Source organism: Cavia porcellus, unplaced genomic scaffold (assembly GCF_034190915.1).
Source record: "Cavia porcellus strain 051 isolate PalLab524CR breed Dunkin Hartley unplaced genomic scaffold, mCavPor4.1 scaffold_133, whole genome shotgun sequence".
NCBI classification, from domain to species: domain Eukaryota; kingdom Metazoa; phylum Chordata; class Mammalia; order Rodentia; family Caviidae; genus Cavia; species Cavia porcellus.
In genome coordinates, this window is record NW_026947616.1 from 606,548 (window position 1) to 734,405 (window position 127,858).

The 127,858-nt window shown below is 35.8% G+C and overlaps 1 protein-coding gene across 1 annotated transcript; it reads right to left on the reverse strand.

The window, feature by feature from the left end:
- Window positions 1-54,798: 54,798 nt before the first annotated feature.
- On the reverse strand, window positions 54,799-105,804 carry LOC134475137 (vomeronasal type-2 receptor 116-like). Its single transcript, XM_063244523.1, has 7 exons — window positions 105,496-105,804; window positions 105,211-105,410; window positions 74,122-74,410; window positions 72,939-73,745; window positions 64,745-64,972; window positions 64,294-64,417; window positions 54,799-55,727 (listed from the first exon to the last, which is right to left on the reverse strand). The coding sequence occupies exons 1-7, from the start codon at window positions 105,802-105,804 to the stop codon at window positions 54,799-54,801; spliced, it is 2,886 nt and encodes a 961-aa protein (XP_063100593.1).
- Between the last annotated feature and the right edge of the window lie 22,054 nt (window positions 105,805-127,858).

The window sequence follows — 127,858 nt, forward strand, 5'->3', positions numbered from 1 at the left end:
GCCTGGTCTCCTAGCCCTTCTTCTGAAATTTGAGTGGAAGCCTCCTTGACCCTGCAAATGCTGCAATCTGCACTCCTGAAAAACTAACACCCTGTGGATGACACCAAATATAGCACTGACTGAGCAGTTTCCATACCTCCTTAGACCATGGATGCAGCAGCCTCTGAGCCCTTGGATGGCTTAACTTAGGAAGTATTTCTGTAGGTGACTCTGAGTGAGCTTTCAGCTACTATACTCTTTTGGGCTCCAACTAAAACATCTGAGTCTGGCCTTCCTGGCCAAATTCGTATCAGCATTCCAGTCCTCTGATCTTTAACCAGAATGAACCATCAGGCTGTGTTTCAGCTTCTATAGCTTCAGCAGCTAGCATCTCCAAACCTTCCCAAGCTCCTGCCACAAACTAGGTCCAAAGTCTTGTGAACCACCAGGTCAGGCTCCAGCACAGAATGGGCCAATTTCTGGCACCAATTCCTCACAATAGCTTCCTTGCCACTGGGATGTAATAGCTGATACCGAGCCAAGGGAAGATGCCAGGTATTATTGGCTCACAGTTTTAGAGGGCTCAGTCCATGGTGTAATAGCCTACTCAACCCACAGCAGCAAGGAAGCAGAGATGCAGGAAGAGCCAGGAACAAGATTACCCTCTTCCACGTCACTATCCAGTAGCTGGACTGGAGCCAGGCCCCACATTCAATGATGATGCATCAGCAGCATGGATAGGGAGGACCTTGTCCATATGAGACTTCTGGGACATTTGAAACCCAGTTACAGAGGCTAGGCCCAAGGCCATAGCTGCACTTACTATGGGTACAGGGCCTCTACAGGGTCTGAATCTCACCAGAGCAGGGGCCATCCAAACCTAGAGCTGGCACGGATGTTGCCGGCCACACTACTGGGTTCTCATCCACCCCATAGAAGCTGGAAGTGCCTGCCCTGCACTGATTTCCCAGCACAATCCAGCCCTTGTGAATTAGGGATCCAACTGATAAGTGACAGAATTTCCTGCCCCATAGAGACCACACCTTGTGTAAGATGAGAATTTCTGCTTCCCTGGGACCAGGTCTTCAGAAGCTGGGAGAAAGTTGGGCATGGTGGTGCACACCAATGATCCAAGCTACTTGGGAGGCTGAGGCAAGAGGATCTTAAATATGAGGCCAGTCCTAGCCAGCCTAATAATACCACAGGCTGGAGATGAACCTTCCATAGTTGGGCCTTTTGGAAGGGTGTATTTAAGATCCAAGCTGTAAGATACAGCATACAGGAGGCTCCCAAGCTTTGAGCTAACAGTTGGTACTGTCCAGTGGTCAGGAATTTCTCAGAGGCAGAGCATAATGTGACAGGTTTTTACTTCAAGGGAAAGGCGTCATTGAGGGGGATCCAGCACCCTGGGTCCCTCTTGTCTTCCTTTTCTGCTCTCTGACCATGAGGTAAGCAGCTTCACACCACAACTGACCCTTGCCTTTCTGGCTATCTTGGGCCCAGAGCAATGCCCATTGGTCATGGACAGAAAGTGTGAGCCATGGGAAAATCTTCCTCCTGGAGAGCTGATTCTTCAAGGTTTTTATTACCATCTCAGGGCACTGACCTGCATGGGGTGAGGTAGCTTCTTGGTTGATCCCACAATGGAACTCACAACCCAGGCCACCTGTGCAGTTCAGAGGTCTGACTCTCAGCATTTCAGAGACCAGAAGTCTGAGCCTGGGACTCTCCTGTGGACTGATCACACCTTATAAAGTTTATTTCTTTTTTGCAACTCTGAGCGTTAAATGTAGGGCTGCATTCCTAGCCCATTTTTAATTTTTTTTTTTTTTGTTTTGAGACAGACACTTGCTAAGTCACCTGTCCATCAAATGCTAATGGGGTTCTAGAGGGAAGACAGTTGTACAAAGGCACTGGGGTGGGAAGGAGTTTGTTGCATTGCAGGAGCCTTGAGAAGCCTTGTGGCTGAAGGAGAAGAACCAAAGCCCATTAAGGAAGCAGGGGAGTGAGGGAGGGGACAGGTAAGCTGTGCGGCGGGGGGGGGGGGGGGGGGGGTGTGTGCTGAGGGCTGCAAAAAGGACTTGGACCTTGACCTGGCTCAGTGCTCACAGCACCCCCTGGTGGCTGCTTGAAAGCACAGACTGTGAGGTGTGGGAACCAGGATTTAGTACAGCATATGCTAACCACTAGTGGGCATGTGTGCATGTGTGGGCCTAAGGACAGAACTGATGGCCTAATTTGTACCCAAACCCAGGCCTGCCTATCTCTCCAGGAGAGCTCACTCAGTTTTGTGATCTAGGTCTGCAAGGTGTGTTCAGAAAATACGGTGCACGTTTACAATTTTGAAAATTGTTGTGTAAGCCTGGGTGCTCGCTTGTGATCCCAGCCCTTGGGAGGCTGAAGCAGGAGGATCACCGTGAGTTTGAGGCCACATTGTACTGCATGGCAAATCTGTCAAAAAATTGCTACAGTAGAAGATATAGCCATGAAACCCCTCAAAGTCCATCCTCTCTGGGGATAGGGATTTAGCATCGTGCATCACCTGCTAGGCAAATAGTAGGTTGTGAGTTACACTCTTGGCATCTACTCCCTCAGTTCCCCCACATGAGTCCCATCATTCTGTGCATTTCCTGCCACAACTCTGGAGCCCTATTTCATGAGGGTCTTTAGCTAAGCTGTTCCTGCTGTTTGATGTCTGGATGGATCCAAAACATCTCCCATCCATAGTCGTCTTGACTTTGGGGAACAGCTGAAAGTCACAAGGTGCTATATCCAGTAGCATCGTGCTTTTGTATGCTGCTTTTTAATTGCCTGGCTCTGGGCAACTGCAGTCAGTGTTTCACTCACTTCCTGACTCTTAGCAAAGAGGATTCTAGAGCTCTGCATAAAGAAGCAAGATGATGAGATTGCAAGTTCAAAGCAAGAGGAAGGCTTGGACAGAGATTCATGGCAGTGTGTCTTTTACTGTAATATATTTTCAAATTTCTTTTTTCAGTCAAGGTCTTGCCATGCAATTCAAGCTGTCCTTGAACTCACTCTGTTGCTCAAGCTGGACTCAAACTTACGAGGATACTCCTGCCTCGGCCTCTCAGGTGCTGGGATCACAGGTGGGCACCAACACACCTGGCAGTGTTCACCGTATTTTTGATTGCTCTCATATCTTCTACATGATGAGTGACATTTGAGCTCTCATGGCCTCCTTCCACATGATCAGAGACCATTTCTGTCCAAATTTTCAGGAAATAGTGCTTTTTAAATTCCCCAGTGACAGTTTGTCATTGCCATTGCTGGGAGTGTCTTGCTCTGTCTGGTATTTTGCCACCTCCGTCCCACTCTGCCTGAGTCCTTTGGCCCGGTGCTATGGTCACCATGGGCTGCCACCACTGAGTTAGAAAAATGGAATGCATAGTGACCACAGCCTTATGGGGTGCGAGATGGTAATGGCTGATATCATTGCCCAAGCTCTTCGCACATTGGAGTAGCATAAAATTTCTGCCCACAGAGGCAGCCAGATCCTGCCCTAATTTAAGTTGTGTTTTCTCTAAAGAACCCCAGGATTTGTTTGTTGTTGTTCTGGGGATGGAATCCAGGGCCTTTACTGCGACCTACATCCCTGGTGTTTTTTAGATTCTATTTTAAAACAAGTTCTCACTAAGAATTGCTAAGTTGCTCAGACTGAAGTAGAACTTGTAATCCTCCTGCCTCAGCCTCCCAGAGTGTTCCAGATGACTGATGTGTGTCATGCCTTGGGCTCCATGTCTTATTCTTCATTTTTGTTTTGATTTGAGGTTTTCTTTTTTTTTTTTTTGAGACAGGATCTCACTGTGCAATTCAGGCTTGTTTTGAACTGTGTAGCCCAGGCTGACCTGGAACTCACAGCAATTCTCTGCCTGAGCCTCCAGAGTGCTGGGATGACAGATGTTCTCTGCTACACCCAACTGTCAGTCTCTTAGCTCTTAGCTTTCCAGGGAAGAGAAAAGGCCAGGCCTGCCCTCGCTGCCTACATAAAGGCTTTATTGCCCAAGGCCAGTTACTAAACCCATCCTACCCCAGTCCTCTGTCTACCTTTAGATGTGGGTCCCAGTACCTCCATGTCCCTGCTGAGACTCCTTGGGCACAGTCTGTACTTGGGACTAAGTGAATAATAATTGGTAACTGATCCCTTGTTTCTGTCCCTAGCAGCACGCACACAGACAGACAGACAGACAGACAGACACACACACACACACACACACACACACACACACACACACACAATTACTATATGCCCAGCCATGGTGGTATATGCCTGTAATCCTAGCACTCAAGAGACTGAAGCATGAGGATCCCTGAAAGTTTAAGGCCAGATTGGGCTACAAAATGAGACTCTTACTGCAAAGAAAACATCACACAAAGAGATGAGCGTGTAACTCCATATGAGCAGGGAACCCATGATGCCACACACAAACCCAGAAGTTGAGATAATAAATACAGATTTACACTCCTACATCTTGGGCTAATTTGTTACCTGGCATGAAATAACCCACACAATGCATGAATATTTCCCTTACAAAATGAGAACATTTTGGTGATAACTGTTTTTGTGAGCTGCCTGTGTCACTTGAAATGAGACTGTGGTTATTTTTCATATCATGAAATAGTGATGCTCCTAATTTGAGTGCTGTGGACTGTTTTCAGTTCTTAATTGGGGCTAGTTTTCATGATGTGGCATCAACATTTCTTTGTGTGCAGTTCTCTAAATTTGACAGATGAAGAGCCTTGAAGAGCTGAAACAAGACATTGAGTGAAACCCTACCTCCAGGATAGGTCCTCACCAACCCTCCTTACTCACAGGAGGTGACAATATGTTTTCTGTCCCTATGCCTTAGCATGGTCCATCCTATTTCTCTGTATAAATCAAACCATACAAAAAGTAGTACTCACTATCTGGCTTTTTTTTTCCTTTGGTACAAAGTCCTTGAGAGTTGATTATATCCTCTGTGTGTCTTTGCAGCATAATCACTTTGTTTCTGTATAGGATTCCATTCACCCACTGATGCAGCTTACTGATGCATTCATTGACGGGCATCTATGGTCTTGCACTCACAGGTAAGTAAGGCTTTTGGAAGGGGATCAGCTAATAGAGAAACTACAGCTAACCTATTAGGAGGTTGGGCTTGTGGAGGGAAGTGGACAGGGGGTGTGTCCTGGAAGTATCCATCTTCCAGGTGCCCCTATTTCCTGACCACCATGATGTGAGCAGCTTTCTCCCAGCCAGGCCTTTACACCGAGTGACTCCTGTCTTTCAACTTGCTGGACATGGATTGAAACTCTTGAATGTGAACTCAGATTTCTTTTCCTCTAAAAATAGGAGTTGAGTATTCTGTGCCATGATGAAAAAATGACCAAGTCTGATTATGGTAACAGGAGTGGGGTTACTGCTGTGATGCTACCTGGCTACCTGGTTATTAACTGACTGGGTTCTGTCCTCAGTCTGCATACATCCTATAAATGACATTAATACAACAGTAATGTAAACCACACATTTTGTAGTTAAATTGTGAAGGCAAAAAAAGGGCTGGGGATTTAGCTCAGTGGCATAAACACCTGACTGGTAAGTGTGAGGTCCTGAGTTCGATCCCCGGTACCACAAAAAAAAAATTGTGAAGGCAAATGCCACAGCTGAATACTCCTTGTGACTCCTTCTACCAGATATGCTACATGTCCCTGCTAATACAAAACACTCAGAAAAATAAATATCAGCAATCAAGTATGGGAAAGAAGAGTATATCTGAAATAATTTTAAGAAGTGCTGGATTATAAATACGAAACAAATAGAAATTTATGATTGATCATAGTGGTAATGGAACATAAAATGAACAATAATCTATTTATATAGAGTAGTAATTACCCATTGAAAGATGATATTCTACCTATTTAACAGATCTTAATAAATTGGTGATATAAAACTAATAAGCACTCTGAAAGATATCACATATAAGTGCAGAAAAAATTCTGAAATAATTGGTTAAAGAAAGCATGTTCATGGTTGAAAATGGTGAACAATGGGAGGAAATTATCACTGAAGAAATCTGTAAAACATGAATTTACAGAGGTTAACTATAGATACATATAAACCTTATTGTCCTGTGAAAATACAGAACTCAAAATTAAATGCCTGGATTGATTGGGAAACAGTAAATATAATGGTACTTTGTTTTATGTTTAGAAAATCAAAAGAAAAACTGGGCATGTTGATGCAGACCTGAAATACAGGAACTCTAAGAGGCTGAGATACGAGATCACAAACTTGAGTGCAGCCTGCATAATGTTGCGACTTTAGGCTATTTCCAAATGCAAAATGTTTGAAACGAGTGGTCATGTAACTCAGAATAAAGGTCTTGAATTCTAGATTCATGTCCAGAAATTGAAATAAAAATTTTTAAATGGAAAACAAACAAGAAACAGAAACAAAAGAACACTTTTTTTCCATAGCACTACCTATGAAATTCTGTCAATGGATGAGGGAGTAGGGGAGAATTACTGAACTTGACAGAATGACAATTTGTATTTCTTAATAGATCTGGGGCAGTGAGTAAAGTGTCCTGATGACCAGTATGCCACAATACTACAAGACCACTGACTCCAAAATTCGGTGACTTTCCTGGCTCAGGAGGACACAGTGGAGATGATTTTGGCTTCCACAGCACAGAGTCTCACTGTCCTCTCAGTTGTTGTTCTTGGGTTCTTTGTGAAGAATCAAGACACTCCCATCGTCAAGCCAACCACTAGGCTCTTACCTACACCCTGCTCAGCTCCCTCACCTTCTGTTTACTCTTCTCTTTACCATTCATTGGCCATCCCAACATAGCCACCTGCTTCCTCCAGCAGACCACATATGCAGTTATCTTCACTGTGGTTGTTTCCACTGTCTTGGCCAAAACCATTACACTTGTAAGTTCAATGCTAGAGGAAGAAGGATGAGGCAGTTGCTAGTATCAGGGGCACCAAACTACACCAACTCCATCTGCTCACTGATACAACAGAGTTACCTGCATCCTCCAACAAATCACAATTGCACTCTTTGTGTTCACCATGACTCTAATTGCTGTCTTGGCCAAAATCATTACTGTGGTGCTGATCTTTAAGTTCATTGCTCCAGGCAGAAGGATGTGGCAGTTGCTGGTGTCAGGAATGCCAAACTACATCATTACCATCAGCCCCCTGGTCCATCTCACTCTCTGTGGTGTCTGGATGGGGACAGACATGTCAGCATGTCTTTCTCTTGGTTTATATTTGATACACACAAATTATTATACACAAAATATTTCTACTCATTTATTCCTGAGTTTTTTAGGACTTATCATTAATGTAAAAACAAATAATTTTATCTACCATATTTGAATGTACTCAATGTTTTATAAGGGAGTAATTTTTGTTGAAACAATTGAGCAAATTTTTGGCTCCATGCTTCTGTTTTTGAATCTCTTGTTTTTAAATGCATATGATCTTGTGATTCTTTACTTTTCCTCCTACTTTACTTTTTTAGTTTATTTGAGATTTTCCTTGCACTGCTAACATGGCGTTTTGTTCAAAGATAAGCTGACACTTGTGAATTCTGCAGAATTTTATTGCCTAGTAATACATTTTTCAGAACTTGTAAATTTAGAAAATTTATAAATAGTATTTAATACTGATTACTCAAACTTAATACCTTAATTATTTACAGTGTGCTGTGTTCACAGTGTTCTTTTCTAAAACAACTTTGGAGACATTTGAGTTTAATGTTTGCAAATATTGTTAGTGAATGGATGAATAGTATTTGTTTATAGTTCCTTTCTTGTTGGAGTTTTAATTTTCATATACAGTCAAAATAAATTTTGAACTGGAACGATTAACTAGATGGACAAGATAGTTGAAGGCATAATGGATTTGTAGTTGTAAGGAATGGTAAGTATTAGAGATAAAACAATGGGAGGGGCCTACAGTTAAGTGAATAGAAGTAGGTGGGAAACAGTACACAGAAAGTAAAGTAGAGAAACAGAATTTTCTTTTTTTAGCTCAGCAGCATAAGTGCCTCCTTGGCAAAACACTGGTCATAAGTTCAATCCCTGGTACAAAAAAATGAGAGCATTTTCTTGTTTTATTGTAAATTTTTAATGCTCATTATTAATCTCTCAACTTTTTAATTCATTTACCATTTGAAAAATAATCACTTTCTTTTTGCTGTATTTGACAGAGTAAAACTGTCCTTGTTTTCTGCTAAATCCTACTAAGCTCTCAGCATATGTTCTGGCCTGACAGGTTCATCTGTGGGAAATAAATTTTGTATTACTTAAAAATTTATCATCTACTCTTTTACCTATTGCTATTTTCTTCTTGTCAGAATATAAGCATGCTGTTTGCATTAACTCAAAATTTTAATTATATTTTTCACAGCACACTTGTCTTAGGAGGAAAAAGCAAAGAGAAATCACATCAGTCCAGCATATTTTTAATTTGGCTTAGCTCCAATCAATACAAATTTCAAGAAGCTGTCTACGTCAATCACCAATACTCATCAGAGCACGCTGGGGAATCTTGGTAGGAGCACAGATTTATAAATACATTTTGGGGACATTGGATGATTTAGGTCAAGTGAAGAAAATTGTCCATGTCTTGGCAGTAGAGGTCATTTAAAGACTAGGTCCCTTCTTTCTGGGGAGTTCATCGTGAAGAACACATCTACATCCAACTTCATCTGCCTGACTCAAAGTAGGCAGAGCTGACAAAGGAGGAATAACTAATGTCCAGTCTTGAATAATTCCAAACATGTGTTATAATTTCCCAAAAGTCTTCAGAGACTGATCCCTCCAATTCCGTGCACATGTTCTTCAGATTGTTCAGAAAATCAGAGGAATCCTTCTTCTCTTCCACCTTCAAAATTCACACATTTTTCCCATTGCTCATAAACAACATACTCATCCATGCGTTGTGTTTCAGGTTTCAGTCACAGTCCCTAGTGATGCTGAGAGAGGAGAATCTGGTGCTGGAGACCAAGATAGGCAACATATTGACAGTTGGTCTCAATTCTTTTTAAAAAAAAATAACCAAAACAACCAGAGAAACAACAAAAATATATAGTTCAGTGGTAAAGTGCCCTTCAGTCTTAACATTCCTACCTCCAAAAATATGTATCAGTATGCTACTTTTTCATTTAAAGAAATGAAAATATCTGTGTTTTTCTTTCTCTTACTGTTCAATCATTCTTCCTGTCACCTGGGATAACCTGTTATATGTGGCACATAGACTTTTCTCTCCTAATTTAAGAAGTCACTTTCCATTTTTAAATGTTCATTTACAATTGGATGGATATTAAATCAACTTACTCATTCTAGAGGCTCAGAGCCTCACATGCTGCAGTGTTTTTTTTAATACAATTAACTTTAGTCATTTCATCTCTTTGAGGTAAGACATTTACACAATGTCAATACATACATATTGACATCTACAGTCTGTCTGAAGATTTACACCCAGGCCATAGAGAGTATGTGTAAGGTTAGGTGGAGTGTGTTGGAGAAATTAGCACTCTTATGGGGCTACTATCACTTCAAAAGATGTCGTCTGGCAAAGTCACAGGTGTAGCCAGGTCACAAAGCCAGTGGTGTCCTGTGTGTGGCATGATGCTGAGTAGCAAAAGCATTACAGAGCACAGAGAAAAGAAGTCCAGAGGCAGTTCCATGTATCCATGTGATTTACTAGTAAAGTAGCATTGTAATCTGCCCTTTAATAAATCCAGGGAAGAAGCAATGTCCGTTACAGCACACTAGTGTGTCTTAGACATTTGTAAGCTATGGTTTCAACAGGGTTAATAATTAAATATGCTGCATGGATAAATATTTAATGCTTAAGTTCAAGAAATAAAAACATAGATTATTATAGTAATTAATAATATATTCATATTTTACACAGAGGGAATATTTAAAATACAACACAAAGGCTGTCTTAAGCATTAGTCACCTAATTAAAATGAGGATTCCTACAATATTCTAATTTTAGCACAGACTGATATTCATCAATAAGTTATGACTGAATATGATCACTGCCATGCTGAGGCAAGGCGGGCATGTGCTGGTGACTAGCATGGGCAACTGAGTCCCAGTCTCAAATTCAAAGAAAATTAGAGCTGATGTAGATCTATTGTAGAGTGCTCCTGAGTATTATATTTAGCACCTAGAAACATTATATATTTGTATCACCATTTTACACAAAAGAAACATAAAATATACATTTAGGCAGTAATTATTTTGTTTTCAACCATTCCTCTTTACACTAAGTCTTAGGATACACTGACGTGTGGCATTTAGACCGTTCTCCAAACGAAAGAAGGAACTTTCAATTTTTGCTCTTCTAGTTGGCTGCACAAAAAAGAAGTTTTCCCTTCACTCATTCAAGAAATTTAGATGTTGGCACACTCTCCACACTTGAGTGTTTTTGAGAATAACTTGTTTCAGTCATTTTAATTTTCAGGTAAAACATGCAGGCAATGTTGAGAGCTCATATTTGGTGTGGTTCCCACAATTACTGCACATGACTCATTTTGGTCACTCATTTTGAGCACAAGGAAACTGCCATCTTCAGTCTCATCTTCCCCTCATTTCTACTCTCCTGCTTACACTGGTTACTCATTATGATTGTGAGATATGACTGAAATACACAGGGAATATTTATGTTAAAACAATTTATTAGCATGCAAGAAACATTGCCACTGTTACACCTAAAATACTTGCTTCTCCTTTAAATGGTCTTCTGTGATCATAATTGCCACCTTCTGCATAACTCCAAAAGTCCTTTATTCTGAGTGCCTTTATAAGGTGTGATAAAATAAAGTGAATGTTACTGCTTAGTGCCAGGAAATGGAAATGCAATCTCAAAAAATTTACTGTTCCCAGCACAAATGAGCTGCTATGGACCAGTGCCCTGGGCCTGCCCCGTGACCCAGAACAACTGGGAAACCCCCATACACAACTGAGCTGCCTCAGACTACCACTGTGGGCCTGCCCCTTGGCTAGCATGTCCACGATGGCCCTGAATGCCACTGCAGCCCACCCCTTGGGTAGTCCACATGCCTCCTGGTAGATCCAGGTTCATTGGGAGATCTTTGAATTCAACCCCTTCTCTCAGTGCCTTGGTCTACAGCAGATTACCTTGATGGCTGGATGGGAAACTCAGGTAGCCCTCACCCAAACAGAAGCCCTCAGAAGGATCCAGTAAGCGTGGTGAGTATACTCCTAAAACAGAGGTATACAGTGGGTAAATAGGAGCAGAAGTGAAGCTCCCTCCAACTGTAAGACCTTGGCAAACCTGGCAAGAGTGTGGGTAATTCCCTTCTCCACACAGAGGATAGGTTGAAGAATGCACCAATAAACTCCCCTCAACTTGGATAAAATTAAAAGAGCTTATGAGATCCCAGTGACACAGCAGGGTCTTAGCTGACACAAGCACTAGAGACAGGGAAATCTGGTGACCTGAAACAACCTTAAGATACAGTTATAGAAGGAACTAAGAGTTAATACTTCTAATCTAGTTAACCAAAAAACAACAGATGACTTACCCAACAGGCCCTGTAGGTGGAATTCAGGTGACTGGCTCTCCTCTTCATTCTGGTATCCAGCAACTGGACAAACATCAACCACAGAATAGGTTCCTAATGTTCACCCTACTGACAGTTCAGACTGTTGGGATTTAAAGACCAAATATTTACCCAAAAGGTGAAAATGATAGAACAAAAAGGCAAAATTCAATCTCAAACATCTAGTCCACCAGAAGCAAGTACAGGCAACATTTAAATAGAGGACTTTAAAAGTCATGCCCCAAGAATCTCTGAAAAGATAGCAAGTGAAGTAAAGAGACAAATCCATGAGGCTACAGAGGAAATCAAATTAGAAATAATGTCTTACATAAAGACAGATATAACAGCCTTAGTAAATAAGTTGCTTAATATAGCTAGAGAAGAAATAAATAAAAAATACAGGAGCAAGGGAAATTGATTGAAACTTTGAATGAACAATGTAGAAAACAAGAAGAATCCATGAAACAAATTAAAAGAGATGTCAGAGCAACAAAAATTCTGTTGAAAGCTGGCAAAAACATTTACATAAATCTGAGGATAGAATTTCATACCTAGAAGACCAGATTGCACATAGTAATCATGAAAGTCCAACACATATTCATGAAAAAAAGCCCTTCAGAAACTTGGAATACATGGTGTCTATCACAATCTCATAAAGGCCGTTTATGACAAACCAACAGCCAACATTATACTAAATCAACAAACCTGAAAGCTTTCACTCTAAAATCAGGAGCTTGGAGCAAAGTAGTCCAAGCACTGGGAGAAAATAACATCCAGCCCAGATTGATGTACCCTGAAAAACTGTCTCTAGAAATTAATGGAGAAAGAAGATGCTTTCAATACAATGAGGAACTGGGTGGAATTCACGACCATCAATCCAACTCTACAGAGAATAGTGAAGGACATTCTAGAGAGAGAGAGAAAACTAACCAGGATTCCAAGAACAGTGGCAGAGTGGCCTCATGTATGGAGCAGAAAGTGGAATGAAGAAGAAAAGAAGACAACTAATGGCAGACAAGAAGTACAACCCAAATGAGGCAGAGAAGGTTGGCTATGATCTCTAATATAGATGGCCTTGATACACTAAATAAAAGAAAAAGAAAAGCAAGAACAAAGATAAACACAGGCAGGGTAGATCAGGAAGTAGGGTACACTAAGATGCTGTTTATAGGAAATATAATTAACCTCAAAAACAATTCATGGACCAAGTTCAAATATGAGAAAACAATGCTCTGTGTGACAGGGAACCAGAGAATAAGAGGGGCAACTTGACAAGTATTTGTAGATAGGTTGAAAAGACAGGCTTTAATAGGTAAAAGGATTACAACCAGAGATCAAGTCCAGGAGGGAGAAGGTTCAGAACCACTTAGGTAAATAGCAGATTGCTCCCCCAATCTAAAAAGTGAGGCTATTGGTGAGACCTAAAAATGCACAGTGCACCCTGGGAGGAGTGAAAGGGGAGGAATATAGTCTTTAATGATGGCAGAGGATATTGTTAATAGTGTATCAGGATATAAAACTCACGTTACTCACACCACTCTACTTAGATAGATTTTCTTCTGACCCAGTTTGTCTATTTACACTAGATCTGAGGGCACAGACAGCTATCCTCCCACAAAAAAGATCAAGATGTAGTACAGTAATCAGCTTTAGTTTCCCATTAAATTAATCTGGAGCACTGTATAACTTATACTGTTTTATAATGACTGATTTAGTTAAATGTGGTTTGTTTGATTTATGTTTGGTATCAACAAATTTTATTCAAAACTGTTATGATTGACAGTATCAAGTTTAAGAGTATAGGCAACTACACTGAAGATGACAAGATTCACTATGACACCCATTCTGGTTTGATTACTACCTGTTTTTGAAGTTTTAAACTTTCTTCAATGTTTTATTTTTTATTAATATTTTATATACTGCTCTATTCAATTATACTATGTCTAATGATATAGAAAATTCTATTGAAGATAACAGGAGACAACACAGTAACCATTGTAGGCCTCCTTGTACAGTGGTTTTATGTCTTTTTCATTTCGTGTGTTTATAGGAATATGTTTTATTTTGTCTTGCTTTGTTTTATTTCTCCATCTAATATAGAAAGGATCAGTTTACTAGAACTGATCTTACAATGCATAATGAAATGAACAAATATTTGAAGAAAAAAGAGACATTATAGTACTCACTGCTGATCCCATAGAGTCATGATGTGAAATCCAGAAGTACTATTATTCTTTGTTTAGAGTTATTTTATCCTGGTATGGTTTGTTTAATCTCAACATAAATGAAGATATGGAAAATTGCATGTATGTTTAAGTTCATAGGATTGATAAACATATTACTAAGTTTTTGTTGGAGAACTGAACAGAACGATTTGCAGTCTTGCTGTTTGAATCCCCACTTTGAATGTTTCACTTCTGTGTCTTGAACAACTATTTGTAAGAGGACAATATGTAATCATCAACTAGTGATTTCCTACTGTTTATTTTTTTCTTTGAAAGTATGTATTATTTCTACCCATTTTCTGTTTTGTCTAGTATTTCTTTAAACAAAAATAAAAAAAAATAAACATCATCGTCTGGTGAATGAAGACTCATGATTAAGGCATAAATAAATTTAAAATGCTCATAATTATTTTAATTAATATTTCATAATTCAAGTTTGACACCAGAATTTAATACATAGGATAAATAAAATCTTGTGTAGAACAAAATATGATGTTTTTTCCTAAAAAATTCAATCACTTTCAGAAGAAGAATGTTCATCTAAACTTATTTAAATAAAGTTTTTATGGGGGGTTAGAAAAAATTTTTATCAGGTATTTTATTAATTTTGTCTCTCAGTGTTCCCACGGCATGTACTTGACAGATTAATTTGTCACTAGTAATACAGATAGAAGCATAAACTAATAAAGTTAGGATGATTTATTTGGTAAACATTATAATACAATTTAAATTCAAGATTGGCAAGATATTCTACTGCCCTTTAAGATGACCATGGGTAATATTCAAATTTTATTTTTTTTAATTTTAATTAAAAGGAAAAAGAAAAAACAAAGCAAAACAAAATAGCGTAATGGTACAAGTAATACAGAGCTATAGAAAAAAAAAAACAGTAAGATATCACCAGTTAATAGATTACACATTATAATTGTAGAGATAGTTGTTCAAGTCACAGGATCAAAGCATACAAAGTGGACATTCAAACAGTGAAACTGCAAACAGTTGTGTTCAATGGTCTAATCAAAAACATTAATATGGTCATCTATTTAACACACCTAAACACACTTGCATTTGTATCCCGTAGAGCACTTTTTTTCCTCTCTTTATTACAACAAAATTTACACATTTTGGGTTTTATTACTCCCATAGTTCTTATTACTTTTTTTTCCTTTGGAAGAGAATAAAATCAAATATGACAAAACAAAGCAATCAGTTGAAACCAAGGATAGACATAGCACATGATGTAAAAACAGAGTACAAGGTTATCAACAATGACTACCATAATGCCTCTTTCTTCCTTAAGAAGAATTGTCCATCTCATTAGATATTATAAAGTTGAACAAAACAGTAGAGAACAAGACCAATAAAATCTAAACTTTGTAAACATTACAGGATTTCAAAAGAAGATAATAGTCAAACCAGAATGGGCATCATAGTGAATCTTGTTGCCTTCAAAGTAGTTGCCTATACCCTCAAAGTTGATGCTATCATACAGAACGGAACAGAGTCTAATCAGTCAAAACAAGATAGAGGGAGTATTACAGGACTTCAAATCAAGTTAAGGAGAAATAAAAAAGTTACTATAATATATCCTGCTAATTTTTTTGATTTTTCCTCTTAACTAAAAAGTAATAAAAAATAATTAAATAAATTTTAATGAATAAGGGAGAGACTGAGATAAAAGAGAACATAACAACATAACAATACAGGTCAAAGCATAACAGTTTCAGCAACCTAGTGCTTTACCATCAAATAACCCGACTTAATGGTAGTTACCATAGTGTCTTTTTCCTTGAAATATTTGAATATAACTTTGTATACTATAGCATCAAACATATCAAGACAGTGTAAAACCATTCAAGGGGATAAAAGCATTGTAGGGTATTTAGAACCAGCTAACAGAAAATGAACAATGGTTTCTATACTATCTCTTTGCCTATAACAATTTTTGTTTATATTACCATGTGTAATAAAATCCAGCAAGATACAACATGATAAAAGCAATGGAGATAGAAGAGCCGTAGTTTGGTGGGGCTTCAAAACAGGATGGTATTAAATCAGCACTAGCTATTATGATGTCTTGTTTTCTTCAAAATAGCTGTTCATTTCATCACAGGCAATAATATCAAGCAGCCCAGAATAAAGCCATTCCAATTAATAATGAAAACTTTATAAAGCTTCAAGGCCACAAAATGGGGAATAATGATTACCACATACTTTTATTTATTTGAATCACTTACTACATTAGGGAAACTATTCGATATTCACACATGTGTGTTTGATTTATTTCACTTATGAGTATGGTTTCAAGCTGCGCCCATTTATTGATAAATATCTCAGTGTAATCTTTCTTTACAGCTGAGTAGTCCATTGTACAAAAATACCACCACTTTTTTATCCATTCCTCAGTTGATGGACACTTGGGTTGTTTCCAAGATCTGATGATTACAAATTGTGCTGCTATAAACATAGGTGCACATATATCACTGTGGTATGATGCTTTCAGTTCTTCTGGGAATATGCCTAGAAGTGGAACAGCTGGAACAAATGGGACCTCCAATCCCAGCTTTTTGAGAAATCTCCAGAGTGACTTCCACAAAGGTTGTACCAGTCTACACTCCCAACAACAGTGTAGGAGAGTTCCTTTTTCCCCACAGCCTCTCCAGCATTTGTTGTTGTTGGTTTTCTTGATCCTGGCCATTCTTTCAGGAGTGAGATGGTATCTCAGTGCAGTTTTATTTTGCATTTCTCTAATGACTAATGATGATGAACATTTTTGCATGTATTTATTTGCCATTTGTATTTCTTCATCTGAGAAGTGCGTATTCATCACAGATGCCCATTTTTGGATTGGATCTTTGAATTTTGGGGGTCTGAGTTTTTTAATTCTTTATATGTTTTAGACAAGAGTCCCTTGTCTGAGAGAGAATTCACTAAAATCTTTTCCCAGTTTGTGGGTTTTCTTTTCACTATGCTGGAGATTTCTTTTGACATGCAGAAACTTTTTAATAAGAAGTGGTCCCAGTTATTGATTCTCGGAAGTATTTCCTGTGCGGTTTGAGTCCTGTTCATGAATTCTCTACCTACCTGTTCATGAATTCTCTACCTACTTCTATGTCTTCAAGGTTTCCACCCAATTTGTCTTCCAATAGATTTAGTGTTTCTGTTTTAATATTCAGATCTTTGCCCCATTTAGATTTTAATTTAGTACATGGTAATAGACATGGGTCTAGCTTTAGTTTTCGGAAAATGGAGTGCATTCTGCTAGTCTGTTTCTTTTAATTGATGCATTGATACCATTTACATTAATGGTTATAACTTATATATTGGTTAATTTTTGACATGTTATCTTTCTGCTGCTGCATCTTTATCTTTCTTTTCTGTTTAATTGTCTGCTTTGTTTAGTGGGTTTTTTTTCAATGTATCTAGGCTGTATTTCAGTATTCTTTGCAGGGTTGGCTTGGTGATCATGTAGTTTTTCAGCTGCTCTTTGTCATGGAAGTATCTTATTTGTCCATCCATTTTGAATGACAGTTTTTCAGGGTACATCAGTCTAGGTTGGAAATCATTTTCTGTTAGGATATGAAATACTTCACTCCATGCTCTTCTTGACTTTATTCTTTGTGCCAAGAAGTCTGCTGTTATTTTGATAGGTTTCCCATTATAGGTGATCTGTCTTTTCTCTGACAGCTTTTAATATTCTATTCTTTTGTTAGGTTTCTGGGATGGTCATTATTATGTGTCTGGGATGGCCATTATTATGTGTCTGGGTTTTGTTTTGGTTATGGATATTTGGAGTTCTATATGCTTCATTGATCCTGATATCAGCTTCCAATTTCATGTTTGGGAAATTTTCAGCTATTACTTCTTTAAATATCCTCTTGATATCCTTTATGTTGTCTCCTTATTTTTCATTTATCCCTATCAACCTTATCTTTTTCCCTCTTTGTGTCATCTTGCAGGTGTTGAATTGTTATTTCCTGATTTCTTGTTATTTTTAAAAGATCTTTCCTTTCCTGTTCACCAGCTGCAATCTTGTCTTCGAGGTCTGAAATTCTATCTTCACATTCATTGAGGCAGTTTTTACAACATTCGATGGAGTTTTTGATTTCCTGTATATCTCTTTGCATCTGCTTTATGTATTCTGTTCATTTCTTATATTGTTCATCCAGGGATTCTATCTTTTTGTTTAGTTCCTCCAATTTTTTAATTGTATCTTCTTTAGATATGTTCAGCATCTCCTTCATTTCTTTTATCATTTCTTCTTTCACCTGGGAAATTATTTCTAGTTTGAATTCCTTTAAGGCTTCCCAGAGTTGCTTCTTTATTTCAGTTACTATTATTTCAGGTATTTCAGGTATGTGGCATATATTTTCTTCTATGCACTTGGCTCCTGGGCTTTCTTGGGATGGGCTGAATGTTTGAGATTGCATTTTGGTCTTTCATTTTGTCATTTTCCTATATTTCCGAGCTTCAAGTGTTGTTCCAAGTGAGGGAGAGAGGTGAGCCAGGCCAGGATGGGTTCTGTGGCTTGGCCAGACTCACTGTTTCCAGCAGAAAGCCATGGTCTGTCCCCCAGGCAAAGCAGAGAGTTCCGCCAGGCTGGGATGGGATTCCTTGCCCCCTGATGACTCACCAATCCCTATAGGAACCTGGGGCCTGGCCTGCAGGAAAGGAAGAGAGATCCGACTGGCTGGGGTGGTGTTCCACGCCTCTGCTGGACTTACTTGTCCCAACAAGAAGCCTGAAATCTTGTTTCTTGATCCATTCTGCTACCATGTTTCTTTTGATTGGTGAATTCAGGTCATTTACATTGATAGCTATAGCTGATATTCATAGATTTATCTTTGTCATGCTATTTTCCAATGTTGTTTAACTCTTTTCCCCCTCTATTTATCAGTTTGCCCTAATTGGTGATATATTTGTGTTGTTGATTTTGGAGTTGTGGTCATTTTTATCTTAGTCTGCGACATCTGTCAGTATTATTTGTAGAGCTGATATGGAGGTCGTAAATTTATTTTTCTTTATCATGGCAGTGTCCTCCATTAATTTTGAAAGATCTTTTTGCAAGGTACAACAATGTGGTTTGGAAGTTTATTTCATGACTAGAAATACCTCACTTAAAGTTCTTTTTGATTGTAAACTTTTTTTTAAGAAGTTGGCTAAGACTCTGATGGTCTTTTCTTTATAGGTGAATGCTTTGTTTTCCCTGATTTTAATACTCTATTCTTTTGCTTAATTCTGGAATCTTTATCATATATCTTTGTGTAGTTTTATTATGGTTACAGCTTTTTGGAGTTCTGTGTGCATCTTTATTTTTTATATCAAATTTTTATACATTTTGGGATATTCTCTACCATCATTTATGAAGTATATATTTTAATGGCATTTATGTTGTCACCACCTTACTTGTTGCCCACGATCAAACTTATTCTTTCCTTCATCTTGTAACTATTGGATCAATTTTCATGATTTCTTGTGATTATTGAGATATCTTTCTTTTCATGATCACTATCTGAAATTCTGTCTTCAAGATCGGAAATTCCATCCTCTCCTTCATTCAATCTTTTGCATATACTTTGGCAATTTTAATTTTTTGGATTTTTGTTTGGCTGTCCTTCATGATTTTCATTTCTTTTCTATGTTGGGCATTTTCATTCCATTATTTTTCTAAGCTTATCTATTCTTTATATGTGCCTTCTCTACTTTCTTTGATTTTAAGAGTGACTTTTTTGTATCTCAGATATTATGTCTCTATAGCCTTCAATTGTTTTTCACTTCCATTTTTATCATTCAGAATGTTCCTGTGTTTGGTTTACAATGTCATCTATCTCACTGAGTTTCACACTTGTCCTGGGCAGGTGGAATCTGTGGTTGCTTTTTGTCTCTGTGTCTTGTCATTTTCTACTTTCTGTTTTTCATTTTATTTTGCTTTATATGTTTATTCATGCCAATTTCTTATGATACACAGCTTTATCACTTCCAATATAGATATCTGTCCTTCAGGGATATTTTCTAGATGTGTATGATTCACTAGAATTATCCCAAGAACTTACTTTCCCAATGTGCAGAGGATATAAAATTACTATCTGGGTTGGCTCCAAATCCTTTGGTTCTAGGTTGTGGTGATGATTATGATCCCAAACAATCACACTGTTGCAGAGGAGAAACACTATAACAGATATTAAATCCTGATTAGGCTGGAGGTTTATCTGAGTAGCATAAGCACTTGCCTAGCAAGTGCAAGGTCATGAGTTCGGTCCCTGGTGCCAAAAAAAAAAGAAAAAGAAAAGAAAAGAAATCCTGGCTAAAATAGTACAGTTCATTAGAAAAGTTTCAAGTAGAATTTAACTATAGAAAAGAAATGGTAACCATTAACCTGCTACCTCCATCCACGGGAAAAAATTCTAAGGTTATACAACATAATGAAACTTGTCATACACATATATGTGGTGACTTTACTCTTAGTGGAGTGAATTTACCCTCTATGGGAGGCAAGGGAGTTAGGACAGGTAGCAGTCAGGCTACAGTGATGAATGAAGTCAGATATAGTACAGTGAAGCCTGAAGGTCAAAGAACAATCAGCGGGGTTTCAAAAATGGCGGCTTGCTAGGGGATTGCTAGGGGATTCTCTCTCTGGAGAAATCATATTAGATGCTAGAATATGACAGCATAGAGAGGGCCAGAGAAATGCATAACGATTCTTATTAACCAAGACAGCACGGCTGGAGGATTTAAAGTTGTGCTGAGACTGCGAAGGCTGATAATGGGAGGCTGCAAATCCCGCACCTTTAATGCGGCAAACTGACCAGTGGACCCAATAGGAAAAGCAGTATTGGCTTTTGGTGACTGCTGGAAATTGAGACCCGGGACCCTGCAAAGCAGCCAGGACTACCACGCTGCACAAGAGGAGATTGTGAAAAGCTCTGGAGCTCCAAAACCAAATGCCGTGCAGTTTTCTGACCATTCCATGCTGTGCCAGGAATGCAGTGAAGGCAAGCAGCGTAATGTACAGTAGACTCAAAAGGAAGATCTGCACTGAGCCCTTGTTAGTACTAGGGACTGGGTCCCACGGCTGCTGTGGTTGGCCAGAGGACATCTTGGAATTGGGCAGAGCCCACCACCATGGTGACATCAATAACACAGAGAGTATGGTGGAAGATATCTTAGAGTTGGGCAGAACCTGTATCTCAGTGACATCAGACAGTTGGCTCTGGCATAGACAGGTCTGGTGGAGGACATCTTGAAATTGGGCAGAGCCCAGTGCCATGTCGGCTTCAGCATCATAGAGAGAACGAGTGGAAGACATCTTGGAATTGGGTAGACCCACTGTCCCTGTGCTCCTGGCACAGAGAGGTCTGGAAGAAGACAGCTGGGATTTGGGCAGAACCCTGTGACAAGGTGACATTAGTCAGCTGCTTCTGGCACAGAGAACTGGCAGTATCTGCTGGGGCTGAACCAAACCTCTGCTTGAGGCCCAATAAACAGATGCAAAATAGTCGCAACTCTGTGATAACCAGGAAGTACAGCCTAATTTACAGATTGACTGGCATAGAGGCTGGAGACTAGCCTGCACCATCCCTGCATCCCTGCCTACCCCAGATAACAGCAAATTGGGGAAGACAGCAAAAACTCAAGTCAGCACACTTCTGAAAGGCCCTTAAGCAATACGGAGAGGGCCAGAGAGCCCCAGGACACTCCAGTCTGAAAGAAACCAGAAACATGACAAGCGATAAAAAATAAAAAATAAAAAAATCTCCAGCTGCCCAACATGAGAAAATAAGCCCAGAAGAAGTAAACACTGAAGAGAGCAAGCACAGTAACCATCCAATACTGGACACAGCATCAGATGAAATTAAAAAATTACCTCATGACCTCATAGATGAATTTAAAGCTATACTTCTGATCCAAATGAGGCAAGATATAAAGAGATTAATTAAATAATTGACAAGCCCCGCCCAAGAGAACACAAATGGAAGAACTGAGGAAATCAGAAAAGAAGGAGTAACTTCTGAAGAAGAATTTAAACATAACTTAGAATACATGAAACAGATCCAAAGAGATTACCAGGAAACTAAAAACTCCATTGAACACTGGCAAAATGCCTTGACAGAAACTTGAAGAGAGATTTATGACATGATTGTGAAAGAAAAAAGCTCTTAAAAATAACAAGGAACCAGAAAGAAACAATTCAAAAACTGGAGGATGACAAAAAGATACATAACTTAAGAATAAAGAATGTGAGTGGGGAAGCAGGAGCAACCAAAAATGAAATACAAAGAATATTCACAGATATATTAAAGCAAAATCTCCCATGTATAGTAAAAAGAAATGATATCCAGATAACAGAGGCATACAGAACACCAGCTACCTACAACCAAAACAGATCTACACCAGACATATAATAATCAAGATTCCAGAAATCCACAAAAATAACAGAATATTAAAAGCAGCCAGAGAAAAGAAGCAGATTACCTACAATGGGAAAATTATCAAAATAACAACAGACTTATCAACACAAACTCTTAAATCAAGAAGGGAATGGGGATAAATATTCCAAGTCCTCAAAGAAAATAATATGCAATCAAGACTCATATACCCATCAAAACTCTTTCTCAAAATTAATGGAGAAATAAGATGCTTCCAAGATAAGGAGGAACTGTGGGAGTTTGTGGCCACCAATCCAACCCTACAGAGAGTGCTGAAGGACATTCCAGAGAGAGGAAGGGATACCAGGATTCCAGTGACAGTGGCAGAGAGGCCTCAAAGAATGGGGCAGACAGTGGAATGAGGGGATAAGGTGGACAAATTATAGCAGAAAAGTGGAGTAGCAGACATGAGGTAGAGACGGTAAGCTAGAGTCTTTAGTATAGATAGCTCTGAAACACTATAAAAAAAGGCAGAGGTCATTGTTAATAGTGTATCAGGATTTAAAAGACACAGTAGTCTTATCGCCATGTTTAGTTTGAGTTTAATTTGTTCTGGTCCGTCCACTCATGTCAGATTTGAGGGCACAGACATCTGACCCAAAAATAGTATTATACCATGGTAACTATCCTTAATTTCCAATTAACTTAAACTGAAATCCTGTATTACTTACATTGTCTTAACTATGGCTGATCTTAATTGAATTCGATTCATAAAACCACGGTTTTGCCTTGGCTGATTTTATTTGAATTTGGTATGCTTGTTAGTATCAACCCTAAAAGCAGAGCAATTACTCTGAAGATGACAAGATGTAAAAGATATCCATACTGGTATTAATTATTAACAGCTCTCAATTTCTACAATGCTTTCAAAGTTGTGTTTTTATAAAAATAGGTAAAACTATGTTTAATTATATTAAGCTGATGATGTCGACAAATCTATTGGAAATAACAAGGGGAAACATAGTAACTACAGAAGATCACCTGTATTGTGGTCTTATATGTCTTAACCATTGCATGTTTTTCTAGGAATTTGTTTTTCCATCTTGTTATGATTTGTTTTTCCCTATAGGATAGATATATATGTAGAAATACACATGAGATTTTTTTTAATTATTTACGGGAACAAATTATATAATGCAAGATGTAATGAACAGATACTCTGAAGAAGAGACACTAAGAAACCCAATGCTAATTTTATAGCATTATGATATAAATTCTAGCAATACTATTATTCACTGATCAGAATGATATTAGTCTATTCTCTTAAGTTCAATTTCAGCATATGTAAAGATAAGGACAGCTACTATGAAAAGAATCAGAGATGCAATGGTAGTTATTATTGTCTTCACAAATGTTAGATCTTGAAGACCTAAAAAGCCTTCAGCATCCTGTAATGATTTGATTACTTCTATAATATGCAATATGTATTTAATGTGCATGATGATGGAGACAACTACTTGTAAGAAACTAGAAACAATTAGATAAACAGTGAAGATCTCCAGTGGACTTGCTTTGAAATCTGTATTTCTTTAAATTGTTTTTTTAACTGTTTTGTTCTGTTTTGATATGTTTAATCTTACCCTCCTTGAGATATAAAATAAGTATGTAGGACTGATAACCATATTACTGAGTTTTTGTTCGATCATTGAGCAGAACTGTTTGCAGTGTCACTTTTTGAATGTCATTTTACATACTTTAATTCTGTAACCTGAACAGCTATTTCTAAGATGACAATATGTAACTTATCAACTAGTGATATCTTACCGTTTATTTTTCTGTAATTTTGTATTATTTCTACCCTTTTTTTAATCTCCTTGTATTTTTTGTTTCCTTTTCTTTAAATAAAAAAAAAACAAAGAACAATCACCAAGATTTTGGGAAACCTGGCTGTAGTCTTGGGGCTTGATGTTCTGTTCCATCCACCCACCAATGAAAAGTTTCCTTATGCTCTTCTTTCTGACTCCACCATCCTGGGATCAATGGAGACAATGCAAAGCCCAGACTCACACTGTCATAGCAGACCTTACTGTCCCAGGGCTGTTGGATTGATTATATTTCATGTATTCGAATAAGAATATTTTATCTGATGGATTGTGTTTTATCATTTACATATAGTGTAATAAAACTTTCCACTTCAAAACTTCAAAAATACTTTGCACATTTAGTAAAGTATGAATTGGTGTATCCAAGTACTATATTCTTGGAGAGATTTACTGGTATTGCTGTGAATATTTTGCATATATAATTTTTAATCTGAAAAGAGTTTTACATCTCAAAAATTCACTTATATTTTTCGACCTTTTTCACTTTTCATGCATTGCAGTGTATAACTGTAGAGATAATTCTATATGAATTAAGAGATTCTTTAGTGTATCCAGTTTATTTTGCAATAAATATTTCCACAATTACCTTTAATATAAAAATAATTTCATATCCACCAGTGATTTCTAATATGAACTCTTTAATAAAAGCAATATATATAGACACATGTAATCAATAAAAATCACACCTATCCCATTTCTATAATTTTCCATTTGTTTGTGGAAATACTTTTCCATGTCATACTCAGTATGTTTAAAAGGTTAAACACATTGTTTATTTTGAGCAATTATTATTTTGTGATTATTCTGCATTAATTCTAAAGGTCATACTTTTAAAGTCATTGCTTTTTCTTTGGATAAACGCTCTTCATTTTATGTTTAATTATAGTCATTGCAACTTTGACAAAAATTTGGATGAGTGTTAACATGTGTGAACTATTATGTCTGAAGATTTTAGGTATTTTCTAGACTATAATACTTTTGTTAAAAGTTCTACTATGAAAAATTTTTATAACTGTTGTTGGTACACCTGAGATAAACATAATGATCACATTGTCGTTGGAAATATATATCTGTGCATTCGTATTTGAATTCCACTTTTCTCCTATTCCTTTCTGCTCCCATCGATTCCTCTTCCCCTCCTTATTTACAAAAGCTGTTTCAATTTTATCTTTACTTTCTCATTCATTTTGTTTCCCATCCTTCCATTCCAAATCCCCTTTACTAGTTCCCTTCTCATTTGAAAATTTTATTCCTAATTCATAATGGTATAAATCTGTTGTTAAGGTTGCTATGAAATATCTATTTTCAAAAAATGTTTAATTTTAAATTTTTATACTAGAAAATTTGACAATTCCCATGCACTTATATTTTGGTTGGCTCATACAATTTTTTGGTAAGGGTCTTCCTTTATTGGATATTTTTTATGGATTTGTAATTTGAACAATTTTCTCCATTATGAAATAGTAATGCATGCTTGTTCAATCAATTCTTTCTTTTTCTATTTGATTATTTATTTTACCATTTTGAAAGTCCAAAATGATACTAAATAATTTTGATGACACACAAACACTCTTTGACTCTCAGCTTCTTAAGAATATTTATCCAAAAAATACACTAACATGGAAAAAGAAAAAAATATCTGAAGTTTGAGAGCTAAAGTTTTTCATACTAGTTCAAGAGAGATTCATGTCAGTCATATGTTTAGTTCAAAGTTCTATATTATCCGGACTTTCAAAGCAGCCAAAACCACTGCCATCTCAAAAACAAAAACCTCTGGATGTGTAGCTCAGGGAAGCTTTACTGTTGGGCAGTGTTCCAAATAAAAATAAAACACCTTAGTGTGGGAGGAGTTAGCATTCTTTGTGCCTCCACTGAAGAACACAAGTGAGAGCTTGTGCTTTGAGTTCTCTTACAGTTGTCCATATAGATTTTACTCAGTCTAATTTTTCTGAAGCTAGAAAAATCAAATATAATATTATATGCATAAAGACAATGCAAAATATATTTAACTACACAATATGCAAAAGAGATCACACCCCATTGGAAACCTTGTACTACTTTTCTTAGCACAAGTAGTGTAGGATTGGTTTGCAGTAATTTCTGTGAAATTCTTGCCTGGAAAGAGAGTGAGCTTGTATGCCTGCCCTCCATCCACTCTCATTATGATTCAATGATATTTTCTTTATGTGAGAACTAAATTTTGCATTAGAAGGATTTCTATATTGTTTGAACTTACGTTTCTTCTTTAGTTATCAAACTCTAGTTGTACAGATTTCTGTGATGTAGTGCTATAGATGGATATATCCTTGCATAATCTAATGACCAAATTAAGGAAAATATAATATCAAACACTAATTGTCCTACTAAACACGCATGAATGTGGAGAGACAGTAGTTACATTAAAACAGTAATATTAATATTAAATATTTCTCATGTTTGCTAATACTGGCTTACCTCTTGAATAAGCATATTTTTCTCCTCATACAAATACAAGAATATTTGAAAAACATTGTTTTTTAATTTATTAAAATTTATTAAAATGTATAATGACTCATTTAGGGTAATTCTTTGTTCAATTTGTTTGAATGTCTGCAGCAAGCCCATGTGAATTTTATAGAAAATGTAGTTAAATGCTATTGCATATATTCACTTTCTATCAAGAAACTAACAGAAGTCTACAATGTATTTCTCATTAGCTAGAATGAAAACAGAGGCCTTTTTTTGAAGGAGATTGTTAGCCTTTTATGAATTTTTTTGAGAAAGATACTTTGTGAGTGTTAAACTGTGCCAGGTGGACAAGCATTTGTATTCTACATTCTTCAGACCCTCACCTGTGATCTAGGATTATATATATGCAAAACTGTACTTAATTTTGTATTTGGATATTTTAGAAATAATGGATCTGTAAATCCATTCAGACTCAGTATGTATTAAGACATTCTGTTTCAAATCTGTCGAGCACCATAGCAATGATTCTCCATTTTTTACCATAATTCACTTGAGGAATTTATTTTTATCTTATAACATTTTTATTTTAAAGAATGAAACAAAATAGAATAAAACAAATCATAACAGAACAATACAAATGATAGAGGACTTCAAATGACAACAGGAAATAACAATGTCTACAATAATTCTTTTCTTGAAAATATCTGTCTATACTATCACACACAATAAAATCAGGCAAAATAAAACAACAAAACCAATCAAAAGAAGGAAAGGACTATAGAATTTCAAAAATATAGCAAATCAACAATAGCTACCATAATGTCTCTTGTTTTCTTTAAAATATCTGTCCAAACCACCAAATACAATAAAAACAAACAAAATAAAGCAGAATAAAACCAATCACAAGAAAACAAAGCCTTATAGGATTTAAAAACAAGATGATAGGAAATCAACAATAGTTACCAAAACATCTCTTTTTTTTCTTCTAAATCACTGTCCATATCATCACATGTAATAAAATCAAACAAAACATAACAAATAAAACTAATGAAAACAAAAGCATGAAAGAATATTAGGACTTTGAAATAAAATCATAGGCAATCTACAGTGGTTACCATAATGCATCCTGATATCATCAAAATAGCTGTCCATATCATCAGACACAGTAAAGTATAATAAAACAAGACAGAATAAAACCTAACCTAACAAAATTATGAAAACAATAAAAGAATTCAAAACAAAATAATTGGAAATTAACAGTGGTTACCAATTTCCATTTTTAGGTGTTTTCTCCCCTATCTTATTCATATTTATTGTGCTTTTCGGATACCACTAACTGCTTCAGTATTTTATAATAGGGAGATAATTTTGTGTTTGCCTTTATGAGTCCAAACCATTGTATCAATGAGCATAATCTCTAGTTGCATCCATTAACTCAAGATCTTCCTACTTTGTAGCTGAGTAGCTTTCCACTGTATGGAAATACCACATTTTGTTATTCATTGCAGTTGATGGGCAAGTTAACCTTGCTTTTTTCTGGGCTCCTTTCATGTGAAACAATTGTTTTCTCCCCTTTGATGTTCACACTATGAATTTTCTTTTGACTTAAATATATTTCTTGTAAACAGTATATTGATGAATCTTGTTTCTTGGTCCACTCTACTTGTGTTTCTTTTAATTGCTGAATTGAGGTCATTTAGATTAATGGTTATAACTGGCATGCATTAGTTCAATTTGGTATGATATTCTCCTACTGTTGGCCCTCCACTTTTCACCTTCATTCAGTTTCCTGTCCTGTTTGGCAATCCCCTTTTGTGGCTGTTTCTGGGCCCATGATCATCTTTATTTCTATCTAGCATATTTTTCAGCATTCTCTGTAGTTTGGGTTTGGTCATCATGGATACCTTCTGTTGTTCTTTGTCATGGAAGTATCTTAATTTTCTATCAATTTTTAAAGATAGTTTTTGAGGTTACATCAACCTGGGTTGGAAGTTGTTTTCCTTCAGGGTTTGAAAGACTTCACTCAACTCTTTTGACTCGATGTTTTGTGTTGACGGGTCTGCAGTGATTCAGATAGGTCTTCTTTATAGGTGATCTGGGTTTTTTCCCTTCCTACACTGTTAATTCAAGGTTTCCATCATTTTCTTATGCTCCTTTTTTAAATATGTCTTCTTTAGATATGCTCAGCAATTCTTTCATTATTTTTGTGATTTTTCTTTGCCTGAGACATTATTTCAGATATGATTACTTTTCCAGTCTCATGAAATTTTTTCTTTACTTCAGTTGCTATTATCTCAAAGATTTCAGGTGTTTCCCTTCCATTGTCTTCCATGAAGATATTCCCCAGACTTTGTTCTATGTGGACTGTAGGTCTGAGATAGCCTTTTGCTTTCTTGTCTTGATGTTCTTCTGGGTTCCTCCCAACAAGCTAGTTATGGGATCCAAAGTATTTCTCATGTTGACTACACCTCTGTGGTTTAGGGAAATTGTCCAGGCACCTTGGTTTCTCTGAAACCCGGTTCCCAGGGAGGTAGCAGGGCATGGGATGTGCTTCTCTTCACCCATGCAGCTACAGTGAGGCTTCCCCAGTGACTGAGTTGTGTTCCGGCAGGGATGCTCTCACTGTCACCTTGCATATCTACACCAGGGCTACCCTGATGGCAGCAGGCACACAGGGGTACTCTTGTCTGTTTCTCTTGGTGGGCACTAGCTGCTGACAAGAATCAAGTCTTCTGGTGGGCATAGGTGGGCATGCAAGGGCTTATCTGACAGCATCTCCCTGCCCATGTTGGCTGCTCACAGGAAGCAGGCCTTCTGATGGCCCTTTGTGCAGGTTTCAAATTGAAATTAAATACATATATATATATATATATATATATATATTTATTTATTTATATTTTATATAAATATATATTTATATATATTTTATATATATTAAATACATTTATATATATATATATATATATATATATATATATATATATATTCTGTACTGGATTGCAATCATTTACCTCTGGCTTCTCATTATGTCTTTTATTTTACACTTTTTATATATTGAGGTTTTTGTATAAGAGAAAGCACATGATTTTTAGGCTTATGTGTCTGATTTACTTCACTTATTATCTTAGTTTCAAGATACATCCATTTTCCTACATTTTTTTCAAGTTTATCACCATTGGGAGCACAGTAGTACTACACTGCATGTAAATATATTTTACTCTTCCATTCATCTGCTGATATAGAGAAGGAAACTGTCCATTGTGTGTCCATAATTTTTCCATTTCTGCACATTTTCTTTTCACTCTGTGGTGGTTTACTTTGAAATGCAGGGCTTTCTGTTTTGATATAATCTCATTTGTTGCTTCTTGGTAACATTTTTTGAACTTGGAATTTCCTCATAAAGGCTTTGTACACACCTATGTTTTCAAGTGTTTTAGCTGTTTCCAAGAGATTGTCTTCTAATGTTGAGATACTAGTTTCATTTTTATAGTTTAGTACATTGTGAGTGATATGGGTGTAGATTCAACTGTTTTCATGTACAAAGTTAGTTTCCTCAGAATGCTTTATTTAAAAAAAAACTATATTTCATCCAGGGAAGAGGCTTAGTCCCAGTCAATGATAGCACAGCTGAGTGTTCCTAGAGTTGCTTCTGCATCTTCTATTCAGTTCCTTCAATCTATTTGCCTGGTTTTGTCAGTACCATGCTATTTTTCACTGGTGTTTTGTAGTAAAACTTACTTCTGGGATTATTATTCTTTCTGTCTTGTCTTTGTTGCTATGAATTGCAGGTGATAAACTTTGATGTGGCAGGAGTTTAGGTAACTCAAATATTTCCTGTACTATAATCATCCAATAGACATGGTTCTTGAAGTGTCACAAGTGTTTCATTTAACATTGTTTTCCCTCCTTGTTGATATTTCCACTTTCACGTGTGTCAGTGTTATAATATTTACTGCTTTATTATGTTTAACAGAAATCTTAGATTGCATAGGGGCTAGTTCACCTAAAGATAGAATTAATTCCCTGGCGTTGTTTAACCTTAGCTAGGAAATTGCCTGAATTCTGCCTGTTATATATTATAGCAGGAATTGAATCTGTAAAATAGTGATTATTGATATTTAACAGGTGCAGCTCATAAAATGAAAAAAAATCTACATTCTAACTTATCTTTGACCATCAGGCCAGTGTATACATATATAGCACAAAAAACTCTTGTCCTGAAACATTTTAAGGAAGATGTTTTAATCTTTATAAATCCCTCCTGCAGTTCCCATCTAACCCTAATTATGTCACCCAGATAAAAGTACTGATAATACCACATTTATATATCAGTTCACAAAATATGAATATGGGAGAGTAACATGAGCAATCAGTTGATAAATATTTTTGTACTTGATTGCATTATAATCTTACATTAACTACAAATACCTCTGTGCTCTTTATGTAGGGATATGCCCAAAACTTACCAGAATGTTCTAGACTTTGTATCTGCCATATGAGAGGTCAACAAGTATCTTTGTATTTTACCCAACACATCTCTGGTGTATGAGTTCCATAATCTCCTTTTCAGTCATTGGAGGATTCTGGAGAATTCCTTTATTCTGCTCACAGCACAAAAGGAGATTTCTAATTACATCTGCAGGAGAGAAAGTCTGTCACAATATTACAGCACTGTCACAATTGACAGGAATATTGTGGGTAATTAACAGGAATATTATGGGCAACTTCTGTTCAAATTAGTACTCTGCTTGAGTTCTACAAGTTTTCACAAGTGAGGATGAATCAGATGGGGAATATAAACCATGTCTTAGTTGATGATTTTCTTTGGTGACTGTTGTGGAAGAATGCTGCTTAAAATGCACTTTTACAAGTGGGTGATTTCAACACATAAATATAAAGAAACTACAGAGTGCTTACACTTTCCTTGCCTATAGCACAAAAAAGGGGAAGAGAAGAAATCAAGTGAGTGTTTCATTTTTGACTGATCAATTTTTTTCCTGAAAAGCTTTTGTACTGTGTGATAATTAGAAAGAGTGGATGAGTACTACCCCCTTCTACCCCTTTCCTGCTATTACGTAGAATTCCTCAGACATGAGATTGTGCTTCACTTCAACACACTTCCTTACATTCCTTCCAATTTTTTTTTCCTTTAAGGTTACATTCGGGTCTTTTGATCCTATACTAAGACACAATGGACAGTTTCCTTCTCTATATCAGGCAGCCCCTAAGGACACACCTTTGGCCCTTGCTATGGTTTTCTTGATGCTTCATTTCAGATGGAAGTGGCTGGGATTGGCCATCACAGATGGTCACAAAGGACTTCAGTTTCTATCAGATGTGACAGGAGAGATGGACAGGAAGAAAGTCTGTGTAGCATTTATGAAAATGATGATAACACCTCTTATATCATATATTGCACTTGCAAGGTAATGCACTACCATAAACAAGGAAATATCAGTGTAAATGTGATAATCTTTTACTATGACACTGACTTTCTAAATGATGTAAGCTATAACACTTTGCAATACTTACTAACAGGGAAAGTTTGGATGACAAAAATCACAACAGCAAGTAGACATGATGTGCAAATATTTCATCCTTAATTCACTCCCTGGAGTTCTCAGTTTTCAAACCACCATGAAGCAATTTCTAGTTTAAAAACTTTTGTACTAGAAGCTTACTCCTCTAAATACCCAGAAGACATTGATCTCACTATATTTTAGTTGAATAGTTTTCACCGCTCATTGTCTGATGCTGACTGTTTGCTAAAGGACTGCACACACAATGGCCCTCTGGTGTTGCTGCCTGTGAATCATTTTGACACACCCATGACTGACTGGAATCACAGTGTATACAATGCCATGTATGCTGTGGCCCATTACCTCCATCAAATGTTTCTTCAACCAGCACAGTGGCTCCCACTGAGAAACATCTTCCCCCTGGCAGATAAATCACCTTCTTATTTTAAATTGTACACAAAGTGATCAAGTTGCCTCTTTAGTTATTATGTCTGTGCTGTGTTAGAGTTGAAATTCTGCATCTAAATATACACATGGCTACACACCAGTTCCTTATTAAGCCTGCACATCTTGAGCTGGGTAGAAACGGTGACCCAGTAAAAGAACCTTGATATTGAAAATCATCAATAGGGAACAACATCTTTACTTTTGCCTAAAGCATGTTAGAGCAAATCTAGATAGTTTATTTAATAAAAATATATATTTTGAACAAACTGCTTGAGGGGCAACCTAAGTGATTGTACTTCTTGAAAAAAATATTCATATGTATATATATGAGTTTTTACTGGATATTCCTTTTTGCTAGCAGTAACTTTATTTAGCAAATTCATGCTGTGGAAATATTAAGATAGAAAATTGATAAAATTTCCCATGCTAACTTTTCCAAAAACCAACACATCTTAACTTAAATAAGCTTAGAAATTTATTTTCCTGAAATTGAGTGATGTTTTAGGCCAAGATAGGAATTTTGTTTTCTGTAAGACTTTATTGTACTTTATTAAATGCCAGTGTAAGTACTGCTTTATAAAATGAAGAACAAAGATAATTAAGAGCATAACGTAGTTCATTTTTGTCTTGAATATGAAACCTTGTCAACATAGGGTGATGTATTTCTTTTAGCATTACCCCTTTCTGAAGAAAACCCAATTTAACAGTCCTACTGGAGACCAAGTGAATTTGAATGACAGAAGCAATGTGGATGTAAAGTATGACATTGTCAACTTTTTGAATTTTTCAGAAAGCCAGAGATTTAAGGTCAGATTGGGAACATTTACCTTATATACTATATGAGGCAACCAACTCTCTTTATCTGAGAGGGTATAGTATGGCCACAGGAATTACAGAGGTAAATTTGACATATCATAATTCATTTACAGAAAATGATCAAAATACTGTAGATTTTGTACACCAAAATTTGCTTAATGAACTGGAAAACTATGGCAATTATAAATCATAATTTTCCATTTTATAAATTTTCTTACATTAGCTTTCCTACAATTGAAAGGAATATATTTAATTATATGTTGTAATTATTAATAACTTTTATATTGCTAATATGACACACATATATATAAGTATATGTAATATTTATGAAGGTATAGAAATTGTTTCTCTTAAGCTCCAAAGCACTGGTACATTTCTAAGAACTCAACGTCATGTAGCTTTTCCCCAGAAATCCTGCTCTGAATGCAGTGAGAGCTGTTACCCTGGATGAAGAAAAACTGCTCATGTGGGAAAACCTGACTGTTGTCTTGATTGCATCCCTTGCCCAGAGAATGTGAACAGCAATGGCTCTGGTAAGAACCTGTGTTACTAAGAAATGCTCTATAATCATTTTGTATTCCCTCCATGCATCCAGGAAATAGAAAAAAAGTGATAATAATGATAACAAAATTATTCTTACCTTAGGTGGAAATTTATTTATTCAGCTAAGTACTATAGCTCTTTTAAAAACACATTCTCTTCCCTTGCAATATACACTCATGGGTTCACTGTCTCTTTCCTATTTGTGTTCCCTTTTCCTTTTGATATTAGTGAGGATAGAAATAAGAGGTGCTTTCACTCTGAGCTGTACCTCCATGTCTTTTCATTTCGCTATAGTGAGAAAAAATATTGTGAATTTTTCCCAGGCTGTCTCAGGTTACTAAGAACTTCATATTACAGGTACACAAAACTCCTCTAGCCACTTTGATTTACTCTTTATATGCACTGAGAGCATTGTTCACTCATGAGAACCCATTTCTCCCTCTTCATAGTATCACAGTTCCATCTTTACTATAAAGGTTACCACATAGCTTTATTAACCATACAGCATTATTAATAAGATACACAAATTATCTGAAACCACTATTCTAGCTGGTGGCAAGAAGATATCATCAGAAACAATCTGTGAAACTGAGCAGAGAGCAAACATGATTCATTTAAATATGTGTTAGCATTATTCAGAATGTACTTGGCAGACCAGTGGCAACAGTAGAAGGCTAGAAGTATAAGCTTAAGTTAAAGTATTTTCAGGGAGATATCCATTTGACAGAAGGACAATTCCTTGTTGGTGGCAACTGCAGAGTTTGCTTGTATGATCCAGTTGCCTAGTCTACTAGTAGGTGAGGGAGAGTTTGTTTTTCTCCTTGGTGCAGAGGAGTGGCATCCTGTTCATCCTCTTACTCTGGTTTCCAATCTTCACGCTGTCCCAGAGAACCAGTCTCTCTCCTCGGATGGTGCTGTGCAGACCCAGGCACTGAAAAGTCTGTCTACTTATGGATAGAGCAGAGGGGTGATTCTGGGGACCTTTTATATCCAGAATGATTTACAAACTAGAAATAGGATTTTAGGGTCTCTAGATATTGTTTTACACTCTTCTAAAATTAGAAGGAAAAAGCTTTAGGAAACAACCATCATTGCCTCCTTTAATTATCCAGGCAGTTCCCCAATATTAGCATTATAATTACATTATGTAAAATGATATTGACACCAAATATAAATTTTTTGAGAGGTGCAAGCATTAGTAAACTGTTATGCTGGATCTCAAGATAATTAGAATCTGAAGCTTTCTCCAAGGACCTCAGTGCTCTTTATGCTGGTTAAATACCAATGACTTTGTTCTGTCCTTGATTAGAACATAATTTATATGTTCTGCCTTTGGTTTTTGTCATTGAAGAGATTAACAGGAATCCCTATGTTCTTCCCAATGTTCTCTGGGATGTGAGTTCCATAATATTCTTCAAGTTAATGGAGAACTCTAGATGACTCTCTCATTTTGCTCACAGGGCAGGATAGGATCCCTAATTATAACTGCGAGAGAGAAAACAAATTTATAGTAATGCTTATTGGAGAATCATGGGTAACTTCTCTCCAGGTATAATTCTTTCTAGAACTATAAAAATTCAACAGTTGAAGGTGTTGGAAATATTAGGATATGAAATAATGTCAACTTTGATGATGTTTACAACTGACTAAAGTATGATAATAGAGCTGGGTTTGTGGTTTCCTCAAAGTGTATTATCTCAAAAATGAAAACACAGAGACTTGTGGGTCACCCACATTTTCATTATTTCAGCAGAGTACGAAAATAAGTAGCTCTATTAGATCTCTCATTTCTAACACTAATCAGTTATATTCTTATTGGAATAAGGGGTTTAGCAAATATTTCTACTATGTCTAGCTGTTATTTAACACCATTACCATTTGAGAATTTGATTTCTGCCAATTGTCTTCTCCATACTATTTCTATTTGTTAGGTTACCTTTGGTTCTTTGGAACCTGTGCAGTGTGTCAGTGGCCAGTTCCCATAACTCTATCATATGCCAATGAAGACACATTTGTGGATATTGGTATAGTTTCCTTTATGCTTTACTTTAGCTGGAATTGAATCAGACTTATTATTTCAAAAGGTCAGAGAAGTTTTCAATATCTCTCAGTCCAGTGATTGACAGGAAGAGAGTCTGTGTCACATTTATTAAAGTGTTCTCAAATAATATCACAAAATATTGTCAGTAACAGCATCTTAATTTATATGGAGCACAGACAGATGTGTATCAAATGTTATCACTTATTCTAATATAGATAGTAAACTAGATATCAATAATTTTACCTGGAGAAGTTTAGTAACCTGAAAAGTTTGAGTCACAAACTCGTAAGGGGAGGCTACAATCAGTGGGAACAATCTCATACTTGAGTTAGTCCAAAAGACTCTTGTTTGTACAAACTATCATGAGGAGATTTCTGGTTTTAAATAGTTCTCTGGTGTGAGAATTCAAAAGTGTCAATAAGGGCCAAGATGTAAAATAAGTTTTTTGAAATAGGAACAAACTTTTCAAATTGATGGTAAACAGGAAGGGGAGGAAAGAAGGCAAAAGTAAAAATAAATGAAAATATTGGGAAAAATTGGAAACAACATTTTTGCATATGAGATGAGGTTGAGTATTGAAAGGAGGGTAGGTGAAATGGAACAAAGAAACAAAATCATGTATAGGCACCAATTCTCTGGGATGAATGTGATCATATATATATATATATATATATATATATATATATATATATAATAAATCAAGAGAATCTGATTGGGGAAGAAAACCATTTCATTCAGATAGCTAAGCATTCCAAACACTCAGAAGATACCTTTTTACGGGAGTTGGAGAACATGGCGGACAGACAACAGCAACTTCTGAACGCTCTCTAAAGGCTCGGCTCAGAGGCCAGGAATGATGCGGACTAAGGAGATACGAACCAGTAGAGATATGCTCTGCTGACTCAGGAACAAACTGGGCTGAGAGAATCCAACTTGGAATACAGTCCTGGCGCTAAAATAGGAACAGAAAAATCTCGGTGTGGAGGCTCGACTCTGCGCCATTAGAAACCGCGGTTTGGATTTCCCGCCGCCGCCCGGCGGCCGGCTACCTCCACAGCAGCTCAGCAAGGAGAGACGCGACCGCCGAGCTCTGGGAACGGGAGTCTCCGAACGGAGTCCCCACGCCATCGGAAACCGCGGTTTAGATTTCCCGCCGCCAGGCGCCCGGCTACCTCCATAGGGGCTCGGCAAGGAGAGACACGCAGAGGCTTGGGAACGGGAATCTGCGAACGGAGTCGGAAACGCGACGGCCAGGGAGGAAGGCTGACTGGTGGCGAGGTGAGTGAGGAACTGATTCCCTACCGCAGTTTGACTCCAGCGGAGGTTTTTCTGGGCGCGGGCAGTCCTGTAAGAGCAGGGCGCGGTGGCAACTGCAGCCGCACATTTCCCTCTCGGACGGGATTGGTGAAAGGTGCCTGGCCGGAGGGAAGCTGCTCGCGGACTCCCTAGGCTGGCCTAACCCAGATCCCAGAGCCTGACGGTGGCCCGGAGGAGCGACCGACTCCTGCGTAGGCTGCCTCCTCCGCAACTCCCTGGGGCGCAGCGGTGAGTGGGAACAACTAGCCAGCGCAATTTGATCAAGCTGTGGCTGGCAGGCAGGGAAGCCGGGCCTCCTGTGTAAGATTACATTTTATAAGGAACAGAAAATATGGGGAAGGGAAGCAACAAAAAAGGCTCCTCGACCCCCAATCCTGAGAATCAGGCAATTGTGGACACTGCACCATTATACATTAAGCGCCATTTAGAGAGCCTCATAGACCAATTCAGGAATGAAGTTATCAATGACCTGAAGCTAGAAGTATGCAGAATAGTTAGAGAAATGCTAAGCACCACCCAGGAAAAAGCGGATGGTGGAATGGAAGAACAGAAAAAGAGGGGAGAATTGCTTGATGGAGAAAACAGAGAAAGCATTGAGTATGTGAAGCAGGTGCAAAGGGACTATCAAGAAATTAAGAAGTCTACCCAAGACTGGCATAACAGCTTGAAAGAAACTAAGGACAGACTATCTGAATTGGAGGGCAGACTTGAAACATGGGAGAATGAAATGAAAAACTTCTTAAAAATAACAAAGAAACACACAGCAATAATACAAAGACAAGAAGATGATAAGAGGAGCCATAACTTAAGGATTAAGAACATAAAAGAAGAAGTAGGGACACAAACAAGTGAACTACAAAAGCTACTCACAGAAATAATCCAGGAGAATTTTCCTAATTTAGCAAAAGGTAAAGATACTCAAATGTATGAGGCATACAGGACCCCAGCTACCTACAACCCTAACAGAGAAACACCCAGGCATATAATAATAAAAATTCCAGAAATTCAATACAAGAACAGAATATTAAAAGCTGTAAGAGACAAGAAACAGATCACTTACAAGGGAAGATCCATCAGAATTACAGCAGATTTCTCTTCACAAACCATCAAATCACGAAGAGCGTGGGGAGAAATAATTCAAGCTTTGAAAGATAATAATCTACAGCCAAGATTGAGATATCCTGCACAACTGTCCCTGGAAATTGATGGAAACACGAGGTGCTTCCAGGATAAAGAGGAACTGGGGGAATTTGCAACCACCAATTCAACCCTACAGAAAGTATTGCAGGATATTCTAAAAAAAGAAAAATACAAAGAACCCAGAAATAGGGGCGGGGAGGCCACAACGAATGGAGCAGAGAACAAAATGAAGAAGACAAACTGACAGCTACTGACAGAAAAAGAGCTCAACAGAAATGAGACAGAAGATTGGATGATAGGAACAGCTTTTTTTTGGAGAAAATGACATCTTAATAGGTAATGCTGATTTAGTACCATCTTGTTTCGAAGTCTCATCTAGCTTTTGTTCTTCTGTCTCCAATGGTCTAAACAGGTTGTATCTTATTGGATTTTGTTATGTACGATAGTATAAGAAAAAACCTTTTAAAGACAAGGAGATTATACAGAGACCATTGTTCATTTTCTGTTAGTCGATTCTAAATACTCTATAATGCTGTCATTCTCTTAAATGGATTTACATTGTTTTGATATACTTAATGCTACAGTATATGAAGTTGTACTCAAGGACTTCAGGGAGGGAGTCAATATGGTAACTATTTTTGGGTCAGGATTAGCTGGTGGTGAAACACTATTCTGCTTAAATGGTTATGTTTTGATCTGCCCTGTTTCGCTGTTATGCCCTCCTTTTTCTCAATCTCCACTCCATTATTTACTTTTTTATTTTTATCCATTTAATTAAAGGGAAAAATATAACAGGATATAATATAGTAACCCACTTTGACTTTCTATTATCTCGATTTGAAGCCCTGTATTACTCTCACCATCTTGTTTTTGACTGAGGTTCCTATATTCTGTTTTGCTGGATAGTATCAGGTTCGAAAGTTTAGGCATCAGCTGAGAAGATAATGAGATTCATTATAACACCCATTCTCGTTGACTTTTATCTACTTTTGAAGACCTACAATATCTCCAATGTTTTGGTTTTGTCGGTTTTATTCTTTACGGTTTTGTTCAATTGTATTACAACTAATGATATAGGCAATTCTATTAGAAATAGCGGGAGGCATTATGGTAACCATTGTTGATCACCTTGTATTATGTTCTTATATTATCTATTATGTCCACCCTTTTGACTTGACCGATTCTGTTCTGTTATGTCACATTTGGTTTTACTCTCTTCCAAAAAAGCAACAAGAACCGTGGGAGCAATGAAACCCAAAATGTGTAATAGTCACTGTACAAAAGAGAGGAAAAGAAAGTGCTCTAAACTATATAACTGCATGTATATTTAAATGTATAAGATAGAAAATGATATCACAGAGTTTTATTGGATCATTGAACAGAACTGTTTGCAGTATCATTGTTGGAATGTCCACTCTACAAGCTTTAATTTTGTGACTTAAACAATTATTTCTAAGATGGCAATATGTAATCCATTAACTAGTGATTTCCTACTGCGCATTTTTTTATTCTGTAAATCTGTATAACTTGTACCCCTTCACTGTTTTTTTTTCCTTTCTTTTCTTTTCTCCTTAAATAAAAATTTAAAAAAAAGATACCTTTTTACATACTAGATGAAATGGATGAAATGTTTTGTTTACTCATTCTTGCATTTCAATTGTTCATTGAAGAACTGTTCCCTCAATGTCTCTCAGTGAATTTATTGATACAAGGATGACTGATGGCAGTTACCATAAATACAAGACTGTATATGCAGTGGCCCACATGCGGTATCAGATGCTTCTTTAGCAAGCTGAAATACAATAAGTAGCAAATGGAGAAATGATGGTACTTTTCCAATGGTTGTACTGTGCTCTTACACTTTTATCAAGGTGTCATATTTAAGGCCTTCCACAGGGGATCTACAGTATTCATTTCATAACCATCTTCCAAAATGCAAATGATGGTTTCATTGTTTTTTTTAAGGAGAAACACAACAGAAACAATGGTATAAGACTTTAGAACAAGAAAATAGGAGGTTGACAATGGGTAATACAATATCCCTAGTTATCTTCAAAGTAGTAGACATGAAAAACTGATCAAACAATAAAATACAAACATTATTTACTTTTTATTTTTGCCGTCTTTTTAAAGATGATAAAGCCAAGAAAAATAAAACTACTAAAAAGGAACCAGTATCAGTGACACAGTAAAACCTTAAGAAATCAACAAAAGTTACAATGTTGCCCTTTGTTATCTTCAAAATAGTTGCACATACCTTCAGACACAGTAAGAATTGAACAGAATAGAAATGATAAAAATAAAGCAATGAATTCAATAAAAGACTGCAAAACAAGCCAATTATAAATCCAAAATGGCTACAATAATATGACTTTTAAATAGCTGCTCCTGCCATCAGATTTAACATAAATAAAACAAAAGAGAATAAAACCTAACCAAACAAAACAATGTAAATCATATGGTTTCCAGGCAGGGATCACTTCCTGGTGAGGCCTTGTTCTCTTCCACAGCAGTCTGCAAGTGGCACTGACTCAGGGAGAGAGACTTGGGTCCAGTTGTCCCCACTCCAACAGCGGCACACACGTGGCCCTGGCTTCCAGGCAGGGATCACCTTGTGAGGCCTGGTTATCTCCCTCCACAGTGTGCAAATGGTGCTAACCCACAAAGAGAGCCTTGGGTCTGAGTGTTACACCTGCTCCAGCAGCAGCTGTGCATGGTACTGGATTCCAGGTGAGGATCACCTCCTGTGAGACCTGGTTCTCTCCACCTGCAGTCTGTGAATGGCACTGACTCATGGAGAGAGGCTTGAGTTCGGCTGTTCGCACTCCAGTGGCACTCCACACATGGTGCTCTTTTCCAAAACATTATTTTCAATGAATTAGTAGAAATTATTACTATAATTATCTTAGCTATCATATATGTAAAATATACATATATTATATATCTACGTATCTATCTATCTATCTACCTATCTTTCTATCTTCTTTTACCTTGCTTCTTTTCTTCTGTCCTTCACCCCATTTGATCCTTCTTTTGGAGGACATTTATTTACCTCTCACAATGTGTATTGTACATTTCTATCTCATTTATGCTTTTAGTTTCTTATATTAGGGAGGTGGTACAATATTTACACATCTGAATCTACTTCATTTATGAGTATGGTCTGAAGTTACATCCAGATACCTATAAAAGCCTCAAGTTTATTCTTTATAGCAGGATATATTATACTATATAAAAATAACACATCTTTTTTATCCATTCCTTGTTTGATGGGCATTCGTGTTTTTTCCAAGTATTAGCTTTCATATATTTTGCTGTTATAAACATGGGTGTACATTTATCTCTCTGGTATGATGTTTTTAATTCTTGTTGAAAAATACTCAGAAGTGGAACATCTGGGTGAAATGGGACATCCAAACCTAGTTTTTTGAGGAATCTCCACACTGATTTCCACAATGGTTGTAAACTCCCACCATCATTGGAGATGAGTTCCTTTTTCCCAAAATCCCCACCAATCGTTGTTACTGATGATTCTTTTTTTTTTTGTATTTTTCTTTTTTGTTGGTACAGGGGATTGAACTCATGATGACACACTTGCAAAGCAGGCGCTTATGCCACTGAGCTAAATCCCCAGCCCCTACTGATGATTTCTTGATGACAGATATTCCTTCTGGGATGAGATAGACTCTCTCAGTGTTGTATTAATTTGCATTTCCCCAAAAACCAATGATGTTGGACTTTTTTTCATCTATTTATTTGTGATTTGTATTTCTTCATCTGAGAAATGTGTGTTCTTCTCAGATGTCCATTTTTAGATTGGGTCTTTGAAATTGAGAGGCCTTAATCTTTTCAATACTTTATAGGTTCTTGATAGAAATCCTTTATCTGAGGGACAATTGACCAAACATTTTTACCAATCTGTGGCTACCTTTTCCCTCTGTTGGTGATTTATTTTGGTGTACAAATATTTAATAATAATATTTAATAACAAGATGAGATCTCAGTTAATTCTTTGAAGCATTTTATGCTTTGTTCATGAACTCTCTGCTTCCCTCTATGTCTTCAAAAATTCTAACAAATTTCTTATCCAGTATATTTAGTGTTTCTGTTTTAATAGCTAAATCTTTGACCCATTTATACTTTAGTGCAAGGACATAAACATAGCTCCAGTTTTACTCTTTGGCATATGGAAAGATAATTTTTACAGCATCATTTATTAAAGACACTATCTTTCTTCCAGTGAAAATATTAGACACTTTCATCAAAGATAAGATTCCTGAGTATGCTTGTAATCACATCTGAATCTTCTGATATGTCCCACTAATCCTCATGTCTGATTTTAAACTTTTTTTTAACTTTCCTTTTTTTTAATGTGCCGGGGATCAAACTCACAACCACACTCTTGTTAGGCAGGTGCTTATGCCACTGAGCTATATACTCAGCTCTTATGTCTATTTTTTTTTATTTTGGGGGATTTTTTGGCCTGTGTCATTCTGATTTTATCACAGTATCTTGGTAGTATAATTTTGAGTCAGGGATTGTGATGCCTCCTGCTTTGCATTTGTTTTACAAGATTACTTTTGCTATTCTAAGTATCTTCTCTTTCAAAATGAATTTTAGGAACATTTTCTCTAGATCTGTGTGGTAAGAGTCCAGAAGGCAGTGATGTAGAAGAAACTGGAAAACATTGAAATTTCTGAATTGATAGCATGTGAAGTAAAGTAAAAATCTTAAGACTATAGAGGAAATCAGATAAGAATCTCTCAGGTTGAAAAAAAAAGAAAGTGAAAGAATTTCTCAGCATATTTATAGAAGCCAGATAAAAATATAGGACAATAAGAAAATGATGAAAACCTTAAATAAACAACATAAGAAAGGAATAAAATACATGAAAACGATTCAAAGAGCTTTCCTGGAAATTAAAAACTCCTTGAAAGCTGGTAAAACTGCTTGAAGGAAACTGAAGATAGACTTTCAGACATTGAAGACAACATCATGGCTAAACATCTTGAATGGAAACATCTCTTAAAAATAATAAAGGAGCAGAAAATAAAATACAACATCAGTAAAAGGATTAAAATGAAAACATTATAAGTTTAATTAAAAATCAATGCCAATGATGTTGAAAGACTATTTGTAGAGACAATAACAGAAAGTTTTCCAATTATAGCAACGGAATCTGATATACATATAATTAAGGCATATAGAACTCCAAACAGTCATGAACTGCACTCAGACATATGATAATCAAGATCCCAAAAAGTCAGCACTAAACAATATTAAAAGCTGTTAGAGAAAAGAAACAGATCACCTATAATTGAAGGTCCAATAAAATCACAGCTTATTTCCCAACACAAATCCTCAAGTTAATTAGAACTTCATTTGAAGTATTGCAAATCATGAAAGAAAACAACTTCCAACCAGACTGGTGTACCTGCAAAGCTATATTTTGAAATTAATAGAGAAATAAGATGGTTTTATTGTTGAGGAGGTAAAAATGCAGTTGGGAAATAATGGCACTTTAAATAAAGAAAAATATCACAAGAAGGGAATAATGTATGAATGGAGATGAGTGATTTTGTGTTTCACATGATGTAAATCTCTGCCTGCCTGTCTGACCTTTTCTAGTGGAGCTCTAAAAGGAAAATATAAAAAGCTGTAAATCCTTTGAACATCTCAAAGGTGCTAAACGGGAAAATATATATGTTATATAAATTGCTCATTTAATTCCACAAGGGTTGTTGTACTAAAAGCTTTATTATACTGAGCTGTATTCCCATGTCACTGAGGTCCTTGGGAAACACTGCTGAACCTGTCATTTTAGGGGGACTCTTAGTATTTGTGGCCATTGCTCCAGTAGTTTGTTCTCTGGCTCTGGTGACTGGAGTGGTATATATCAGATAAGGTTGGGGAAGCAGCAGGATCCATCACTGTTCTCAATATGACCTCTCCTTCTCCCCAGGTCACTGGGTTCATCTGTTTCAGTAACAGGTCACATCTATTTAAGCTGTCCCTTGGTCTAGAGCACTTTCCCCATATACAGCCTCACAGTTGGTTCCTGCTCAAAAGTCACCATCTAAGAGGACCTTGATCCAATTTCTGTCCTGTGCTATTTATTTCATAGTCCTAATCTGTTACTAAGTGAGTTGTTCTTCTTGTCTTTCCCCTTCCCTAAGCAGCACATGTCTGAATCCCTCAGTCAGCCTGGTTTCCCAGTCCCCCAATATATGCCTGAAATGTATAAGGTGTTTCAGAAGTAACTGTTTTGGGAAGAGACAGGGGACATGATAATCAGTCCAGAAGGTGTGGGGAGGGCAGGCTTTCATGTATGGTCTTCTTCTGTTGAGGAGGATAGAGGAAGATGTTGGTCCAGGCAGACTCCAATCCCAGGGTAGGTCACCTATTCCTGAGGACCCAGGCAGTGGCAGCAGAGCCCAGTGTCTCCTTCTCTTTACAGGGCCAAACATCTGAGAGAGAGTATGGGGAGGATGTCATCAGGACTGGAGTGCACTCTATGACCTTGAGGCAGGGAGTTGTTCAATCTGGGATCATATTTTCTATGTTTGAAGATTTAAAGGCCACATTATATCCCTGAATTCCATTGTACACACCTGGATAATGATAGTGCTTTTGCTTTGCAGAAGTAGACTAATCCCTAGAGTGCCTAGAGCAGATCTGGGCAGTAGACAGCATTTTGGAAGACTTGGCCATGCCTTTTATGAAATGAGGTTTTAGGTTACATCCCACCATTTTTGCTGCAATAACACAGATGTCTTAATAATATCCTTGTATATATCATAAAAGACATTTCTGCGATGTTTAGGCCAAATCTTATTTTAGAGGCTGCTCCAGGAGGCTGAGAGTCTCTTTTTTAGAGTAGTGATTAGATCAGGATGTGACGAAGGCAGCTTAAGGGAATGGGACACCTTGTGACCTCTGAATTGTTATGCTGGCTTTTCCTGTAAAGTCATCTCATTTCTTTGATTCTCATTTTCCCATTCTAATATGGTGTAGCATGGATGGGTAGAGTGTAATACGTCTTATCACACTGCATATCATGTGAAGGCTTCAGGATTCTTTTCTACTTTGTATCTACTGTCACACTCAGTTTGCAGCCCCATGAAGCCATCCTATACAAGAGGATTACAATTAAATCATTTGATGAGTTGAAACTAGTAACAGTTTAATGCCACCTCTGGACAGAAACAGTTTTGACAAGAACCTGGACCATAAGTCAAAGTTATACCTTGCTAGTCATGGGGCATGAGATGCAATCACAGACCAGGAAGAGAGTATAGGTGGGCCTTGGGAGGGAGCTTCCCAGCCTGGATCTTGAGTCCCTGTTGTGGCTGGTTTCTAGGAGGGTGAGCTCAGTGAATAACTTCTTTCTTCAAATATTCAATATATAACCTACAAAGCTGTGGATTATAATGTCTATGTTTGAGGCTGCTATGAACCACAACACAGAAAGCCTACTATGATTCTGGCAACAAGTAAGTGCTCAACAAATTCTCCTGTCTTTCCACTATTTTTTCTGCAACATCTGACAGGTATCACCAAAAATTTTCTGTTTGAAAGGTGATTACATCTTAGGGTCCTGTATTCATCAATAGATTCAACTTTGTATGAGTGTAGTGCAGTTAATTGGAAGTGGGTTATTGGGGACTTAACCCAAAAAACTGTGTCCTTGTCTCCAAGTCTTCCTTTGTCACTTTGCTTCCTGACTGCCATTTCTGAACAGTTTTCTTCCATCAGATCCTTCCATGCTGTCTTTTTGCCTCAGAGCCAGCTGACCTGTAAATGAATCCATCATACAGAATAAACCTGTCTTCCTTTAACTTGCAGGTCATCAGTGCTTTTCCTTACCAATGAAGGAGTGACTTACAGAGGTTTGGGAACCAGAGAACTGGAATCACTGCTGTCTCTGTACCTGAGCATATAGTGTAAATGCATTTGGAGCTATTTTGTGGGCAGAATTTGGAAAGGATTGAAATTTCAAAAAAGAAGCCACAGATGGTGGGAATACAGAAAATGGAGACATAGTAAGACAAAAGACCAGATGAATACAAATTTACGTAACTGTGTGAATCAGTCGTGCTGAAATTTGAGGCTGTGCATAGTTGAGAGAAACACATGAAACAGTTGAATATTTGCAAATTTGTTTCACATGGAGCAATGAAAAATAACTGTATTTTGTATTTTAGTTGTACTCAAGTTTTGATGGACTATATTGGAAACATCTAAAAAGAACAATAAAAGAATAAAACTATTCAACTCAACATTTTGTTTTTATTTATAATTTGCTCCCTTATCCATCTCTCCATTTCATTTACTCCCTAATTTTCCTTCATTCTTTAGTTCCATTGATGCATCCTTGAACTCTGCTCATCTGTGGGTCTTTTTGCCTCTGATATTCTTTTCTTCTCACTCATCCTTGTTTCTGTCCACCCATCCACATGATCACTCTTTCAGTCTATTCACTTATGGAACAATTTTTACTGCATGTGCATTACTGCAGTCCAATAAAGGAGAAGTACTATCTCATTATTTTAAAATGGATGGCAAATATTGATTCCAAGTAAGCTCTCAATATTGTCAAATATCTGCACATGGTGACCAGTTAAGATTTTAATCAGAAATAGATTTTTAATATTTTTTATTTAAAGAGAAAAAAGAAAGGAAATGAAAAAACAAAGCGGTAAAAGGATACAAATATTACAGAATTTCAAGAAAAAAATACAGTAAGAAATCACTAGTTAATAGGTTATATATTTTCATCTTAGAAACAATTGTCCAAATTATAAAATTAAAGAAAGTGGACATTCATACAGTGAGATTGCAGACAGTTCCATCAAAAGACCCAACAAAAGCTCAGTAATCCTACACACTCAAACATACATGCAGTTATATCCCTTAGAACACCTTCCTTTCCTCTCTTTTTTACAATAACAATTACACTTTTTGGGTTTTTTAACTCCCACAGTTCTTATTACTTTTTTTGAAGGGAATAAAACTTAACATGACTAAACAAAACAGAGTCAGTTAGAACAGAAGGATGGGCATAGTACGAGATGCAAAAATAGAATATCAGATGATCAAAAATGGTTACCATTGTGCCTCTTGCTATTTTAAAAAAAGATTTGTCTATATCACCAGCTATAATAGAATTGATTAGTACAGTACAGAACAAAACCAATAAAACCTACACTGGAGACCTTACAGGATTTCAAAAGAAGATAATAGTCAAACCATAATGGGCATAATAATAAATCTTACTGCCTTCAAAGTGGTTACCTACACCCTCAAACTTGATACTATCAAACAAAATAGAATATAATAAAATCAGACAGAACAAGATGGGGAGAGCAATACTGGGGTTCAAATCAGGTTAATAGGAAAACAAAAAAAGTTAATATAATATATTCCACTACTTTTTAATTTAGTTTTCCCTTAATTGAAAAAAGTAAGAAAAATAGATTAATTAAAAAAGGGTGACGATTGAGATAAAAGAGGACATTGTAATAGACAAACACAGGTCAGAACCAAACAATTTAAGCATCATTGTGTTTCAATCCCAGATAATCTAACATGATAGTAGTCACCATAGTGCCTCTTTCCTTGAATTATTTGAGTATAACTTCGTATACTATCACATCAAGCATATCAAGACACTGTGAAGCCATTCAAGAGAATGAAAGTGTTACAGGATATTTAGAACCAGTTAACAGAAAATGAACAACGGTTTCTATATTATCTCTTTGCCTATAAAAAATTTTGTTTATACTATTGCATATAGTAAACTATAGTATGATGCAGCATATTAAAACCAGTGGAAATAGATGTACAACAGCTTGACGAGACTTCAAAACAAGATGATATTAAATCAACACTTGCTTTTATGATGTGTTGTTTTCTTCAGAATAGCTATTCGTACTATTTCCGATACTAAAATCAAACAACCCAGGTTAAAACCATTGCATTTAATGAGTGATAACATTATATGGATTCAAGTCAATATGATTGAGAATAATGAATACAACATATTTTGTGTATTCTTATCATTTCTTACACTAGGGAAACTATTCGGTATTTATGCATGTGAGTTTGATTTATTTCACTTATGAGTATGGTCTCAAGCTGCGTCTATTTATTTATAAATATCTCAATGTGAACATTGTTTATAGCTGAGTAGTACTCCATTGTATAAAAATATCACAACTTCTTTATTCATTCCACAGTTGATGAACACTTAGGTTGTTTCCAAGATCTGCCATTACAAATTGTGCTGATACAGACATGGGTGTACATATATCACTGTGGTATGATGCTTTCAGTACTTCTGGAAATATGGCTAGAAGTGGAATACCTGGGTCAAATGGTACTTCCAGTCCCAGCTTTCTGAGAAAGCTCCAGACTGATCTCCACAATGATTGCACTAGTCTACACTCCCACCAACAGTGCAGGAGAGTTCCTTTTTCCCCACAGCCTCTCCAACATTTGTTGTTGGTGGTTTTCTTGATCTTGGACATTCTTTCAGGAGTGAGATGAAATCTCAGTGTGGTTTTAATTTGCATTTCTCTAATGACCAGTGATGGCAAACATTTTTTAATGTATTTATTTGCCATTTGTCTTTCTTCAACTGAAAATTGTTTATTCATCTCAGATGCCCATTTTTTGGACTGAGTCTTTGAATTTTGGGGGTCTGATTTTTTTTTTAATTCTTTATATGTTTTAGACAGAAGTCCTTTGTCTGAAGGGCAGTTCACTAAGATTTTTTCCCAGTTTGTGGATTTTCTTTTGACTCTGCTGGAGATTTCTTTTTATGTACAGAAACATTTTACGAAGAGGCGATCCCAATTATTGACTCTAGGAAGTATTTCCCGTGTGGTTTGAGTCTGGTTCATGAATTCTTTTCCTACTCCTAGGTCTTCAAGGTTTTTTATCCAATTTGTCTTCCAATAGATTTAGTGTTTCTGTTTTAATATTCAGATCTTTGATCCGTTTAGATTTTACTTTAGTATATGGTGATAGGTATGGTTCTAGTTTTAGTTTTCGGCATATGGAGAGCCAGTTTTTCCAACACCATTTATTAAAGAAACTGTCGTTCTTCCAGTGAACATGTTTGGCCCCTTTATCGAAGATAAGGTGGTTGAGTGTGTTTGTAGTTGTGGTAGTATCTTCTAATCTATTCCACTGATCTTCGGCTCCGTTTTGGTTCCAGTACCATGTTGATTTTACTACAGTTGCTTGTAGTATAACTTCAAGTCAGGGATTATGGTACCTCCTGCCTTGCCTTTACTGCTTAGAACTGTCCTAGCTATTCTAGGTCTCTTATCGCTTCAGATGAACTTTAGGAGTGATTTCTTGAGTTTAATGAGGTAGGCTGATGGTATTTTTATCGAGATTGCAATGAATCTGTATAAAAGTTTTGGGAGAATGGCCCTTTTCACAATGAGTATTCTTCCTATCCATGAGCAAGGGATGTCTTTCCATTTTCTGAGATCTTCAATTTCATTTTTCAGTGTGTTATAATTTTCCTTGTATAGGTCTTTCACTTCTTTTGTGAGAGTAATTCCTAAATGTTTCATTTTTTTGGTTGCTATTGGGAAGGATGTGGCCTCTCTTAGTTCCCTCTCTGTGATTTTGTTGTTAGTGTATAGGAATGCTATTGATTTTTTGAGTATTGATTCTGTATGCAGCTACATTACTGAATTTATTTATTATATCTAGGAGTCTTTCAATGGAGTTTTGGGGATCTTCTATATAGAGTATCATGTCATCTGCAAATCATGATAGCTTAACTTCTTCTTTTTCTATCTCTATGCCTTTTATTTCTCTCTTGTCTAATTGCTCTGGCTAGTATTTCCAGTACTATATTAAACAGAGTGGTGATAAGGGACATCCTTGTCTTGTGCCTGATTATAAAGTAAGGGCCTTCAATTTTTGGCCATTTAGTATGATATTGGCTGTTGGTTTGTCATAGACAGCCTTAATTATAATAAGGTAAAGACCATCAATTCCAATTTTCTGTAGGGTTCTTATCATAAATGAATGTTGGACCTTATCAAAGGCTTTCTCTTCATCTATAGAAATGATCATGTGATTCTTACTTTTGGCTTTATTGATATGGTGTATTACATTTATTGATTTACATATACTAAACCATCACTGCATGCCTGGGATGAATTCCACTTGGTCATGGTGTATGATCTTCTTGATCATTTGCTGCATCCTATTTGACAATATTTTATTGAGGATGTTTGCATCTGTGTTCATTAGGGATATTGGTCTGTAGTTCCCTTTTTCAGTTGGGTCCTTCTCAGGTTTTGGTACTAGAGTAATATTTGCTTCTAGGATATAGGAAGAATTGCTTCCCTTTCCATTTTACTGAAGAGTTTGAAGAGTGTTGGCTTTAGGTCTTGTTTTATTTCTTGTAGAATGCTGCAGTGAATCTGTCTGAGCCTGGGCTCTTCTTTGTAGGTAAAAATATAAATATGTTTTTGATTTCACTAATAGATATTGGGTTGTTCAGCAGTGTTACATCTTCATGACCTAGCTTTGGTACTTCTTATGCTTCTAGGAATCCGTCTATTTCCTCTGTGTTATCAAACCTTTGAGAGTAGAGGTTTTCAAAATGGGTGTTGATGATTTTCTGTATTTTGATAGGGTCTGTAGTGATTTCTCCTTTTTCATTCCTTATTTCATCAACTTGAGCTTTTTCCCCCATTTTTTTAATAAGGTAGACTAGGGGCTTGTCAATTTTATTTATTCTTTCAAAGAACCAACTCTTTGATTCATTGATTTTTTGACTGCTTTTTTAGTCTCTATTGCATTGATTTCTGTTCTGATTTTTATAATTTCTTCTCTTCTTTGGCTTTGGGTTTGACTTGCGCTTCTTTTTCTAGCTGTTTGAGGTGTAACATCAGGTTATTTATTTGTATTCATTCTGTTTCCTTGATGTGTGAACTCAGTGAAATAAATTTTCCTCTGAGGACAGCTTTCAATGCATCCCACAGATTCTGGTAAGTTGCATTTGTGTTTTCATTTGTTTGTAGATATTGTTTAATTTCTTCTTTAATTTTATCTATGACCCACTGATTACTCAAGGGTGTGTTATTCAGTTTCCATGTGTTTGTGGGAGTTTTGCTGTATCCTTTATCATTAATTTCTAATTTCATAGCATTATGGTCCGATAGTATACAAGTGGTAATTTCAACAATTTTGCATTTATTTAAATATGTTTTGTGAATTAATATATGGTCTATTTTAGAGAATGACCCATGCACTGCTGAGAAGAATGTATATTTTGTTGTTGTTGGGTGGAATACTCTGTATATATCTATTAATTCCATTTGTTCACAGGTGCGATTCAGTTCTTTTATTTCTTTGCTGATTTTCTGTCTGGTTGATCTGTCCATTGGTGTCAATGGTGTGTTAAGATCTCCTGTTAGAATTGTGTTACTGTTAATTTGGTTTTTAATTTCTGTTAGTACTTGTTTTATATAACTGGGTACTCTGGTATTTGGTGCATATTTATTTAAGATAATTATCCCTTCCTCTTGGAGTTTTCCCCTAACTAGTATGTAGTGACCTTCGTTATCCCTTTTGATCATTATTGGCTTTTGTTAACATTGTCTGCAAACAGAAGAGCCACCCCCGCTTTTTGGGGTGTTCCCGTTGCATGAAGTATTGTTTTTCATCCTTTGACTTTCAGTCTGTGGGTTTCCTTTTGGGTTAGATGGGTTTCTTGTAGATAAAATATGGTTGGATTTTGTTTCTTAATCCATTCTGGCAGTCTGTTTCTTTTAATTGGTGCTTTGAGACTATTTACATTAATGGTTATAACTGTTGTATATTGGTTAATTGTTAACATGTTATCTTTCTGCTGCTGCATCTTTATCTTTCTGTTCTCTTTAATTGTCTGCTTTGTTTAGCGGTTTTTTCCTAAATGTATCTAGGCTGTCTTTCAGTATTCTTTGCAGGGTTGGCTTGGTGATCATGTAGTTTTTCAGCTGTTCTTCGTCATGGAAGTATCTTATTTTTCCATCAATTTTGAAGGACAGTTTTTCAGGGTACATCAGTCTAGGTTGGAAATCATTTTCCTTTAGGATCTGAAATACTTCACTCTATACTCTTCTTGACTTTATTGTTTGTGCTGAGAAGTGTGCTGTGATTCTGATAGGTTTTCCTTTGTAGGTGATCTGTCTTTTCTCTCTGACAGCTTTTGATATTCTATTCTTTTGTTCCATTTCTGGGATGGCCATTATTATGTGTCTGGGTATAGTTTTATTTTGGTTGTGGCTATTTGGAATTCTATATGCTTCACTGATTTGATATTGGTTTCCAAACTCATGTTTGGGAAATTTTCAGCTATTACTTCTCTAAATATCCTCTTGACATCCTTCGTTTTGTCCCCTTCTTTTTCATTTATTCCTATCAACCTTATGTTGTTCCTCTTTGTGTCATCTTGCAGGTGTTGAATTGTTATTTCCTGATTTCTTGTTATTTTTAAAAGATCTTTCGTTTCCTGTTCACTGGCTGCAATCTTGTCTTTGAAGTCTGAAATTCTATCTTCACGTTCATTGAGGTGGTTTTTACAACTTTTGATGGAGTTTTTGATTTCCTGTATATTTCTTTGCATCTGCTTTATGTATCCTGTTTGTTTCTTACATTGTTCATCCAGGTATTCTATCTTTTTGTTTAGTTCCTCCAATTTTTTTAACTGTGTCTTCTTTAGATATGTTCAGCATCTCCTTCATTTCTTTTATCATTTCTTCTTTTACCTGAGAGATTATTTCTAGTTTGAATTCCTTTAAGGTTTCCCAGAGTTGTTTCTTTACTTCAGTTACTATTATTTCAGGTATTTCAGGTATGTGGCATGTGTTTTCTTCTATGCACAGGGCCCCTAGGCTTTCTTGGGATGGGCTGGATATTTGATGTTGCATTTTGGCCTTACATTTTCTCATTTTCCTAAATTTTTGAGCTTCAAGTGTTGTTCCAAGTGAGGGAGAGAGTTCCCCTAGACTGGGACTGGGTTCTGCTCTGTGGCCCCACTTACTGATCCAGGCAGGGAACTGTGGCCTGGCCCCCAGGTGACAAAGTAAGCTCCCCCAGATTGAGATGTCATTTTGTGCATAGGCCCAACTTGCTGGTCCTGGCAGGAAACCGTGGGCTGGTCCCCAAGCGAAGAAGAGAGTTCCCCAGACTGGGATGAAATTCCGTGTCATGGCCCCACTCACTGATCCTGGCAGGAAACTGTGGGCTGGTCCCCAGGCAATAAAGAGAGTTTCCCATACTGAGATGGAATTCCATGTTGCAGCCCCACTCATCGGTCCTGGCAGGATACAGCGGGCTGGTCCCCAGGTGATGAAGAGAGTTCCCCAAGACTGGTATGGGATTCCATGCCTAGGCCTGACTCCAATTTTTAATATTGTTAATGAAATTCCTCAATTTAAACACTTAAAAAAATGGTGACTCAAAAGCCAAAAACTGGATGTGGGCACACAGTGAGCTACACCTCCTGACTTACTTAATGTTGATTTTCGGACAGATGCTTGTTAAGTCTTGAGGAACTCTGTGTTGAACACAACTTACACTCTTCAGCCTCACTATCCCATAGTGCTGAGATCACATTTGTGTACCATCATGAACAGAAATAAAATTTCATATGTATGGATTAACATGAATATATATCAGAATATATGGCAGACCATATATTCCATTTCCTATCACATTATCTAAGAATTACTTAAAATACTTGCATATAAAAATGAAAAGAAAACTTATTTTAAATTATATATAATATAATGCAAAATGTACATTATACACATATATACCTCTCAGTTGAGAATAATTAATTAGGATAAAAGGAAATATAAGTGTGAAATGGAAAAAATTGCTGCATGTTTAGAAGATTCTTCTCAAAGTAGTTTACAAATTCAATACATCATAAAATCAATAAAGTTTACACTTGAATTAACCAGGCAGTTGTTGGATCTTAAATCCATGGGAGACAGGACATTTAAATGTAATGCAACTAAGTGCAAAAGAGAAATGAAAGAAAACAAGTATGCATACAACTACTAAAATATATTATAATCAGCACAGAGAAGACAGGATATACCTTCAAAAGGAAGTGCAATAAAATATGTTTAAAAATTCAGAAACACAGTAATAAACAGGAAGAGATTTTATGCCACTTTAAAATGAGAAAAATATTGAGAAACTAAAAAAAGGACCGAATAAAAGTGAATATTGTAACCATAGAATCAACGGGTAAATTTTAACTGAATTAAACAAAATATCTGGAATAAAATTTAATTTAAAAAGGAGGGTTGCAGTTTCTAGTGACCATGACGATAATAGAGAAAGAAGGTGCATTACTTACTAAGGATCTAAATCCCACATAAAAATATAGTGTCTGATTTCACACATGGTTCAGCTTTGACTTTGAGATCACAGGTTATATTAGAAAGCAAATATATTTAATGATAGGAAGGCACCTTTCTCATAGAATGTGTTTTATCCCTGATTCCAATAAGAGAATTTCTCTCTGGTCTTAACAAAATAATGTAGCACTTAGGCACAAAGATGCATGCCAGCAGTCCTGCACCAGAGGCCAAGATGGAGAAGACCTCCATGGCCACCATCACCTTCCCCCTGCTGCTGTGGTACACAGGGAGGAAGGCGACCCATACACTGCAGAACATCAGCATGCTGAACGTCAGGAACTTTGCTTCATTGAATGTATCAGGCAGGTTTCTAGCCAGAAAAGCTACCATGAAGCTGACCAGGGACAGGGAGACCAGATATCCGAAGACACAATAGAAGGCAGTGAGGGAGCCCTTGTTGCACATGATAATGATGTGGCCATGTTCAGAGTGTGTGTCTGTGTCAATGTAGGGTGGATTTGTCCCCATCCAGATGCCACAAAGAGTGAGTTGGATCAGGGAGCAGATGGGGATGATGGAATTTGGTGCCCCTGATACCAGCAACTGCCTCATCCTTTTACCTGGAACAGTGATTTTAAATGCCAGCACCACAGTAATGGTTTTGGCCAAGACAGTGGAAACAGCCACCATGAATGTAACTGCAAATGTGGTCTGTTGGAGAATGCAGGTGGCTGTGTTGGGACGGCCAATAAAGAGTAAGGAGCAGAGGAAACAAGCAAGGAGGGAGATGAGTAGGGTGTAGCTAAGAGCCTGGTTGTTGGCCTTAACAATGGGAGTGTTTTGGTGCTTCACAAAGAGCCCAAGGACAGCAGCTGTAAGGACAGTGAGAGTCAGGGCAGCACCAGCCAGAGCTTTTCCCACAGGATCTTCATAAGTCAGAAAGGTCACATTTTTATGCAAGCAGTGGTTTCTCTGAGTGTTGGCATATTGGTGATGTAGACACTTCACACACTGCTCCATATCTAAAAAAAAAAAAAAGAAAGAAAGAAAAAAAAAGAAAAATCATCACTTGCCTCAGTTTATTTCTTTTACACAGTCCCATCCACAGAAACACAGTGAGCTTGAAGTAAATGGTGTCTTGTTGATATTTTTCATGTCTTGCCTTTTCTTCCCTTTCTTTTTCAGAATGTGAGATGGAACTCAGAAACTTTTCCCAGAAATATATTTGCAACTCTTTTAAATTTTATTATTTTGAGAAAGAAATCTCCAGGGCTGGGCATTTAGCTCAGTGGTATAAGCACCTGCCTTGCAAGCAGGTGGTCATGGTTCGATCCCCGGTATCAATTTTTTTTTTTATTTAAGAGGAAAAAGAGAAAAACACAAAACAAACCAAAGTGGCATAAGGGTACACGCAATACAGAACTACAAAACAAAACAAAACAAAACAAAACAAAAAACCATAACAGTAAGAAATTACCTGCTAGTAGATTACACACTATTTTCTTGAAAATAGTTCCTCAAATCACAGTATCAAAGAACACAAGGTGGACATTCAAACAGGGAGACTGCAAACAGCTGTGTTCAATGTTCCAAAAACATTGATAAAGTCAGCTATTTAACACCCCCAAACACACTTGCTGTTATATCCATTAGAGCTCCTTTTCTTTTTTTTTTTCCCTCTCTTTTTTACAACAAAATTTACACATCTTGGATTTTATTACTCCTTAGTGCTTATTACTTTCTTTGGGGGAGGGAAGAATACAGTCAAATATGGCAAAACAAAGCTGTCAGTCAATACCAAGGATAGACGTAGCACATGGTGTAGAACAGAGTACAAGTTTATCAACAATGGTTATCAACGTTGTCCCTTGTTTCCTTAAAAAGAATTGTCTATCTTATTAGATATTATAAAGTTGGACAAAACAGTAGAGAACAAGACCAATAAAACTTAGGCATTGTAAACATTACAGGACTTCCAAAGAAGACAATAGTCAAACCAGAATGGGTATCTTAGTGAATCTTATTGTCTTCAAAGTAGTTGCCTATGTCTTCAAACTTGATACTATCATATAGAATGGAACAGAGTCTAATCAGTCAAAACAAGATCGTGGGAGTACTACAGGACTTCAAAACAAGTTAATAGGAAATCAAAAAGAGTTACTATTTATATATCCTAATTTTTTTGAATTTTTTCTTTAATTAAGACAAACATAAGAAATGACTAAATAATTTTTTTTGAAACAATAAGGGGGAGATTGAGATAAAACAGGACATAACAATATAACAATAGAGGTCACAGCATGACTGTTTCAATAACCTAGTACTTCACCACCTTATAACCTGACTTAATAGTAGTTACCATAGTGTCTTTTTCCTTGAAATATTTGGGTAAAACTTCATATACTCTAGCTTCAAATATTTTCATATCAAGAAGCCCAGAATAAAGCCTTTCTAATTAATGAGTGAAAACTTTATAAGGCTTCAAGGCCACCTAATGGGGAATCATGATTACCACATATTTTTATATATTTGAATCATTACTTACATTAGGGAAACTATTCGGTATTCACACATGCGAGATTGATTTATTTCACTTATGAGTATGGTCTCAAGCTGTGCCCATTTATTGATAAATATCTCAATGTGATCCTTCTTTATAGCTGAATAATACTCCATTGTATAGAAATACCACAACTTTTTTATCCATTCCTCAGTTGATGGGCACTTGGGTTGTTTCCAAGATCTGGCGATTACAAATTGTGCTGCTATAAACATAGGTGCACATATATCACTGTGGTATGATGCTTTCAGTTCTTCTGGGAATATGCCTAGAAGTGGAATAGCTGGAATAAATGGGATTTCCAGTCCCAACTTTTTGAGAAATCTCCAGACAGATCTCCACAAAGGCTGTACCAGTCTACACTCCCACCAGCAGTGCAGGAGAGTTCCTTTTTCCCCACAGCCTCTCCAGCATTTGTTGTCGGTTTTCTTGATCCTGGCCATTCTTTCAGGAGTGAGATGGTATCTCAGTGTGGTTTTAATTTGCATTTCTCTAATGACCAATGATGATGAGCATTTTTTCATGTATTTATTTGCCATTTGCATTTCTTCATCTGAGAATTGCATATTCATCTCAGATGCCCATTTTTGGATTGGATCTTTGAATTTCGGAGGTCTGAGTTTCTTTAATTCTTTGTATGTTTTAGACAAGAGGCCCTTGTCTGAGAGAGAGTTCACTAAAATCTTTTCCCAGTTTGTGGGTTTTCTTTTCACTATGCTGGAGATTTCTTTTGACATGCAGAAACTTTTTAATAAGAAGTGGTCCCAGTTATTGATTCTGGGAAGTATTTCCCGTGCGGTTTGAGTCCTGTTCATGAATTCTTTATCTACTCCTATGTCTCCAAGGTTTCTACCTATTTTGTCTTCCAATAGATTTAGTGTTTCTGTTTTAATATTCAGATCTTTGACCCATTTACATTTTAATTTAGTACATGGTGATAGACATGGGTCTAGCTTTAGTTTTCGGCAAATGGAGAGCCAGTTTTTCCAGCACCATTTATTAAAGAGACTGTCGTTCTTCCAGTGAACCTGCTTTGCTCCTTTATCAAAAATAAGGTGGTTGAGTGTGTTCGTAGTTGTGGTTGTATCTTCTAATCTATTCCATTCATTTGCGGCTTTATTTTGATTCCAATACCATGTTGATTTTACTACTGTTGCTTTGTAGTATAACTTCAAGTCAGGGATTGTGATGCCTCCTGCTTTGTCTTTGCTGCTTAGAATTGCCTTTGCGATTCTAGGTCTCTTCTGGTTCCAGATGAAATTTAGGAGTGATTTCTCTAGATCTATAAGGTATGTTGATGGTATTTCTATTGGGATTGCATTGAATCTGTATAACAGTTTTGGGAGAATGGCCATTTTCACAATGTTTGTTCTTCCTATCCATGAGCAAGGGATGTCTTTCCATTTTCTGAGATCATCTTCAATTTCCTTTTTCAGTGTATTATAATTTTCACTGTATAAGTCTTTCACTTCTTTCGTAAGAGTAATTCTTAAATATTTCATTTTTTTGCTTGCTAACGTGAATAGTCCAGTTTCTCTTATTTCCCTCTCTGTAATTTTGTTGTTCGTGTATAGGAATGCTATTGATTTCTGAGTATTGATTTTGTATCCAGCCACATTACTGAATTTATTTATTGTATCTAAGAGTATTTCAATGGAGTTTAGGGGGTCTTCTATGTAGAGTATCATGTCATCTGCAAACAATGATAATTTAACTTCTTCTTTTCCTATCTTTACCCCTGTTATTTCTCTTTCTTGCCTAATTGCTCTGGCTAGTACTTCCAGTACTATATTAAATAGGAGTGGTGATAAAGGACATCCTTGTCTTGTACCCGATTTTAAAGTAAAGGCTTTCAATTTTTGGCCATTTAGTATGATGCTGGCTGTTGGTTTGTCATAAATGGCCTTTATTATATTGAGGTAAAGACCATCTATTCCAATTTTCTGTAAAGTTCTTATCATGAATAAGTGTTGGACCTTATCGAAGGCTTTTTCTGCATCTATAGAGATGATCATGTGATTCTTATTTTTGGCTTTATTGATATGGTGGATTACATTTATTGATTTGCGTATGTTGAACCATCCTTGCATTCCTGGGATGAATCCCACCTGGTCATGGTGTATAATCTTCTTGATGATTTGCTGGATCCTATTTGCCAATATTTTATTGAGGATTTTTGCATCTGTGTTCATTAGGGAGATCGGTCTATAGTTCTCTTTTATAGTTGGGTCTTTCTCAGGTTTTGGTACTAGAGTAATATTTGCTTCCAGGAATGACTTAGGAAGGATTGCTTCCCTTTCAATTTCATTGAATAGTTTGAGGAGTGTCGGCATTAGGTCTTCTTTATATTTCTTGTAGAATTCTGCAGTGAATCCATCTGGGCCTGGGCTCTTCTTGGTGGGCAAGGACCCAATTACATTCTCAATTTCATTAGCAGAGATTGGGTTATTCAACAGTTTTATATCCTCTTGATCTAGCTTTGGTACTTCATATGCTTCTAAGAATCTGTCTATTTCTTCTGTGTTATCAAACTTTTGAGAGTAGAGGTTTTCGAAATAGGTGTTGATGATCCTCTGTATTTCTATTGGGTCTGTAGTGATTTCTCCTTTTTCATTTCTTATTGCATGAATTTGAGCTTTTTCTTTCCTTTTTTTAATAAGGTTGGCTAGGGGCTTATCGATTTTATTTATTCTTTCAAAGAACCAACTCTTTGATTCGTTGATTCTTTGGATTGTTTTCTTAGTCTCTATTGCATTGATTTCTGCTCTGATTCTTATAATTTCCTCTCTTCTTTTGGCTTTGGGCTTGACTTGCTCTTCTTTTTCTAGCTGTTTGAGGTGTAGCATCAAGTTATTTACTTGTATTCGTTCTGTTTTCCTGATGTGGGAACTCAGTGCAATAAATTTTCCTCTCAGAACGGCTTTCATTGCATCCCACAGATTCCGGTAAGTTGTATCTGCATTTTCATTTTCTTTTAGGTATTGTTTAATTTCTTCTTTAATTTCTTCTGTGACCCACTGATTACTCAAGAGTGTGTTATTTAGTTTCCATGTGTTTGCGGAATTTTTGCAGTATCCTTTGTCATTAATTTCTAATTTCAGAGCGCTATGATCCGATAATATGCAAGGGATGATTTCAACTCTTTTGCATTTGCTTAAATATGTTCTGTGAGCTAATATATGGTCTATTTTAGAAAATGATCCATGTACTGCTGAGAAGAATGTGTATTCTGATGTTGTTGGGTGGAACATTCTGTATATGTCTATCAAACCCATTTGTTCACAGGTGTGATTCAGTTCTGTTATTTCTTTGCTCATTTTCTGTCTGGTTGATCTGTCCCTTGGTGTCAATGGTGTATTAAGGTCTCCTGTTACAATTGTGTTACTGATAATTTGAGTTTTCATTTCTGTTAATAATTGTTTTATATAACTGGGTGCTCTGGAGTTTGGTGCGTATATATTTAAGATAGTTATCTCTTCCTCTTGGAGTTTTCCCCTTACGAGTATGTAGTGACCTTCTTTGTCCTTTATGGTCATTGTTGGTTTAAAGTTCACGTTGTCTGCAAACAGAATGGCTACTCCTGCCTTTTTTTGGATTCCTGCTGCATGAAGAATTGTTTTCCATCCTTTGACTTTCAGTCTGTGAGTATCTTTCTGGGTTAGATGGGTTTCCTGTAAACAGCATATGGTTGGATTTTGTTTCTTGATCCATTCTGCTAGTCTGTTTCTTTTGATTGGTGCATTGAGACCATTTACATTAATGGTTATTACTGTTAAATGCTGGTTAATTGTAGGAATGTTATCTCTCTGCTGTTGCATCTTTATCTTTCGGTTCTGTTTAATTATTTGCTTTGCTTAGTGGTTTTTTCCTTTGTGTATCTAAACTGTCTTTCAATATTTTTTGCAGGGTTGGTTTGGTGTTCATGAAGTTCTTCAGCTGTTCTTTGTCATGGAAGTATCGTATTGCACCATCTATTTTGAATGATAGTTTTGCAGGATATATCAGTCTTGGTTGGAAATCATTTTGCTTTAGGATCTGGAATACTTCACTCCATGCTCTTCTTGACTTTATCGTTTGTGCTGAGAAGTCTGCTGTGATTCTGATAGGTTTTCCCTTATAAGTGATTTGTCTTTTCTCTCTGACAGCTTCCAATAATCTATTCTTGTGTTGGATTTCTGGATCCCCGGTATCAATTAAAAAAAAAAGAAAGAAAGAAAAAGAAATCTCCGTAAGTCATTATGTTGCCAATGATATATTCTGACTGAAAATCCTCTAGCTTCAGCCTCCCAGAAACCTGAATACCAAGCATGCATCATGACATCTTATTCTTCCATTGTATTCTAGGCACAAACTAAAGAATGGTATATAAACAATAATTCCTAAGTAATGCTACTTGCTGTTTATCATCCTTTTAAATGTGGGAATATCTGTAAAAACGCTCCTATTTTTACAAGCAATAAGGGATCTACCTTTATTACTTACTTCATTTACTTGATCTAAATCAAATCTTTAAAATGATTCCCAGATATTCTATGAACAATCTCATATTAGCAAGCCAACATAAATTTCTCTGTCCCAGGGAAATACATATGAGGAAGTATACTGAATGAGATTAATTCCATTATTGAGCCTTTCCATCTACACATGTTTTCTAAAACCACTTCTTCAATTTTTATTTTCAAAGGGATGTTTCAATCATTTGATTCAGGCATCTTGCAAAACAATTTCAACTTATATTGCTACATATTTAGTGATTTTGAAGTGCTGCAACATTATTTTTCAAATTTTACATATGAATGCCGTATGATCAAGGTGGAGAAACAGGTTTCTTTTTTGTAATAGTCTTGTACTGAATAACTAGGAAATTCAGAATAATTTTATTCATTTACATGAATTTTGTAGTTAAAAACTAATATTACTGGAAAATCTTATCATCCATGTTTCTCAATTTCTGACACAGATTCTCATTAGTTTTCTTCACTGCATGACCATGTCTGGCAGAAGTATGATACAGAAAGTTCTTATCTCATTCTTCTTAATGGACCGCAAATTGTAAAGTGTGCTACAGGATTACATAACACAAATTTTGAAAGATAGTTAGAGACTTTTTCTCCTACTTCTTTATTAGTAAGTAATGTTCATCTTGATGTTTCTTTTAAACATCAGGGTATGTACTAATCACTTCAAACCTCAATTAATGAAAGACATTTTTCAAGCTCGTTGATCAATGTTAGAGTGAAGATTTTTAATGAGATGAGCTTAAATGTCCATTTCTGTTCTTTTAAAGTTGTGGTTTGAAAAATTATCATTCTGTTTACCATGAGTTAGTGTTACAATAAACTGAAGTTTGGAATAAATACTCTGTGAAAACTGGCTGTCAAAATCTAAATTGCTAGGGGCTGGGGATTTAGCTCAGCGGCATAAGCACCTGCCTTTCAAGCATGCAGTCGTGAGTTTGATCCCTGGTACCGATAAAAACGAAAAATGAAAAAAGGCAAAAAAAATCTAAATTGCTGTCAAATGTCAGTGGTTGAAACAGGACTGTTTTGATGCATTCGAAGGAGCATGTTGGTTGTCTACAAGTTGTTCAGTAGTCTTGTGTACCTGACCTAAAAATATGTCTTAAACGTTGATCCAGGCAGGCCTGCAAAGGTCTCTACTTGTTAGTATGTCTACAGTTAGGATTAATTTTTCTTTGTACTTGATTTAACAAAAGCATACCTCTAAATATTTACTGATACTTTTTAATAAATCATATTTCTATTGGATCCAATTATAGTGGTGTTTTATCCAAGCCAAAATATAGTCTTTCCTCACATTTTACTCCAAATGTGATGTTTGGTGATCAGGAGCAGGTCACTCATGGCAAGAATGCTTTGGACAGATACTAAAGCATATCCCCAGCATTCAGAAATTTCCTCCACTTTTCCTGTCCTTTATTCTCTGTCATTGTCCTCATTCCTCTACTACTAGCGTGTTCTTGAAGTCAAGCATTGAAATTTACTAAATAGTTTTCAGGACTGACAAATCACCTATCCTTGACACCCTTTCCCATGAGTCACATCTTAGGATATTGCAAAATCTCTAAAACATCATCCTGCTCTGGATAATCACCAACTGATCCACTGACCTGACTCTTAACTCAGCATGCACTGCCAGTCTTCCCATGCTCCTTGTCCTCAGTACCATATACCTTAGAAAGCTGGATCAGAGGCGTTTGTGATTATCACTCTATGGATAAAATCATCCATTCAGAAACTGTTTTACTAGGTTTAGCCTTTGAAGTAGTTAGTCGTGTGGGTTTTATTCTAAAAATTACTTATTATCCTCATAGTCATGAATGTATGCTTGTATTTATGGATTACATAGCTGTTGAGAGGAACATTCTACTCCTTTAGTATTACATCCTCAATTCTGTTACTGCATCTCTATCATTTGCTATGCAGTGGGGTACTTTGCCTGTATTCAAAGAACAAAAAGTACATACTTTTTCTGTTAAACATCTGTAGAGTTGGGAGTTGATGCTGAAAATTGTCATTTTGCCCTTCTAAAATTGTAATTGTAATATATCTGAAAAGAAATTGATCTGCCTAATTTTTATTACAAAAAATAAAGTAAGTCAGTGTGGCCAAGTGGAGCAGTGAATAAGGGTTATTGCAGAGAATTAGTGAGATGAGACAAGTCTTTTAAATTTGGGGGTCAATATGAGGCACATTGCAGATATTCTGTCACTAACATTAAATAAGAGTAGCTGGGACATGGAAAATAGATAGAGTGCACTTTGGTTTAATAGGCAGTAAAGAACAAAAAGATTAATAAGAATATAATAAAAATAAAATGAATTAGAGTGAATTTCAAAAGAGAAAATGTATTTTCCAACCATGCAGTATCTCTGAATAAAAGAAAAAATTTGACAAGTGAAGGAAGAATTTTGTCATCAGTGTCCTCTACAAGACTTTTTTCATTTCCTGAAGAAGTAGATTGAGTTTAAAATAGAGTGAGTATGTGTTCAGAGGTCATGCTCCTACCTGTTTCATTGGTGATCTCATTTTCTGCACAAGGGGTGCAATCAAAACAACAGGCAGCTTTTCCCTCCTGAGGGCTCTTCCTAAAACCAGGACTGCAACTCTCACTGCACACAGAGAGGGGAATCTAGGGGAAAAATATGTGATGGTAATATCTTAGAATTTTACTTACTTGGGAATTTCAATAATAAATCTATTTTCCTATATACATAAACAGAACTATTGAATTCTCATGCCAAATTTATTTCATTCTATGAAGTATATATTTACATAAATAAATTCCCCCCTCTCCCATTAATTAGAAAACACATAAACAACTATTTTTCAAAATGAAAATTTAGTTATTTAATGTTTACAGATGATTATTTCATGAGGACAATTGGAAGCACAAAAACTATGAGAGATTTAGCTTACTTGTGCTTAAGGAAGTGGATCATGATTAGGTATAACATACCTCTGTAACTCCTGTGGTCCACTCTATCATATCCTCAGATAAAGTCATTTCTTGACTATGTGGAGCATAAAAAGAAAATATTCCCACTTTAACTTTAAGTCTAAGGCCTTCTGGAAAATTCCAAAAATTGAGAATGTCATACTCTGAATCCAGTTTCTTTCTGTCATTCAAATTCACTTGGTCTCCAGCAGGATTGGAAAATTGTATGTTCCTCAGAAAGGGATTCAGCTAAAAGATACACAACATCCTATGTGAACAGGGCTCATGAACAAAAATTGGAATGTAAGGAAGATCCTAACTGTCACTAATCTCATTTACACTAAACTGTTTAAACACTGGTATCAATTAAATTGGAGCACATGAATATTGAAGGCCTAAAACGTAACAATATTCAAAAAACACCAATAAGTTTCAGAAAACTAACTTTTTGCATTCCTATTTAAATAAGGTATACAGCCGGGTTTGAAAAAAATGTCAACTGTAAAATTAAATCTAAATCTCACAACTTCCAACATATGTTCTGCCTCATGAGCTGAAAAAGGACACAGTGATTTCTAGCCCATGGGGAAGTTTTGGTGCCTTGCTCCTAGGCTGAAAAAGCCCCACCCAAAGTCCCACATCACTAGAGGATGCGCTGGAAGGTCCCTGCAGGCATATTTGGGCCCTGCCCAGCAACCTCCAAGTGGAAAGTAGCAGCCTGCATTCCACCTCATAAACCAAAAGTGTGCACAGAAATTTCCTTTCCACAGGGAAGCTTTGGTACATTGCTCCAAGACTGGCAAGACCCCATCCAGTGTCCCACATCCCCAGAGGATGCACTGGAAGTTCCCTCTAGGCCTAACTGGGCTCTGCCAAGTGACCTCTGAGCAGCACGCAGCTGCTTGCATTCCACCTCGTGAGCTGAAAGTGCGTGCAGTGATTTCCAGCCCATGAAGAAGCATTGACTTGTTGCTCCAAGTCTGGTAAGGCCCTTTCCAGTACCACACATCACTGAAGAACACCAGAGAAGATCCCTTTGGGGCTATTGGAGCCCCAACCAGCCACCCTTGAGATGACTCCAACAACCTGTGCTCCACCTTGCTAGCCGAAAGAGATGAAGTGATTTCCATCCTATGGGGAAGTATTGGTGTGTCACTCTGAGACTGGTAAGGCCCTGTCAGGTGACCACAATGGGAGTGTTTGGTGAGGTCTCTCTAAGGATCTCCATGCAACTGGGGAAACTTCCTGTAATAGGGATAGATATTCTCAACCCAAGAAACAACTGAGACCTTGTTTTTGGTTTCCCTAAGAGAACACAGGAAAATGACAAAATGAAAGAGCAAAATCCAATCTCAAATCTCCAGCCCATCCCAGGAAACCTAGGAGACATGGACATAAAAGAAAATTTAATCCATATGCCCCAAACTCCAGAAATGATGACAGCTGAAGTAAAGAAACATTTCAGAGAAGCTATAAAAAACTCAGAAGAGAAATAATCTCCTGATGAAAGAAGAAGTAAGAATGTAATGAAAGAAATTCCAAATGCATCAAAAGAAGATGAAGTTAAAAAATTAGAGGAACAATGCAAAAAATGGAGACCTTGAGTGAACAATATGAGAAACAAATAGGATGCATGAAACAGATTTCAAAGAGGTAAACAGGAAATCAAAAATTGCATCAAAAGTTGACAACACCCTCTCAATGAAAGTGAGGATAGACATTCAGACCTCAAAGACAATATTGCAGATAGTGAACATGAAAGAAAAGATCTTTTAAAAATAACAAGGAATCAGGCAATAAAAATTCAACAACGGCAAGATGTTGCAAAGAAAAATGGCATAAAAATGCTAAGTATAAATGAAAAAAGAAGGGAACAACACAAGTGATAACAAGAAGCTATTTACAATAGTAATAGCTGAAAACTTCCCAAACATGATAACAGAAACTGAGATATAGATAGAAAGCATATAGAACTCCAAATAGCCACAACCAAATAAAAAATATATATTGAAGCATATAGAACTCCAAATAACAATAACCAAAATAAAACTACAACCAAACATATAATAATAACATCCCAGAAATTCAACAAAAGAACAGAATATTAAAAGCTCTAGAGAAAAGAGACAGATTACTTATTAAAGAAGCCCTATCAGAATCACAACAAACTTTTCAACACAAAAAACAAATCAAGAAGAGCATGGAGTGAAGTATTTCAGATCCTAAAGGAAAATGACTCCCAGCCCAGACTGATGTACTCTGCAAACCTATCCTTCAAAATTGATGGAGAAACAAGATACATACATGATAAAAAAGACAGCTGAAGAACTTCATGACCACCAAGCCAACCTTGCAAAGAATACTGAAATATATTCTAGATAGATACAGGAAAAAACCACTAAGCAAGGCAAACAATTGAACAGAGTGGAAAAGTAAAGAATCAACAGCAGAAATGTAACATGTACTAAATAAACCAATACATATCAGTTACAACCACTAATGTAAATGGACTCAGTTCACCAATTAAAAGAAGTTCACCAATTGTCAGAATGGATCAAGAAACAACATCCAACCATGTACTGTACACAAGAACCCAATCAAACTCAAAAGGAAATTCATATGCTGAAAATCAAAGGATGAAAAACAATACTTTGTAAAACAGAAATCCCCACCAAAAATGCAGGGATAGGTATTCTCTTTGCATAAAATGTGAAATTCAGACCAAGAATGATCCAAAGAGATGAAGAAGGATACTGCATACTTCAAGTGGAAGAGGTAAAAATCTTAAATATATATGCACCAAATTTGGGAGAACCCAGATATACAAAATAAACATTAATATAAATAAAAATTCAAATAAGTAATCACACAATTATAACACAAGACCTTAATAATCCATTGATACAAATAGATAGATCAACTAGACAGAAAATCATCAAAGAAATAACAGAACTTAATCACACCTGTGAACAAATGGACATGGTGGATGTGTACAGCAGTCCACCCAGCAACATCTGAATACACTTTCTTTTCAGCAGAACATGAGACATTCTTTAAAATGGACCTTATACTAGCCCAAAAAACATGCTTAAGTAAATGCAAAAGAATTGAAGTTATCCCATCCCTTTTATTGGATCATAGCACCATGAAACTAGAAATTAATGGCAAAAGAAACTGCAAACCACCACCCCAAACAGGGAAAAAAGAATAATATTTTCTTGATCAATCAGTGGGTCGCAGAGGAAATTAAAGAAGAAATTAAACAATTTCTACAAGCAAATGAAAATACACATACAGCTTACAAGAACCTGTGGGATGCAATGAAAGCAGTTAGTTCTCAGGGGAAAATATATTGCAGTGAATACCCACCTCAGAAAAACAGAATGAACACAAAGAAACCACCTGATGCTAAACCTCAAACACAGAGGAAAAAAAAAGCAAGTGAAGCTGAAAGCCAAAGAAGGGAAGAAATTATAGATATCAGAGCACAAATCATTGCAATAGAGACTAAGAAAGCAATACAAAGAATGAATGAATCAAACAGTTGATTCTTTGAAAGAATAAATAAAATTGATAAGCCCCTAGCCAACACTTTTAAAACATTTCAGGAAAAAAACTCAACTTCATGCAATAAAGAATAAAAATAATGAAATCACTACAGACCCTGTGGAAACACAGAAGATCATCGGTACCTGTTTTGAAAACCTCTACTCTCACAGTCTTGATAATACAGAAGAAATGAACACATTTCTAGAAATATATGAATTACCAAAGCTGGATCAAGGAGATGTAAAACTTCTGAACATCCAAAATTCAATTAATGAAATTGAAAATGTAATTAAAACCTTATCATCAAAGAAAAGCCCAGGTCTGGGAGGATTCACTGAAGATTCCTAAAAGAAATTCAAAGAAGACTTAATTCTGGCACTCCTCAAAATCGTCAATGGAACTGAAAGTGAAGCAATTCTCCCTAACTCATTCCTGGAAGCAAAACCAGAGGAAAACCCAACCACAAAAGAGAGCTACAGGCCAATCTCCCTAATGAACATAAATGTAAAAAATTCTCAATAAAATAATGGCCAACAGAGTGCAGCAAATCATCAAGAAGATTATACAACACGAGCAAGTGGGATTCATCCCAGGAATTCAGGGATGGCTCAACATACACAAATCAATAAATTTAATCTCATATCAATAGATCCAAAAATAAGAATCACATGGACATTTCTATAGATGCAGAAAAAGCTTTTGATAAGGTCAAATACTCATTCATGGTATTAACCTTACATAAAATTGGAATAGATGTAAATAGTTGCTCACATCACAGTATCAAAGAATACAAAGTAGACATTCAAACAGAGAGACTGCAAACAGCTGTGTTCAACTATTTCCAAGATGATAATATGTAATCTATTAATAGGTGATTTCTTACTGTTATGTTTTTTTTTTGTAGTTCTGTATTATGTGTAACCTTACACTACTTTGTTTTGTTTTGTGTTTTTCTCTTTTTCCTCTTAAATAAAATAAAAAAAATTGGAATAGATGGTCTTTATCTCAATATGATAAAAGCCATCTATGACAAACCATCAGCCAGGCATCATAGTAAATGGAAAAAACTGAAAGCTTTTGTCTAAAGGAGGAAGAAAACAAGGAAGTCCATTATCACCACTCCTTTCAGTATGTGTGCTGGAAATATTAGCCAAAGCAATTAGACAAGAGAGAGAAATAAAAGTAGTAAAAATAGGAGAAAAAGTTAAATTATCATTATTTGCAGATGACATGATACTCTACATAGAAGACCACCAAAATTCCATTTAAAGACTCCTAGATATAATTAATAAATTCAGTGATATGGTTGGATACAAAATTAACACTCAAAAGTCAATAGCATTACTATACACAAACAACAAATTCACTGAGAGAGAAATAAGAGAAACCACACCCTACACAATAGCATCCACAAAAAAAGAAATACTTCAGAATCAATCTAACAAAAGAAGTGAAAGATTCACTCAGGAAAATTAAAATACCCTTAGGAAGAAAATTGAAGAGGACCTCAGAAAATAGAGGAACATTCCTTGTTCATGGATAGGAAGAACAAATATTGTGAAAATGGCTATTCTGCAAAATTGTCATGCAGATTTAACTCAATATGAATCAAAGTGTCACTACCATGCCTCAGAGATCTAGAGAAATCATTCCTAAAATTCGTCTGGAGCCAGAAAAATCCTAGAATAGCAAAGGCAAGTCTGGGAAACAAAGAAAAGGCAGGGGGCAACAGAATCCCTGACTCGAAGTTATATTACAAAGCTACTGTAATAAAATCAGCATGGTATGGTAGTAAAAAACAGACCTGAATATCAATGGAATAGATTAGAAGATATAATTACAAATACAAAGACACTCAGCCACCTTATCTGTGATAAATGGGTCAAACATGTTCAATAAAAGAAAGATAGTTTCTTTAATAAATGGTGCTGGAAAAACTGGCAATCTATATGCTGAAAAGTAAACTAGATCCATGCCTATCATCATGTACTAACCTAATTTCTAAACGGATCAAAGATCAAAATATTAAAACAGAAACACTAAATCTGCTGAAAGACAAATTAGATAGAAATCTTGAAGACATAGGGTTAGGTAGACAACTCATGAAAAAATCAAACAGCAAGGGAAACACTTCCCAGGATCAATAACTGGGATCATACCTTATTACCACGTTTTTGCATGTTGAAAGAAATCCCCAACAGAACAAAAAGGAAACCCATGAATTCTGAAAATAATCTTAGTTAACTGTCCCTCAGACAAAGAAGGGAGTTGCCCATTTCCACTACATATTATCTATAGGAGCTGTTTTCGAGTATTGGTGATAAATAATAGTCCATTGTCCTGAATATGCTATGGTTAGAACAATTGAGAATAATAGGAGTTTTGATGCTGATGCTTGAGTGAGAAAGTATTTGGCTGCAGCTTCTGTAGATTGGGGAGTCTTTGGTCTAGAACATATAAAGAATTTTTTTTTAAAACCATACCTACAAAATTTGTGCACTCAATTCAAAAATAGGCATCTGAGGTGAATACATATTTCTCAGATGAAGAAATACAAATGGCAAATGAATACATGAAAAAGTGTTGAGCATCATGTGTCATTAGAGAAATGCAAATTAAAACCTTTCTGAGATTGCATTGCACTCCTGAAAGAATGTCCAGGATAAATCAAACTACCACCAACAAGTTCTGGAGAGATTTCTGGGGAAAAACGAACTCCTCTGCAGTTCTGGTGCAAGTATAGACTGGTGCATCCACTGTAGAGACCTGTCTGGTCTTACCTTTAAAAACTGGGATTGGAAGTCCCATTTGATCCAGCTATTCCACTTCTGGTCATGTTCCCAGAAGAACTGGAAATATCATATCACAGCGATATATGTGCATTCATGTTTATAGCAGCACAATTTGTAATAGCCAGAACTTAGAACAACATAAACGCCCATCAACTGAGGAATGGGTAAAAACGATGTGGTATTTTTATAAACTGGAGCACTGCTCAGCTATAAAAAAGTATCATGTTGAGATATTTATAATAAATTCTAAATACTTAAATTAAATTCTATTAGACTTTAAAATAGATGCAACTTGAAACTATTCTCATAAGTAAAATAAATCTAATTCTCATGTGTAAATACTGTGTTTTCTTCCTTATGTAATAAATGGTAAGAGTACATAAGATACAAAATCTTCTATAAATAGAATGAAAGGATAAAAATTTGCTCAAAGAAGAAGTAATATCTCAGGGAAAAGTTGGAAAAATAAAAAAGAAGGGAAATTTTAAAAATATCTAAACTTGTATAAATACACTTAGGATAGCTAGGATGATTGTGTTACAAATTCTGAAAGTTCTTGGTACAAAACAATTAACATTCATAGGATGGGAACAATTTTTCATGTTTGTGTCTGGTGATCTTAGGAACTCTTGAAGATCACTAGATAACATAATAACCTTAGTTCTGTTACTACCACCTTGGTTTGAAGGCCTGTATTGTCATTGTTTTGGGCTCTTTGGTACTGTTATTTATTTGTCTTTTTTGTTTCTTGTTTTTCTAGTAACCTGTTTTATTCTTTTTGTTTTGTTTTTCTTTCTAATACAGAAAAGATAGGTACATGTGTATAGACTTATACATGCCTAGAATTTTTCCTAAACAGTTTGTGAAAACCAATTATATTATGCATGATGAAATGAACAGCTATTTTGACGAAAAATGAGACATTATTTTATCCATTTCTGATTCCACATCATTATACTGTAAAATACAGTAATGATTTTATTCTTTGTTCAGAGTGGTTTTAGTCTGTTTTGTATTGTTTAATTTCAACATACATGAAGGTATGCACAGCTATTTTGAAGAGAACAAGAGACATTATGTAAGTCATTGTTGATTTTCCTGTTGTCTGGTTTAGAAGGCATGAAATGCCTTTATTACTCTGTTCTGATCAGTTTTATACCATTGTGTTTTGTATGAATTCATTGTGTGTGAAGATATGGACAACTATTTAGAAGAAAACAAGATACATTACCCACTGTAGATCTCCTGTTCTCTTGCTTTGAAATCTATGTCACCTACATTGTTTTCTTCTGATCTGATTTTTTTCTTTGTTCTGTTTAGTTTTACCCTGTTTAAAGTAAAGAAAATCACACTCCCTTCATTGTCTGAGTATTCTCATAGAGTCTACCTACAACATGAGTCCAGCAATAACTAAAGAGCTTGCAGAATTAAATAAAATTTAATTACATGTATTTTTGGGTTTAGCCCAATATAGTTTTGGAAACAATTTTTTTAACCCAGGTATTGAAGTTATGGCCTTGCACTTGCTAGGCAGTTGCTTATACTCCTGGGGTAAATCACTGGCCCCATCCCAACTTAGTTTTGTAAGTGTCTACAAGTTTACCAGATGTACTTAAAAATCACAGAACATGTTTAAATGGGTGAGGCATTGACACTTTTTAGACCAAATCAATTAGCTTGGATTTTATTTCCTCTGCCTTGCAAGTGGTCCTTCATGGAGGGTGATTTCAAGTCAAATCAAGAATTACCTCCTCAGTAATAGGTGTGATACACAATGCCTTGTATTTTCTAGAAATGGTACGAACATTCTTGGGTGAAGAACACAGAGAGAAACCTTCATGACACTGCATTCCATTCAAAGGAAGATTCATTACCTGCCATGGGGAAAACATCATCACTTTTGTATTTCTCATTGGTGGTCCTTGTTCTTCTCCAAAAAGCATCACATGAAGGGCATGGGCCACAGCATACACACTATTGTATATATTGTAACTCCTGTCACTCATGGCTGTGTCAAAATGACTCGGGGGCAACCAAGCCAGAGAGCTATTAGGTGAACAGTTCTTCAAAGCACAGTCAGGCTCAAAGAATGAGCAGTGGAAATTCTTGTACCAATACACAAAGAGGTAAGTGTCATCTGGATATTTGAAAGGGGTAGCTTCCTGGACATAATTTTTGAAACCTGAAATCTCTTCATGGTGTTGTGTAAAAACAAAAGCCCCATGGAAGGGGTCAAGTATGAAATTTCTTCCATCGAGGTCAGCTTGCCATCGTGAGTTTGTCATCCAGACTTTCCATGTCATTAAGTTTTGAACTATGTTGTAGCTCACATCATTTTGACTATCTGTATCATAGTAAATAACCACCACATTGACTGATGATGTATCTGCAGTCAAGATATCATATTTCTGCATGGCTGAGAGATATGACACAGTGACACTTGACACAATTTTCACAAAGGCTACACAGACTCTGCCCCTGTCCATTTCAGTTCTCATATCTGAGATAAACTGAAGACCTTTATGGCCTTCTGTGGTGAGCAGGCCCACCCATGTCCAGTGGAAATGAAGCATCAAGGATACCATGCCAACAGCCAAATGTGTGTCCTTTTGAGCCACCTGATGGAGTGAAGGATACTGGCCACTCTCAGTCAGTGTAGGATCAAACAAGCCAAAGGAAATCTAAAATTAAAAGAAAATTGGGTAATATACTGGTGCTGATGGAAAGCAATACTAGTTCTAATATGTATTTAGTATATGAGTTTTAAAAGAAAAACCTGTGCTTCCCATCTTTCTAATCATCTGCCACAGCAGATTTTTCTATATGAAAGAATCATTCAGGCATCCAAGAAATGTATTTTTCCTTCTTTCTTTGCAACTTTGGCCCAGAACATGATAAGGAAAAGAAATTGTTTATAACCTAGGAAGTCTCTGTGTATAGACTCTTTCACACTGTACCACTTGAAAGAACAATTGCAGTCATTTTTAGACCTTTTGCTTCTGCTATCTGAACCATCATATATGTGTTTCCATCATTTCCTGTCGCAGCAACCCTCACCTGTGGAAATTTGTAGAGTTCCAGCAGTGGTCCTATCTGAACCGAGGTTTGCCATGGAATTTCTGTCAATACTGCTGCATACTTGCTTTTTTTCCTACACATGTAATTTGGAATCTCATGTTGTCCTGTGAGCAAAATGAAGGAATTCTCTAGTATCCTCCAATGACTGTAAATGAAATTGTGGAACTCATAGCCCAGAGAAATGTTGGGTAAAATATGATGATTTCTGTTGATCTCTTCTACAGCAAAAGTAAAAGCTAGGTAGTTCTGGTAGTTGCTGGGTGTAAGCCTGCATGGAGAGCACAGAGATCCTTAGGGAAAACATTCAATCAATGATTATCTTCCAGTTCAGTACAATAACATTTATGACCTGAATGTTGTGTTCTAACCACACACTCGTATTTATAACCTAAGTGTGAACATGGTGATATTAGAAGATTGACCTTTTGGAAGACAATTGGAATTAGGTGAATCATGGAGGTGAATTTCTCATAAAGGAGCTTAGTCACATTACAAAATTCCCAGAAGAGCTGCTTAAATAACTGTTGTATTTGTTATACAGTTAACATGACCTTCCTACATAAATTCAGAATAAAATTTGTATAATTGAACTGTGCAGATCTTTATAAAATGTTATATTTTTAAAATATTCTCAGTTTTCAAGGTGAAAAATAATATATTTTTGAGTTGCATATGGTATTCAGTACTAACAAGCATCCATTTCTGTTTAAATACTTCATTTTAGGTAAAAAAAATTCTCTTAATATTATTATTTAAATGTATCCCAATAATTGCTATTCACTCTTATGCATGTGAAGGAATACTAGGCTGATGATACATTAATCTGCTTGATTTAATGTGTAGGTAATATATATATATACATATATATATATGTGCATATTAAACTGCACCTATCAATATATAGAATTGAATGCAATAACTAATGATAAAATTAATGATAAAACTAAGTTCTTTCAAGTCAAAACTTAGACTTGGTTAAAGAATAAAACAGTGAGGCACCACTGGCATAGAAGTTCATCCTCTTTCAGGAATTCCTCACACAATTATCCACTCTTCTCCTGCTGAGAGATTTATGTTGATACAGCTATAAAATTACTAAAGACAAAGTGCAATATTCTTTCATTATTGTAGAAAAAATCCTCAAAAGCTGTATATCAAGAGTGTTTTCACTGAAAAAGTTTCCAAAACAATTTTTCTTTGCTAGCATCAGAATCTCTTAGCACTACTCTGAAATTTCTAAATTATTTATTTAGAATTTATTCAGCAAGTTAGTGGAGAAAATAGAACTGAAGAGAAAAGCAGGCATATCTAAATCATTTAGAAAAATATTATTCACCTAAAAAGTAGAAAAATATTCTAGTACAGGCTCCAAACAAATCTAAGTAAATTAGAATAAAAAGGGTTACAGTATAAAATTGGTAAGTGAAACTCCTTAAGAAAAACATATGTAGTATTGCAAAGACTTTATCAAAACTTACAAGAAGACTTTAAATACCTTAAAGTTTTGGTAAAGAGATAAAAAGCACTAAAGAGAATGTTCCCCAAAATTTGATATTAAACAGTTCTATCAATCTAGCTACTAATAAATATTTAAATGATAATTTTATATCAATAACACATATTACACATGTACTATAAAATGTTTAAAGTCTAAAAAGTAGTTAAACCATTTCAGAAAGTAAAAGGAGTGTGGTATCTAGAGAAAAAGCAAATAAAGACATAGGTGCATCAGTGGAACAGATAATAAATAATGTGTCAATAAAACGTGCTCTATATCTATCTCATTACCATCTATCATTTTTATCACAATATCTATATAGAACTTCACTATAAAATTATGTTATTGATAGCAAAAATAATGTGAGGACCAATTGAGAATGCTTTTCAAAATAAATTTAAGTACTAAACAATTAATTAAAATGTAAAAGTAACAATCTTAAAAATGTATTCCCAAAATTATATATTGAGATGCATTGCAAAATAAAATTTAAATACTAATTAATTAAAATGTACAAGTAATAGTCTTAACACAAATGTGTTTTCAAAATTATACATACAGATACATTGCAAATAGGAAAAATAAAAGGTAAATTATGGATATTTTCTCCAGCCTACATGGTCATATCTATTCCTCTTAAAGGCATAATTTATGTAAAAACATTTACTACAGCAAAAGCCTAGTAAATCACTTTAAAAATACCTAATCAAGAATATTTTCCTTTCCTTAATATAGAAAACATTATTTTACAAATTAGAAGGCCTTTCCTAAGACAAAAGTTGATGAAAGGTTAGTAATCAAGTAAAATAATTAAGGCAATACACTCAATAAAATCACTCCAAATGTTAAGAATATGCCTGTATATCAAAATGCTGCCATTTCTTTTACCTCAACTTAGTCCAGCTTTCCAATGTAAAGGTTAAGGTAACCTTGCTTCCCTAAGTGACTGTTTGAAAGTGCTCATTATTTTATTGCAGGATGTGGTTTGATAAAGTGCACAATAATAAAAAAATAGATAATTTTGAACACAGCCATTTTACTTTTCAACATTCTTTAGATTTAATCAGGGAGAATTCCTCTACATATTATATATCTCTATTTTCCTCCTTAAAATGAAAATAGAAAATAATTGGAAATGCTGGAATATTCAAAAAAATTGAGAATTGACTTATGATAGATTGAAAGTACATAAACTATGCACATATAAGAATTAGCATAAATATTGTGACTCCTGCATTTGAAATATGATCCTGCAAAATACTAATTTGAAATATAATCCTGCAAAATATTAAAATTAGATTCTTCAATATATGGTTGGTATAAAGTATATAAATTACCTATGTATAAGCATTTTTATTTTTCAAAAGTTCTTTTCTTTTCTTTCTGATTTTATCAAAAATCAAAATTCTCTTGTGAGTCCCTAAACTCTCATACCTGGTAGATATATCAGCCTGGGCATACAAATTAAAATGTGACTTGTTTAGCCACTGAAAGAGCTCACAGCTTATGAGTCCAACTGCAAAAGCTACCTGATTCCCTCAACATATGTGGGGACAATAGAAGAGTGGGTACCTTATCTTCTCTTCTTAGGAATAGAAGCAGAGCCTACATGCTTGAACTACTCTTGAAATCTGACAGTGCTTGATATCTGATCAGTTTCACATTCCCCACTATACTCAGATGATGTCTGATCATACTGGGATTGTTACACTTAGAATCCTCAGGCAGATTTATCCAGACTCCCTGATTTCCTGCCTCTATTCTCCTGATTAGCACTAGATGCACATTAGTCCATACCCCTTTCAGAACACACTTTCCTAAATAAACCACATTTCATTGCATTCTCTACTGAAGGTTATGTACTGATCAAATAAAACCCTTCTTAATATTTTCAATAAATGGCATGAGTAATTAATCCTTTCATAGGGTTTAGTTGATTTTGAGCAGAATTCTTTGATTAAAAACATCCAAAAATTCTGACCTGTTTCTAGCAAGAAACATTCAGTATCAAGAAGCAGAATCAAACCTTCTATAGCAAGCATCTCAGTAACAACATACATTTTTTAAAAAGATGGAAGAAAAACACACTTTCACAGTATAATGTAGTTTCCTGTAATGCAAGCTGGTAGAGAAACTTAAGGAGAGGGAATTTTTGAGCCCAGGAAATTGCTGGTAACATAGTCAGAATAGTAAGTGCCTATCTTGAAAACTCTGTGAATATCTGGAAAGTGTCAAGTAATAAAAATATAAGCAAACTTCTGGATTTTATAAGCAGTATGAAATAGGTAGAAATCCCATTTGCCAAAGTGAAAGGCTATTCTGCTCTCTCTATTCCCAAATATGTTCTTGCCTTTAAAAAACTATGGTCACAACTGGTTAATGTAAGGGCCTGATGTCACAAGTAACAAATGCCTTTATCACCAAGGTAAAAACACTAAAACAAATACCAATAAGCTGTTAGTTAGCACATACATGATTACACAGAAGAGAAAACACAGAAAAAGTTATATAACCAGGTAAGAGGAGCTTCAAGCCGTAAAATTTCAATTCCAGGGCTGAGTAGTCTCTTCACATGGTTTCCAAGGTTCTTATTGGGAAGGTCAGGACAGAGTGTCCTCTCTACAGATGAGACTCTAAAGTCCTCCTACCAGTGATACCCCTTAAAATCCAGTTGATTAAAAAGTGGCAGTGGCTTACTTTGTGCACGACCAGAAGAAAGGAGTCTGTAGCTTCCAAGACCTAGCCAAGCACCTGATGGAATAAATATCTTCATCTTCTGGACAGCTAAGAAAGAAACTGTTTGGGAGCTGGCCAGGCTAACAGTGAGTTTCTTCTCATATCAGGTTGTGCCCAAGCATTCTAACGACTAACTTTTACAACATGGTTATGGCACTCCAGGAGAGATCTTTCTGTATTTATTTCTAATCCTTCATGTGGATAATTGCCAGAGAAGCACTATGGAACAAAAATCTTCTTTAAGACTCAGTCTATCACTATCCCAAAGACATCTCTTTTTTTTCATAAAAGCACAAGCCATTTGGTAGAATTCTCTGACCCTCATAAAAGCCGTTATTTAATCACATGCTTGGCATGATACCAATGAGATAGAATCTGAATAGTGAAGATACACACATCCAACTGAGGAAGAACCACATTGGTGAAGAAGTCTCACACATGGTTTATGCCTTATTCTGGGCCTTATTCTGAATCCCAAGGAACCCTAAACTATATTTTAAATACTTACTGAATATTCACAGGAAACACTTTCCCCAAACAGAAAGGGTAGAAATATAAGAAGAAAACCTGTAAAAGTTTAAGGAATTTTTTGCATTGTTATAGAAACATCAGCAAATCCTTCATTGTGTTAGAGAATATTTGGCAAAAGCCACTTATCATTCAATTCAATCCAAGGATTTCAACTGTAATGAACATTGCCTAATCATGCAGTACTATCTAGGTAAGAAGAAGGACACGGACTATGGAATATGGTGGAAAGTGGCGTCCCTTTCAGGATCAAAGAGTCAGAACAATACGCTAGAAACACACAAAAAAGAATATTCACTTGCACATTCAAAAATATAAAAAAAAGAATAAGAAAAATTTATAATCAGGCCTGTTGTACACATGTGGGTGGGCAGAACAGAATAGCACCCTAGAGAATATTGTTGAATTAATCCACAGATCCTCACACATTATCTATCCTACTGTCCACAACAAGAGAAGTAAATGAAGACACTTACGGAATGTAATAGAATTCTGTAGTTGGCTTTATACGAAAGATACCAGTATAGTAGACATAGTAGTAAAGAGGCAAAAAACACACAATCACTACATCTCCATTCTTGCGCACACTGGTGCTCCTTTGGAGAAGACAGGCTTCATTTTCAAAAGTACACACTAAGATAGGAAGTTGCAGGAGAAGTAAGAGAACAAACAAAGGCAGCATCTTAGATGTATGTGCAATGCTTTAGACTGAGCTAAAATAAAACTTGCAGTGTGGGGCAGGTTTATAAATATATTATGTGTCTGTACTTTGGCATGACAATGTCTTTGACTCAGGTGGACACTCTGATGCTCCAGTTTTAGTCATCAGTGTCTGCTTCACGTCCCTGGAGAAGTTTTCCACCATTAGCCCCTCGGCTCCACATCTGAGGTCTGGTGACCCAGAGAAAAACACCAGTGAGAAAGCATATGGGAGTGTCATTTTCTTAAGGTGGAACTACCATCATTTAATTCAGTTCCATGGTTAGCAACATCCCAGGGGCCATCTTCTCCTGGAAAGTTTGTTCCTAAGTCTTAGTCTATAAGTCATTAATATAGATACCATTCGAGCTGTCGCTATTTCTTTGCATTAGAATATTTAATGTTAGTGTTGTGGCACCTTCCAAAGTGGAATAGTAAAATGTATCATCTGACAGGCCCATGATTAAAATTTTCACCACAGAACTTTCCCTGTTTAACTGTGTTGTCTGTATACCAGACAACACCGAAACTCAGAGCCACACCAGCTCTTCATTGCTTGTGGTACAAATAATTGTGCTATAGCCAAATATCCAATATTAGGTACTAAAGATTACTGCAGAAATATAACACATTTATGAATTGTGCAATTTCTCCTGTTTTCCTACTACTTAGTTCTTTTTCATGCCATGAGTTTGTATACTGCTGTAATCTATCACCTGGAGTTCCACCAGTATTTACACTTTTATGAGAACATCAGTTCATGTGGCACAATTCTTTCTCCCCCATCATGAAGCAGAAGAGCAAAGGTGAAAAAGACTTCTCTATTTACCATCAGTCAAAATTCATGAGGATAACGGAAGAAGAAGCAACATTTACAGCCATGAAACTCAGTGGAATTTTCAGAACAGTTAGACTACTTGAGTAATAGTGTATTTGTCCAACACATGCCATTTTGTATTTGTGAAAATTTAAATAATGAGCAGAGTGTAAACTTAGACTTCAGTGTAAATTTAGACTTCACCATGAACACAAACAGACAATCTTTTAAAGGTTCAAGGAAATATTGATTTTTCAAAAGATAAAAGTTTAAAGTACATAAATTTTGAGAAACTATTTTCCAATTGACAAAACGTTGATCTCTTGTCCTCCTTTGCATTTTAAAAGTACGTATTTAAAATAAAATTGAGCTCTAATTGCAAAATAATCAGAGTTTCAAAAAATTTTATGACATGGTTAAACTAAATATGTATATATTATCTCCAATATTTGATACACTATGTCAACTTAAGAAGGTTAGTTTAACTACGTAATGCAGCAACTCTGCTTTCTGCTTCTGTGTAGAAGCTCGTGCTGACTTTGCTGTTTTCCACTGCCCTAAAATTTTGTCCATTCACCATGTGCTATCCTGCCTTGGAGTGAACTGGTTGTGGACTGCAACCTTGAAAAACTGTGAGGTAAATGAACCTTTCTTCCTTTAACTTTGAGTACTGGCTATTTTGCAATGGGAGGAAACTAAGTAACACAATAACTACATGGCACGATGTTGGAGTCAGGGGTTGTGCAGAGAATGATTAGAATCAGGACATGGAGTTTATAATGTTATTTATGATGATCACTGGGAGTTAACCCAAAAAAATGCATGAAATCTATCCACAACACCAAAGACATAGAATATTTCGCCAAGAACTTGAGTCCAACAGCAATGAACCTCATGAGTTCAGATGAAACACAGAGCTCATGACAATACCTCCCACGAGTCCAGCTGGAGGTCCAGAGCCCACAAGAAGGACTCATATCAGTCTTTTTTTATGGATCCATGCTAGGAAGGCCCAAAGATCAGTGGTACAAGCTAGAAAATTTATGCCAGAAGGGCGAAAAAACTGTGTTGGTGGGATGAGGGTTCTGTGTTGGAGCTGAGAAGTCACACTCACAACAAAGACTTGGGCTTCCCAAAAGGCACCACAGTCATCATGAGTGACACAGAGGCCTTGAGCTCCTCCTCCAACAAGCACAGTATGGTACATGCCAGGAAACTAGCATAACAAGTTCATGCTGGAGACCAAGAGGCACACGTTTTCCCATCCAGAGCCATAAAGCAATGCTTGATGTGAGGACCAAAGCTTCTCCTGGAGAACTAACAGCTCAAACAGCTACTCATAGGAGAACCCACAATTCCTCAAAGCAATAGGTTCTCCTTATCCAAGTCTATTTATGGTAGCAACTTTCCTCAGGCGGGACATCTATGCTCAGCACCAGGCTGATGTAATCCAGCTGGTGTTCAGATGGCCACCAGTTCTTAATCCATAACATATTAGATCCATATTGCTCTAATTTTTAAGAAAATTTTTATAAAAATAATTTTAAATGAGTTTTTTTACTTTTATTTAAGAAAGACTAAACAAAACAGAAAATAGGTAGAAATAATACATATGTTCAGAGAAAAAATAAACAGTAAGAAATCACTAGTTAACATTTACATATTTTTGTTTTACAAATAGTTGTTCAAGATACAAAAATGGAACGTGTAAAGTGGGAATTCAAACAGTGAGACTGCAAATAGTTCTGCTCAACTGTCCAACAAAAACTTAGTAACATGGTTATCAATCCTATACACTTAAACATACATGCAGGTATCCACATGTTCATTTTTTTCTTCAAAGTATCTGTTCATTTCATCATGTGTTATAAGATCAGTTCTCATAAACTGTTTATAGATTCTACACATGCATGAGTCTTAACATGTATTTCTATCCTTTCTATATTAGAAGGAAAAAGAAAACAAAGCCAGGCAAAAAAACATATTCCTATAAACACATGAAATGAAATAAACATGTAAGACCATTGTACAAAGTGTTCTACCATGGTTCCTGGCTTGCCTCTTGTTATCTCCAGTAGAATTGGCTATATCATCAGACATAGTATAATTGAATGTATCAGTACATAACAGTATTAATAAAAACACAACTTTGTATATAGTATAGAACTTCAAAACCAAGCAGTTATCAAACCAGAATGTGTATCTAGAGTCTTGTCATCTTCAGTGTAGTTGCCTAAACTCTCAGACTTGATACTATCAAACATATCAGTGTTGAATAAAATTTTCTCTGAATCATTTCTGTTAAGCTCTTTTTTTGCCATCAGTTGACTGCTTACCTTCTTCATTCCATTTTCTGCTCCATTCATTATGGCCTCTCTGCCACTGTTCCTGGAATCCTAGTACTTTTCTCTCTCTCTTGAATGCCTGTAGTATTCTCTGTACAGTTGAATTGGTGGTTGCAAATTTCCCAAGTTTCCCTTTGTTTTGGAAGAATCTTGTTTCTCCATTAATTTCTAGAGACCGTTTAGCAGGGTATATCAATCTGGGCTGGAGGTTATTTTCTTTCAGGGCTTGGAATATTTCACTCCGGGCTCTTCTTGACTTGATGGTTTGTATTGAGAATTCTGCTGTTATTCTAATGGGCCTTCCTCTATAAGTTATCTGTTTCTTATCTCTCACAGCTTTTAATATTCTGTTCTTATATTGAATTTCAGGGTTCTTCATTATTATATGCCTGGGTGTAGTTGTTTTGGTTGTAGGTGGTTGGAGTTCTATATGCCTCATATAACAGAATATCATTTCCTTTTCCTACGTTTCTTAACTTTTCCTTAATTATTTCTGTGAATAGCCTTTGTAGTTCTGTTGTTTGTACCCCAGGTTCTTCATTCATATTCTTTATTCTCAAGCTGTGGATCCTTTTGTCATCTTCTAGCCTGTTTATTGTTAATGCTTGTTTCCTTGCTATTTCAAAAAAGTTTTCCCTTTCAACTCCCACATTGCAAAATTGTCCTCCACTTCAGATAATCTATCCTTTGTTTCTTTCAAGCTGAATTGCCATCTTTCCATAGTTTTTAATTTCCTGGTGATCTTTTTGAATCTGCTTCATGTATTCTTTTTTTTTTTATATTCTTCACTAAATGGTTCTGCTCTTTGTTTGAGTTCCTCCCTTCTGTCTGTGTCTGCTTGAGGGGTGCTTAGTATCTCTTTTATTAATCTTCTTGTATCTTACTTTATTTGGCTAAATATTTCACTTTTGAACTCATCTATGATGTCCTGAATATATCTCTTTAAGTCTGATATTGTCCTAATATGTCTCTCTGTGTCTGATATTGCATGTTTGCTGTTCTTATTCTCCTTCATATTTACCTGTCCTGGGTCAGTATTCTCAGGGTTGGGACTTGGGGACTTTTTGTTTTTGCTTCATATTCCCATTTTTTTTGATTCTTCCAGGAGGTCCCAGTTTCTTTCGTTATTGGTTACAATTCTTCTGAAGTGCACTGGCTAGATGACCCTTCACACTGCTGTGTGCTAGTGAGTTGCAGACAGGGACAGCATATGCGGCCCCTACCCTCCAGATCAGTCAAGCTGCTGTGACCTACACTATATTACTTTGCTCCATCTCCCCTCTGGAGCAATCAAACTTCTGAGGTTTCACTGGATTAGTGTGGGTAGTGGGCACCACTGCTGTAGAGACTTGATTTCAGATAACTTTTTGGGTCTCAGCCAGGTCACCGCTATCCCTTATACTTACTGGTCCTGCCTGATACCAGAATGTCATCTGCTGGAGACCCACTATTTATAGAATGGATCCACTCCTGCCACTCACCACAGGTCAACATAGGCACCCTGCCAACTCAACCCTCCATTTGTCTCACTGACCTCTGAACTCAGTGTAACTGCACCTCCAGTGAGTCAAAGTGGTGGGACCTCGGACAGCTTGGCAAGTAGCAGCAGGACCTCAGCAAGTCATGGCGGGATTTTGGATGGTAAGCAAGTGACCTTAATTTCTTCTTGGGATGAGAGAATTCATCTTCACCTGTTTGGGGCTCTCCTCTCTGTATTATGTTGAATTCTAAGTTGACTATCTCAGGGAGCCTCTGTAGCCAATTGTTATCTATTCACCATTTTTGATCCTCTTCAGTGAAAGAGTTTTTATGTCCATTAACATGGATATTGCAAGTTGCACCCAATATAAACACAAACATATTTGAAAATACACTTGAGTATTTCACTTAAATATGACTTGCCAAACTCAAGCCTTCTTTTCTACTTTGAGTTACACTGTTATCTGAATTGAGTTACACTTCATGTGCAATATTGAAATCTGAAGTTTGATACTTATGAATGTGATCTAATTAAAAATAGAGTGCTATTAAATATTAAGGAATGTTCTTTAGACAGAACCTGATCCAATTTATCTGTGCCTTTCTAACAGGAAAACATAAGATCAAATCTTACCTCATAATAATTTTTAAATGGCAGAGAAAGTATTTAAATGGAGACAACATGCTGAACATACACAAGACCTTCCATCCAATCTCTTGTGCCACAAACAGTAAATTGAAGTCCTAAATTCATAAATACACTACAGTATTTTACAGTATTTAATGATACCAATTCAGGAAATCACTTAGTAAATGATTACTTTTGTAAAATAATAATTTACCAAATGTGATTACATATGGAATACAACAGAGAAGAGTTTTTGATCAGAAATAGTTTTGCACTCACTGAAACATCATCTGGAAAAACACTGGCAGGATTTCCTCCTTGGTCAACATTACTGAAGGTGGTGTCTATTTCCTTCCCAACCACAGTCTCCAAAATTGCATGGAAGACAGTCTGGTGCCTCTTCTACTGCATCCTGAGCAGACAAAAGTCTTGTTCTTGGTGGATCTTCTATGCCTTCTATAGACTGAGCACTCATGTATGCACACTATATAAGAGAAGGCAGTTTCCTGAGTGTCACCTGCTGCCTGTATGTGTGTCAAGATGAGACAAATTTGTATATAAAAGAGGCCTTGCACAGTGACTCCTATAGTCTCTAGATGGATTCATTAAATTTATTGTCCAGGTTATTTTACATCATAAATAAGGAAACTCAAGTAGAAACATTATAATTATAATGATGACGAACAAGAGAAGGCCAAGGAGGAGGGGAATATGCACCAAGATCAAGAGGAAGGAGACAAAGATACTAATAGGAAATTTTATAGCTTTACTTTTTATGGAAAAAAGGTAAAACAAAACTTCATGCCAAAATGATATATAAAAGAAAATATTTAATACAATTAAAGTAGTTGAGAGTTAAAATATGGGCATAAAAATTTCTCCAGTAGAGATTAAAACACACCTTCCTTTTCAATGAAATAAAAGACACCAATAGTATAACTAACTTGTATTTTTTCCATTTTCCATTCCTTTTTTTCTACTAGTTTCTTTTTGAACAATTTCTTTCCATTTCACAATATCTGTTCTGCATGTTAGACCTAATTTTCTCTTTCAGTTTCTCACACTAATGAATTAATGAAAATACATGTGAGTTTAGTTTATTTCATTTGTATGTATGGTCTCAAGTTGTATCCATTTACCTACAAATGTTTTTAGTTTATCCTTCTTATGTCTGAATAGTAATCCATTGCATAAAAATTCTATATCATTTTTATCGATTCCTCGGGTCATGGACATTTGGGTTGTTTCCAAGATTTGGCTATTTCAAATGGTGCTTCTAAAAACATGGGTATGAATGTATTACTTTGGTATAATATTTTTAACCCTTAAGGGAAGATACTCAGAAGGGAAATAACTGAGCTAAATGAATCCTCTAATCCTGTCTGAGAAATCTCCATGCTGATTTCCACAGTGGTTGCACCAGTATTCACACCCACAAAAAGTGCACAAAATGTGCTTTCCCCAACAGTCCTCCAGTATTTATTATTGGTTGATTTCTTGATGATAGTCATTTCTTCTGGGGTGAGATAAAACTTCAGGTCTATTTTCATTTCATGAGTAATGATTGATGTTGAACACTTTTTAACATACTTATTTGCATTTTTATTTATCTGAGAAGTGTGTATTCATCCCAGCTCCCCAATTTTGGATTGGGTCTTTAAATTTAGGATGTGTGATATGCTTTCATCTTTAACATGAACTAGATATAAATTATTAGTCTGAATGACAATGGGCTAAATTTTTTCCCAAACTTTGGGTTGTCTTTTCACTATGTTGGTGATTTTATTGACGTTCAAAATAGTTTTAATCAGCTCATTCCTCTTGTTGACCCTTTGAAGCATTCCCCAGCAGTCTGAATTTTGCTCATAAACATTCTACTTACATTATGTCTTCAATTTTTCAACCTACTTTCTCTTTCAGTAGATTTAGTGTTTCTGATTTAATATGTAGATCTTTGAAATATTTTTATTTTTTTAAAGAGATTAAGACAAAAGAGGACATAACAAATCACATCAGATCAGAATAATGCAAGCACCACATCATTTCACCACAAGACAAGCCATAATTAACAGTAACCATCATAGTGTCTCTTTCTTTGAAATAGTTGAGCATAGCTTCATATATGACAGTTTCATGCATAACAAAACAGTATGAAGCCATTCAAAAAAATGAAAGCATTACAGGGCTTTCAGAACCAAATAACAGAGAATGATCAATAGCTACTGTATTATCTCATTTTCCATTGAAAATTTATTTATATTATCACATATAATAATATTCAACAAAATATAACAGGATAGAGCCAAAGGCATCAGAAAAACAAAAACATAATAGGACTTCAGAGTAAGATGATACTAAATCAACTGTGACTATTCTAATGTCTTATTTTTCTTACAATAGCTGTTAATGCTATCACAGATAATAAAATCAAACAAACTAGGTTAAAACCATTCCAACCATTCCAACTAATGAATGCAGACATTATAAGGCTTAAGAGCAGTCTAATGAGGAATCATGATTACTATAAACTCTGATGTACTCTTACCATTTCTTACATTAGGGAGACAGGTATTTACACATGTGAGTTTGATTTATTTCACTAATGAGTATGGTCTCAAGTTGTGTCTATTTATAAATATCTCAATGTGATCATTCTTTATAACTGAGTAGTACTCCATTGTATAAAAATACCACAGCTTTTTTATCTATTCCTCAGTTGTTAGGTTGTTTCCAAGATCTAACTATTACAAATTGTGCTGCTATAAATATGTGTGCACATAAAACACTGTGGTATGATGTTTTTAGTTATTCTGGGATTATGCCTAGAAGTGGAATAGCTGGGTTGAATGGGACTTCCAATTCCAGCTTTTTTGAGAAATCTCCAGACTGACCTCCAGAATGCTTGCACCAGCCTACACTTCCACCAACATGAAGGAGAATTTCCTTTTCCCCACAGCCTCTGCAGCATTTGTTGTTTGTAGTTTTCTTGATCTTGGCCATTCTTTCAGGAGAGAAATGGAATCTCAATGTGGTTTTAATTTTCATTGCTCTAATGAGTAATGATGATGAGCATTTTTTCATGTATTTATTTGCCCTTTGTATTTCTTCATCTGAGAACTGTGTATTCATTTCAGATGCCCATTTTTGTGTTGGGTCTTTGAATTTTGAGGGTCTGAATTTTTTTAATTCTTTATATGTTTTAGACAGAAGTCCTTTGTCTGAGGGACAGTTCGCTAAGATATTTTCCCAATTTGTGGGTTTTCATTTCACTATGCTGGAGATTTCTTTTGACATGCAGAAACTTTTTAATAAGATGTAATCTCAGCTACTGATTCTGGGAAGTATTTCCTGTGCAGTTTGATTCCTGTTCACGAACTCTTTACCTACACCTATGTCTTCAAGATTTTCACATAATTTGTCTCCAAACAGATTTACAGTTCTGTTTTAGTATTCAGATCTATGATCCATTTAGATTTTAGCTTAGTATATGGTGATAGGTATTGGTCTAGTTTTAGTTTTTGGCATGTGGAGAGACAGTTTTTCCAGGACCATTTATTAAAGAGACTGTCATTCTTCAAATGAACATGTTTGGCTCTTGTATCAAAGATAAGGTTGTTGAGTGTGTTTGCAGTTGTGGTTGTATATTCTAATCTATTCCATTGATCTTTGGCTCTGTTTTTATTCCAATACCATGCTGATTTTACTACAGTTGCCTTGTTGTACAGCTTCAAGTCAGGGATTGTTATGCCTCCTGCCTTGTGTTTGTTGCTTAGAATTGCTTTTGCTATTCTAGGTCTCTTCTGGTTCCCTAGGAATTTTGGGATCAATTTCTATAGATCTATAAGGTATGTTGATGGTATTTTCATTTTGATTACACTGAATCTGTATAAGAGGTTTGAGAGAATGGCCATTTTTATATTTATTTTTCCTATCCATGAGCAAGGGATGTCTTTTCATTTTCTGAGATCCTCCTCAATTTCTTTTTTCAGGGTATTGGAATTTTCCCTGTATAGATCTTTTACTACTGTTGTGAAATTAATTCCTAAGTATTTCTTTTTTTTTTTTTTTTTTGGATGCTAGCATGACAGGTGTGGCTCCTCATATTTCTCTCTCTGTGATTTTGTTAATAGTCTATAGAGTTGCTATTGATTTTTGAGTATTGATTTCATATCCAGCTACATTACTGAATTTATTCATATATCTATGAGTATTTCAATGGCGTTTTGAGGGTCTTCTATGTAGAGTATCATCATCTGCAAATAATAATTCAACTTCCTCTTTTCCTGTCTGTACTGCTTTTATTTCTCTCTCTTGTCTTGCTCTGGCTAACATTTCCAGTACAATGTTAAACAAGAGCAGTGATAAGGGATATCCTTGATTTGTTCCTGATTTTAGGGTAAAGGCCTTCAGTTTTGGGCCATTTACTATAATGCTGGCTATAGGTTTGTCATAGCTGTCCTTTATCTTATTGAGGTAAAGACTATCTATTCCAATTTTCTGTAAGTGTCTTAGGATGAATGAGTGTTGGACCTATCAAAAGATTTTCTGCATCTATAGAGATGATCACATGATTCTTAATTTTGGCTTTATTGATATGGTGGATTACATTTATTGACTTACATATATTGAACTATCCCTGCATGCCTGGGATGAATCTCATTTGGTCGTGGTGTACAATTTCTCGATTATTTGCTGCATCCTTATTGAAGATTTTTGTATCTGTGTTCATTAGGGAGATTGGCCTGTAGTTCTCTTTTTTAGTTGGGTCTTTCTCAGGTTTTGGTACTAGAGTAATATGTGCTTCCAGTAATATGTGCTATGATCTAGGAAGAGTTGCTTCCCTTTTGATTTCATTGAAGAGTCTGAGGAGTGTCAAACATAGGTTTTCTTTGTATTTCTTGTAGAATCCCGCAGTGAATCCGTCTGGGCCTGGACTCTTCTTTGTAGGTAAGGACTTAATTATGTTTTCAATTTCATTAATACAAATTGGGTTATTCATCAGTTTTACATCTTCTTGCCCCAGCTTTGGTACTTCATATGTTTCTAGGCATCTGTCCATTCCTTCTGGGTTATAGAACTTATGAGAGTAGAGGTTTTTGAAATAGGTGTTGATGATCTTTTGTATTTCCCCAGAGTCTGTAGTAATTTTGCCTTTTTCATTCCTTATTGAATGAATTTGTGCTGTTTCTTTCTTCTTTTTAATAAGATTGGCTAGGGCTTATCATTTTTATTTATTCTTTCAAAGAACCAACTCTTTGATACTTTGATTCTTTGGATTGTTTTCTTAGTCTCTACTGTATTAATTTTTGCTCTGGTTTTTATAATTTCCTGCCTTTTTGGCTTTGGGCTTGACTTGCTCTTCTTTTTCTAGATATTTGAGCTGTAGCAACACATTATTTATTTGTATTTATTCTCTATTCATGATGTGGATACTCAGTGCAATAAACTTTCCTCTGAGGATTGCTTTCATTGCATCCCACACATTCCCGTAAGTTGTATTTGTATTTTTGTTTCCTTGTAGGTATTGTGTAATTTCTTCTTTAATTTCCTCTGTGACCCACTGATTGCTCACGAGTGTCTGATTTTCTGTCTCGTTGATCTGTCCCTTGGTGTCAATGGTGTGTTAAGCTCTCCTGTTATAATTGTGTTTATGCTAATTTGATTTGTCATTTCTATTAATATTTGCTTTGTGTGGCTGGGTGCTCTGGAATTTGGTGCATATACACTTAAGATTGTTATCTCTTCCTTTTAAGTTTTCTCCTAACTAGTATGTAGTGACATTCTTTATCTCTTAGGATAATTTTTGGTTTTAAGTTCACATTATCTGCAAACAAAATAGCTACCCTCACTTCTTTTTCAGTTCCTGTTGCATGAAGTATTGTTTTCCATCCTTTGACTTTCAGTCTATGAGTTTCCTTTTGGATTAGATGGGTTTCTTGCAGACAGCTTATGGTTGTATGTTGTTTCTTGATCCATTCTGCCAGTCTGTTTCATTTAATTGGTGAATTGAGACCTTTTACATTGATGGTTATAACTGTTGTACATAGGCCTTTTGTTGACATATTATCTTTCTTCTGTTGCATCTTTATCTTTCTAATCTGTTTACTTGTCTATCCTCCTTAGTGGTTTTTTTTTCCTATGTGTATCTAGACTGTCTTTCAGTATTCTTTGCAGGGTTGGCATGATATTCTTCACCTGTTCTTTGTCATGGAAGTATCTTATTTCTCCATCCATTTTGAAGGGCAGTTTTGCAGGGTACATCAGTCTAGGTTGAAAATCATTTTCCTTTAGGATCTGAAATACTTCACCTCATGCTCTTCTTGACTTCATTGCTTGTGTTGAGAACTCTGCTGTGATTCTGATAGGCTTTCCTTTATAGGTGATCTGTATTTTCTCTCTGACAGACTTTAGTATTCTATTCTTATATTGGGTATCTGGGATGGTGATTACTATATACCTGGGTGTAGTTTTATTTTGTTTATGGCTAATTTGGAAATCTATATGCTTCACTAATCCTAGTTCCAGTTTCCATTCTCATGTTTGGGAAGCTTTCAACTATGACTTTTGTGAATAGCATTTTGATATCATTTGGTTGTTCTCTTCTTTTTCATTTATCCCTATTAATCTTATGCTGTTTTTCTTTGCATCATCTTGCAACTGTTGAATTGTTATTTCTTGATTCCTTGTTATTTTTAAAAGATCTTGCCTTTCCTGTACACTAGCTGCAATCTTGTCTTCAGAGTCTGAAATTCTATCTTCACTTTCATTGAGTCAGTTTTGACGACTTTTGATGGAACTTTTGGTTTTATGTAAATCTCTTTGAATCTGCTTCATGTATTCTGTTTGTTTCTTTAATTGTTCATCCAGGGATTCTATCATTTTGTTTTGTTGCTCTAATTTTTCAATTGTCTTCTTTAGATGTGTTCCGCATTTCTTTCATTACTTTTATCACTTCTTCTTTTACCTGGGAGATTATTTCTAGTTTGAATTCCTTTAAAGCCTCTTGGAGTTTCTTCTTTATTTCAATTGGATTATTACAGGTATTTCAGGTGTATGGTATATAATTTCTTCTATGTACATGGCTCCTAAGCTTTCTTGGGATAGGCTGGATGTTTGAGTTTGCATTTTGGTCTTTCCTTTTTGTCATTTTCCTATATATTTGTGTTTCAAGTGTTTTTCTAAGGCTTACCCTGTATGTGTTTTAAATCGTCTCCTACATCTTAGGCTCTTGGGACTGAAAGGAGGTTGCTGAGAGTGGTCCAGTCAGGCCCTCTGGCCCTCCCATGCTACCTTCAGTGTTCCAGGTAGCTGGGCAGGCACCTCCCCACTGTGGATGATGGGCTGAAGCTCTCCCTGGGCAAAGAAATATGCCCTGGAGCTTACTTCATCTGCTCTCAACTACTGTAATTGGAGAAGGTCACTGGGGGTAATCTACTCAGGCTGCAATACCTCACCAGGCCAGTCTAGTGTAGCTAGGCTCAGGACATGCCTTTGAGCTCTGGGAGCAATGACCTTAAAAAATGTCTAGGGCTTGGGATGGCAGGCAGATTCGCCCCAGCCACAAGATGAGGTTCCCATGTCCTGTTTCTAGAGAAGGTCGCTGGGTGTGTCCTGGGCAGGCCTGAAACCAGCCAGTCGAGGGCAGCCTAGTGTAGTTGGGCTCTGGGCGGGCCCTTGAGCTCTGGGAGCAATGATATTAATTAATAATTAATGTCAAGAACCTCAAATTAGCTACTGAGGATCACAGCAGCAATATAACACATTTCTAAATTGTGTAATTTCTCTTGCTTCCCTACTGCTTAGTTCTTCATACTATGATTTCATGTACTGTTGTAATCTAAATGTACTCCTATAACCTTCATCTCCACCAGTATTTAGGATTTTATGAGATCATGAGTATATGTGGCACATTTCTTTTTCCCTCATCATGAAGCAGAGGAGCGAAATTGAAAATGACTTTTATATTTATCATCAATCAAAGTTTTTGAGGAGTAGGGAAGCAGGCACAGCATTTACAACTTTGAAACTCAGTGGAATTTTCAAAACAGGTAGTATTTTAGTAATAAAGTATTTGTCCAATACATGCTATTTTGTATTTGTCAAAATTTAAATAATGATCACAAGGATTGAGCTTCAGTGTAAATTTAGATTTTATCTATTGTATAGGTATCAATATTGGTTATACTTATAAACCCAAACAGACAATCTGTTAAAGATACAAGGAAATATTGATTTTTCAAAAGATAAACTTAAAATTTTAAAGTACATAAATTTTGAGAAAACATTTTCCAATTTGAAAAATATTGATCTCATGTCCTCACTTGCATTTGAAAAGTGCCTTTTTAAAATATAATTGTGCGCCAAGTGCAAAATCATCAGAGTTTCAAAAAATGTTATGACATGATTAAACTTAGTACCTATGTATTAACTGCAATAGTTGATACATTATGTCAACTTGAGAAGGTTAGAAGTTTAAGTAACTCAGAAGCTCTGCTTTCTGAGGTGTAGAGGCTCTGGCTGAGTTTGCTGTTTTCCACTGCCCTAAAATGTTGCCCATTCACCATGTGCCATCCTGCCTCGGAGTTAGCTTGTTGTGAACTGCAACCCTGAAAAATTGTGAGGTAAATAAATCATTCTTCCTTTAACTTTGAGGGCTGGCTATTTTGCAATGGGAGGAAACTAAGTAACACAATAACTACATGACACGATGTTGGAGTCAGGGGTTGTGCAGAGAACGATTAGAATCAGGACATGGAGTTTATAATGTTATTTATGATGGCCACTGGGAGCTAACACAAGAAAATGCAGGAAATATATCCACAACACCAAAGACATGGAATATTTAGCCACGAGCCTGAATCCCATAGCAATGTTCCTCAGGAGTTCATATGAAGACACAGGGCTCATGACAATGCCTCCCATGAGTCCAACTGGAGGTCTAGAGCCCACAAGAAGGACTCATGTCAGTCTCTTTTATGGATCCACACTGGGAAGGCCCAAAGGTCAGTGTTGGAAGCCAGAAAGTCCATGCCAGCAGGGTGAAAGAGCTGTGCTGGTGGGATGAGGGTTCTATGTTGGAGCCAAGAAGGTGCACTCAAAACAAAGGCCAGGGCTGTCCTGAAAGGGACCACAGCCATCTTCAGTGACACAGAGGCCCTGAGCTCCTCTTACGACAAGCACAGTAGGGTACATGCCAGGAAGCCAGCATGTCGAGTTCAAAGATAAGGTAGCTGGGTGTGTTAAAAGTTGTCCTAGCACCTTGTAGTCTTCTCTTTTTGTCAGCTCCATTTTTTTTTTGTTTCCAGTAACATGAAGACTTTATCACAGTAGCTTTCCAATATAATTTCAAATCAGGATTTGTGATGTCTCCTGTCTTTCCTTGTTTTCCCGGTTTTCCTTTGTTATTCTAGTTCTCTTCTACTTCCAAATGAATTTTAGTAATGTTTCCTCAAGTTCTAGTATGTTCATGTTATTTTGATCAGGGTTGCGTTAAATCCTTGGGACAGTTTTGAGAATACTGCCACTCTCACTATGCTGGTTCTTCCACTCCATGAGTAAGGGATATTTTTCCATTTTCTTATGTACCATTTAATCTCTTTTTTCAAAGTACTGTATTTTCAACATAGAGATCTTTTTCTTCTTTTGTTATATTGATTCCTGGGTATTTCTTTTTTTATGTTATCATGAAGGTGTGGTTTCCCAATTTGTCTCTTAGTGAGATTTTGTTTTCTTGTACAGGAATGTTATTGATTTTCTAGTTTTGATTTTGTATCCAACTATACCACTGATATTGGTTATGAAATCTAAAATTTTTGTGGTAGAGTTTCTAGGGTCTTCTATGTGGAGTATCATGTCATCTATGAACAATGATGTTTTAATTTTTTTTCCTTTCCTATCTTTATTATTTATTTCTATCTGTTGTCTAACTGTTCTGGCTGGTATTTGCAGAACTATCAAAAATAAGAGTGGTGACACTCTAAATCCTTGTTTTGTTTCTGATTTTAAAGTGAAAGCTTTTGGTTTTTGTCAATGTTGTTTTTTGCTTGGCTGTTGATTTGTCATAGGTCGCTTTTATCTGTTTGATGTAAAGACTATGTATTCTGATTTCTTGTGATTTATTTCTATCATGAAAGAGTGTTGGACTTTATCAAAGCTTTTTTGCACCTATTTAGAGATAATATGATATGTGTCTTCAGCTCTGTTGATATGACATACTACTTTTATTGATTTATGTATGCTAAAATGTTGCACTGTTAGGATGAACCCCATTTGGGCACAATGTCAAATATTCTTAATATTCTGCTGTATTCTGTTTGTTAATATCTTACTGAGGATTGTTGCATCTCTGTTCATGAGTGAGATAGGATGGTAATTCTCCTTTTTTGTTTGGGTCTTTCTTTGGTTTTAGTATCAGGGTAATATTTGCCTGCATGAGTGAGTTAGGGTATATTGGTTCCCTTTCAACTTCTTTAAAAATCTGTAATAGTATTAGTATTGCATACCATTTGAAGAATAATTCAAGAAGGCTGAGAATAAGGCAAACAAGCTTTATTAGCCAGCAGATAACTTCTGAACCAAGGTTCAGAATGTCTACCCTGGGGGCTGGGACATTACTTTTTATTCAAAAAATTTATCATTTATCCATGCAGTGTATTTAATCATTAACTTTGTGGAAACAATATGTTAGAACTGTCTCACATACACTAGTGTTTTATGAGGGACATTGCTGTTCTCAGGGATTATTAATGAAGGGCAGATTATAGTATTACTTTACTTGTAAATCTCATGGATTCAAGGAAATATCTCTAGACTCTTTTTATCTGTACTCTACAATCCTTGTTACTATTCAATGTTATGGGGCACATGGAACATCAGTGACTTTGTGACCTGGTTATACCTGTGACTTTGTTGGAAACAGGTTTTGAGTTGAGAACTTCCCCATGAGAGTGTCAATTCCCCCCACATGTTCCTTCTAAACTTATGTGGAATTTTTACTGTCCTGGGAGGAAATTTTCAAAGAAATGGTAAAAGAACAGGTAGATTTCAGTCTTGAGGTACTGACATTATCTAAATATCTTACCTGAAATAGACGTGTTGTGACCAGCATGGCTCTTGATGTTCCCAGTGGAAAGGACCACAAGACAATGAGAAAATAAAGAAAAGACTAAATCTGGGGTCAGGTGTAGCCTTCTCTCCTGATAGGAGGAAAAGAACTGCCCCATCACTGTAAGACTGTTTATATATTTAGCAGTTTAATATTATGTGAATCTCCATTGCCTAGCAATCTGCCTGTATGGCAACCTAAGTGGATGATGTTCAGGTGCCTTGAATTACATCTTTTTGTGACTCATTCTGAGCAGTCTTTGTTTTAGAACTGGCTGGCCACCTCCCACAGGTGTGGTCTGTTTTTGGCTTTAATGGCTCCCAACATCTCCCACTTTTTGTTTTGTTGTTGAGAGCAATGCATGGTCAGTTGAAGTTGGAGGAACTTTGTTTGGAGAATTTTGTAAAAGATCTTTTTTATTTTTGAACTGTTTCTATTTTGGTTACATATTTCCAGTTGAAGGATTTCAGGTCCCTGCACTTAATTTTTGAAATTCTATATAATCCAATAATCCATAACTGTAATCAGTTACCAGAATGTTCTGCAATGGTCAAAAGATGTTAGTGAGTTTTATATCTCTTATTGTACATTTCTGCAGAATGTTCAAAAACAGGTTAAGGTGAAATCTATATTAATTACATCAGTATGTTGCTGTCTATCAAGGTCAGTAATGTGTCCTCAGAAATACCTTAGAACCATGCACAAAACGTCTTAGTACTTCTGTTAGTGTCAATGGTCTGAGTGATTCACAGCCATTGCCTGACCAAACTGCTTACTGTGAAAGCCTGGGAGAGTTTTCTCTCCGGGGTGACTTTCCTTAGGTGCATCACGTACCTACGATGGTCTTGCAGTATTCTTGATCAAAATACCAGAGACTCACCAAGTATGAGATAACACAGCAAAGGATTATTTTTTAATTTTCTGGGCCCTAATTGATCTTGAAGGGCTAGGTCCAAAATAATTGTCTATCCTCTTCACCCATTTATCTCTCTAATTTTATAAGGCAACTACTTTCTTATTCACCAATTGGAATCGTTTTCATGACCTTCCCTCAACCCAAGGGAATTTGTAAAAAAAAAATATTGATGATTTCTTGATGACTTATGAAAACCCAATCACAATATTTAACATTATTTTTGAATAGTGAGCAACTCTCAAGTTATAACAAACAATATACATTAAATTATACAAGCACTTTTAGCATCATTTGGACCAGTTGGCAACCCAGGTGGGAGCATTTTTTTAAATCTATAACCCAAGTTAAACTTTGATCAAATGATCAAATAATGCAAAAGAAAAAAGAAAAGTGAAAAATTATTGAGCTAAAATAAAAGAAACAGCTGTTCATGAGTATGATAAAGAAACAAAAGAACAAGTTTACAACTTGATGTCAGTGAGAGCTCTCTAAGTTTCTGGGTGGCTACTTTATGCCCATTTGCTTAACTAGCTCACTTTTCAGGCCCAGTGTTCTCTGGGCTGGAACATCTGTTCACTTCTAGCACTCTATACTCTCAGTGCATTTCACAGGCACTTTGTGTCCTTGGGGCACAGTTGTCTGGGCACTTAGGCTTTCAGCTCCACAGGTAAATGATGACTAGCTCAGCAACTCCCAACAACAACTTAACAGATTGGACAAACAGACAAATAGATGCGCAAGCAGACTGACAAATGCCTTAGAAAATCAGAGTACACTCAATATATTTTTAACCAAATTGAACTACAGTATCTTTTCATGATTTTAGAAGTAATAACTTCAAATAGACACTTCACAGTTTATTGTACATCAATCAGTAGAGATTTCTTTGTTTAATTTTATTTAAATTAAAAAGGAAAAAAAACAAAATAAAACAAAGCAGTGTAAGGATACAAGTAATACAGAACTACAAAAAAACAGTAAGAAATCACCAGTTAATAGATTACACATTATCATCTTAGAGATAGTTGCTCAAGTCACAGGATCAAAGCATACAAAGTGAACATTCAAATAGTGAGACTGTAAACAGCTGTGTTCAATGATGCAACCAAAAACATTAATATGGTCATCTATTTAACACCCCTAAACACACTTGCAGTTGTATCCTTTAGAGCACTTTTTTCCCCCTCTCTTTTTTACAACACACTTTACACATTTTGTGTTTTATTATTCCTTGGTTCTTATTACTTTTTTTGGAAGAAAATAAAACCAAATATGATAAAACAAAGCTGCCAGTCAAAACAAAGAATAGACATAGCACATGATGTAAAAACAGAGTACAAGGTTATCAACAATGGTTACCATAATGCCTCTTCCTTTCTTACAGGGAATTGCTTATATCATTAGGTATTATAAAGTTGAGCAAAACAGTACAGAGCAAGACCAATAAAATCTAAACATTGTAAACATTAAAGGACTTCAAAAGAAGATAATAGTCAAACTAGAATGGGCATCATAGTGAATCTTATTGCCTTCAAAGTAGTTGCCTATAACCTGAGACTTGATACTATCATACAGAATGGAACAGAGTCTAATCAGTCAAAACAAGATAGTGGGAGTATTATAGGACTTCAAATCAAGTTAATAGGAAATCAAAAATGTTACTATAATATATCCTGCTAATATTTTTATTTTTCCCTTTAATTAAAAAAATCATAAAAAATAACTAAATAATTTTTAATGAATAAGGGAGAGATTGAAATAAAAGAGGACATAACATAATAATACAGGTCAAAGCATGACAGTTTCCGCAACCTAGTGCTTCACCACCACATAAACTGACTTAATAGTAGTTACCATAGTGTCTTTTTCCTTGAAATATTTAAATATATCTTCATATACTATAGCTTCAAATATATAAAGTCAATGTAAAACCATTCAAGTGGATGAAAGCATTGTAGGGTACTTAGAACCAGCTAACAGAAAATGAACAATGGCTTCTATATTATCTATTTGCCTATAATAATTTTTGTTTATTCTATCACATATAATAACATCCAGCAAGATACATTATGATAAACCAATAGAGACAGAAGAGCAATAGTTTGGTGGAGCTTCAAAACAAGATAATAATAAATCAGCACTAACTATTGTGATGACATATTTTCTTCAAAATAGCTGTTAAAAATTTTTATACTTTGAGGATAATAAGAAATTTGTGTGGTAGGAGACATGTGAAAAGTTTTACAAAATATTTGCAAAGTAGTACTTGTATGGGTCGGGCCACTGTCAGTCAATGTAGGAAAACAACCTATCTCATATTTAGATGCTTTAGGTCTCCTGCTTACCGCTTTTGTCTCTGAGTGTGGCTCATACCTTGTCACTTTGGGACTAGGGGCCAGGCCCCATACCAGATGCAGCTTGCAGCCTGAGTGAATAAATGTTTTCCTTAAACTCACCACCCCACACCAACACTTTGTTGATAGTGACTGGAAGAGTTCAATGTCCATCTCATTGTTGAGGATGGACTCCAGTACAGCCCACCACAAGGGTATATGGCAGTTGCACCTCTGTAGCCACAGATATCATTTTTATAGGAATGTATAAAGGATTTGTTTGACTGTTTGATCATTTTTTGCCTAAATCTTGTAATATGAACAAGTACTTCAAATATAATAACATACGATATATTAACTTGTATTAAATTCCCACTTGTTTATGAAGTTCTGTATCAGTTGTACTCTTCTGTGTTTTGTTTTTCAAATTAAAGATAAATAAAAAGATTTGTAAAAGCATGAAAACCTACATAACAGTTACATATATGACTACTGTGTGCAATGTCCGTGTATTGAAAACTGAAAAATTGATATAAGAAAACAAAAGAGATATAAATAAGTGCAGAGTTATATTGATTATGAACTTGAAGAAACTCTAAAGTAAACCACAACTTTTTGAAAAGCATATTTTGAGAATTTACACTACCAGATATCAAGACCTATTACAAAACCACAGTGAGACAATGATATATGCTAAAAAGAGTTTATTATCAACTTGTGAAAGCCAAATGCTGAAGTTTTAGAAGTTTTGCAAGCTAGTTGGTATGATATTGGTTATTTGAAATTTACCACTGTAGTTTTAAATAAAAATCAGCAAACTGCAAATCAGGTCCACAATATTTCCCAATCACAAGAAGGTGTCATGTTACATAGGGCTATGCCATCTCAGTGAAGTTGTACGAGTCATAGCACCCCTGCAACTGGCAGTGCTGGGGCAGTTTCTGCTGGAAGTTCTCTGGAATAGGTTGACATTCTACAATACTTTTGAATCTACACCAGGTAGCATAATGATTTCCACATCTAAACTTTGAACAGAGAGTAGAAGTTTTGTTGAAGGGTGAGACAATGGCTGTGCTACCCTTACAGATGCAGCAGAGCAATCTCAGGGAAAAGGTCCCTTGTTTTGCTGCTGAAACAAATAACCTTTTATCCTTTTACTTCAGAATTTTGATTAATGACCTGAGTGATCAAACCTTGTCTTGGATTACTGGGGACAAAAATCTCAGTAATAGGATAGATACGTTGAAAATCCTCCATGTACTCCCCTGCCCATCTGGCTTCTTTAGCACCAATTGCAAGGGAAAGAAAAAGTAAGTGTGAGTTTCAACTTACGACACGCAAAATTTCTCTGAGCTGAAACTGTAGAAGTTGCTGCTTGTGATTCAGTTAAAGTTAATCATTTCTCTAGTGAGGAATGGTCCCTTTGTCCCCCTCCACTACTTCCTTAGCTAATTTTGAGGATTAGATTGATTTCTTCTTGCAACAAACCCAGGTGTTCTTTGTGCTTGGACCTGGGTAGTCAGCCTGTGCAGGTGGGGCCAATTTACAGCTTTGGTGGCTCCCAAAAAGGTGAAATGACTAATGCTAATTGTCACTGAGAAACTATGGAGTATGTGAGGCTCTGAGCTGTTAGAAGGAGCGAGGGGAAAAGTGTTTTTATATCCAACCACATATAAATGAAATTTTTAAATGGAAAGAGATTACTTCAATTAGGAGAAAATTGTCTACTAACCCATATATCAGTGTATCCTTGTATTTGATGTCAGGAAGAAAGAATGAAGAGTAATGAAAAAAAATATACAACAAAGATTTTCACTTCTGTAAATGAATATAGGTAGAGGTAGGAATGTTAAGGCTCAAAGGAACTTTACCACTGAACTGTACTTCTAGCTCTGCTCTGTTTTTTGTTGTTTTCTTTCAGTTGTTTCGAGAGAAAATCTTGCTTTGATGTCTCTGCTAGTCTCTGATACATGTTCCCACCCTCCCACATCACAACAGGTGTGCCTGCAGTCTGCATGACTATGCGCAGATGAACATGTTGTTTATATGCAACAGGAGAAAAAGCATAAATTTGGGGGGTGAAGGAGAAGAGTTTCCTCTGTTTTTCTGAACAGTCTAAAAGAATATGTGCATTGACTTTTCAGAGGTCAGTCTCCAAGGATTCTTTGGGAAATTGTAACTGATGTGTTTAGAATTATTTAAGACTGGACTTTAGTTTTTTATCCTCACTCTGCCTGCTTTGACTCAGGCAGAGGAAAGTGCATGTAAATGAGTTCTTCACAGTAAACTCCCCAGAATGAATATCCCTAGATTGTTTCTGAAAATAACATCTATTGCCAATAGGTGAAGAAGTTTCTTTTCTTTATCAGAATCTAATATGGCCAAGATGTACTCACAAAACTATGCTAGCAAGATTCCCCAGAACTCTCTGTTGAATACTGATTAATACACAGTCAACTTCTTAAAATTTGTCAAATTAAACATATACTGAAGAATTTTCCTCCTGAGACAAGATGCACTGTGAAAAATACAATTAAATATTTAAGTTAATGCAAAGATTGTGCTTACATTTGACAAAGAGAAAACATAAATGAGTAAAAGATTATATGATAAAATTCTGGGTAAGATGAAGTTTATTTTCCACAAATGAATCAGTATGACCAGTACATAGGGTGAGGCCTTGGCAGGATTTAGCAAGCAACAAGGGCAACTATACTTTAGCACATGTAGGCAAAAGAGGAAATGTATATAATGGCAAATGAACTAAAATTAGAGAGACTACAAGTGAACTTTTAAAAAATTATAATAAACATTAAAATTCTCCATTTGCCTATTTACCTTTTGTCCATTTTTCTATTCACTTATTGATGGACTACTCCAATTTTTAATCTTATTTTTATTTAAAGAAAAAAAAGACAAAACAGAAAAAAAGGATAGAAATAATACATAATTTTCAAAGAAATATTAATACTAAGAAATCACTGGTTGATAAGTTATATATTATCCTCTTGGAACTAGTTTTTCATATTATAAAATAAAAGAAAAAATGTGGACTGACAGTCAAACATTGACAGTGCAAACCATTCTTTCCAATGTTCTAATAAACTTACTAATATAGTCATCTATCTTACACACTTAAACATACATAGAGTTATATCCTTTAGAGCAGTTTCCTTTGCTTTGATTTATATGAATCTATTATATATTTTGGATCCTATTATTCTTTTAGTTTTTAATATTTTTACACTAGAGGGACAATGTGATATTTACAAGTGAGTTTTACTTATTTTACATAAGAGGATAGTCTCAAGTAACCTCCGTTTACTGCTAAAGGCCTCAAGATCATTCTTTTTATATCTGAGTAATACTGCATTATATAAAAATACCAAATCTTTTTCATCCATTCAGCAGTTGATGAGCATTTAGGTTGTTTCCAAGATTTAGCTATTACAAATTGTGCTGCTATGAACATGAGTGCGCATACATTACTATGGCCTGATATTTTCAATTATTTGGGGAAAATACCCAGGAGAGAAATAGCTGGGTTGAATGGAACTTCTAATCCTGGTTTTTGAGGAATCTCCATATTGATTTCCATACTGGCTGCATAAGGCTACACTACCACCAACAGTGCAGAAGCATTCCTTTGTCCCCACAGCCTCGCCAATATTTATTATCAGTTAATTTTTGATGACATTGTCTCACACTTTCTCTTCCCTACACCTTTCCACTCACTAATCCATCAATGCTCTCATCCAGTTAGTTCTTCCTATCATTTTGGAAATGATTTTAACTGTGTATGCTAATGAAAATTCCAACAGGAATGGAACTACAAAGAAACACCCTTCATCAATTCATTGAAAATATATGCAGACACTAAATTCAAATATGCTCAAAGTTGTCTTTGGAAAGAATACTATGAACAGAGCACACCAAGAACAATTAAATTTTCACTTACTGATAATCAAAGATGCATTATTTATAAAATTTCTAAAATTTTAATTGCTAAATAAATGTATTACTAAGCATGAAATAGGTTCACCAGGAATTAATTAAAATTCTGCAGATTTTGCAAGGCTCTTTGGGTCATCTTTATTTAAAAAAAGCACAGCATTAGCCATGTAATGAAAATCCAGAAGAAAGTGAAAAACACAAGAGTATAGGAGACAAATGATGACTATCTTGTTTTGACTGATTAGACTCTGTTCCATTCTGTTTGATAGTATCAAGTCTCAGGTTATAGGCAACTACTTTGAAGGCAATAAGATTCACTTTGATGCCCATTCTGGTTTGACTATTATCTTATTTTGAAGTCCTTTAATGTTTACAATGTTTAGGTTTTATTGGTCTTGTTCTGTACTGTTTTGCTCAACTTTATAATACCTAATGATATAAGCAATTCTTTTTAAGAAAGGAAGAGGCATTATGGTAACCATTGTTGATAACCTTGTACTCTGTTTTTACCTCATGTGGTATGTCTATCCTTTGTTTTGACTGACAACTTTGTTTTGTCATATTTGGTTTCATTCTCTTCCAAAACTTAATAAGAACTATGGGAGTAATAAAACCCCAAATGTGTACATTTTGTTGTAAAAAAGAGAGGGAAAAAAGTGCTCTAAAGGATACAACTGCAAGTGTGTTTAGGTGTGTTAAGATAGATGACTATGTTAATATTTTGATTAGATCATTGAACACAACTGTTTGCAGTCTCACTGTTTGATTGTCCACTTAGTATGCTTTGATCCTGTGACTGGAGCAACTATCTCTAAGATAATAAAGTATAATCTATTAACTGGTGATTTCTTACTGTTTTGTTTTTTGTAGTTCTGTATTACTTGTGCCCTTACACTGTTTTGTGTTTTTTCTATTTTCCTTTTAAATAAAATTTTTAAAAAAGAAGGCAAATGATGATCACAAGGTCAAGTGAATTAAAAACACAAGGAATTAAAAAATGCAAATATGCAGCCAAAATTTTGGTCAATTGATTCAACAAATAATGGTCTCTTAGAAAATATTGAGTAAATTAATATATGGTAGAAAATATTATTTCTTTCTGCATTAAAAAATTTCTTAAGAACTCAAGAAGAATGAATATAAGGAGAAAACATTGTGTATAATAATTTGTATGTATTAAATACAAATCAAGAGAAAGACATGTTGACACAAGTCTCACATTGGAAAATGTAATTTAAATAATACAAATATTAAAAAAGACAAGGGCTGCTATGAAAATTCATTGTATTGCTCCACAGAATTTTCATGAATTTAATACATAACTTAAATTGGTGCCATCTTAGATGCAAGAGTATTTGATATCATAAATATTTTCAGCCAAGTGCAAAAAAGGATCTACAAACCCAGATATCAAAAATAAAGCTGAATCAGCATGTTTAAGGCTAGCTAATGATTGAAGAGAAAAAAAGAAAAACACAATGAGATACATTAGAAAAAAAAAAGAAATTTAGTGATCTGAAAAAGAAGTTACCATAGTAAAAATGATTGAAAAGAAGTGCAATTCAAAATAAAATTAAGTACTACACTCAACCTTAACCACCAATAAAAAGATTTATTGAAAAATTTATAGAACAAGAAATTTGAAGAATATACAAAATGAAATGGTGATTTTTACAGTTGTTGGTAACATTAATACTATTATAGAAAAAAGTAAGAGCTAGATGTTTAGTGATGGTTTCATCTAAGAACTACCAAAAAATTCAAATTTAACATGAAACCACTATATATTTTAGAAATGATTTTTTTAAACTAGGAAGGTTTATTTTATACCAGAATGCCTTTTATCTCTGAATCCATGCAGAGAATTCCTACCTGGTCTTAATGAAACAATGTAGCACATAGGCACAAAAATGCAGCCCAGCAACCCTGCACCAGAGGCCAGATGGAGAAGACCTCCATGGCCACCATCACTTTCCCCTTGCTCCTGTGGTACACAGGAAAAAGGTGACACATATACTGCAGAACACCAACATGTTGAATGTCAGAAACTTGGCTTCATTGAGTGTGTCAAGCAGGGTCCTGGCCAGGAAAGCCATCATGAAGCTGACGGGGCCCAAGGAGCCCAGGTATTCCAGGACACAGTAGAAGGCATTGAGGGAGCCCTTGTTGCACAAGATGATGATGTGGCCATGTTTAGAGTCTGTGTCTGTGTCAATGTAGGGTGGATTTGTCTCCATCCAGAAGCCACAAAGAGTGAGTTGGATCAGGGGGCAGATGGGGATGGTGGAAATTGCTTCCCCCGATACCACCAATTACCTCATCATTCTGCCTGGAACAGTGACTTGAAGGCCAGAAACAGTGATACTCGGCTGAGACAATAGAAAGAGCTACAGTGAACACAAATCCAAATGTGGTCTGCTGGAATATATAGGTGGCTGTGTAGGGATGGCCAATGAAGATTAAGGTGCAGAGTAAACAGAAGGTGAGGCATATGAGCAGGATGTAGCTCAGAGCCCAATAACTGGCCTTCACAATGGGAGTGTTTCTATGCTTCACAAAGAGAGCAAGAATAGCAGCTATCATAATAATGAGACTCCAGGTGGTGGCAGCCAATGTCTTCCCCATGGTGTCTTCATGAGCCAGGAAAGTCATATATCTTAGGAGGCAGTAGTTTTTCTGCATTGTGGCATACTGATCATCATGACACTTCACACTTCTCCATATATATTGAGAAATTCAAATTATTATTAGTTGTTCATTATTTCTGCTCCATTAACTGAACCATTCAGAGAATTTCAGAGAAGTACTTGAGGAAAACTGTGTTCTTTTCTTTTGTGTTCTTGGCTTTTTTCATAAAACAATTTTCTGCCAAGTTTTAGACCTGATTCTTGAATTCAAGACCTTAACACTTAGCTACAGCACCACTCCTTTTAAACTTAAATAATCACGTCATTGCCCAGACTGCTCTCAACTTGTGACAATTTTGTCTCAAGCCCCCAATAATGCCTGGATTCCAGGTCTGCATCATCACTCCCAGGTTTTAATTTGGTTTTGTAGACTCCAAGACAAGGAGTCTATTTATATTATATATAAATATATATTATATTTATAGTATTTCCTAGTCAATACTGCCCTTTATATTTCTCTAATTTTATAGAACAGTAAAGTATCTATCTATCTACAGCTGTCCTGTGTGAGTCAATCTTTAAAGACATACTCAGTGAATAATCACTTGAGAAGCCCAAATATATTCTTATATTAATATATTCTTACATTAATATATATTCTTATATTCTTATTTTAATATATAAGCCAAATATATTCTTTTTTTTTATTTAAGAGGAAAAAGAGAAAAACACAAAACAAACCAAAGCGGCGTAAGGGTACACGCAATACAGAACTACAAAACAAAACAAAACAAAACAAAAAACCATAACAGTAAGAAATTACCTGCTAGTAGATTACACACTATTTTCTTGAAAATAGTTCCTCAAATCACAGTATCAAAGAACACAAGGTGGACATTCAAACAGGGAGACTGCAAACAGCTGTGTTCAATGTTCCAAAAACATTGATAAAGTCAGCTATTTAACACCCCCAAACACACTTGCTGTTATATCCGTTAGAGCTCTTTTTCTTTTTTTTTTCCCTCTCTTTTTTACAACAAAATTTACACATCTTGGATTTTATTACTCCTTAGTGCTTATTACTTTCTTTGGGGGGGGGGGGGAGAATACAGTCAAATATGGCAAAACGAAGCTGTCAGTCAATACCAAGGATAGACATAGCACATGGTGTAGAACAGAGTACAAGTTTATCAACAATGGTTATCAACGTTGTCCCTTGTTTCCTTAAAAAGAATTGTCTATCTTATTAGATATTATAAAGTTGGACAAAACAGTAGAGAACAAGACCAATAAAACTTAGGCATTGTAAACATTACAGGACTTCCAAAGAAGACAATACTCAAACCAGAATGGGTATCTTAGTGAATCTTATTGTCTTCAAAGTAGTTGCTTATGTCTTCAAACTTGATACTATCATATAGAATGGAACAGAGTCTAATCAGTCAAAACAAGATCGTGGGAGTACTACAGGACTTCAAAACAAGTTAATAGGAAATCGAAAAGAGTTACTATTTATATATCCTAATTTTTTTGAATTTTTTCTTTAATTAAGACAAACATAAGAAATGACTAAATAATTTTTTTTGAAACAATAAGGGAGAGATTGAGATAAAACAGGACATAACAATATAACAATAGAGGTCACAGCATGACTGTTTCAATAACCTAGTACTTCACCACCTTATAACCTGACTTAATAGTAGTTACCATAGTGTCTTTTTCCTTGAAATATTTGGGTAAAACTACATATACTCTAGCTTCAAATATTTTCATATCAAGAAGCCCAGAATAAAGCCTTTCTAATTAATGAGTGAAAACTTTGTAAGGCTTCAAGGCCACCTAATGGGGAATCATGATTACCACATATTTTTATATATTTGAATCATTATTTACATTAGGGAAACTATTCGGTATTCACACATGCGAGATTGATTTATTTCACTAATGAGTATGGTCTCAAGCTGCGCCCATTTATTGATAAATATCTCAATGTGATCCTTCTTTATAGCTGAATAATACTCCATTGTATAGAAATACCACAACTTTTTTATCCATTCCTCAGTTGATGGGCACTTGGGTTGTTTCCAAGATCTGGCGATTACAAATTGTGCTGCTATAAACATAGGTGCACATATATCACTGTGGTATGATGCTTTCAGTTCTTCTGGGAATATGCCTAGAAGTGGAATAGCTGGAATAAATGGGATTTCCAGTCCCAACGTTTTGAGAAATCTCCAGACAGATCTCCACAAAGGCTGTACCAGTCTACACTCCCACCAGCAGTGCAGGAGAGTTCCTTTTTCCCCACAGCCTCTCCAGCATTTGTTGTCGGTTTTCTTGATCCTGGCCATTCTTTCAGGAGTGAGATGGTATCTCAGTGTGGTTTTAATTTGCATTTCTCTAATGACCAATGATGATGAGCATTTTTTCATGTATTTATTTGCCATTTGCATTTCTTCATCTGAGAATTGCATATTCATCTCAGATGCCCATTTTTGGATTGGATCTTTGAATTTCGGAGGTCTGAGTTTCTTTAATTCTTTGTATGTTTTAGACAAGAGGCCCTTGTCTGAGAGAGAGTTCACTAAAATCTTTTCCCAGTTTGTGGGTTTTCTTTTCACTATGCTGGAGATTTCTTTTGACATGCAGAAACTTTTTAATAAGAAGTGGTCCCAGTTATTGATTCTGGGAAGTATTTCCCGTGCGGTTTGAGTCCTGTTCATGAATCCTTTACCTACTCCTATGTCTCCAAGGTTTCTACCTATTTTGTCTTCCAATAGATTTAGTGTTTCTGTTTTAATATTCAGATCTTTGACCCATTTACATTTTAATTTAGTACATGGTGATAGACATGGGTCTAGCTTTAGTTTTCGGCAAATGGAGAGCCAGTTTTTCCAGCACCATTTATTTAAGAGACTGTCGTTCTTCCAGTGAACCTGCTTGGCTCCTTTATCAAAAATAAGGTGGTTGAGTGTGTTCGTAGTTGTGGTTGTATCTTCTAATCTATTCCATTCATTTGCGGCTTTATTTTGATTCCAATACCATGTTGATTTTACTACTGTTGCTTTGTAGTATAACTTCAAGTCAGGGATTGTGATGCCTCCTGCTTTGTCTTTGCTGCTTAGAATTGCCCGCATATAGCTTCAACTATTTGCATATCAAGAAGCCCAGAATAAAGCCTTTCTAATTAATAAGTGAAAACTTTATAAGGCTTCAAGGCCACATAATGGGGAATCATGATTACCACATATTTTTATATATTTGAATCATTACTTACATTAGGAAAACTATTCGGTATTCACACATGCGAGATTGATTTATTTCACTTATGAGTACGGTCTCAAGCTGCGCCCATTTATTGATAAATATCTCAATGTGATCCTTCTTTATAGCTGAATAATACTCCATTGTATAGAAATACCACAACTTTTTTATTCATTCCTCAGTTGATGGACACTTGGGTTGTTTCCACGATCTGACAATTACAAATTGTGCTGCTATAAACATAGGTGCACATATATTACTGTGGTATGATGCTTTCAGTTCTTCTGGGAATACGCCTAGAAGTGGAATAGCTGGAATAAATGGGATTTCCAATCCCAACTTTTTGAGAAATCTCCAGACAGTCCTCCACAAAGGCTATACCAGTCTACACTCCCACCAACAGTGCAGGAGAGTTCCTTTTTCCCCACAGCCTCTCCAGCATTTGTTGTTGTTGGTTTTCTTGATCCTGGCCATTCTTTCAGGAGTGAGATGGTATCTCAGTGTGGTTTTAATTTGCATTTCTCTAATGATCAATGATGATGAGCATTTTTTCATGTATTTATCTGCCATTTGCATTTCTTCATCTGAGAAGTGCGTATTCATCTCAGATGCCCATTTTTGGATTGGATCTTTGAATTTTGGAGGTCTGAGATTTTTAATTCTTTATATGTTTTAGACAAGAGTCCCTTGTCTGAGAGAGAGTTAACTAAAATCTTTTCCCAGTTTGTGGGTTTTCTTTTCACTATGTTAGAGATTTCTTTTGACATGCAGAAACTTTTTAATAAGAAGTGGTCCCAGTTATTGATTCTGGGAAGTATTTCCTGTGCGGTTTGAGTCCTGTTCATGAATTCTCTACCTACTCCTATGTCTCCAAGGTTTCTACCCAATTTGTCTTCCAATAGATTTATGTTTCTGTTTTAATATTCAGATTTTTGACCCATTTAGATTTTAATTTAGTACATGGTGATAGGCATGGGTCTAGCTTTAGTTTTCGGCAAATGGAGAGCCAGTTTTTCCAGCACCATTTATTAAAGAGACTGTCGTTCTTCCAGTGAACCTGCTTTGCTCCTTTATCAAAGATAAGGTGGTTGAGTGTGTTTGTAGTTGTGGTTGTATCTTCTAATCTATTCCATTCATTTGCGGCTTTATTTTGATTCCAATACCATGTTGATTTTACTACTGTTGCTTTGTAGTATAACTTCAAGTCAGGGATTGTGATGCCTCCTGCTTTGTCTTTGCTGCTTAGAATTGCCTTTGCGATTCTAGGTCTCTTCTGGTTCCAGATGAAACTTAGGAGTGATTTCTCTAGATCTATAAGGTATGTTGATGGTATTTCTATTGGGATTGCATTGAATCTGTATAACAGTTTTGGGAGAATGGCCATTTTCACAATGTTTGTTCTTCCTATCCATGAGCAAGGGATGTCTTTCCATTTTCTGAGATCATCCTCAATTTCCTTTTTCAGTGTATTATAATTTTCACTGTATAAGTCTTTCACTTCTTTCGTAAGAGTAATTCCTAAATATTTCATTTTTTTGCTTGCTAATGTGAATAGTCCAGTTTCTCTTATTTCCCTCTCTGTGATTTTGTTGTTCGTGTATAGGAATGCTATTGATTTCTGAGTATTGATTTTGTATCCAGCCACATTACTGAATTTATTTATTGTATCTAAGAGTCTTTCAATGGAGTTTAGGGGGTCTTCTATGTAGAGTACCACGTCATCTGCAAACAATGATAATTTAACTTCTTCTTTTCCTATCTTTACCCCTTTTATTTCTCTTTCTTGCCTAATTGCTCTGGCTAGTACTTCCAGTACTATATTAAATAGGAGTGGTGATAAAGGACATCCTTGTCTTGTGCCTGATTTTAAAGTAAAGGCTTTCAATTTTTGGCCATTTAGTATGATGCTGGCTGTTGGTTTGTCATAAATGGCCTTTATTATATTGAGGTAAAGACCATCTATTCCAATTTTCTGTAAAGTTCTTATCATGAATAAGTGTTGGACCTTATCGAAGGCTTTTTCTGCATCTATAGAGATGATCATGTGATTCTTATTTTTGGCTTTATTGATATGGTGGATTACATTTATTGATTTGCGTATGTTGAACCATCCTTGCATTCCTGGGATGAATCCCACTTGGTCATGGTGTATAATCTTCTTGATGATTTGCTGGATCCTATTTGCCAATATTTTATTGAGGATTTTTGCATCTGTGTTCATTAGGGAGATCGGTCTATAGTTCTCTTTTATAGTTGGGTCTTTCTCAGGTTTTGGTACTAGAGTAATATTTGCTTCCAGGAATGACTTAGGAAGGATTGCTTCCCTTTCAATTTCATTGAATAGTTTGAGGAGTGTCGGCATTAGGTCTTCTTTATATTTCTTGTAGAATTCTGCAGTGAATCCATCTGGGCCTGGGCTCTTCTTGGTGGGCAAGGACCCAATTACATTCTCAATTTCATTAGCAGAGATTGGGTTATTCAACAGTTTTATATCCTCTTGATCTAGCTTTGGTACTTCATATGCTTCTAAGAATCTGTCTATTTCTTCTGTGTTATCAAACTTTTGAGAGTAGAGGTTTTCGAAATAGGTGTTGATGATCCTCTGTATTTCTATTGGGTCTGTAGTGATTTCTCCTTTTTCATTTCTTATTGCATGAATTTGAGCTTTTTCTTTCCTTTTTTTAATAAGGTTGGCTAGGGGCTTATCGATTTTATTTATTCTTTCAAAGAACCAACTCTTTGATTCGTTGATTCTTTGGATTGTTTTCTTAGTCTCTATTGCATTGATTTCTGCTCTGATTTTTATAATTTCCTCTCTTCTTTTGGCTTTGGGCTTGACTTGCTCTTCTTTTTCTAGCTGTTTGAGGTGTAGCATCAAGTTATTTATTTGTATTCGTTCTGTTTTCCTGATGTGGGAACTCAGTGCAATAAATTTTCCTCTCAGAACGGCTTTCATTGCATCCCACAGATTCCGGTAAGTTGTATCTGCATTTTCATTTTCTTTTAGGTATTGTTTAATTTCTTCTTTAATTTCTTCTGTGACCCACTGATTACTCAAGAGTGTGTTGTTTAGTTTCCATGTGTTTGCGGAATTTTTGCAGTATCCTTTGTCATTAATTTCTAATTTCAGAGCGCTATGATCCGATAATATGCAAGGGATGATTTCAACTCTTTTGCATTTGCTTAAATATGTTCTGTGAGCTAATATATGGTCTATTTTAGAAAATGATCCATGTACTGCTGAGAAGAATGTGTATTCTGATGTTGTTGGGTGGAACATTCTGTATATGTCTATCAAACCCATTTGTTCACAGGTGTGATTCAGTTCTGTTATTTCTTTGCTCATTTTCTGTCTGGTTGATCTGTCCCTTGGTGTCAGTGGTGTATTAAGGTCTCCTGTTACAATTGTGTTACTGATAATTTGAGTTTTCATTTCTGTTAATAATTGTTTTATATAACTGGGTGCTCTGGAGTTTGGTGCATATATATTTAAGATAGTTATCTCTTCCTCTTGGAGTTTTCCCCTTACGAGTATGTAGTGACCTTCTTTGTCCTTTATGGTCATTGTTGGTTTAAAGTTCACATTGTCTGCAAACAGAATGGCTACTCCTGCCTTTTTTTGGATTCCTGCTGCATGAAGAATTGTTTTCCATCCTTTGACTTTCAGTCTGTGAGTATCTTTCTGGGTTAGATGGGTTTCCTGTAAACAGCATATGGTTGGATTTTGTTTCTTGATCCATTCTGCTAGTCTGTTTCTTTTGATTGGTGCATTGAGACCATTTACATTAATGGTTATTACTGTTAAATGCTGGTTAATTGTAGGAATGTTATCTCTCTGCTGTTGCATCTTTATCTTTCGGTTCTGTTTAATTATTTGCTTTGCTTAGTGGTTTTTTCCTTTGTGCATCTAAACTGTCTTTCAATATTTTTTGCAGGGTTGGTTTGGTGTTCATGAAGTTCTTCAGCTGTTCTTTGTCATGGACGTATCGTATTGCACCATCTATTTTGAATGATAGTTTTGCAGGATATATCAGTCTTGGTTGGAAATCATTTTGCTTTAGGATCTGGAATACTTCACTCCATGCTCTTCTTGACTTTATCGTTTGTGCTGAGAAGTCTGCTGTGATTCTGATAGGTTTTCCTTTATAAGTGATTTGTCTTTTCTCTCTGACAGCTTTTAATAATCTATTCTTGTGTTGGATTTCTGGGATGGTGACTATTATATGTCTGGGTGTAGTTTTATTTTGGTTATGACAGTTTGGAGTTCTATATGCTTCACTGATCCTGATGTCAGTTTCTGATCTCATGCTTGGGAAATTTTCAGCTATTACTTCTCTAAATATCCTCCTGACATCCTTCATGTTGTCTCCCTCTCTTTCATTAATCCCTATCATTCTTATGTTATTCTTCTTTGCATCGTCTTGCAGTTGTTGAATTGTTGTTTCCTGGTTCCTTGTTATTTTCAAAAGATCTTTCCTTTCCTGTTCACTAGCTGCAATCCTGTCTTCAAGGTCTGAAATTCTATCTTCACTTTCATTAAGGCGGTTTTTACAACTTTCAGTGGAGTTTTTTATTTCCTGTATATCTCTGTGCATCTGCATTATGTATTCTGTTTGTTTCTTATATTGCTCGTCTAGGGATTCTATCTTTTTGTTTAGTTCCTCCAATTTTTTAACTGTGTTTTCTTTAGATATATTTAGAATCTCTTTCATTTCTTTTATCATTTCTTCTTTTATCTGGGAGATTATTTCGAGTTTGAATTTCTTTAAAGCTTCCTGGAGTTGCTTGTCAATTTCAGTGGCTATTGTGTCCGATATATGAGGTGGATGGGATATATTTTCTTCTATATACATCGCTCCTAGGGTTTCTTGAGATGGGCTGGAGGTTTGAGGTTGTAATTTGGTCTTTCGTTTTGTCATTTTCCTATATTTCTGTGTTTCAAGTGTTATTTGAAAGCTTCCTCAGGATCTGTTGAAAATCCCCTTCTATGTTTGGAGCTACTGAGACTCTGGCGCCACGCTACTCCAAGCCATTAGGCCTACAGAACCAGTGGCCCTCCTCTGCCTGCTCAGAACTCCGCAGTTCCAGACAAGCTGGGCCTCAGGGACACTGTGCGCCCACCTGCCCCTTGGAAGCTCCACAGTTCTTCAATCGCAGCCGGGTTAGGGTACTCACCACAGGCCGCAGTGCTTCAGGAACCTGTGGACCCTCCCTGGTTGCAGAGATATCCACAGTCCTCCAGACACATGGAGAGGCCGATGCAGGCACCCCAAATCTGCCCAGCTCCTCCTCTGCAGACCAATGGCCAGGTGCGGCAGCTAAACAGGCTGGGCTAGGCTGGTAGTGTGGGCCAGCCCACCTATCGGGAGCTCAGCAGGTCTCCAAATGAAGCCAGAATGGGGAGGCTGATGTGGAAGCCTCAAACCCACCTCTCCCCTTCACTGCACCTGGAAGCCTGAGGGAACTCCAGCAGCCTGGGTGCAGATATCCAGAGTCCTCCAGACACGCAGAGAGGCCGGTGAGGGCACCCCAGATCTGCCCAGCTCCTCCTCTGCAGACCTATGGCCAGGTGCGGCAGCTAAACAGGCTGGGCTAGGCTGGTAGTGTGGGCCAGCCCACCTATCAGGAGCTCAGCAGGTCTCCAAATGAAGCTGGGAATGGGGAGGCTGATGTGGAAGCCTCAAACCCACCTCTCTCCTTCACTGCACCTGGAAGCCTGAGGGAACTCCAGCAGTCTGGGCGCAGATATCCAGAGTCCTCCAGACACGCAGAGAGGCCAGTGAGGGCACCCCAGATCTTCCCAGCTCCTCCTCTCCAAATATATTCTTATATTAATATATTCCAGGAATGTGGTGAAAGTTACATAGTAGAAATATGATGAAGGTTATATACGTTCACAATATTTACATACTTTCTCAGATGAAGAAATACAAATGGCAAACAAATACATGAAAATTTTCAGCATCATTGGTCGTAAAAGAAATACAAGTTAAAACCACATTGAGATTTCATCTCACTGCAGAAAAAGTATCCAGGATCAAGAAAACCATCAATAACAAATGGTGGAGAGGCTGTGGGGAAAAAGAAACACTTCTGTGCAGTTGTTGGAAGTGTATACTTGTGAAACCACTGTGGAAATCAGTGTGAAGCTTTCTCAAAAATAATTGGATTGGAAGTCCTGTTTGACCCAGCCTTTCCACTTCTGGGCATATTTCCTGAAGAACTGAAAACATCATGTCACAGTGATATATGTGTACCCATGTTGATAGCAGCATAATTTGTAATAGCTAAATCTTGGAAACAACCCAAATGCTCATCCACTGGCGGATGGATAGAAAAAGATGTGGTACAATGTAATACCACTCAGCTATAAAGACAGAGCACTTTGAGGCTTTTATAAGTAAATGGACGTAACTAGAGACCATACTGGTAAGTGAAATAAATCAAATTCATATGTGTAAATCCCATATTATTTCCCTAGTGTAAGAAAATGAAAGAGTAAATAAGATAAAAAATCTTCCATAAATATTGTGGACTACTATCACATGGGAAAAGTAACTCAGACAGGGAAAAGGAGAAAAGGAAGAGAAATGAAATAAGATATAACATTTTATATATACATTTAAGATTACTAAGATGATTTTACTAGTAATTCTATTAGTTTTTGGAATGAAACAGATAACTTCTGTAGGATTAGATCAATTGTGCATGACTATATCTGCTAATTTGAATATCATTTATGGAGATACCTATATAAAACAACAAAAATTGTTATGTTCCTACCACCTTGTTTTGAAAGTCTACATTGTTATTATTTTGGGCTATTATATATAGTTATTTATTTGTTGTTTTGTTTTTTACCCTAATACAGAAAGGATAATAATATACATGTATAGGCTTATATGCCGAGAACTTTACCTAAAGCATCTACAAGTATTGATTTTAGTATGGGTGATAGTATGAACAACTACACTGAAGAAAGTGAGACACCACAGTAGCCATGGATGATTTCCTTTTATTTCAATTTGAAAACCATTAATCCTTTTATTATTGGTTTTGATTGGTTTCAGTTTGTTTGCAATTATTTGATTCCAATATGTATGAAGATATGGACAGTTGTTTTGATGAAAACAAGAGACATTATGGTAACCATTATTAATTTTTTAGTGCCTGAACTTGAAAGCCCTCACGACTCTCATCCATGTATTTTGATTGCTTTTATCCTATTTTAATGAGTTAATACACACCTGTGAAGTTACAGACAACTATTTTGAAGAAAACAAGAGACATTACGGTAGTCACTGTTGATTTCCTGCTGTCTGTTTCTGAAATCCTGTGTTATTTGCATTTTTTTTAGTTTTCTCTGCTTTTTCCATGTTGGTTTGCTTTCATTTGTTTTATTACCATTAAAATAAAAAATGAAAAAAAAGTAAAAATATTAACGTATACATGTTTGCAGTACATAATAAATGCATTTACTGTAGGCAATTGGTATGTTCACATAACACAAGTTAATTCTTTTCCTCTTCTCTTATACTCCCCTTTTATTGTGTCAGCAGCATATTTTTATTTATCTTGTAAATTCTTATGCATTTAATTATATATACAGGTTGACACAAGACTCATAGTAGATAAACATGTAAATCATACAAGAGAATTATGTGAAGTCAACAGTTTTTGATAAATTGTTCATACTGGATTACTGTAATGTTGTCTCCCTGTCCCTTTTCCTCTTCATTATTTTTCATTATGTTTTTGTATGTCACGTTTTTCATATAAGAGACTTTATGCTATATTTCCACTGATGTGTAAGGTGTACTTCACTTTACATTGTGATGCTTTCATTTTTCTATAAGTGGTTTGAGTTTATTCTTCTTTATGAAATGGTAGTAGTCCATAGGACTTACTCCTTAAATATCATGATAACATTAATGATTATGTCCCTTTTCACTTTCTCTGAAGAATTTTAATTAAATCAGTGTTAGCATGCTACTTTAAGCACTAGTATTTCACCATTAATACAGATTTCCAGTTTTGAATTCTTGTAGCATTTATTTTTATTATATTTTGATAGTGCCCATGAATTTTGTGAAATAATGGGCTTCATTGTAGTATTTTCTACATATATATAACAATATGTTTTTCACAGCCTTCCCTTCCCGTACACCTTACCTCTTCTCATTTCTCTAGTAAGAGACTCCCTCCACTTCATACCAACCATGTTGATCCCACATATCAGGGAGAACATGTCATACGTCTTTTCATGAGTCTGATTTATTTCATTTTACATGAGGAACTTAAGTTTCATTATTGCTTTTTTCCTAGTTTTATCATTATTATTAATATTATTTAAAGAGAAAGAAACAAAAAACATGGAGAAAAATGGTAGAAATAATACAGAATTACAGAAGAATAAACAGCAAGAAATCACTAGTTGATAAGTTACATATTGTCATTTTAGAAACAGTTGTTCAGGTTACAAAATTAAAGCATATAAAGTGACATTCAAATAGTGACACTGCCAACAGTTCTGCTCAATGATTCAACAAAAACTTACTAATATGGTTAAAAGTCCTACACACTTGTTTTTATCTTAAAGAGGGTGAGATTAAACATATCAAAACAGAGCAAAACAGTTCATAAAGAAACAATTTAAAGAAATACAGATTTCAAATCAAGTCCACTGGAGATCTTACTGTCTATCTTACTGTCTCTAGTATTCTTCCAGATAGATGTCTTCATCTTCACACACTTTTAATACATATGTACTCACATTATTTATGCAGTATGTATTCATTATTGTTTTGAATATGTCATAATTGCATTTTATGACTGAATAATTTAATTTGTATATATATATTTTTTTTCATCTATTCACCTGGTAGTGGTAATGTAGGTTGATTCAATATTTCAGCTGTTATATATTGTGTACCATGTACATACCATGCATGTATCTCAATAAAAAGTTGAACACTTACTTGATTTATATACTATGGATGATATGACTTGGAATAGGTTAGAGAGATTTTTTCTTTGACATGTAATCCACATAAATCTTTTGAGGCAACATTAATAAGTATTCATATTTGGTAGAAGACAGCATTTTGTCAACTAATTTTAATTTTTCTTGGGACACTTTTAATAAACTTTCCCAAGGTGGGTTTCAAGTAAACATTTATACAGATTAGTGTAGAAAAGAGAACTATATTTTCATAAAGAAATTTTCCTGTATATCTGAAGAAATCATGTAATTTTTAGTTATGTTATTATTGTTTTTTAAATTTTGTCTTCATCAGATTTTTCAAATGTATTCATTGTGGTCATCTTTTCTTTCTCTTTTTTTAATTAGAATCAACTATAAGGGTGCTAATATTTTCATTGTGTCTTAATTTCTTAAATACTCTTTTCATTCTGTGTTTTGGTTCAATATATTCTTTGTTATCTACTTTGTACAAATATTTCAAATGCAGAAATCTAGCTTTCCACTAACTGAATATTCATAGGAACAATAAGTATATGCAGTATAAAATATGCATTTGTCACTAAAATAGTTTTTGCTTCAACTCTAATATTTGATGTCATTCAAGTACAGATGCTTCTCAATTTACACTTTAACCATTGTTTGAACAAAAATATATTGAGAATTTTTATTCAGAATCCAGAAGTATGAACAAATTCATATAAATATATCACATACTCAAACTCTATAAAGATTCTATACTCATATTACTGTAAGGTAGACCATCAGTTTGGATATACTTCAAGGTAAATTTACAGTCATATGTATGATGCAAAATCAAATCACATGTCAACCAGAAAGCAAAGTAGAAAATCTTCAGTATAATGGTGATTCTATGGGGTCATGATTTCTCATGAAGTCATGTTTTTAAGTCATGTAAAATTCTTCAGTTGTGAGATTCCGTTACATTTCTATACACTTTCTCTGTATTCATCCTAATATTACTGGTGTTTTAAGGACATAGAATTGTATTTTCAGTCTTTTGAATAAAACACAAATTGAAATTAGCAAATTCCACCACTTCTGCTAATCCTAAGCAAGAATTAATGCCACTGTGCTTCTTCTTGGTATAATACTGAATATGTCATTTTCTCATCTCTGTTATGGAACACTCAACATGGAAAACTTAGGGCAAGAGAATTGTGTTGTGGGCCAGTTTTTCAGTCTATTCAGTGGGTTAAAGGCAGAAATGGTATGGCAGAAAGATCAGGACAAAGATGGCTACTCATCACATGGTAGAAAACAGTACACAGACACACACATACACAAATACATACACACACACTCAGAGAGAGAGAGATACCAAGATACAGGGTCTATATCTAGATAAAGTATAATACCTACATAAAGATTGTTTGTGCATATGAATATTTTGTGAAACACTTTGTAAAAAGCTAGAACAAATTCTGATGCTACCCTTTCTGTGCAAATGATTCTAACATTCTCCTAAAAATATACATGCCTTCATTCATTAAACCTCTAAACTTAATGCATATCATACTGCTGCTCTGTGGCACAAACTGATTCAGAGTGTGTGTCATTTGCTCTACTGACGCACGAGTATTGTGACAGTGGGGATAACATCCTAGTAATTGATGTATTACAGCCAGGCAAGTTCCACCCTAAAGATGTATATCTGTCTCAATCCAAGCACAATGTCAATGGGCACCTGCTTTCTTTCAAAATCATTTATTGGTCTTGAAAAACAAGGGCATGCTGGATCTTCATCTCCAGTGTAGCAAAATAATGTTTCTAATCACGTGTGCAGCTGTTGTTTAATAACACAATGTGTTAAACTTTATGGTGAAGATAGAACTCAGCGAGTGTGGAGTGGGAGAAAAGAGATCATATAACAGAATGTTTTCAGTCGGTCTAGGAAAACACTCAAAATAAGTTGGGAGAGTTTTATGTACCTGTAATCCCAGCTACTCATTAATCTGAGACATGCTGGGGGAATTAGCAAGATTTTCCTCAAAACACCAACATCATTATTATCAACAATAACAACATCAGCAAAAAATATGGAGAACTAAGGGGGAGGAAACCTCTTGGTTCAATCCTCACCAATGTCAAAAACAAAAGGAAACACAAAAAAGGAAAAAAATGAATCTATGAGTAATATAGAGAAAGGCACTGAGGATGTGCTTTTGAAGTAATAAATTTATTGAGTTGAAGAAACAAATGCCATTGTTTTTGGAAGCCTTTTTTACATTTCATGGATGAATGTGGTGAATATAAAATGAATATGGAAAATTTCCCCCTAACCAACACTCTTACCAGTGTCATCGGTGATCTCATTCTCTGGACAAAGGTGTAATCAAAACAATAGGCAGGCTTTCCCTTCCAATCAGTTTTCCTAAATCCAGGATGACAACACTCCCTGCATACCAAGTGGGGCATCTGAGGAAAAGATATAGGTTGCTGAGTTCTTACATTTGTACCATTCCTTTATAGTTGGAGGGAAAACAAGTTGCATATAAATATAAATAGTATTATATATATATATATATATATATATATATGTGTGTGTGTGTGTGTGTGTGTGTACATGTGCCATATTTAGCAATACAAAATTTATAAATATTTACAAAATATAGTTTAACAAATATATTATCTCACAATTCATTAGAAAGCTAATAAAAATGACAAAATTGATGAAACTGAAATTGAGATTTTTAAATTGAACAGTTTCCTATTATGTGAACAAAATTTTGTGTACAAATCCTACAACATTTTGGTGATTTGTTGTTATCCATTGTACCTCTGTAATTCTTGTGGACCACTCAATCATATCATCAGATAAAGCCGAATTTTTACCATATGGAAGATATGATTTAAATGCTTCCAGTTTAACCTTATGTCTAAGGCCTTCTGGAAAACTCCAAAAATTGAGAATGTCAAACTCCACTTGCAGTTTGCTGCTATCATTCAAATTCACCTGGCCTCTAGAAAATGGTTAAATTGAATGTTCCTCAAAATTGGGTGGAGCTAAAAGAGATATCATGCTCTGATGAACAGAACTTCATGATTAAGACACAAATGAAGAGAGTTTAAGAACATTCCTCCCAGTGGTCAAGGACCCACCCAGTTTCCAGCCACACTAGGCTGGGCTCAGCAGGTTTCAGGCATTCCTGGGCCATGCCCAGTGACCTTATTTCAGTCCAGGGAACTAAGCTGCCAGGTGGGGTGAGTTCCTGCACATCATCCCAAACCCTGGGAGAGTTTAAGATCATTGCTCACAGTGGTCAAGGACTCACTCAGCTTTCAACCACACCAGGCTGGGATTGGCAGGTTTCAAGCCTGCCTGGGAAATGCCCAGTGACTTTCTTTCAATCCAGGGAACTCAGCTGCCAGTTGGGTTGAGTTCCTGTGTTCCATCCTGAGCTCCAGGAGAATTGAACATCATCCCTCCCAGTGGTTAAGGACCCATGCAGCTTCCAGCTACACTAGACTAAGCTTGGGAGGTTTTGACTGACTAGATTACAACCAGCGACCTTCATCAATCAGGGGAGTTGAGGGCACATGAAGTGAGTTCCAGTGCATTGGTCCTTACCTAGGGAGAGCTTTAGACAATCATCCACAGTGGTTAGGTCCCCACATAACTCCCTGGAACACTGGAGGGACTGAGGGCCTGACTGGACTATGATCAGCAACCTTCATTCAGTCCCAGAAGCTGAGGGCATAGGAGATGATTTCCGGTAGCCTAGGGGAAGTTGTGGAACAACACGTGAAACAGGGAAATATAGGAAAATGACAAAACAAAAGAACAAAATGAAGTCTCAAATCTCCAACTCATCCCAAGAAAATCTAGGAACAATGTACAATAGAAGAAAATAAAGGCCACACACCTGAAATAATAGCAACTGAAATAAAGAAGTGATTTAGATTAGAAATAATCTCCCAGGTTAGAGAAAAAAATGATAAAGGAATGAAAGAGATGCTGAACACATCTAAAGAAGACATAGTTAAAAAAATTAGAGGAACAAAACAAAAAGAATCCCAGGATGAACAATATAAGAAACAAAGAGTATACATGAAGCAGATTCAAAGAGATACACAGGAAATCAAAAATACCATTGAAAGGTGTCAAATACCATTGAAAGTTGTCAACATTGTGCCAATGTTGTTCATTGGCACAATGAAAATGAAGATAGAATTTCAAACCTCAAAGACAAGATTGCAGCTAGTAAATATGAAATGAAAGATCTTTTAAAAATAACTAGGAATGAGGAAATAACAATTCAACAGCTGTGAGACAATGCACAGAAAAACAGCATAAGTTTGATAGGTCAAATGAAAATGAAGGGGATAACACAAATAAAATCAGGAGAGAATTTACAGAAGAAATAGCAGAAAATTTCCCAAACATGTGAATGGAAACTGACATTAGGAATAGTGAACATATATAACTCTAAATAGCCATAAATAAAATAAAACTGCACCCAGATGTATAATAACAACTCATCACAGAAATATAACATAATAACAGAATATTAAAAGTTGTTAGAGAGGAAAGACAGATTATCTATAAAGAAAAACCTATCAAAATTACTGCAGATTTCTCAACACAAACAATGAAGTGAAGAAGAGCAGGGAGTGAAGTCTTCAGACCCTAAGGGAAAATGATTTTCAACCTAGATTGATGTACCCTGAAAAACTGTCCTTCAAAATGGGTGGAGAAATAAGATACTTTCATGACAAAGAATAGCTGAAGAACTTCATGATCACCAAGCCCACCATGCAAAGAATACTTAAAGACAGTCTAGATACATAGGAAAAAAGCATTAAGAAAGACAGACAATTAAACAGAATGGAAAGATTAAGATGCAAAAGCAGAAAGATAACATTCCAACAATAAACCAATATATAACAGTTATAATCGTTAATGTAAATGCTCTCAACTCACCAATTAAACTAAACAAACTGGCATAATGGATCAAGAAATAACATCCAACCTTATGCTGTCTGCAAGAAACCCATCTAATCCAAAAGGAAACACACAGACTGAAATACAAAGGATGGAAAACAATACTTAATACAACAGGAACCAAAAAAAAGCAGGGGTAGCTATTCTGTTTGCAGACAAGCCAAAACTTCAAACTGGTGAACTTCAAACCAAAAATGTTCCAAAGAGATAAAGAAGGACACTACATACTGGTTAGGGGAAAACTTCAAGAGGAACACATAAGTATCTTAAATATATATGCATCAAATTTCAGGGCACCAATTTGTGCAAAGTAAGTATTAATAGAAATGAAAAATCAAATTAACAATAAGACAGTTATAACAGGAGATCTTAACACATCATTGGCACCAAGAGAAAGATCAACCAGACAAAAAAATCAGCAAAGAAATAGGAGAACTAAATAACACCTGTGAACAAATGGACTTGATAGACATATACAGTGTCTCATGCAAAAAATCAGAACACTTCCTTCTCAGAGGAACATGGGACATTCTCTAAAATAGACCACATACTAGCTCACATAACATACTTAAATCAATGCAAAAGAATTGAAATTATCCCATGCATGTTATCAGATCATAGAGCCATGAAATTAGAAATTAATGATAAAATACACTGCAGACACCCCACAAACACATGGAAATTGAATAATACACTCTTGGACAATAAGTGGATCAAACGGGAAAGTTAAAAAAGAAATTAAAACATACCTACAAGCAAATGAAAATACAAACACAACTTTCCAGAATCTGTGGGACGCAATGAAAGTAGTCCTCATAGGAAAATTTATTGCAGAGTTTCTGCATCAGGAGAACAGAACAAATAAAAATAAACACCGATGCTACACCTCAAACATCTAGAAAAAGAAGATCAAATTAACCCATAGCCAAAAGAAGGGAAGAAATTATAAAAACCAGAGCAGAAATTAATGCCATAGAGACTAGGAAGACAATCCAAAAATCAATGAATCAAAGAGTTGGTTTTTGAAAGAATAAATAAAATTGATAAGGACCCAGCCAAGCTTATTTTTAAAAGGAAAGAAAAAGCTCAAATTCATGCAATAAAGAATGAAAAGGGTGAAGTCTCTACAGAATGTGTGCAAATAAAGAACATCATCAACACCAATTTCAAAAACCTCTACTCTCATGGGTTCTATAACACAGAAGGAATGGACAAATTCCTAGAAACATATGAAGTACCAAACCTTGGAAAAGAAGATGTAAAACTGATTAATAACCCAATTTCTATTAATGAAATTGAAAGCGCAATTAAGTTTTTACCTAAAAAGAATAGTCCATGCCCAGAAGGATTCACTGCAGAATTCTACAAGAAATACAAAGAAGACTTACTTCCGGCACTCCTCAAACTCTTCAATAAGATACAAAGGGAAGCAATTCTTCTTAATTCATTCCTGGAAGCAAATATTGCTCTAGTATCAAAACCTGAGAGAGACCCAACTAAAAAAGAGAATTACAGGCCAGTCTCCCTAATGAACAGAAATGCAAAAATCCTCAGTAAAATACTGGAAAACAGGATGCTTCAAATCATCAAGAACATACACCATCATCATCACACACACCATGACCAAGTGTGATTTATCTCAAGCATTCAGGAATGGTTCAACATAAGTAAGTCAATCAATTAATGCACCATATCAATAAAGTCAAAAGTATGAATCATATGATCATTTCTATAGATGCAGAAAAAGCTTTTGATGATCCAACACTCATTCACGCTAAGAACCTTACAGAAAATTGGAATAGCTGGTCTTTACCTCAATATGATAAAAGCCATCTATGACAAACCAATAGTCAGCATCATATTAAAAGGCCAAAACCTGAAGGTCCTTACTTTAAAATCAGGCACAAGACAGGGATATCCCTTGTCACCACTCTTATTCAATATAATACTGGAAATATTAGCCAGAGCAATTAGACAAGAGAGGGAAAAAAGAGGTGAAAATAGGAAAAGAGGAAGTTAAATTATCATTTTTGCAGATGACATGGTACCCTACATAGAAGACCCCCAAAACTCCATTTAAAGACTTCTAGATACAGTAAATAAATTCAGCAATGTAGGGGGATACAAAATAAAGACTCAAACATCAATAAAATTTCTATACACCAACAACAAAATCACTGAGAGAGAAATAAGAGAAGCCACACCCTTTACACTACCATCCAAAAAAATGAAATATTTAGGAATTAATCTCATGAAAGAAGTAAATGATCTATACAAGGATAATTATCATACACTGAAAGAAGAAACTGAAGAGGATCCCAGGAAATGGAAAGATATCCCTTCTTTATGGATAGGAAGAATAAATAATGTGAAAATTGTCATTCTCCCAAAACTGTTAAATAGATGCAAAGCAATCCCAATGAACATACCATCAACATATTTCATAAATCTACAGAAATCATCCCTAGAATTCATCCAAAACCATAAGAGACCTAGAATAGCAAAGGCAATTCTAAGCAGCAAAGGCAAGGCAGGAGGCATCACAATCCCTGACTTGAAGTTATACTACAAACTACTGTAATAAAATCAATATGGTACTGGAATAAAAACAGTTCTGAAAATCAATAGAATAGATTTGAAGATACAATCCCAACTACCAACACACTCAACCACCTTAACTTTGAAAAAGGGGCCAAACATGTTCACTGGAAGAACGAAAGTCTCTTTAATAATTGATCCTGGAAAAATTGACTCTTCATATTGCAAAAACTATAACTAGACCCATTCCTATCACCGTACACTAAACTAAAATCTAAATGGATCAAAGATTTGAATATTAAACCAGAAACACTAAATCTGTTGGAAGACAAATTAGGTAAAAAGCTTGAAGACATAGGGGTAGGTATAAAATTCATGAACAGGAATCAAGCCACACGGGAATACTTCCTAGAAATAATACTGGGATCATGTCTTATTAAAAAGTCTCTGCATGTCAAAAGAAATCTCCTGTATAGTGAAAACAAAACCCACAAACTGGGAAAAAATCTTAGTGAACTGTCCCTTAGATAAAAATCTTCTGTCTAAAACATATAAAGAATTAACAAAATGAGACCTCCGGAATTCAAAGACCCAATCCAAAAATGGGCATCTGAGATGAATACACAGTTCTCACATGAAGAAATACAAATGACAAATAAATACATGAAAAAATGTTCATCACCATTGGTCATTATAGACATGCAAATTAAAACCACACTGAGATTTCATCTCACTCCAGAAAGAATGGCCATGATCAAGAAAACTGGCAATAACAAATGCTAGAGAGGCTGTGGGGGAAAAGGAACTCTCCTGCCCTCTTGGTGGGAGAGTAGACTGGTGCAACAACTGTGGAGATCAGTCTGGAGATTCATCAAAAACCTGTGATTGGAAGTAACATTTGACCCAGCTATTCCACTTCTGGGTATATTCTCAGAAGAATTGAAAGCATCATTCCGTAGTGATATATGTGCACCCACATTTATAGCAGTATAATTTGTAATAACCAGGTCTTGGAAATAATCTACGTGTCCATCAACTGAGAAATGGATAAAAAGTTGTGGTATTTTTATACAATGGAGTACTATTCAACTTTAAGGAATGATCATATTGAGATATTTATATATAAATAGACACAGCTTGAAACCATACTTATAGGCAAAATATATAAAACTTACATATATAAATACTATATAGTCTCCCTTGTGTAAGAAATGGTAAGAGTATATAACACTTTATGGTAATCATGATCCCCATTATATTGCATGGAAGCCTTATAGTGTTTCCATTCATTAGTTGAAATGTTGTTATCCTGATTTGTTTGATATTATTATCTGTGATGATATGAGCAGCTATTTGGAAGAAAACAAGACGTTATAATAGCCAGTGCTGATTTAATATCATCTTACTCTGAAGTCCTACCATGCTTTCATTTTTCTGTTTTCACTGGTTTTATCATGTTGTATCTTACTGGATTTTATTATGTGTGATAGTATAAACAAATTTTCTATGGAAAATGAGATAATATAGTAGACATTGTTCATTCTCTGTTATTTGGTTCTGAATTCCCGGTAACACTTTCATTCTCTTGAACATTTTTATACTATTTTGTTATATTTGATACTATTGTATATGAAGTTATGCTCAGCTATTTCAAAGAGAGAGACACTATGACAGTCACTGTTAATTACAGGTTGTCTTGTGGTGAAATACTATGTTGCTTATATTGTTCTGATCTGATCTGCTTTGTTTTGTCCTCTTTTTGTCTTAACCTCTTTAAAATAAAAAAATTATAAATAAATGAATAAATAAATAAACACACAAATGAAAATATGTTCCTCTCAGTGGCCAATTAAGAAATACAGTGAAACAACACTGAGATTGCCTCATCCTCCAGACAAAATGCTACCATTGAGAAGGCAAATAACAACATATTTTGGCAAACCTATGGGGTAAGATCAAGCTTTCTTATTGTTGATGGGAGTGTAAACTGGATCAGTGGGGAAATTAGTATTAAGATTCCTCAAAATCTAAAAGTAGAAATTATGTTTAACTGCATTACATTTTTTCTGAGTGCTTTCTCTACAGAATTGCAGACAACTTTAACCCATATTTATAGCCACAAAACTGAGGATTGCTAAATCTATCTAAAAGTATATATGTCCATCTGAACAGCTGAATGGATAAAGAAAATGCAATATTTAAACAAAATATTTTACTACTCTGTTTTAAAGAAAGGTGAACTGGAGTAATTTGTAGGAAAATGGGTGGATTTTAAGACCATGTTATTAAGTGGGGTAAATCACA

Excerpts from the sequence above, each read along its gene's own strand:
- LOC134475137 (XM_063244523.1), bottom strand. The coding sequence starts at position 105,804 with ATGGGGAAGACATTGGCTGCCACCACCTGGAGTCTCATTATTATGATA. Across the intron at positions 105,411-105,495 it reads GTTCCAGGCAGAATGATGAG|ACAAATCCACCCTACATTGA; the intron begins GTAATTGGTGGT and ends TTCTGGATGGAG. Across the intron at positions 64,973-72,938 it reads TGATGTTTTCCCCATGGCAG|CTGAATCCCTTTCTGAGGAA; the intron begins GTAATGAATCTT and ends TGTATCTTTTAG.